Raw genomic sequence first — 123,425 nt, 5'->3', positions numbered from 1 at the left:
CGTCCTGCGCTTTCGCAAGGAGCGTCTGCTGAATGGCTATCGGCGCTTCGACCCCACACGGGGCATGGAGTACACCCTGGACTTGGCCCTGGAGGCCTTCACGCAGAAGGGACACAGCCAGGTGATAGCCAAACGGGTGGGCCTCTTGCGGCCGCTTAGCTCCATCGAGATCATCCCCATGCCCTATGTGACAGAGGCCACCAGGGTGCAGGTCATCCTTCCTGTCACGGCCCACGAGCAAGACTACGTGGGTAACTTCCTGGACATGTACGTGATGAATGCTCTGGACACCCATGACAACGTGCTCCTGACCTTCCTCTTCATCTATGAACCCTTCGATGCACAGAGGGTCAGCCAAAATGACGTCTTTTCTGGGATCAAGTCCATGATTGGCGAGGTGGAGAAGCGATATGCCGACGTCAAGATCCTCTGGATCAGCGTCAAGACTGAGGTACCCTCTCAGGTCAAACTGATGGACATCATCTCCAAGAAGCACCCTGTTGACACTCTGTTCTTTCTGGCCAGCGTCTGGACAGAAGTCAACACAGACTTCCTCAACAGGTGCCGGATGAACGCAATCAGCAACTGGCAGGTCTTTTTCCCTATCCACTTCCAGGAGTACAGCCCAGCCATCGTGTACCGTGACCAACAGCCCTCTGTTGCTTCCTCCTCGGCCGCCGAGTCGCTGAAGGATGGCCATTTTGACCGCCACGTCTTTGAAGAGGCCTGCTTCTACAATGCAGACTACATGGCTGCACGCACCAAGATGGCGGCTGACATCCTGGACAATGATGAGATGTTGGAGAGCATGGATGTCTATGAGATCTTCGTTCGCTACTCTAGTCTACATGTCTTCCGCGCTGTCGAGCCTGCTCTGGTGCAGAAGAACGTTCGCAGAACGTGCAATCCTCGCTTCAGTGAGGACATCTACCACCGCTGCGTGCTGAGCAACCTGGAGGGGCTGGCCTCCCGATCACACTTGGCTATGGCCCTGTTTGAACAGGAGCAGGCCAACAGCACTTAAAGTGACTGCGTATGGGCACTACACCACACATTTGCAACTCCAGCATACTAAATTCAATAACTGAACACTTGAAACTGGGTGAACGTTTTACTAATAAGATCAGGAAACCCTGGTCTTATTGCTCAACCTTGGTCTAAACTGGAAAGCAAAAGAAGAATACACACTCCACTTTCCTTATGCTTCTTGTATCTGGATGAGTTGTTGATTTAAGTGGGCTTCCATCAAAAGGCTACTATAAACCAATATTAAATACAATGTTATTGTCTTCATAACACTGTTTATGCATGGGTGCCCAATGTTTATTAAGAATGCAAGCTGAACTATGTCTACAGGAACCTTTAACAGTTGTTAATAAGCTGTATTAGATCAATTAAGTCCTCTTCATTGTCATTTCAATGCTAGCAAAGTCTCCTAATTTTACATCTTTGCCCGATTGCCCATTGCTATTGGCAAACAAGGAATTTCCTGCAGCTTTTTTCCCTGATTTCATCTTCCTTTGTTTAGTCTGTTGTCTTTGGTTTAGAACTGGAATGAAAAAAACATTTTGCTTGTTACGCAGCTATTTTCAGGTGCCAGATGTCCAGTCCGGTGCCTCTTACTTGTGACTCTCTATTTTGAAATATTTGCCTTTTGTTATTTTTAATAAATTATATAAATGATTGCTCAAGCCTGGAATGCTCAGTGTACATTTTAATTTGTATTTTATTTTTTTGTACAATAAGGTATACATCCATGTACATGAGTTGTGTAAGTTAATAAAAACAGCCTGTCAGTACTCTTGTATTAAATTCTGAAAATAAACCAACCAATGTGAATATCTGATCACTTTTTCATGTTTCTGTCTCTGCAGAACAATGGATATAGGCCTATACCACCCCCCATATTATCTTGGCAAAACTTCTGTGTTGGAATATCCCTGCACAGATACTAGCTGAAATGACCCCGAATGGTATAAATACGCTTCTTAACCCCTAGTCCTCATGAGTACCACTTTATAGAAAAAATAATGTAATCCATAGTTGTTTTAAGAAGCAGCACTCACAATGTCTAATGAGACTTTAAATAATCTGCAGGGACAGCCATTCCTCTGTGTGTAAAGTACCAGCTTACAGTTAACATGGAGTAGAGGGAGGAGAGGGTGCAGCAGCAGCTGTGGTAGTTGGTTTGGACAGAAACCTGGACTGTTGGGATCAGTGCAAAGACAACATTTTCAACAAACACGGCTAGAAATGTATTTGTTGGCCTAAGTGACCACGTTCTAATTTGTTCAGAGAACACAATTTCTAAATGATTATAACAAAAATATATCACGCCAGGGAAAGCAATGCATAAGTGAGGACAGTAGTACTGTGCAGCAGAGTGTTTCTTTAATAGGCCATTTGATTACCGGGTTTATTTTACTCCTCAAAGACTTATTTTTCACTGTAATATGTCAGCCTTTACTCTAAAAAGTACACAGAAAGAGTACTTGGAACTGCAAACACAAGTCAAAAAGGAAGTTAGAAAGGCCAAGAGAGAGATAGAAATCAATATTGCTAAGGGGGCTAAAACCAATTCCAAAATGTTTTTCTAATAATATAACAGGAAGAGAACATTCAAAGAGGAGGTTAAATGTCTAAGAGACACAAATGGCAAAATCATAGATGAAGGAAAAAAAATAGCAAATATATTAAATGATTACTTTTCACAGGTTTTTACAAAGGAAGACACGGACAACATGCCCCACATGTCGACCTGTTCCTATCCAATTTTAAATAACTTTAGCATAACAGAGGCAGAAGTGTTAAAGGGACTAGGAGCTCTTAAAATAAACAAATCCCCTGATCCGGATGAGATCCTCCCAATAGTACTCAAAGAAATGAAAGAAGTTATTTACAAACCGCTAAACAAGATCATGCAACAGTCTCTTGACACGGGTTGTTCCGACAGACTGGAAAATAGCAAACGTAATACCGATCCACAAAAAGGGAGACAAAACCGAACCAGGTAACTACAGACCAATAAGCCTGACTTCTATTATATGTAAACTTATGGAAACTATAATAAGATCTAAAATGGAAATTTACCTATATGGTAACAATATCCTGGGAGACAGTCAGCATGGTTTTAGGAAAGGGAGATCGTGTCTAACTAACCTGCTTGACTTTTTTGAGGATGCAACATTGACAATGGATAATTGCAAAGCATACAACATGGTTTATTTAGATTTCCAGAAAGCTTTTGACAAAGTCCTGCATAAAAGATTAATTCTCAAACTGAATGCAGTAGGGATTCAAGGAAATGCATGCACATGGATTAGGGAGTGGTTAACATGTAGAAAACAGAAAGTAGTGATTAGAGGAGAAACCTCAAAATGGAGTGAGGTAACCAGTGGTGTACCACAGGGATCAGTATTAGGTCCTCTGCTATTCCTAATCTACATTAATGATTTAGATTCTGGTATAGTAAGCAAACTTGTTAAATTTGCAGACAATACAAATATAGGAGGAGTGGTAAACACTGTTGCAGCAGCAAAAGTCATTCAAAATGATCTAGACAGCATTCAGAACTGGGCAGACACATGGCAAATGAAATTTAATAGAGAAAAGTGTAAAGTATTGCATGCAGGCAATAAAAATGTGCATTATAAATATCATATGGGAGATAGTGAAATTGAAGAAGGGAACTATGAAAAAGACCAAGGAGTTTATGTTGACTCAGAAATGTCTTCATCTAGACAATGTGGGGAAGCTATAAAAAAGGCCAACAAGATGCTCAGACATAGTGTGAAGAGGAGTTTAATTTAAATCAAGGGAAGTAATGTTAAAACTTTACAATGCATTAGTAAGACCTCACCTAGAATATTGTGTTCAGTTCTGGTCAGCTCGTTACAAAAAGGATATTGCTGCTCTAGAAAGAGTGCAAAGAAGAGCAACCAAAATTATCCCGGGTTTAAAAGGCATGTCGTGTGCAGACAGGCTAAAAGAATTGAATCTATTCAGTCTTGAACAAAGAAGACTACGCGGTGAACTAATTCAAACATTCAAAAAAAGGTATAGACAACGTTGACCCGGGGGACTTTTTTGACCTGAAAAAAGAAACAAGGACCAGGGGTCACAAATGGAAATTAGATAAAGGGGCATTCAGAACAGAAAATAGGAGGCACTTTTTTACACAGAGAATTGTGAGGGTCTGGAACCAACTCCCCAGTAATGTTGTTGAAGCTGACACCATGGGATCCTTCAAGAAGCTGCTTGATGAGATTCTGGGATCAATAAGCTACTAACAACCAAACGAGCAAGATGGGCTGAATGGCCTCTTCTCATTTGTAAACTTTCTTATGTTCTTATGTTCTAACATGGCTTGACTCCCAACTAATATATGTTTGATCTCACACTCATAAATAACAGACTTGGTAAAAATATATGCTTTTTTTATGGACCTTGAGAAATAAATGTTTATTTTCCTCCACCTGGCCTGAACAGTCAACATCCTATGTAACAGATTCCATTGAGGATCATTGTGAGGTATGTAGGAGGTTATATTGCAGCTAGCCATTGCTACGTTTATCCTGGATGAAAGAACTCATTCTGAGGGAGACATATTTATACCGTGAGTGTGTTTTTTTTTTTTGCCTGTTTCTTTCTCCATAGCCTCAGTGGAAAGTCTTGCCACCCATTTCCCAGAAGAGTCTAAAATAAAATGCTAGTTTCCAATGCGATGAGTCTGCAGTTGAATTGCCTTCAGCATTGTATCTTACTGGGACTGAAAAGGCACACAGAGTTTTGTGTGACAAGCTCTGTTGAAAAAGTTGTTTTTTTTTTTGGGGGGGGGGGGGGGGGAATGTTTTTCAGGCAACATTCTAAGTTTTGTTCAGTTCTGTTACATTTTTGACTGTAGGTTGTGCAATAAGTTGGCTTCTGTCTCCTCTGGTTATGTGTGGTGGAGTGTGACAGGATGGCTTGCAGTGGTGAGGTGTGGTGACGTCACGGACCAGGAAGCAACTGAAACCAAACAATGGATGGGCGGGTGAAGCTGAATGCTATGGCACTCAGCGTTTTTAATAAATAAATAAACCAAAACAAAAGATTTAAACACAACAACAAAACAGAAAACAAAAAGGCGCGATGGCCAAACAAATAGAAACAAGTATACTTTTTTAAATATAGCAATTGTTTTGTTGTATTCTACGCGCTCTCTCTCCGCTCTCCCGTACTCTCTACACTCAACCTCCGCAGAACGGACAGCTGCAGTTTCTTATACTCTGGCCGAGGGGTTAACTAGTTGTTAATTATCTTATTACCCCTCGGCCAGAGTCTGCACGCGTTTGGTAAGGATGCATGACTGTCAGCTACTTAAATAATCAGTAGCTGATCAGTCATGCATCCTCACAGGGTTTTTAAATATAAGTAATAAAAGACGCTGCGCTTTTATCCGCACCGCAAACAAAAATACAAATAATAATACATAGGGGCGGGACACTCCGCCACATGGAGTCAGAAACAAATGTTTGTGGAATATCACAAAACTTTCTGTCTCACTCACTGTCTGATTCACATGCCTACTTGCTTTTAAGACATGCTCTGTCTGCATGCTGGGGGTGGCATGAAAAATCATACCACATAGCAGAAGAATAACAAGAATAAGGCTGTAGTTTTATGCCTAGTCAGAGTACTCTCTTGACTCACTGTTTACTCCAGTCTTTAATTAACTCCTACTTTTTGAAAGAGGTCAAATGTCTGTTAATTTTACAAAACTAGAACCAAACAACTAAGTAATATAATCTGAGTTCTCGTCAGTGCACTCCAGGTGTTTGGTTCTTATTTCGTAACATTTACATGATTTTTTCACCTTTAAAAAAATAGGAGTTCATTAAAGACTGGAGGTAATGCTTTGAAAATATGGCCCACTACGGCATGAAATCTCTCAAGAGCATTGTTTGTCTAATATTAAAAATCAGAAAAAAATTACAGAGCAGGATTTTTTGTGTTTGCTACAGCTGTCCTGAATACGCCCGTCAGTACTTTATTATCCTCATGTGTTCCTTGTTGTTTGTCCAGGTAGCAGCTTGGTCAGTGTTGGCATTGTATTATACCCCATGGAGATTTTCAAACAAAGAAACCAGATGGGTATATTATGCTGTGTCATCCTATATTAAACACAAATGTTTCTGCAGTATTTACTCAATTATAAATATAACTAAAATTAAAGAAGCTCCTTAGTTGCCGATAAACATTTCAGCATGTTTTTCTAATGTCTGAGATTACAAACACACGAGTGAGGTTTATCTACCAGGCCAATAAGTCCTGTTGTTCAGTAGCCTCAGAAACACAATGGCATTTAATCACTTGTATACTGAAACAAAATATACTGCAATTAATTGAAAAATGTAGTTTAACATAAGAACGCATATATCACAGAATGTAACGGACCATCTAATGTATATATGAAATGTAAAGTTGTTAAGTGTTGGTAAAACTAAATCCAAAAACAAAATTAAATTGAATAATATATATTATTAGAACGTATAACTGCAGTAGTAGTCGACTGGGCAGGAAGTGAATCTATATTGTTGTGGCAGGATACATTTATTTTAAAAAGAGTGAATGAAAATCTGTAAAACTAAATGATTTACAGAAAAACGAGAGGGACTTAAGTTTTTATGGGAAAGAGAGTATTAACAATTAAAATATTTATATATGTGTATATTTCCATAAGCAATCGATCACAGTACACAGGGAGAAATGTATGTCTAGAAATGTTTTATTTTTACAGCCAGCAGGACACGATTAGTTATGGACCACCAATACATTTCGTATAGAAGAGGAAACTCTTCTGAACCTCAAAGGAAATCTGTTTAGTAGTAGCAGTTTTTTTCTTTTATTTTGTTATTAGTAATAGTGAACCTCAAAATAACAGGACATTTGTAGGGCTGAATAGCCTAGAGGTTAGAGAAGAGGACCAGGAGCTTAGAGGTTCCAGTTTGAGATCCCAATTCAGCCACTGGCCTGCTGACTAAACCACCTTGTGCCTCAGATACAAGTGCCACAAGGTGATAAACTCAGAAGGTGGTTCACTTAGCTGCATTGTTCAAATGGGAAATAGAAAATAAATGTTGGAGACATTGGCACATGGCAGAGCTGGCACTCAACATCAGGACCACCAAGCTCCAAATTATATGGCCTAGGACCTCTGCATCCCTCGGAGAGGAGAAAGGTTGCATGCAAAGGACTCAAGATCACAACTTCCAGGACCATTACATGCTTTGGTAGAATCTAGCACTACAGATACCACTTTTCACCCAAGCTTTCTTTTTTTATTAGCTACAATTACAGTCTCTTAATTATGTCTTTCTATAAGTGTTCATGGGGTCCTGGTTGGGAGGAACATGGTGGCTTGAGGCTGATCAATACAAAACTAGACTGATTTCATGATTAGTGACCCAAGGCACTGAACAGAAGTAGCCTCAGTACATCAAGTGATTAGAAATAGGCCAGTGCCCGTCTAGACTGAAACCCCCCATTTCTTTGTAGTGAGTCCCATCTTGCAGTCCAGGCAGCCTTGAACACATCTGTAATCTAGGCCCTAATACACAGCAGAACAGTTTGCTAAGTACTGTTTACCATCTTGTGGTTTGCAAAGCAATAAGATGGATAAGAAAAGTAAAGTCTAAACCTTTTAACTTGTGTTTAAACATTTTTAACATATACACGATGGGCTAGATTCTCAAAGTCGTTTACTCCACATCGTAAGAAACATACCCAAAATGAGTCACCAACCCAGAAATAAACAACCTAAACATCAGGCATTTTCTTTAAGTTGTCATTTTTTAATCTTTTTAAATTGCCCAAATGACATTTTGGAGTAAATAACTGAGAATCTACTCCTTTAAGTACAGGGCAGTTAAAGCATAATTTCCCAAAATAAAATCTGGTCCATTCCTCTGAGCTGCTTGTGTTGCCTGATGCTGCCATATTTCCCTTTTAAAAAAAAAACAAATTGTATTAAATTAAAAAAGAAAAATTGAAAAAACATGTACATGTGTCAGGCTTAGGTTGTGCAATCTCACCTTACCAGTTTTGGGTGTGTCTTTAAAAGTTTAGTTTCATAGACATTCTGTTTCGAACACAATTTCACATTCTACTGTAAACCTTTTCTATGAAAGCAATGTAAACACACGTGTACAAGAAACAGACTACAGTTAGATCAGGCACCAGCAGCAATCTAGGCACCTCCCTCTTACACATTAGTGCGGTAAGGCTAGACTCAATAAAAAAAGGCAAAAATTTAGTTCCAGCATTGTGCTGCTTTAGTGGTAGGTGATGTGCCCAGTGGCATGATTTCCCCAATAATATTTCTAAAACCTTTTTTTTATTGTTGTTGTTTAATACTTCAGGATGAGTTTTATAAGTGCTTATTGTTTTTAACTTTCCCTTGCAAATAAAATGAGGCATTGCTCAAGATATGCTCAGGCTGAACTTCAGATAAACACTGAATTCTTAATACTGCCTTCCCATTTCACCATCTAGGTAAAACGTTAGTAATTAGGAGTGGAAGTCAAGGCTGTGCTTGCTTTATTGGGACAATAGCGAAAAAGAAGCAAGGCACTGATGAGATCAATCAAAATGGGACAGGCTAGTTCAGCTGAATCATGCTTTATTGTGCTTTACAGAATGAGGATCAATATCTTTTCCAGCTTGAAGAATTTCAATTTTGTCAACTGACAGTTCACAAAATGCCCTTCTTAGAAAATAATTACTAGGCGCTTGTCAAACGTTATGTTCTTTAGCACTGTGCCCAAGGTAAACTGGTAAAAAAGTAATATCTAAGATTTGTGTAGTGTATTTATTTCTGAAGATTAACAAATACTTAAAACATGTTGATAACAAGACATGGAAGCGTAAGTTCAATGCACTTCTATTTTTCTATAGCAATAGTAACATACCAAGTCAAGGGCAGCAGTTTCAGAGATAACAGAATTATATGTAGTTTTGCTACACTGACTCGTCAATTCATTACGTAACAACATGAAGTCTTCTTCCATAGATAAGGCAAAAAAGCCATACTGACACTCATCCGTTCTTATGTTAGAATTACTCCCAACTTTCTTTCTTTAACAAGAACTTTAATACAATAAACAAAAGTTTTTATTTTTATTTTTTAATTTTGACACTGAATAATGCCCCTGCTCAAATACTGATAAACGGTAAGCTTTCCAGTAGCCTGCCATGTCCCATGAGTGATGGCTCCAGGTGGGTGGAGAATTCTCATGTAAGTGATAAAATCCCATCAGGAGAACATCATGGAGAAGTGGATTTTTTCACGTGGCAGAGTGCTGCTATACATGACTGACCCACCCGACCACTGACTGAGACTCCTGGAGCACCGCAGTGTGGTTAGTCTTGTAGTTTGAACAACAGCTTGAAAACCAGGAGACTCTGTATTCCAGTCTGAACTCAGCCACCAAACCTCCTTCCAGACCCGCCCCCAGTAGGTGTTTCATCTTGGTTAAATGTGTATGAACCACTGGGCTTTAAAGCATCTTGTTGATCAAAAAGATCAACAAGATAACAAGGAAGGTAAAGGGAAGTCAAAGGAACTAGCAATGCCTCGGTAAATGAGGGATTGATTTCCTTTGTCATCCATAACTATAAAACACTCAATAGTGGTACATTTAGAAATAGTAAAAGAAACATTTCAACTGAAAGTCTCTCTCAATGTCTTCAATGTTTTAGGGGGTGGAGACCACATCACCAAGTGATATGAGAATGTGAACCACAACCACATCACCAAGGGTACACCCAGGCTAATTCTGCAACAATACAGGGCCATCATTGCCTATCACTTCAGCATCTGCAGCTGTGCCCCTCTCCATATTCATAAGACAACATTCGACCAAATTACAGTGGAATTACTATTTTTTGGTTTGTTTAGATGTACATGTGAACCAAGCCTACTTTTCTGGAACGAACGGCTTCAGGAAAAAACTTTCATTAATCCTCAACACAAAATCTCTGTCCCTTTCCAAGAAGCATAACTGATATCAAGCTTTCTTTTACAGAATATCAGCATCTACATCACCCGGCAGTGGGAATAACATAAAAAATACACAAACGAGTGACTCACAACAATAATGCAACAATAATCCACCCAAAAGAAAATAAAAAATAAAAAAACCTAAACAAAAAGCAAATCCTAAAACATTTACAACATATAACATATTAGTAACAACCTAATACTTTCTTTAAATGTCGAATTACTTTGGAAATCTAGTGACATTAGCCAGGTATTGCCATCACTGCTCTGTGTCCTTCATATACAGAGATTCATGTTGTATATATTTACAGTGCAAAACAATAGTGGCCCACTAATCCCTTCAGTGCTACATGATGCTTTCTTTCACACTATATGAGTTTAAAAGTTAAAGGCAAAGTAAAGGCAACTGATTCATTTTGACTCAACTTGTCTGTTTTTATCATCAATACATAACGTGACTGTTAACTGTGCCAGTGATCGGCGCTAATGTAATAACTGTTACTTTCTCCTCAGTTCAAGCATCCAAACCCCTTGTACAATCAACAGTCATTTAGTAACGCTAACTAAACATCAAAGGTGTCTCAATTACATTTCAAATGAGAGCTGTAAATCCAGTTTTCGTTATTTACTCCAGGAGGGTGCACCTGGAGTAAAGCGGTTATAAGCATGCCTTATGAAATCATCTACATTTTCCTAATATTTAATTTCTTACCTGTGGTTTCTGCTCAGATCTAGGCGTACTAACTATCTAATAATAATAATAATAATAATAATAATAATAATATATATTGTACAGGATTCAGTGCACCATGCTTCACCTATGGGCTTTACTGCACAGTGCCACGCTAATATACCTCCCTTCCCAACAACCAATAATTAAGCAGAAACTGTGATGCTCAAATGGCCCATTGAGCCCTCACTTTGGCTGCCATCCACCACACAACAGTGTTTTGTCTGTTGTGATTCTTTGTGGCTTTGTGAATTAGCTATGAGACAGCACTGTTATCTTGTTGCACTTGTAATACTGTGACGTGATTTTATTAAGACGTTTTTATGATAGGAAGATACTGCTGTAACATGTTGATACCCTTATACAAGTTTGCAATGGTAAATTGAACAAAATAATTTTGCTATGAAAAATCTGTTTAGCACTCATCTCTTGTTTTTTAGTCCCTGTTGGTCTATAAAACTCACTTAATAATCATACATTTTACTTGTCACTTTCTTAATGCTTAGTTAGCCTGGGCTCTTATTCTGACCTTCACAATATGAATATTAAAGTACTCTGTTCAGGAAAACACCAGCTTGTAAGATGATCTGCCCTTTGAAGATACAGTATCTGGGACAACAGACAAAGCCTCTCATCAAGGACATCCGTTGGCCCTATTCCCTAAAATATACACCTTCACGACTTTTTAAAATACTTTTACAGACAGAAATAAACTAAAAAGAATAACATGCAGCTGGCCAGTGGTGGTATTAAGATGCACTGCCATTAAGATACATTGAATAGGCCATACAGTCTTTAATAAACAATGAGCTCATGCTTTTTGAAAAGGCCCCAGCACACCTTCACAGTCCTCCATGTAAAATGGAGGCTCATAAGCCAGAATGTGGGTAGCTCCATCCTGTGGCCAAGAAGTGCTACCCAAGCAGGATTTCTGCAAAACTACTGGAATTCACATTACCTGTATATGGTTGTGTATATAACTTTGCTTCTATTGTATCTTGGAATTCCTCAGTAAACTTTTATACGGGTGTCTAAAGGCCGCTACACACCAGACGCGATGTGACAAAATGAATAGAACCTACCTATACTTTTGATAAGTATCCTTCACACCCCAGGCGACATGACAGGTGACGTGGGGATATCACTGGAGCGATGTGAAATAAATAGGATTGAACCCTCATTTCTGTGATTTCTTTGTGCGACAACTAGGGAATGGAGCAATCACAGAACTGCTTCAATACACGGTGTCTACCAGGGTGAAGCAGTATTCAAAATGACAGAGTAATAAATGATACTTGCTGTGGAAAAATACCCAGAGCTTTATGACAAAGGTCATTGCAATTATTAAGATACAGAGATGAAAGATATGTTGAAATAGTCTTGTCAATAGCAATTTCTAATAGCTTTATATTTGTTTTGGAGTGAAACTGAGCCCATATAAAAATATGTATTTAAAAAAAAATATATATACATAGGCTATCAATCTGTGGCATCGCATCTGTGTCACTCAGGTTTGCATGGTCATGTTCCTGCAAAAGTATCTTGTCACCCCATGAATGATCACATCGCGTCTGGTGTGTAGCGACCTTCAGTGAGTCTGAAATTGTCAGATGGGGCAATCATTTTAATTAAGTCATGAATCACAAGACAAGGAAACAAATTCTACTGTGGAAAAATCCAACGTGGATCAAACTGATACCTATGTTATGTATATATATAATTCAGTACAAATATATCCACGCACTCACTCCGCTAATGTGAGGTATTAGGAGGACCTAACCACACAGGGTTCACGGGTCCCTCAAGTTGGCTCTAGCTACACTGGACAGGCGAAAAAAAATGGACTAGCAACAATTTGGTGAGATTTACAGCTATCCATGATGCCTGATTTCTGCAATAACTAAATACATGCTCCATCATGTGGTAATGGAGAGGCTTGGTCAGCTATAGGACGTTTTGAGTCAGTATCTGTGGGACATGGGATTATTTACTGAGAAGTTACAACAGGCATTCCAGGAAGAGTTGGGAATGGGGCCAGTATTAAGGGATCCTTTTCTTAGACCTGCACACATGGTTCCATGCGTTAGAATCAGTGAGTGTATCATACAGTATGTATTCTTTTTGTCCATATGACTAGCTGTTTTTAAAAAGGAAAGTACATTCTAACTGTGTGGTCGAGCAATGACACCGAAGAAGATCCCAGTGATATCCAGAGCAGCAGTGCCCGCTCCGAGGACACAGAACAGAGGGTTACCATGACGACAAACAAGGCAAGTCACAACACTGTGAGAAGACGATGGCAAGCGGGGGTGTGCTGCTGCAGCACTGGAGTTCTGCTGTTTCCGCGAGGAAGGGTTTAGGTGTTGCGCACGGCCAGTGCTTGTTCCAGCTCCTGTCTGCGCTGTTGAATCTGGAGGAGAATGGAGGGGGGTGGGGGTATAAAGATGCTATAAAACCCATTTTTAAATGTTTTGAAGACTGTGGCACTGAGACAGCTAATGCCCAAGATCAGAGTCCCTCTGGCAACAATGCTGTGGCGCTAATTGAAATGAATGGATTATTGCAGGAAAACAAGCATTGTTGCAGGAGGGAGTGTGATATGGATATACCGTTATGCTCATAAGAGAAGACTACCAGGAGTTTTGGATCAATCAGAGCTATTTGGCCTCTTGTTCATAACTTACATTACAGATCACATATCAGAAATCAACCAATCACAGTTGAGTATTTACCAAAATTCCAGTATATCTTACCCTGTGTACAGAAGTCATCCCATGCATAGAACACCACACCTAATTACAAAGTTCAAAAATCAAAACAAAACACACATACTTGGTACCTTTCTTACAATGTTTATGAACTTGACACTAGCTTCACCAAGGAATATATTAACGAAACTGCAAATAAAAAAGCACTTTTATTTTTTAATAAATACTGTAGTCTCACTCACGACACTACACATATTATTCAGGGACTGTTGATTCTGGTCTATTTCACATCCAGGGAAAGGGGGGATAAAAGATATTTGTTACAAAAATAAACATACTTTTGGTTTTAAGGCTAGTGCAATCATTATGTGTACAATGTCTCTTATTGTAGGAGATATGTCATTTTTGCAGTTTGAGCAGCCAGACCCGCTCAGTTTCGCTTTGCAGTCCTCTCGTCCAAACTGCACGAGACGACATCTCTTACACAAGAAGAGACCCCCTATGCACGACATGTAGTAGTATGGGTGGTGAAAGGGGAAGGGGAGGTGGTTTACCTTACAGTCACAGACAAAAGTACTGGCACCTTACACTTACTGTATGAGTATTCAAAAAAACATGTTAAATACAAGCATTTAGTGAACATTAGCCACTAATTTATCTGACAAACCGAAATACACAATTTCTGGTAGTTTAACAAACAATCTTTATAAAAAAGCAAAAGCATTTAAGCAAAGTATTGGCTCCTTTACATTAGAAGCCTGTACAAATGTAATAGAACTAATTAAAAATAAATAGTAATTGACTGAAAACTACCATTACACAGTAATTAAAGAGAAAGTAAGCAGGGTTCTGAAAAATATAGCTTTATTTGTCCCCACATGTTGCTACAACTGTTTAAATAACCTACCTGTAATATCTCTTTTCATTGTTATCCTGACAACTTTGTACACTTCTAACTTTAAAGTCTGTTTCAAAGCTATTTTTTAAATGGCCACTCTAGTCCTGAGGACCGTTAGCTATAACATTTTATAAGTAACTTGAACTCTGCAACTGTTTAAGAGCTGAGTACCATTAAAAAGGTCTAATTAAGCAAATTAAAATTTCAATTAAGGGTTTTATCCCAAGTGTATTTACGGAAACTACCGATGTAACCCTTCATCCCGCCAGTTTCTCAGTTCTTTGGAGGCTAGTAGAGTACAATGAATTATGTCGACAATTTGTTTCAGAAGCATGTCATGTCTATAGAAGAAAAGTTGGTGGTTAAAGGGCTGGGTGTATACCAGCCTTGTGACATTACAATTACACAAAATGACAAGAAACAAAACAAAAAAAGGCTTTTGTGTGTCATGGTTTGACAGGAAGGATTGGCTGATGGTGAGTGAAGAAAAAAAAACATTGTTTTGTTTTGCATGCATCTTGTTTGGAGGGGATACAGCTTGGACCAAAACCAGAATCCATGACTTAAAACACCTTTCAGAGAAAGTTAAAAAACACGAGTGCAGTGCTTCTCATATCGGGAACTGTGTTAAACTGAAAATGACTGGAAACGTTAATATTGCTACTCAGATTGATGAAGGTTACCATATTTCCATGCAAAGGCATAATGAGCCTGTACAGAAGAATAGGTGTGTTCTTTCCCGGATAATTTACTGCATCAGGTTCTGTGGAAGTCATGAGTTGCCACTGAGAGAAAGGTCTCAGTATCTTCTTTAAAAATTGGGGAGTGTTTCTAGATTTGGTAGAAACATTTTCTCAACTAGACAATCAGTTAGCTGATCACCTTGAAAATGCAACTGTGTCTAAAAATACATCTACTATACAGAACCAACTTCTAGATTGTATGCTGGAAGTGTACAAGACAATGAAAACTGAAGTTTCAAATGCAAGCTTCGTGTCAGTGCAAGCTGACGGAATGACAGATGTGTCATGTACAACTCAACTAGTGATTGTGCTGAGGTATGTCACTGAGCTCTGTAGTTGAGAGGTTTCGTGTTTTTTTGGAAGTTCGGCACTGAAGGATTATCAACTCTTCTGAAACAAGAACCAGAGCCTTACAATTTAAAAACGAAACTTATCGCGCAGACATATGACAGTGTAGCTGTAATGAGTGGTGCACTAAATGGTGTAAAAGTAAGACTCAAAGAAAGTTATCCATATGCACACTTTGTTATGCTCACCAGCTAAATATTATTATGCAACAAGTCTGCTCAGTTGTCAAACCAGTTAGAGTTTTCTTTGCAAATTTTTCAGCCTTTTCAGTGTTTTTCTCAACATCTCCGAAAACAGCTGTTCTTGACGACTTGTGCAAAAGTCGGATTCCAAGTTCTGGGGCAACACGGTGGAACTTTAACAACAGTGCTTGAGAAAATTCAGAACAAGGACAGTTGGGATGATTGACCAGTTCAGCAAATCTTATGGTCTGGCAATGCTTGTGGGAGATAAAGATAAAGATTAAACACTCTCTGGACAAATTCACTAAATCTGTGACAGCATTGAAAGAAAACCTTCCCGCAGAGGAAGCCGAACACCAAAGCGAAACTGAACCACCAAAGAAAATAATTTGATCAAACAATGCTGATGTAGCGAAGGGAGCATGTAACATTATGATTCTGCCGGCAAAAGAATGCTTCGACAAAGTAAATCACTTGATGTCATTTGATCGTATTGATTCAAAACACTTCCATCAATTTAATGTGGATTTTCCCAATGAACATCTGGACATGGCAGTGAAGTGTTACCCAATGCTATGCAAAGAAAAACTTCAAAGTGAACTAACGGTTTTGTACAGCAGTGCTGAATTCGAAAGTGTAAAAAGAGTGTTGACATTGGTTAAAGTGTTGGAGAAGAACAACCTTCAGGGCCATTTCAGAAACCTTTCAACATGGAGATCGCCCTTACTCCCCCAGTAACAAAAGCGGAATCAGAGAGATGTTTAAGTACACTGAAACGTATAAAGCCTTTCCTGCACCATACAATGACCCAAGACAGACTTAACGCACTTGGTGTATTGTCGATCAAAAAGGAGCTTATCTGCAGTATTCCTGACTTTAACCATCAGGTCATAGAATACTTCTTTGTTCCTCTACAAATAAGGCAGGCTTTCATTTAATATGTTTATGGTGTTATTATGTACAACACACCTTTTAACTGAGCAAAATATTAGTAAATTCTGAAAAGAAATGTTGGTTTTAATAGCCCAGCCCCTCCACTGCTTTGGACTGATCTGAAAAAAGATGTAGTCAAGCATTGTGTATCCAATCTGTTTGAGCTGAAGGAAATATGCGAGACAGAATGGGCCCAGGTTTCACCAACAAGATGTAACATACTGGTCATAAACGTCTGAAAGCCATAATAAAAGCAAAGGGAGGACATATACGAAATACTAAAGCAGGGGTGCCAATACTTTTGTCATGAACGAATACTTTAAATGAAATAAGTTGGTTTGTTTTTTGATAAAGATTATTTGTTACATTACTAGAAATTGTGTATTTTGTTTTTTTGTTCTATTAAAAAGCGTTACATTTTACAAAAGTCTTGCCTTTAATCTGTTACCCTGAATTATGGTATTATAAGCATAGGGTGCCAATATTTTTGTCTGTGACTGTATGTGGTGTGTAAGGGGAGAGATGCAGGGGAGAAGGGTCACCTTGCAGTAGAAGTATCGGTTGACTGCCTCCTGAGACCAGGGCTGCTGGTAGAACTCTGCTCTCCTCTCCTCTTCTGGGTTCCCCACTACGTCTGTCATCACCTGTCGTCAATCAGAGAACAGCAGACAGATCAACACAGAGTTAACCCTGTGACACTAACTGTCTCTCTTTCTATACAGGTGAATGTACAGTATAGCTCAATGTGTATGCTGCAGTTTGTCCCCCCTTGTCCCCTGTAATAATAGCTCCTGGCTTGACTGGATGCACATGCTCACCTTGAGGTCCCGGCTCTGGGATTTGAGCCAGTCCTGGATGTACCCTTTGGGGTCCTTGGAGAAACTCAGCATGAAGTCTCTCTGAATCTTCAGCTGGTTGATGGACTCGATTGTCTCGTGAATCTGACAGACATGCATCAGGGGAGGGTAATATTAAAGAGTAGTTTCAAATGACATTGGGTTTCTTTCCTTTTTTTTTAATTTTTTTTTTTATTGCCCCTTATCTTTTTTGGATGTTTGCAAGCAATCATTCTGGGGTTTCTTATTATGATTTCTCAAATACTATGTTAAAAATATACGCACAAGTATTTTAGTAAGTAGCATCATTTTATATTTGTTTTTACTGTCCTCTTATCTTTTATGATGTTTGCTATGATTCTGAGTGGTTCTATTGCAATCACTTCAATATTGTGTTTTTTATACACTGATAAGTCTGGGGTGTTTTGCCTATGAGTTTCAAAGCTGCTCTTTTTTTTTAAAATTCTGTATCAACCTGATACCATCTAGCCGACAAAATATTATATTGCAGTATTATATGTTCACTTACACCTGTAGAAGAGACATTTGAGAGTTTGAAAGGTAGTGTTTGTACAGTATATCACAAGTAATCTAATAAACAATATCAACTCTTCAGATCTATTATCACTATTATCTTGATTACCCTCTTTCAACATATTTTACACGGAATTCATCTCTTGTCTGGATTAACATTCTAAGGTCTTACTCTATATGAAAAATAGAATCTGATGCTAATAAATGATTATTAGTGGGGCCACATCAGGAGTGAAGGTTCCCCAGTTGGTTACCTTGTTGTCCAGTGATGCAATCTCCTGCTGATTGGCTGTGGAGAGCAGGAAGCTGCTCATCTGGCCTTTCAGAGGGTCCTCCACCTCCACATCGATGTCATAGCAAGCCGTCTTTTTCTGGTCGTTCGGGTCCACGCTGCCCGGTTTGTAAAAAATTGTTATTTTCTTATAATTTGCTGTATTTGAGAAAAATAAACTTCTTCCAGGGCCGGGTATGTTGTTATTGAATATTTACCTTAATAGGATGCAGCAAATGTATGAGGCCATAGACTGGGGATGGATGATAAATTGTCAATTATAGATGATCACGATGTTTTAACTCCCATAAATTGCAACTTTCTCCCTAGTAGTTCTTTCTCTCTATCACTCTTCAGTTTTTTAATCGGCTTCCTTTTTGCTTGTTGGCTTTTTAAAATAGACATACCACTGTACTCTCCCACAAAAGGAAGGGGCCTGGATTGAAGTAATTTTATTATGTCCAGTTTACTAACATGACACTTAACTCCCATCCCACCCAGCACCCTCCACAGCATCTTTTTATGGAGAAATTGGTTGTCTACTGGAAGAGAAAGGAACAGAACAACTCACTAGCAGCAATGCTGATTCTTTTTCAGAAACACCATTAAATCAGTAATCATTTTTTAGAACTAAACAAATCAGCTTGTCTCCCTAGAAAGAAGATCTTTTCCCCCCTCCACTCTCTCACCTGATGACATGGTTGATGACGATGGGGTCAGGGGGCAGCAGCAGGTTAGTGAGCCGCTGGGGGATCTCAGAGAACTTCAGCCTCGGGCAATCAAAGATCTATATGGGGGAGAAACAGGAAACACAAGCATACATGTCAAAGACAACATGATTCAAACCTCTCACTGCAGCTCTGTTTCTATTACAGCAGCAGTAACTTTGTGTTTCATTCTAGCAACTCTGGTAAGGAAGTGACCACCTGATAATTCTGATAGTGTTTCTTCAGCATTTCCCTTGATTTTACTGGTTGACAAACATATGGACAAATAAATAAATAAACAAGCAGGTCAGCATATTCCCTCGACCAACAATCACCGCATGTACAAATGTAAGACAGGTGGACAGGTGCACCTGTCTCAGTAACTTGTGCTAAAGAATGTCCTATCAGAATTTCATCAGAATATGTGGTTCTCCAGGTATATGTAAAAGAAAGTGCGGTGTACAACAGACAGCCAGGCTCTATATAGGAGATAGTAACTGCAGTGGTGGAGTTAAGTGGGTGAGGGGGTATACCTGCTGGAAGTACTTGTCACAGTTGATGTACTCCTTCTCGTGGGAGTCCTGCAGCTTGTTGGTTTTGACATACTGCCACAGTGCCTGGATGATAGTGGAGCGTGTCTGGGTGTGGATCCCCAGTAACCGGGCCAGCCTCGGGTCAAGCTTGAACTGGGGGGGCTGGCAATGATACACAGGGACAAAGGAGTTAGGACCGGACCAATGATGCCAGGGTTCATTTCATTACCACTTTTTTCAAAGAGAGACTTGGATATTGAGACTCGCAGAGCTTAGTTTAAGTAGACTAAGAAGAACCACTCTCCATATTTTTTCATAACTTGGTTACAACCAAGCTAAGAGATGACACATCTAAATTAATACAGTATGCATTGAGGAAGAACTATTGTGATTTAATTTTCAAACCAAAGGGATCATTTTGTAAGAAGTAGCATTTAACAAAATACGATTTGATTTGAAATTGATTATTTTTGCAATTGTTTTTAAAAATTGATTAATTTGTATTATAGTTGCCTTATTTTGCATCCATAAAGCAATGCGACAGCAAATGTACATTCATTAAAGAGCCAGCATCACATCCAAGTTATAACAATACCTGTAAGATGCATGGGACTTTGCTGTACTGTTTCCTATGTTCCCAGATCCCTTGAATTCACGTGCAGTACTTTATTAACAACATTATCATTACTGTTGCTTTGGTTAGCGCATGTGTAAACTAGACGTTGTCTTTTATATTTTATTTTGCCAATATTTATCCTTTTTACTCAAACATGATTCTAAGAACGTATCACTATGGAACTTATAGAACACTATGAAGGTTAAACTACGATTTGTAGAATTTATTTTCTGGTTAGAATGCTTAAAGAATGTACAAAAATCCTGTTTCAGTACAGCAAAATAACCTGCAACAAATGCTTTTCAAATGTTTTCCAAGGTATTGGCATTTCTCTGCCTCAGCAGCACCCCCCACCTGGTAGTCTAGCATCAGCAGCAGAGTGCAGCGTACGCTGACATCACCGGGCCGCTTCACCTGGAAGCCATCAGTCTCCTGGGTGGTTGGGGTTCTGTGCCACTGCAGGAAAAAAACACAAACACTAGAACTTATACCCTGCTATTCCCCTGTCGGCCTGTGGGTAGAGCTGTGGCTCAGCCAGGGGCTCAAGCTGGGTTCACTGTGGGACGGCATGTATTTTACGCATGTAAATATACACAATATCAGAATGTAACAACTGCCATGCAGTGTATAGAGTATAACTGTGTAATTCAATATTGGGTATCTGAAGGGTTCATGAATAAAGGAATTATGTGTTGTTGTTTTTTTTTTTAATTAAAATAAAATCTGAATGAGCAGGTCACTATAAACTATGTTTCCACTGCCCAGTGTTGCCGTTCTCAGAAGCATTCTTGTTGAGCACAGTGCTTGAGACCCTATCATGAAAAGTAATGGTTCTGAACATCTGTGTCTGCTTACGATCGATGGCAGCTCATTCATGGTGTTTGTACGGCTGGTAAGAGCATGTGACCTCTTACTTAAAGACCCTTGTCCTTATGGTTACTTTTGGATATGCATGACATTTATGACAGCACTTTAGAAGGGGGCATGACGTTCATTTTGCACGTTTTGTTTTGACTGACTGTATCACTTTTCTTGGCTAGATCAGTGTCTTTACAGAAGTAAGAGACACCTCCACCAAGTGAACAGGTATTATAAGGATCAAGTTTCTTACAGAATACAAAGGCTGATCTTACATATGTCAATGGCAGGCAACAAAAAAACAGAAGAGTAGCTCCTGAATTCAGGTCACCTTAACAATCAGAAAGTAAAAATAAAACCCCAAACAACATGCAAGTAATTTTAATAAGAACTTCTCAAAAATGACTGCAAAAACCACATAAACGGGGACAGTAAAACATCTTTGAAACTGTATTCAAACAGAACCAACAGTAATTTAAAATATATTTCATGAATTTTAAACTTTCTTATATCCATTGAAACAGACTTTTAAAAAAATCTATTAAATAATAAGTCAAAACTTTGTGAATACAGCCAGCTATCTAATCTAATATTCATAATATCAACAGTAGAAAATCCTTTCTATGAAATTAGTTATTGTAACTAGTTAACAGATATAACTATAGTGCGGTACAAACTAAAAAGACATTAATGAGAAATATATATATATAACATTGAACAAATAATGAAAAACAAAATTCGGTCCTTAATAAGCTTTAATGAAGGGCAAATCTTTTTTAAAAATGTTTGGCAGTGGCAGGGGCTCTCAAAGCAGCAGACAATTCATTGAGAGTGCGTGAGGGGCTTGAGAGGCAAAAGTTCTGTGGCCAGAGTTCTTTGGCAGCCGAAAGAAAGTTATATAAATGAGAGTCCCTGCAATCCAATGGGGCTAACATTCACTTTCTCTCAATCATGTTTGAATCAGGGTGCTTGCTGAAGCAATGGGTGAAAAAGAACCAAACCAGAGGATTTCCAAAATCTGAGTAGAATCGCAACTCTTTCCTCCCCTTTTTTTTCAGCTTGTATTACTAGATAATCAAGGGGCCGATTGTGGTGCCTAAATATTTGATGTACATAGTTTTGTGATGCCTTTTAAAACAATAATTCAAGGTCTCCTTAGCAGTCTCAAGTTGTTTGCTCCTCTGTTTTATTACATCACCAGGGATTTGTATTTCTTTAAAAAATACAGGAATTATTTAAAGACTTGATTTAGCACTTTGAAAACATGCCCCAATGAATCCAGTGCTGGTTGCTGTAGTTTTGTTCCTTAATTTACCCTAGAAATCAAGGGTTAAAATGGTTCTATTGCAGGAGGTGTCTCTTTTCTATCCACATTATGGCCATGCCGAATTCAAGATTCAAGAGTATACTTGTGTACGCCAGGTGGTGTGTTTTAATCAGGTTAAAGGAATTCCGTGATCCATTTACTAATAAGTGGTTAGATGCCGATGATGATGATGATAATGATTACTATTCCACTATATATATATATATATATAGATATGGTTTTTTCTGGTTTCTCTAGTATTCAAATGTTTCCTTATTTTAAATGTCCATTAGCTTTAGTCACATAGTCACTGCTCCTGCTGTCCTTTTCATTTTAAACAAGTGCTAACCAGGGTTTTAAAATCTAATTTCTTGCCCGTATCTCGCACAAGCAGTAGGAACACTGCTGTATCAGCACGAGCAGTAGGATCACTGGCAGTGTCATTTGTCTCTGTTCACTATAATATAGTCTTCCTTAATTTAACCTTCTGCACGTTTTACTTTCCAGAAGGAACACCAGTTAGTTTACATATTTATTTTTTATTTTTTATTCTACTAATGTAGTTGTTGGGATAGAACTTACGCATTTAGGCCAGAAAAATAAGAAAAAACCCCAACTAAAAAATACATGTAAAAATCCTTCAATTCGGTTTCTTGCTGTTGTGAGTGGGTCTCTGGCCCAGAGATTGAACCAATCAAGGCACGTGTGACAATGATGGTTATGGAAATCACAATTTAAAACAAACCTTGCCATACTGTTACAAAGAACATCCAACATGACCAGCAGGAAATCAGCAACAGTCCGGTATAAACCGTCAACGCAATCAAGAGTGGGAGAAAGGGAAAGTGTGATTAGGGTCAATCTAGTCTGGTAGTTAAAACATTGTAAGTTTCTATACAGGTTTTCCTGATATTGCTTTAGCTGAAATAGCACAGACAAAGGGGACAAGTGGTTTGCCACTTTGGATCAAGTGCTTTTGTTTTACTGGTAATCCACTGCTGTGCACTAGAAGATGGTGCTGGCGCTTACTAACATAAAGACAGTTTGTCTGATCAAACCTACAATACATATGTCTATTGCATTCAACTAGATCGGAGGTCATAGTGAAAGTGCAGACAAAGAATAAAAAACACAGTATTGGAGTCTTTGCAATAAGAGCCACGCAAAATGATTGCAAAGATCTTAAAAAGGTAAGGGGCGGTCAAACAATAAAGGAAAAACTAAATAAATAGCCATTTATTATTTTGAGTTTATTATCTAAATAATAACAACAGATGAACTATTCGATCTAGCTATTCGAACAATTCCATCATAGCTTGCAAAAATCTTGTCTTTTGATTGGCTGTCCACTACACGCTCAAAAGCAGTGGAGTACAGCTTGACACGAAGTACACCCTCTCGACAAAAACCAAACAACAGCCAACGGATAAACTTTAACAATTTCCTCTTCTTTCAAGTATTTGTCATTTTTGAATGAATAACTTTACCCTTTTTTAATATTAACTTGCTAACTTTGACTGACAGTTGAATGAGGCAATGATAGCGGGTAATGCTGTCTACTAATTCATAGTCTGAAGCTGCACAGTTCAAAGATCCCCACAGGTACAGTACAGTCCTGTGTCTGACCAGAAGCTGAAGGCAGTTAAGTATAGAATCATTTTAATTTCCACATTGGATATAAAAGTACCAAAAACTTAACTTTTGTTACAAAGTAATTGTGGTAATATATTCACACAACACTACCCCTTAGATATTCCATCTAATCTTTTAGTCATGAGTATTTGGGTTCAGGAATAGGCTCTAATGTGATATTAAACTCTAATATGTTTGTAATTCATTCTTGTAAAAAGTGGATCCTTAAAAATCCTATTACAGCAATCTTTTTAGCTAATTATTAGCTGTTACCTGCTTTTTATATACTGAAAATGCCCAGTCAAATATGCATTTTATTTAAGGTACCTATGACCTACAACGCCAATCCTAACTTGTTTTTGAGAAGACATAAAGCAACTTCCCAAATCAAAATTCACATTTGACAAATACCTGTTTTAAAGATATTAAAGAGTAAGTAGCGGGGTTCCAAAAAATATAGTGTTAAACGTCCCCACGTGTTGCTATAACTGTTTAAATAATGTACCTGTAATTTTTCTTTTCATTGTTAACAGCCTGACAACTTTTTACACTTAGAACTTTAAAGTCCGTTTCAAAGCTCTGTTCAAAATGGTCGCTCTAGTGCACTGCTAGTGTAAAGATTACTGCCTACATTGTCAAATGGGTAACACAACAATAACGATCCATGACGTGGTACGCAACAGAAAAGCCAGAGCACTTGTTATTTATTTATTTATTTTTGTATCGCTCTTCCTGGGGACATATAATACTATATTTTTCATAACCCAGCTACTTACTCTTTAAGAGAAGCATGCAAGACCAAAAAAGTATTTATGAGGACAGGCTGCAGTTATGAATTATGAACTAAAACAACTGACCCCTGCTTTCCTTTTAAGTACAGTAAGTCAAAAAATAATTTTGTCAGCATAATCTTTTTTTGTTGACATACAATGTAATGGATTAAAATGGTTTGATCCATTTTTTTTTTTAACACAGGAGCCACCTGTAAAAATCTTTTCTTTTTTAAACTAACTGTACTTCACCTCCACATGCATATAATGAAATGTCAGTGGGGACTGAAGATGCGGACAGCGTCGTGCAGGTACCATATTTGAGAAAGAACAGCTCAGTGCCACACTACGATGCACACAGAGGCCGTTACCAATGGAAACGATGACCAGTATGTTTCTGCTGGATGAGAATCTCCAGATTGATACTTCCAGCTAATCCCTTATAAAAGTGTACCACAGTAAAAGCATAGCAAAGTGTAATAAAGCAGTGAAAGTAGGGTAAAGCATAGATAAGCATTGTAAAGAATAGCGAGGTATGATAAAGCACATTAATAAACACAGCAAACCTGGGTAAAGTATGGTAAATGCAAAATATAACCATGGGAAAAGCATGGGAAAATAGTGTGGTAAACTTTTATAAGCAATATTTACTGTCTTGTTTCAGCTCAAGATTCAGATAAAATGTGCCCACTGGGAGTCACAGAGATCCCTTTCTTACAACAACAACAGTGCTGACTTGTAGAGTGCCTTTTTGAGCAGGTTTCACAAGGCAGTATATACAGCAGCCATCTGACCTCACCGGCCACCCATTCTTACCAGCCATTATAAACCCCAACTTTTCTTTGTTTCAATATAAGTGAATGACAGTGACCGTGAATAAGCAGACGCCTGTTTTAATCAGTGTCTTAAGCAGAAACTGCTAGATAATTCAGGTTTCACTGGGAAAGCACTTTTTAAAACAACCAAATGATCTGCAGTATGTTTCACAAATAAGTCAGCATGAACGTGTCTAGTTTTTGCATCCTGAATGTTCCTGGGTAGGGAGTTCCAGTTTGAAAGTGTGTAACTAAAAATGAAGCAGGACATACTGCATATGTACAGACACAGACACGCAGCAGACAGATGCACTGTGTATACACATGGCAACAAAGGAGAGAAATTCAGGATGAATAAGTGGCCGATATATATTTTCTTGTACTGATGTTTGTCTGATAGTATGTTTATTTATTTCTATAAAAGATTGCACCTCTATCACTTGTGATTGGCTGGTTGAATTAATTTGATTTTAATTTGTATACGCCTTCCTATTGTTGGGGGAACAAGAAGGACTTTCCATAATAGGCAAAACACCCTTCTAGTTTTAAATAGGATTGTGTGTTGGATTTTATATTCTTCTTTGTCTTTTCTTAGTTGATGCTGAGCTGTGCTGTGCAAGGATAGAATATTAGTTTTTTCCTTCTGCCTTAAGCTTAGGTATTATGAGCACTGGTTTCCAGAAGTGTGTAGAAAAAGGCCACCAAACTCATAAACATTCAACAGTGTTGTTAACTGTGCAAGAGCATATTATAATTAGGGTTAAAGACACAGTATATTATCATCTTAACATGTTTCATTCATTCATTTGTAAACTCGGACCATATAATATAAGACATAAAGTGTGAAAATGTAATCTATTTTGCTTTCAGGATCTTTTTTTAATCAAACACACCCATGTTGTGCCAAGCTATAGCCTATGCTTGTGAGTATCTGCATCCAATACACAAGCAATCATTTTGCCTACTAGCATAACAAAATAAAGCAACAGTCTTTTTGGGAGTTTGATATTTCTAAAGCTGCGGTGCAGTGGGTGATTTCAAAATAAATAAATACTAATATACAGATTTCAGTAATTTAGACGGTATATTTAACACCCAGGTTCTGCTAAATACAGTACTTTAGAAACTATCACGCTGCTTAACTGTGTTTTGCTCCCTGAATATACACAGACAATTTAAAGTACTTAAGCTATGGACTCTTACTGTACCATATGTAAATGGTTACTGAAACTTTTTATAACTGGCCGACTACTCTTTGGTGCTATGTGCTAGTTATCTGTGTACCATTGGGTATTAACTTGTATGACATAAATTGCTCCTGAACTAAATAAAAATGCAAGTGATGAGGATTGCTAAGATCTTAACACAGCAAGGTCTATTTTAATGATCGAGAATGCAATAGTAAGTACAGCCACTCTCATTAACATCACTGAATACAACACAGACACCGTGGAGCAACAGAGAGCTAAGAGTTTCTGGGTGGTGGTATTAAGATGTGCAGCTTTTTAGATTATTAAAATAGACTCAAATCCAGTGTAAAATTCATAATAACTACCCACCTGTTAAGAGGCAGACAGACAGACAGACAGACAGACAGACAGACAGACAGACAGACAGACAGACAGACAGACAGACAGACAGTGTCCCAGTTCTCGTCTCACCTCCACCAGGTGGTTGTCAGGCCCGTACAAGTCCTTGTCCAGCTCAATCACCAGGCTCTTGAAGAATGAGGAGAACTTCCTCTTCAGTTTGCTAGGCTGCAGGGTCACAGTCACAAACAAAGCATGGTTAACAGCATATAACACACTGTATGATGGCAGCTGGGCACTATGATTTCCAGCTGAATTCTGCACTTTGTCAATGTGTTGTGTCACTTAGAATTTTCATTTCATAAGAAATTTTGAGCGATCACTGAAAGAGCATCCAAATGCAAGTGCACAATACAAAACTGCTTCATTTTTGCTGTCCCAAATTGTAATTATGAATAATAATACTAAAAATAAACTTCTTTGACACACATTTGGACTAGACCTTTAACTTAATGTCTTTAATGAATATGTGCATTTCTTATCATTGAGTGTTTTAGTTATGGATGAACTACCTAATTTATAATTGTTGGTAATATCCGCCCAGGGTACACTGAGACCAGCCAAGCTCATATTACATGACAACTCATATCACATGATGTCCCTTGCAGAGGTGAAAGGTGAAGGGTGAGTGTTCTAACCCCATTCGCCACCCTCTCAGTGACAGGCACTGAATGTTACTGAACTAACTGACAGTTGGCTAACTTTGGCCGCCAATAGTACTGTGGTTGCAGCAAATGTGACTGAAGGCATTTCATTTGTCACAGAAACAAAAGTTTGTGGTCTACACTGTACACTGTGAAGCACTCATGCCTAAATTGTGAGTGGTGAGTGGATAAATACTTTATCAAAAGAGTTGTGTATTTCAGTTTAGCCCAGGAACAGATCAATTGAAGCCACCAGTGCTAATATGAGTGTTTTGGGGTTTTCAAAGTCTTGTAAGTAAGTGAGCAACAGTAAACAGCAGGGACAGGACTGAAGTTTTATATGTCACTCTGAGCCATATTCAACACTCAATCACAACTTGTTGGAACTTTCAAACAGGTTTTTCTCACTTTCAAAAAAGTGGGACTTATCAAGTACATGCACTGGTGGATTAGATAGACAGATAGATAGATAGATAAACAAACTCACATCATCCAGTAGTTTCCCCTCCACTCGTAGTTCCCAGGAAGCAATGCTGCCATCAGAATCGTCAGCGTCTGGTTTTGCAGGGTTAAAAGTATTGGAGATGTACAGCCTCAGCTTACGCTTTTGCTGAAACATTAAAACAACATTGTAATTATTTAGTCAATCAGATAAAGAGAGATTTTTTAATATATTTTTTTCTACAGTATTTTTGAACTACAAGAATGACGCTCGAGTGACCAGCAGCTTTATTATTATATCAGGGTCGGACAGTGGCTGGGATTATATTTTATTTAATGTCTATAAATGTGCTGGGTGGTTATTCTTATTTCTGGAACATATCGCGGCCGCTGTGCATTTTGCGCTTGACTGATCGGTTTAATTTCACAGACTCTCTATACAGCAAGGATAGTTTACATGTTTTCAGGGTATTGTCAACACCTATCATACAGTAAGAGAAATAAGTTGCCAAAGTAAGGTAAAAATATCCTTCCCCTCCTTTTTCTCCTAACATATTTTTTGCAGACCCCAGGCACTTTTATCCACGCATATGTAAATTACAGGACATCCGAGTTTAATGACAATTAACTTGTTTTGTCAACATGGAAATACACTAGGGAACACATTGTGACGGCTATATCATCATTTATATTAAATGATTTATTTCTGTTTTAAAACGGAACATTTGTCAGCAAAAAATATATTTTTTATATAAATATAAAAAAAGGTCTGACATGCGTAGGATTTGATGAAACTATAACCTTCAGTTTGCAACCGTGTTGTATTAACTGTCAGTGCCACACAATTAGTTGAGACAAGCAGTATTTGAATGATAAAGTCAGCCAGCTGAGAATTCTCTGGACTTTTCATCATCATCATCATCATCATTATTCTGAGATTCTGGTTTCCTGTCAGTGTAACGCTCATTGTGGTCCCTACTGGCGCAAGGAAGTATGGTTCTTCTCGATACTGGGTGATGAGTAATGCTATTTGTGGTCCCCACTGGACAAATAGGAACGTACATTTTTCTGGGAATTAGCTATCTGAAGGATAGCCTATATATTTGGTAAAAGTAAAACACTGAATACATAAATCAATACATAGACATTTATTTTTTTCTTTATCTATCTTGATATTTATTTATTTTTCACTATCATATAAACACTGCCATTTAATACTGCATGAAACAGTTCTTGTTCAATTGTATATTAGTGAAGATTCTTGTACATAAAGGTCATCATGCTTTCATATATTTTTACTTTCAAATCAAAAAATATATTGTAATGACACGGCCAATTGCTTTGTTGCAGGGCTTCTTGGATGTGACTGGTTGATGAGCCTGACAGCGGCGGAAAATGACAGGAGGTTATATAATAAGGGGGTGCATGAGCCTGGGGTTTGGAGACAGTCCAGTGCTGAACTTGAATGAGAAACTGTGGGTGCGACTGAGCGAGCGTGTGAGCTGTGACTGGAGAGAATATGCAGTGAAAGTGCCAAGACTAAAACACAGGCTTATTATTTTGGTGCCGTGAATTCCAGCCCCTGACAGGAATTCTCTGTAGTTTCAAATAAAACAAACATTTTGAGAATTCAACACCGTCTCCCTGAGTCTACTTCCTAAACATGAAAACGTTACAATATACTAAATGAACGGATCAAGCTTATTATGATAGTTTGCAAAATCAGATGAAAGCTTTCAATACAATCGGGATAATACATCATCATTATTTACAAAATCTTGTTTCTCTCATTACTTGTTAAAAACTGTAACTTTACTGCTATACTACTGACAAATGTTGTAAAATGCAAGGACAAACTTTGTGGTGTGAAAGCTAGGGCGTCTGCATTGCAAGCTGCATTGGAAGCATGTCTTGGGTTCGACTCCCACACAGGGTTTATATTGCAAACTTTAAAAAAAATTAAATGTATTTTATTTATGTGTAACACACAAACAAATATGCACGACTGTCAAAGCGGTGGGGGTCAAGGTTGCTCCAATTGTTTCTACTAACTTGGCTTGTGTTTTTCAGGCAAAAGTGGATCGAACTTGCATTAAAAACACAAGCCAAGTTAGTAGAAACAATTGGGGCAACCTTGACCCCCACCGCTTTTACAGTTGTGTCTATTTGCTTGGTGCTGGGCAATGTTGCCCCAGTGGTTTCTTGAAACTTGGCTTGTGTTTTTGATATTTCCAATTTAAATAACTGGGCACCTTTTCTGTGTTTTTTTATACTGTTTAAAAAGTGAACTGACAGTTTCTTTTAGTTACAGCATTTTCCAGATGTACTCTCCTGGAATTTTGAGACATTGAGGCAGGAAATCTTTAACAGCAAAAAAAAATAAAACCCCCAAAACAGAACCCCTATTTATAACTTACAAACAAGCTCGAAAAAGCTAGGGGAATCTGTTCAGGAAACAAACCACGTCTGTTTTCTGATAATGTATCGTGCACAGAAGGACACAGAATATCATTAAACCTGCACAAATTTAAATGATTGTAACCAGTGGCTGATCATTGTATCAAAGTAATACAAACAAAAGGTCAATTTTGAATTCAGATCATATCTCCCAGAATATTCTACATGTTTGCTCCTTGCATAAAGGAAATAAAACACAGCCTGGTGCATGGAAACAGGTGCAAAATATCCTGCCACTCGCCTTCATTGGCCTCTTCAGGGCCTCCTGGATGTCCACCCGTTTCCTCATAATAGTTTGGTCCAGTTTTCGCTCGAAAGCCAGGAGGTCCATGTAGGCCTGGGACTCTGGAACCAACTCACGGATCTGTTGGATGGTTGGATGGGAGGTGACAGACATTATAATGGACACCCTTCTTTAGTTCTTTTCTTAAGCTATTTATCCCGACTCCTACAATCTGATTTCCAAAACGCTGCCCTGGCAATGAGGTTGAACGATGAGCAGGGAAAGCATTTGCTCTGTAAACATCTTGTTCACTGAAAACCATTTTCACATCACAAAATTCAGTTCCTAAGGAGTCACATGATATCCTAAACTGCAGTGCTTACTGGGGTGCATGTCTGTGAAAGTCACCCACTAGCCTGATCTGCACAGAAACATTATCACAGACAGCCTCAATGCTCTGCCCAAGCAGGTCCAACATTCAGAATAAAGAAATAGAAGCTGATGCATGGCGTTGTATCACAGCACAACTGAGGATAGGCAAAATAAAGAGCACAGCAGCAATGCCAGCATTGCCTCAGGTAAACGATATCATGAATAAGCAGGGAGCAGAGGGCTTTATTCCAGGTTTATATTGTTGATATGGATTAGGAAAGACTACAACAGCTGTTAGTAGACACTATTAGTAAGACTTTTCAAGACTGAAGGTGGTCACTTTTTACGGATATCATTCTAAACAGACCTTGCAGAACATTCAGGGATTCAGCCCATCCGTGTTAATGGACTTCAGATTACATAGTTCACTCGGCAACTGAGTCGCACAAAATCTGAGGTCTGTTATCAGCCAGTATTAAACATGGAGCTGACAATGGTCAGTACACAAAAACTGTCACGTTGCTTCAGCGGTGAAAATGTTTCTAGATACCAATGCTTGTTCTAGTCTTTCTGTAACTAGAATAAACTCGAGCCCTCTGATAGCTGCCTGATTCTTCATTCTGCTTTCAGTGAACAATCTCACGATGCCGTGCTGGGCTCTGCCTTTACTGCATATCAGTGTCAAGCCATCAAGAAAAATGTGTTTGCTCTTCCTGTTGGGTTGTGTTGGTAATAATACGAGTACCGTTAGATCATAGGGGTATGATACACATAAAAGCTCAGTAAGCATATTAAAAACAATGTAAAAGACTTTGGTAGCCTCATATGACACATTATTGCATTAAAAGCCTAAATTGTAACATTTTACTGCATTTGATGTGGAAAGCTGTTGTTTAGCTGAATCAGTCAGCCCCATTTTAAAAGGACCATACTTTGCTGAAGATGGATATTTCCCAAGTCCTTGGCAGCACCAAGGTATAATATAGGTGTTTAGTGAACTGGGCTGAGACCGAACCTAACTCATTTTACAGAGGACTCTGTCAGTAGCGAGACAGAAATGACTTGTTTCGCACACAGACATAAGGACAGTAAGTAATAAGACAGAATCAGGAAGGCTGTCTGCTCATTATGTGCTTGTCCTTGCATTTCCAGGGTGTGTTTAAAAAAAAAAAAATGAGATGTGAATGTTCATGAACCCCATAGTGTTGTAAATAAATCAATCAATAAACAGACAAATAAAAACCTTTAGAAAACTGGAAGGAAAACTCTACAGTGCAACACAACTTTTAAAAGCGGAGTCATTTCCTATTAATAATACTTTGCTACGGCTATGATAAATTAGGCATTTCTATACCTTGCAAAACACCCTGTTCCTTCTGTGATCCCCTGGAATCTGAAACGACAGACTCTTAGACTCAAAGCCAGTAAGCAATCTACCACTAAAACATTTAGCAGCCTCGCCCCTCCCCCAAACACACAAACACACACACACACACACACACACTCCATACCATACTCCTCCCAGTAACATCCTTTAAATAGTCAGCCCTACGGACCCCTACCCTTAACAGTTTAAAATAAAACCCCATAATTATTTTATTTTTCAGGGAGCTCACCCTCTGAGGGAGAATCTTGTCTGCCATTTTCCTCCTCTTGGCGCTACGGAAAAAAAAAAAAAAAGAAATAAAAAAAGAGAATGTTACTATGGTGACAGATAGCAGAGTACACAGGCCATCTGCTAAATTACTGGGGCACATCCAGACATTGTTCCCCAGCTGTTTGTACTGTAACTCTCCACTGAAGGCAGCAGAAGCTTTTGGATTTTTTAAAAACGGAGAACGGGAGGTCGAGGACCCATGCTGTCACACTGCGGAGACTGTGTGTGTCTGTGTGAGACTGCAACACAACCAATTTATATTCAGTTCAGCAAATGCTTTTTAAAATGTATGGTATTGAAGAAATGTAAGAGCTGATTTTCTTCAAGTTGCCCTCTGCTTTGGTGAAAATATTCAGGTACCTCTCCTCACTAGTCAGGCATTCCTTTAACTCGGGAGAAGAGACTAGGCTTTCAGCAATGCCAAGTTCTTCACAGAGTTCAATGTCCACTCGTTTCATGCTGTGGGCGCGAACAGCTTCAGAACATTCTTCCTAGCTGATGGGTTTTGCAAGAGCTAACTTTCACAATTTGTTGTCTTCAGAGAAGTCATACCTGTCGTGAAGATACTTCTTTGCTCTTTCATAAAAAGGTCAGGAAGTCGAGTGGCGCATCCAGTAAAGGCGCTCCGCGTGGAGTTCAGGATGCGCCCTATAGCTAGGAGATCGCAGGTTCGAATCCAGGGGGTTCCTAGGGGGAAGCGCACAATTGGCCAAGTGCCGCCCGGGTAGGGAGGGATTAGGTCCACCGCGCACCAGCGACCCCTGTGGCTGATAGGGCACCTGCGGGTCTGCAGTGGAGCCATTCAGATCTGTGTTGTCCTCCGGCACTATGGGTCTGGTGACTTTTCTGTGCATCCGCAGTGCGAAAAATGACGGATTGGCAGGAACGTGTTTTGGAGGAAGCGTGTTTCAGCCTCCGTTTCCCGAGTGTTGCAGTGGTGAATCGGGATAAAAATAATAATAATTGGGCATTCCAAATTGGGAAGAAAACTGGGGAAAAAACCATTGGTGATGACTAAATTAAATAAATAAATAAAAAATTTAAATAAAAAAATTATGGTTTATGTCACATGTTCAATAATAAGAAGGTCCCTTTATAAATTAGGGGTTGAGATTTTATTTTCTTGCTTTATTTTTTTTACTTGTGTCTAATCTTACCAAGTCTGTAATGCAACATAGCATGCACTGATTCTGCGTTTATTTTTACGTCAAAGGGGGGTCAAAAAAGGAGAGCCGAGAAGGTATTGGTATTTTAATGTCCTTTGCTCTTCTGAGCACGGCACGTTTCAGTGCTTGTCATGATCAATGGATATAAGGTTGTGTTTGTAGGTTGAGTGCCTGATAGTTACTCACTTTCTGGCTCGGTTCTGTGCTGCCTGCTGTTGTTGAACCTGCTGGGAGGAGGCCGGACGCTTTCTTGTGGGCTCCATGACTGTGTTTGGCATCCCGGGGCGAACAGAGGGACTCCCCCCATATGGTGGTCCTGGAGGGCCCATGGGGGCCCCTTGGTGGGGCATTCGGGCTCCAGAGGGCATTCCCGGACGCTGCAGGGAGGAGACAACATGAACAAAGATTAGCAGGGCGAGAGCAACAGAACAATAGATAAGGAAGAAGGATATCTAAAGCAAAAATATATCTGCATTTTAACGATAGAATCATGCTGTTTCCATTCCCCATGCTTTCAATGTAGGTCCCTCTAACCATTCCTTCACCTCCCTTACCCATTATGGATTCTGTTCTGACAGAACTTTTCATGGTGTCAGTTGAAATACTGTCATTTTTTTTTTAAATACACTTTTGATTTTCATGTAACTTCTGAACCTTTTGTGCCTGATCATGAACAACACATTGCCGTTGACTGCTTTGTTGATGTTTCTTTGTAAGCAACCAATTACAAGGCTTATTACAAGAACAGTTACTTTATGTGATAGCTAAAGGGTGTAGGATACGGTTTCAGGTCTGTCAGAAAATACACTCTCTCTCAGATCATAGGCAAACCCAGGATTAAAAGGGTTAACTGTTTTAAAACAACAACAACAACAACAACTCCTCTCCATGCTTGCCAGTACCTACTTAATAATGTTCTCAGTGAATATGCTGGGGCTACATCTGTGCTTTTTACACCAGCAGGAAGGTATAAAGCCCCCCCACCCCCCTCCCCTCCCCCATAGACTGATCAAAGTGAAACAGCTGAGAGTCTCACTGCCACCTGCCAGCCGCCACTCAAACACCAGCAACTGTGAAAGCCAACGTGGGAGGGGTGGGGCTTCCTTTCACTTACATCTGTATTTATACAGGGTTATTCTGAAGCTGCTTAAAGTAAACTACTACGAAATTCACAGCCAAGGCCCACGATTAAACCATTAATACTGTATGACATATTTTAATAGATACATTTTTCCAAGTCAACTGACAGCAGTGGATTCATCAAGGAAAATTTAGAAACTGTAGATAAAACAAATCCAACAGTAATCAATTGCCCTTTTCAAAATTGTTTGTTTAATGGTAATATTAACAAGGCTTAATTCCTCAGGAGGTGGTGGACAATTGCTTCAGGCTTAGTGATATTTTATCAGCTGAAGGCACTGAACTATGGATTATTGGCTGTTTGAAACATGGAAAGAGTAAATGAAAGAAATGAGACGTGATATATTTGCTAACTATAAACGAATACAAGTTAATACGCTGGGTGTCTCTTATTGTTTGAGCAGTCAAAATCGCTCAGCTCTTGTCTAAACTATGCGTGACGACATATTTTATACAACACCTTCCACACAACGTATTACCTAATGTTAATTATGTTTTACCTAATGTTAATTATCATGGCAAAGAATCAATGTATGGTAAAACACAACAAACCATGGTAAACTGCAGTAAATGCATCAAGCATGGGGGAACCGCAACATTACAGTGCAGATTTACCACTGTGAACTTTTATAGGGGGAGTGTCTCTGGGGCAGTCTTATTTTTTTAACTACTTTCAAGCAGGGGAAAGGGCAGAAAGCATTGAAGGGCTTAAACAAATATTATGAAACTACTGGTTTAGTTACAAAACCATGGCACGAAAAAATGACAAAAAAACAAACATTGTTTCATTGACAAGATAAAGACCAAACTTCCCCAAAATATACTCACAAGTATCCCTGTATCTACCATGAATTATGAAACAATTACTAAACATTTACTAACAGTATATGTTTTATATGAGACACCATATACTACATTTAAAAAGCTGTTCTCATTCTTCAAGGTTTTCGGCAATGACATTTTACTTTTATTTATCCTGTAGCTATGACTGACATGAAACAGTAACCTTGCGACTTCACCGACTGCTTGAAAACAATCATCTTCATGGCAGTGAACATGGCAGTATTTGTCACAGCTGTACATGCTTCCTGCATAGGCACCATCACATACTGCAACTTAACACAACCTACTCCACAGTGTGTTTGTTTGATTTCATTTAGAGTGCCCAATTATTTAGCCATGTTCTTCTCCTTAATTTACAATGTTCAATTATATTCCCTCACCACAGCAACTGCCCACAACAGCTCAGGAGAACTGAAGGTCAGTTGGCATCCTCCGATCACACAGCTAAGCCCCTGGAGCACAAAGGCCAAGCTCAGGACCAGTAGGGACCACTGTAGGAAGAGGATTTTGTCTCCCTAACGGTGGTGCTCCAAAGCCAATCCGATGTTCACAGTGGAATCTACACCTATGGCCAAAAGTTTAGCATCACCTAGAATTTTGGAATTGAAACGTCATTTAAAAAACAAAAACAAACAAACAAAAAAAAACTATATAAGCCGAGTTTAGAGCTTTTATTTAACATCATGTAATGAAAGAAACTACAAAATGATATTGCAAAAGTCTACCGGAAGCCATAATAGTAGTACAGTATTTCATGTTACATTTCGAAATGTCATATTTTTCAATTTTTGTCAGTTTTTTGTTAAGTATATGGACTACAAAGCGGTATGTAATTCAATATGTTAACGTAACATTTTTTCAGCAAGTTTCATTCGACTTTATGAAGCAAATTTTGTTATAAGGTGATTCAAAACATATGGCCATAGCTGTATAGCGAAGACAAACCAGGAGACGAACCTGCGCTCCCCTGACTGTATGACTCACCCTGCACACCACGTGGTCACGCCTTTACCAGTGAGCGACTCAGGGATTTCTGAGTCATACAATTTCTGAGTCAGGTGAAGCCTGTAAAATAGATTTTTATATTATATACAGCATGAACTGCAAATCCCTCTACAGCTGTCCTCGTCCTGACAGCTGAGTAAAACACACAGTTGTCACAAATGGATCTTTAACTGTCACCCATCAAAAAGAACTGATGACAGAGAACCAGTGACTGAAATATCAAAAGGCCTATATTCTCTCAACAGACTGTAAAAAAAGTCAATCATAACACCCGTAAACTTCAGGTTTGCTCGTACATGAATATACAATTAGGGGTACAGAAATAAAACACTGAGATTAATCTCATTGGGAGGTGAAGGGCAACACTGTTTGAACAGCAATGCCTAACATTATGTATAAAATGCATACTAGTGGAAGCAATAATTATTCCCTTAACTTCAAACGCTCATACGTAATACATATGGTAGTCTTAAAAAGAAATGGGACTTAATTAAAAAAAAAATAATTCAATGAGAAGTCTTTGCCAATGCTTTTTGCATTAAAGGGCCTTTTTACAAAACTTGAAGCACTGTTAAAGTAATGTTTTGTTAAGGGTTTATAAGAGAATGTTTATAAACAGTCTTCAGAAACATTCTCTAAAAAAAACATTCCTTAAAAAGTTTTGTGAACAGGCCACATTATAATTTTAAGAGGCTTTTATTTCATGAGAATATAAGAGGAGAGCTTTTCAATTGATCTGGATCTAAGGATTGTACTGCTCTTTACTTTTACAGACAGTAATGCACTAAAGAGACACGCATGCTAGATATTCTCATTTCCTTCCAACACAAATATGAATGATCTGGTATTTAAATGTGAAGCTATTTAGATCAGTTGAATTTAGAGTGCCCAACGGGGTATTTTCCTTCAATTCCCGCTGTCTAGCAAACTTTTCACTCAGAGAATCTAACCAGCGAATATTGCCAGGCTACTGAACCCAGGGAGATAGAGTTCAGCTGATCTCCACCAAGACTTGTTTGATGCATGACGAGCAGGGTCACTGTGGAGCGGTAAGAACATGCCTTTATTCTTTTATCTTCAGATTACAAGTAGCCAGTCATGGCAGAAAGTAACACATTCACTAATGAACGTGTGGACTTACTGTCCCAGTCAAAGTGCACACAGTGTAGCAGAGGATGAGAAGTTCAATGAGAAGTATAAAGACAGGCCAAATCCAATACAAGTTCCCCTGTACAAGTTCAGCAGGGTACATTTGCATGGTAATTCTGCAGTTTTCCCATGTCTTTCATATCATTATACTATGCATTTAACATTGTTTACCATGGTTTGCCATGTTTTTAAATCTGCTTTACCATACTTCTCTGGGCTTTACAATGCTTATCTATGCTTTACCATACTTTCATTGTGCTTTTTTTACACTGTGGCAGAGCAAGAGCCCTGACTGTAAATAAAGTGTGGGTGTTTACATGTGTTTTGGTGGTGGTTGGCAGGGATGGGGTTAATTTCTGTACCTACCAAATACATGTGAGAATGTGGCTGTTCCCAAATGGGATAACTGGTGCTAATTGGGAACAGACACATGTTATAAGAAGAGAACCCAGAGGGTCACCAGACCGGATCAGGACCGTCACATCTGACTGATCCATCTGTGTAATCGTTTTCAGACTGCAATGGCTACAGCACGAGAAATTCCAGGAAGAAATAACCCGCGCATCAGCAGAATGACTGTAGCTCGTCGTCTGCATGAAAATGATTTACATGCTCAGAGTCCGTTCAGTGGTAACATGTTGACAACTGACATACGAAATCACTGTCTTCTGTGGGCTAGAGAACATCTGAGGTGGCGGCAGAGAGAGTGGTGGAGTGCTTTATTCACCGATGAATGCTGTTTTGCCCTTGACAGACCTGACAGAAGACAATGTGTTTGGAGACGTTGTGGAGAGCGTTATGCTGACTGTTGCTGTGGGACCAAATCGCCAGTGCCAATCACAGGAGACAACCACGACCAGCCAATCTTCGCCAGCTGGCTGCAGCTGCACAGGAAGAGTGGTGGAACATCCCACAGCAGTCTATCCAGAGGCTGATCAGGTCTATGCGTCAATGCTGCCAGGATTGTGTTAATGCTCAGGGAGGTCATACCCAATACTAACTTTGTAATGTTTTCATTTTGACAGTGTGTCACGTTTCATACTGAAAACTTGTTTATTCTGTTTGTGTTCAAGACTGTTTTGTTTAAATCTTTTAGCAGTGTTATTATTTAAATATTTATTTTGTTTTTGAATAAAAACGGCGCACCAGCGCTTTCAAACCCACAAGTACCTGTGTCTGTCAGTTTTCTGGTCTGGGATGGCGTCACTTTGAGCCGTCCTGTTACATACACTTTAAAAAAGGGAACCCACACAACCATGTGTCCCACAGGTTTGTGCAAATTACTGTGTCACAACAACGGCACAGCCTAATTCAAACATGTTGTGCAATACACAAAAATATGACGTGCTGTTTACGAATAGCCCTGTAAACTAAAATATGTGCTGTATGCTCAGTGTACAGTAGTTCAGTTTCCTGTGTGCTTGGCACTGTTTCTGTACTATGATGTATCAGTAGAACACTGTCTATTCAGACAAAGCGTGGCATGACGAGCAGCATGTTAACAGTTGAGTTGTGACCTTAAAGCTGAAAAGGCTTTGATAAAGCCACAATGGAATCAGGGTGGAGTGTTACCTTGAAGCAATTCTGGCTTTTCACCCAGTTATGTCTGTTGTCAAGAGAGGCTGAGATTCTTACTGCATTGAAACCTGTTCAAGGCTAATCTGTTGTACAACGTACTGAGGATTCCTCTGAGTAACACTTGTGATGCCAGTGTACTCAACAGTGAAATCATGTCACTCAAGATGTGATTGAGAGGGTTTGTGAAACTAGTAGCAGGTTTACAAAACCCCTGTAGTTGCCTGTACAGTTTAGTTTATGTCCTGTCAGTAAAGCCAAATGTAGTAAGCAGACAGCAACATGCTGGCGGAGAACTGCTACAGTTACATGAAAGTAAGTAATTTGTGTAATTCTGTACAGGACCCTATTCTCCAAACTCAAAGGAATGCGTGTTCTTTTCTTGTTCTTGAAACATGTTTTGAGGTGGCGATTATTAGTCTATTCTCATTTTTCAAAGCACTGATTAACTTAAGAAAATGTTTAAAAACAGTCTTTAAAAAACAGTTACAGTTTTAGAAGTAGATTTAGAAATAAACTGTCCCTGTCAATAATTGATGATGGAACTGACTGATGGGGTGTATGACTGCTGTGTCTTTCTCAATACAAATTTCTACCTAATATAACTTAACTGAGGGTAGTTCTAAAACCCCGAGCCAGGTGCAGGGCTAGTGTGAGTTTCAAGCCATGGAATTGTAGGCAAGCGCTTGAAGTTTCAATTCTAAAATGGTTGCTTATTTTACTATTCTAATCCAAACAGACCCTCACTAAAACACACAGGTGCTGCTTTACCATTAGAAGCAAAAGCTATTCAGTTACTTCACACCACCTAAGCATCAATCTTTGACTGCTGAGTGAACTTGAAGAGTGAATGTGGGATGTCGTGTAAGTGTCAAAATACTTTGTTATAAGGCCCTACTTTGTAGCACCTGATTTGTTAATTGGAGTGGGGTGGCGGGGGGGGGGGGGGGCGGTGGGGGGACAGGGGTTGGGTAGATTCTGTTTTTTTTTTTTTTTTTTTTTAGAACTTATACATGTGGACAATCTCAGTTTGCCTTTGGCCTTCTTATGAAGTCTCAGAGTAAAGTGTCCCTTAAGAAACAAAAACCCCACTACACAGATTTGTATTCCTCTTACCGTTTTTGGAAAAATGTAAATGTGAAATGTTAAAGATATGGTGGCAGGTTGGTCCTCATGTTTACCATTTCCCTGCATTTCTGCAATTTATATACTGTGAATAAAGTTTGTGCAACATGACTTATGTGCCAGAAAGGGCCATGAAAAAATGGCATAACCATTACCTTGCCCTCGTACCAATTGCTGTTAAAGGATCTGTCTACAATGTAGCCCTGGGGTTAGAGCTGAGTGCTGGGAGATACTGGGATACCCCCCATCCCCTTTCCAATGGAAACAAGATATAGTATTTCAGTTGTGCCTTAAACAAAACAAACACATCTGGAATTACCACTTACAGTAAGAACCCCCCTCAACAAAAATGCTGATGTGACACACATGTTGAGGGCAGAGCACAAAGCAAGCAGCAAGCACTGACACATGGTTTTCAGAACCTTGATATAAGGAACTTCCTTTCTTCAACACATGCTTTGGGATCATTAACATCTGTAAGTGGTGATACATTAGGGTTTACCACCAATATCCTGTTGCACCCCAAGCACATGACACACAAGCACATGTTAACTTTTACTTGATACTGGTTATACCATGTCACTATTTTAAAGCCTATAAAAAAACAAATCATGAAATACAAAAATCCCACAAAACAACCAAATGAAAAAAAAAACTTTATTCATTATTCTGGATCAAAAACAGTTTCACTATGATAGTTCTTGAAGACTACTCATTAAAAATATATACATTTATGTCTACATTTAGCTGAGCAGCATCTGGATTCTTTATCTGTTGCACGATATCATATCCTGTTTACTCTGGCCAAGACCACTCCACAACATAGAGGCACTGGAACTGAATGCAAAGGGGCCAGCAGTGGCCAGTGAAGTTGCATCTAAGACTATACAAAAAGTGCAATAGAAAACAAAACTTAATACATCATTGTGAAAGAATGGACATGGGTTCAAATATCTGTATATTGCAGAGAATATCTGTAAATTTGGTGCTGTACCAAATCAAAGTAGGAACACTGTTGTTTTGTAGAATGTGTTTAATTCATATCAGGTGCCAATCTGGGACTACAGCTATGGACAAAGGTTTTGCATCACCATGTAGAATTAACTACTTTTCCTTCATGAATGAAACCAGCTAAATAATGCTACGTTAACATATGGAATTATATACGATTTGTAGTTTTCCATTTATTTAACAAAAAACTGACAAATTGAAAAATGTGAACTTTTGAAATCTAACATGAAATACTGCACTACTATTATGGCTTCCAGTAGAATTTTACTATATCATTTTGTAGTTTCTTTGATTACATGATGTTAAATAAAAGATCTAAATTATGTTAATATATTTATTTTTAAATGATCAATCATAAAATTCTAGGTGATGCAAAAATGTTGGCCATAGCTGTACAACCCACATTTGACAATACTTTTTCGAACATTTTGGGCAAATGCAAACGTTTGAATATTCAGTAATTTGTCCTGGAACTCATACATCACACTTTTTCTGTTCAGCTATATATAAAAAAAATAATAAAAACCAGGACACTCATCTGTAGCATGCACTGACACCCAACACTGCATATAGAACCTCCAGGGTACCTGGCCTTGAAGCATGTGGTGCTACAGTGCCTTCAGAGCCACCTCCTTCTCAGATCACATTGGGTGATAATCTATACAGTGGAGAGGTGTTTAGCACTTATACAGTAGGTTCCTGTCTGGGACACTCAGACCAGTAGCAGCTGTGTGTTAGTCCTGGGAACTTCCCATACAATTCAAGAGGAGCTCATTTACCCTGACTAAAAAAGAAACAACCAGAATTTACCCACCAGAAAACTAGGGTGACTAATTTAAAAGGTTAGCCCCTCTCCACCTGGTTTAAACTGAAGTCAACATCAATGCCTAATTCCACAATTATTTAAAATAATAAGCCAAGCAACAAATCACTATGAAAAATACTTTTAAAAGGGTCACAAAAGAAAATATAATTTGTCAACACAATAAGAACAGGCCTTGCAATCCAAACACAATTCCAAAGCAAAGTTTGTGGCTTTTCAAACTAAGCAGCCCACATGGCTCTTCTGAATGAAAGCTGCAGTAGAAAAGCATTTTTTGTGATTACAAAGCCCACCTCCCCAGCTCCCTCCCTCCTCTATAAAAAGAAACGGTACAAGAAATAACCTTCAGACTGCCTTCCCAGTGACCCCTCACGCTTTCAAACTCTCAGAGTTCACTTAAAAAAAACCTCTCCTGCAGCAGCGGCTGTATCAGAGAGCACTACTCACCACACCATGGACTAGGAACTCAAAGAGTTTGCTTTTGGTAGCTTTTCGGGCTCCTCCTGCAGTCTCCTCTGTAGCCATTTATTAATACTTTCCTTTGGCTTTCTTATTCTCTTCCTTTTCTTTCTTCTTCCCCCCCTTCCCCCTACTCTCCTTTCTATTCCTCTGCTTGATTCTTTCAGTGGACTCTCTCTCTCTCTCTCTCTCTCTCTCTCTCTCTCTCTCTCTCTCTCTCTCTTTCTAAAACTGTGTTTCCCAAGCAGTCCCTCTCTGGCTCTCACACTTTCTAGACGAGCTGTCTTTCAGAAGCTGCGGTGGGAGGGTGGGGGGCTACAAGGGGGTTTCCGACAGGCCCACCCTCATGGCCCCCCACGCAGCTGTTGCATTCCATTGGTTGATAAGCCCAAGCTGTCTGACTGGCTGCCAGTGGTCCTGGTGTTTATGCACTGGCTGGAAGAAAAGTTTGTTTTAAAGTTATCAATTCTCCCTGGCTGAAGATAAATGTGAGAGCCATACTGTATATAGTTCATTCTCAAAAAGAAGCAATGTTTTTTTAAAGGGGCACTAGGACTGATTATTCAGAATATATTCTGAAAACTTGAGTTTACAGTTGAACTAGTTTTGAAAATAACGAATTTGCTAATAAACTGCTTTTCTGTCCCTAGTAAGTGGATAACTACAGCAGTATGGATCATTAAAAAAAAAAAAATCTCCAAACTTTAATCATTTTCAGAACTTCAAGTTTAAACATAGTTTAAAATTCAAAGTGTTGTCATACATTTTTCTCAATTACAAACAACTGAAAACTGAACAAGTTTTTCATTTTCCCATTGTCGGGTTACCTGAGCAAATCCTTTGTGCATTTTCGATTTACATCCCAGAAATAAAATTCCAGCCAACTTCAAATAACACCAAAAATTGTTTTCAAAAGACTGCAGTAATCATGAGCTGGGCAACCAAGCACTGGTTCTGACCTCAGCTCACAACCAGAGTGGTCTTGGTATTTAATTTACTGTTTACAATTACTGTTGCAGAATGCATCTTATGGAAATTTAGAAGTAACGTTTAATGCAAAAATGTAACATGCCTAAAACCGATAGGCCATTGGGTTCATTCACCCCTGATGACACCAGGCAGGCCGTACCCTAGCAACCTGAGCAGCTACTGTCTGTAACTTAGGGGGACTCTTGAGTGAGAATAGCAGGTGCATCTACTGACTTTTATCATGGTGCAACTGTTACTACCTGACTAGAAAGAATAAGGGCACTAGGAATCAGTACAGCAAGGTCCAACACATCGTACAGGTATTGCTGTAACTTATATGGACGTGATACTGGCTCTAATACTACAAGGACATTCTCCAGGCCTAAATAAACACACTATCTTAGAGCTGGTAGAACTGAGGCTCACCACAAAACACAATCTGTGTCCCAATATGATTGTGGCTGGTACTTCCATTATTATTTCACCTGTGATCATTAAAATAATTGCAATCATTTAGAACATATGCTTAAATAGAATACTGTATTCTTAATGTCATCTGTATACAGTACAGTACACACCGATATACAGCTGTGGACAAAACATTTGCATCACCTGTAAAACTACAAAGCGGTGTGTAATTCAATATGTTGACATAACTTTCTTAAGCAACATTCTTTCAACTTTATGAAGTTAAATTATTTAATTCTATAGGGGTATGCAAAACATATCCGCCCTAACCGTTTGTCCGCCTTGATCAGCAACGTTAGTTTATTATTGAACAAAGATGATTAGTTCAGATATTGTAGATCCTACCAAAGTTTTCGTACACTATGTTGTATGTGCTCCGTGCGCTGCCACTGCTGGTAGTACTGGTAGTGTCACCTGAGCACGTGAGTTGACTCAGCAGTGAATGCATGCACCTACATGGCAGACGGCTACTCTGTCACAAACATAAATACCCTCTATCTTTCTAAACAAGAGATTTATGGGAGCTCCCTAATAAAAGCTGAATCTCAAAACACTAATTGTGTGAATATAGTAATTGTTACAGCTGTGTATAATGGTATTTAAAACAGGATTCATTCATCCGACTTTTTACATATCCGCCCTTCCTCTGGTCCCACCGCAGTCGTCTATGAGACGGATTGCTGTACTAATCTTTATTAGTGCATTTTTTTCTGAAAGTGAATAAAAGAAACAACGTCAGACTACTTACAAGCGTAAGACATAAGAGTCGTTTATTTCTGGTATGGTAACTTTACGGGGTGTGTTTTTTTCTTTTATGCTCCTGACGATTTGAAGTAAAGAGCTTTGATAATCTGGCCCAAAATAACCAAATGTGAACATTTCTAACAGTGTTCTGCAGTCTAACCGCAAGCACTACAATCAAAACCACCAAGTACAATTTCAGTTTACTACCGCATGTGGAGAATGGTCAGTGTTGTATCTGCGCCAAGGGAAAGTTTTAAGTGTTCTGTCATGGGATAATTATGAAATGGAAAGCTTCCAACTGCAATTCAGAAAAAGCTAGTTTCTGCACCCTTCCCCTTTGGATTAAGACACTAAGTCTGGAAGCCTGTGAACATTACCCAAACTCATATCTTTATTTTATAATTGTTGTTGGTTGTGACACGATGGCTGGGTGGACAGAGACTCGGAGACAGTAAAACTGCAGTTTAAGCGCTGCCGCGCATTTTTAATAAACACAAAATAAAAAGGTTTAACAAAAACAATCACGAACCACAAAAATGAAAAACAAAAAACCCTCACACAAGCAGTGCTATCACGGTGAGTTCTTTAAACAAACATTTCAGGCGCATGTGTCTCTCTCGCAGGCTCTCTCTCATGGAGCTGTGTAGCTCCCTTATATACCATGTGGCCAGGGTTGATTGAGAACTAATAATTCAATCAACACCTGGCTACATTCTGCACATGTATTTGGCAGGGATAGGAATTAACCCTATTCCTGCCAACCACCACCACAAACACACCCAAGACAACCAGGGCTGGAATCTTAATTTCCAGCCCTGCCATACCTAACACACACTTCCATATTTACACATTCAGGGCTTCTGCCCTGCCACATTGGTACAATAGAATATGTAGAGCTCTGCTCCAATATTACACTTAAGAGTACTGCAGCAGGGGGTGCTGTGTGGTTCAGTGCTTCAGCAACAGGCTTCAGTCAGGGAGGCTGACAGTTATTCCAGTCAAGGTGGGTTGAAGATCATGGGCCCTATTCTCATTAATTTAAGGACTGCTTTAAGAAATGGTTTAAGGTATGTTTCTTTTTTTTAAAAAAAGTGTGTTTTGTTAAATAAAATTACGTTTGCAGTTTTAGAAACCTTTTTCAACTGTTTTAGAGAGGGGTTATTAATTTATTCGTATTCATTAAATTGCTGTTTAACCTATTTTTGTTTACGACTGTAAGTCGCCCTGGATAAGGGCTTCTGCTAAGAAATAAATAATAATACAAAAATAATAATAATTTCCATTCAACAGCTCTTGAAAACCTGTTGCAAAGTGAGTTTTGTTGGGTGTCAGACCATTTCCTGGTAAACAACCATCCATGTCAAAAAACATCAACAACACTGATGCAAGACTGAGACACAGAATGTCCCTCTTGTCCTTCTAACTGCAGGATGTAAACCAAGACCCAGCATACACATGTAGCATGCAGGATAATATAACCCTAAAAAGAAGAAGTAACTACCTCAAATGCTTTGGCACAGTGGTGACATTAGCTAAAGAACTGTGAGGAAATGCTTACTTTTTCAGCATCCACAACCAAACCTGGCCTAGAGAATTAAAGAGTTATATCTCAGGTTTCATTCATAACTTTCTCCTGTGTCCACACTGGCCAGCTAGGGGTCATCAGTTCACACTGACAAACTGATTGATTATTTCATGATTACTTCACTAAATTATTTGTTTGTTTTTCAACCAAACCATGTTTTATACAATATGTTCACATAAATGTAGTATGGAATAATTTTTTCATACAAACTCTAGATGTGTAATAAATGTAATAAATAAATAATACATTCATTCCTTTCACTTAGCAGAAAATGAAAGAAAATAGTTGAGAACAATTTGTTTTCAAAAGTATTCAGAATATTAGTTTAGTTTTTTAACATTCATATTTCGCTTTATAATTTCAAATTCAGATATTTTACACCATGATTGTTAGCCTAACTGAAAACTAAAGGTATAATAGCAGTGTGAATTAAAGCATTTTGTCCTGAAAAGATAGGAGAATGTGCAAACTTACATAAGACCAGACTGACATATCCAGACTAAAGAGAACATGTAAAAAACAATACAAAAATAAAATGTTACTTTATGCTTTCATTTCAACGAACACACGAGGCAATCAGAATCATGGATTAAAATGAAATAAACAAATCCTCCCCTCCAGGAGGAACGAAAGGATTGAATCAGCCTATCTTGCTTTGTTAACAAGCATGCGCTTTGGCAGAAACTGCCAAATCACTCATTCATTTGATTGGCTGTGCCTTTCAAAGGGCATAGTCTAGAGGTGCACTAGAGGCACACTCTCACTCTTGTTAGTCACTGTCAATGATTCTTGCTGCCCTTTTGCTGCCAGTCAAACTAACAGGCGGCTTCAGTCTCTGCCCGTCAACTAGCTTTTGAAACTGTCTCTGGCGGGTATTTCCCAGTTAACGGAAAAGCTGCAATCATTCCTCTCACACACACCATGTAAAAACACATTCCATCTCTACGCTGCCTCAGAGCAGAAAGCTTTCAAAAAAGACAAAACAAATGATGAACGAATATTTGGGATGATGTGCAGTGATCTGGGATTCCTATAGCTGTTCTTTCATGGAGTTTTAAGAGGACCTAGGATTCTAACAAAAGGGCCACTTATTAAACAGATGAAGCTCTTAAACTGCACTTTCCTCCTAGAGAAAATGTTATTCAGAGGCTAAAAGGAACGGTTAGTTAGCATGCCTGCTGTCACTGTGTTGCCATGAGAACTCTAAAATAAAAAGGCCTTTATTTGAAAACAAAAAAATAAATGATGTGGTTTCCTTTTAAATTCTGAAACCTTTAACCTCCTTGGGTACTTCAGCTTCACAGAAATGGCCTGAATATAGGAATGGAACTTGATCCGGGGATCAAAATGGATTGTGTTCCATTTCTAGTAATTACGGGCCTACCTAATGCGACCCAGGTAAGGTAGGGTCCAAGATTAACCGGGGCCTGTGAAGCCAGCCGTGAAATCGTCACAGAAAATCGAACTCCCCTCTAGTCAGCTCTAATCTTATGATGCGCCACTTGGTAATATCTTATCAAATGAATCTCTCAGTGAATGTGCAACACTTCCAAAGCGAGCTTTGCAAACTTTGCACTGTTGTACTTGCTCAGTGAATCTGGCCCTTTGGGAGGTACAAGATCAAGGGATAGGGGTAGTTACCAAGAAAAAAAAACTAACATCCCAAGGTTTTCTTGAATGAAAGCTTTTACATATTTCCCTAAACTACACTGCACTTTTAAACCCCAAAGCCAGCTGTATTTGGTAGAATCACTGACTTTAAACAAAGAAAGGCTTTTTTTTATTTTATTTTGCTGCTTGTCTGTTTTGCATGTTTTTCACTTTTGCAAAGCATAACAAATTCCATGTTCCTGTCCCTTACCCCATGTTGCTGTCCCTTATCTCATGTTACTGTCCCTTACCTTGCTATGATGTTTGCAGTCATACTGAGTTGTTCCTATTGCAATCAGGTGTCTGTGTTAAGATGTTTTGACTATGAATTCAGGAACTGTTCTTCGGGTCTAGTTGTCTGTTATAGACATATGTAATGTGTTTATATAAGTAACTATCTAGTGGACTGCACTGTAATGCCAGAAAAAGGAATACAAAGCACAGTAGATTATAATACTGTAAAAGGATGCAAGGCCACTTTAAGTAATTGCATTGTATTGAATGATGGAACCCCCTTAGACCACCCCCTTCTCAAACACCAACTGCACCAAATGGTAATGTCCCACTCAGTAGAAATAAAGAGAATCAAAGAGACTAGCGGTCAAAGGCAGCTGCAATCAGAAAGCTGGCAGGTCCTGGGCCTGTGTGGGGGAGAGGAGCCTGGACCTTGAGTGTGCATTCCTTCTCAGTAGGACACAGCTTGAGCCCAGTGTCAGCCTGCATGGAAGTCCTTGGGGCTACAGATACCGTTCAGCCACTGATCTCTGTGCAGAGCCGAGCATGCATGCATGCAAAAAAAAAGGGAATTCTGCTTCATTGTGAAGGTCAGCACTTGGCCTAACTGCAGGGCTTTATTTAGGTGGGGAGGGGGTTATGGAGAAGGACATGGAAACTTAACTCTTTCACTGCATAGCCTCCTGTTCTAACTGTGTATTCAGTAGTTCGGGACAAACACCAATCACAAAATGTTTTAGTACAAATATTTATTGTAGAGAATGCGGAGTATGCGATTTTACAGAAAAGTATGCTGTATATACACATTCATTTGGCATCAAACCTAACTTGGTTTGAGGGTTCGTTGCCTGGCCGACTGGACGAGGCTGAGACCCCCAAAAAGAACAAGCCGGTCTCAATGCCACAATTAGAATTGAATATAGCCCACTTGAAGGATTAGCCAACCTTTAACAAATGATCATCAGCACGCAGGAGAGGAAAACAAAACCCATTTTTGGGAAATAAACCTCTGGGAATCCATGGCTGATTCGATTGCCCTTCCTCCAGGCAGGCTACTAACACTTAAGAGCACATTTCTGTAAAAGCATTTTTAGGCTCCGTAATATTTGTTATAATGTAAACTTGGTAAGCACTGGAGGATCAACAACCTAACCGTTAGATAAGAGAGTCTGGAACTCCGTGGGAAGAAGCTGCTACGATTCTGAAGGAATGACCGGAAAACTGCTCAGCTGCGAATCCGGACCTGGAAATAAATCAGGTGCGAAGGTGAAAGAAGAACAAATGTTGGGTGACGATTGTTCAGTTTTCGTTAATAAACAGCGGGCCTGAGGGCGATGCGCCCTGAGAAAGATGGAGATGGATAAGAGAGAAAGGGGTCATATGGGCCAACATGGGAGTTTAATTTATAAACAAATTGAAAAGCTTTCCCTAATCGTCCTGGTCAGTTTTACTTCTTTTGAGCAGGAAGGAAAGGGTATCAGATGAGGTGATTGCTAGGACAGAGATTAAGGGGTGAATCTGGGGGTTGAATTTGAGAGCGATGTAGACTCTGAGCACCTATGGGAACCCAAGAAGGCTAAGAGAATGAGCTTTAAGGTTTTATCTAAAACAGGCAGGAGTATCTGGAGCAGATGAGAGGCACCAAGAGAGTACGTTGATGGCGATAGGTAGGCAAGCAGGGGGAGAAAGAGATTCTGATAGTTGAAGCCCTTTCAGGATTAGTGAAATTTGTGAGTTGCAGAGTGTAGAGCTGGGACACCGAAATTGAGTTGAGTTTGTAGAAAAACTGGATGCCGGAAATTCAAATCTTATAGCTGTATTCTTAAGGGACATAATATAGAATGACGCTACGGGCACTGAAAATGATGGAAAGGAATGTTGAATGCAAAGTGAAATTTTAAAGCAATTCCAGGATGACCAGTACATTTGCAGTGAGAGGGAAGTGATGCTGAGAAGAGTTGTTTCTTGAGCCTGCAGAATCAGGGAATGCAGCAGGTGGCTCACATGAATGTCAGGTCTGAAAAGGGAGGAATCTGAGTTGGCAGGAGGTCGTCTTCAGGAGCTAATGCTCTGAATCTCTGCGTTTGGAAACGAGAAAGAGAATCGATTATATTCAGGTGGCCGAGAATGTGTTGAGCTCTGAAAATGAACTGATGAGTAACAGATAAACAGGTAATCCTTCTGAATATTCTCATTATATGGTGGGAGAATGAATGACCTTGTTAAAGATTTAGACTGTAGGTGAATTATGTGAGCGGAGAAGAATGGATTTTGAGCCCAGGAAGACCCCCAAAAGGAATGCAGCTACAGCAAATGGACACATTTTGCGCAATGACGAGGAGTGATTGGTTATAGGAATGATGCTGAATTAGTCGGGCCATGGAGCAGAAAACCATTTTGTAGTATCCTCCAAAGCCAAGAGAGGGAGCTGCATCTTTGAACGGTTGAATGTCTTTGTGCAGCAGGAGATAGTTGTCGTAAAACAAAGTACTGCCATTCCTTTCTTTTAGTAGGAGCTCCCACAGGCGGAGCTCCCACAGGCGGAGCTCCCACAGGCGGAGTTCCTTGCGAAAAAAAAAAAAAAAAATCCATGAGTATGACATCGTTGAGGGAATCGACAGAAAGGATCAAATCAAGAGAAGGTAGGAGATAAAAGCTCTGCCTTGAGGATTTATCCTCATTGCGTACAAATTGCAAAGCATATGACATGGTTTATTTAAATTTCCAGAAAGCTTTTGACAAAGTCCCACATAAAAGATTAATTCCTCAAACTGAACGCAGTAGGGATTCGAGGAAATGCATGCACGTGGATTAGGGAGTAGTTAACATGTAGAAAACAGAAGGCCTCCAGAGTATGCAGTATTGCGGCCCTGACTGATATTCAAAGAAATGGGAACGGTTTTGAAAGTGTTTGAATAAACTGCCGATAAGCTGAAAGAAGAAAAGCATCTCACAGAGAAGAGACCACTATGGGGTCCTGCTGGACACCCATAGCGGACAGGGAGGTCACTGCAGGGGCCTGCTGAATGCCTGCAGTGAGGGGAGGGTAACCTAAAAGGTTACATTTGGAAGACCGCTGAGGTAAGGAATAGAAGGGGGCTGTGGGGCCCTGTTGAAGCTCGCAGCTGGTAGAAAACCGTTTGACAGAGAAGGGACCACTATGGGGGCCTGCTGGACGCCCATAGTGGCCAGCGAGGTCACTGCAGGGGCCTGCTGGACGCCTGCAGTGATGGGGGGTGGGGAACGCGGGAGCAGCTGCTCCCAACTGCAATTACTGATTAGAGGAGACATCAAAATGGAGCAAGGTAACCAGCGGTGTATCACAGGGATCAGTATTAGGTCCTCTGCTATTCCTAATCTACATAATGATTTAGATTCTGGCATAGTAAGCAAACTTGTTAAATTTGCACACGACACAAAAATAGGTGGAGTGGCAAACACTGTTGCAGCAGCGAAGGTCATTCAAAAAGATCTAGACAGCATTCAGAACTGCTTGATGAGATTATGGGATCAATAAGCTACTAACAACCAAACGAACAAGATGGGCTGAATGGCCTCCTCTTGTTTGCAAATCCTCCCATGCTCCCATGTAGTTTAAATGGCCTAGGTGGGACAGAAGATTGCGTTTAGTAGGAGGGGGACCGGACAGAAAAGTGGAAATATAAAAAATACAATCCCCTGAGGACAGGCTCAATGGGCATGATTTTAAATGTGTCTGATATATTGGCTTTAGCCAGTCATGCGTTTTTCCCAGCAATTTTGATTAAGAATATGGTGTGGTCGATTTGCATATTGCAGGGAGCAATCTTCGTGAGGGACTGTTGATGCTGGGTGTGATGGAGTTACGGTGAGCGGAAATGAAGGAAGTTACAGGCGGAATAGCACAGGTTCCTTCAATGAAGTTATTACAAATCTGGCAAAACAATCTCTGGATACAAATGCTCAAAACTGCCGATGAGCAGAAAGAAAAGCATTTCACAGAGAAAGAATGACTATGAGGGCCTGCTGGACGCCCATAGTGGCCAAAGAGGTCACTGCAGGGGCCTGCTGGACGCCTGCAGTGAGGGAAGGGAACCAGAAAGGTTATAGTTGGAGGTGAAGGGAGCACTATGGGGGCCTGCTGGACGCCCATAGTGGCCAAAGAGGTCACTGCAGGGGCCTGCTGGACACCTGCAGTGATGAGGGGGTGTAACCAGAAAGGTTACAGATGCATATTATACAACAGTGGCGGGTGTCGAAACCCCAGGATAGATCGCGGGAGCAGCCGCTCCTAACTGTAAAAACAATCTCTGGATACAAATGCTCAAAACTGCTGAAGCGCAGAAAGAAAAGCATTTCACAGAGACAGGATCACTATGAGGGCCTGCTGGACACCCATAGTGGCCAAAGAGGTCACTGCAGGGGCCTGCTGGACGCCTGCCGTGAGGGGAGGTAACCTGAAAGGTTATAGTTGGAGCCAGAATGCTCAGGAACTGCTGAATGAGCCTTTGATTGACATGTGCGATGGTCCTGCTTTCAGATTTTTCCGGTAGTAGACGCGCTTCGTGTAGATGCAGTCGGTGCGGGCGAGGTGTTTCAAGTCCGCTTATAATACGCGGAAATTGGGCTTGCTTCTTGAGTCGCGGGTTGGAATTTGTAAAAACACCCATACTGACATGGGTTGGGCTTGTTTTGTCGTGAGACTTGGCAACACTGGGTAAAGCAACGATCAGTGCTGACGTCATAGCGTCTGCGACGGGAAGGATGAAATAAAGTAAACAAATTCTCCTTACGTGCTGTAGATTTGAATGGGATGTTGTTGCTACGAAGATAAAGCTGGAGCCGGGAGATCGTCCAGTCTCTGACGTCAGGAGTTGCAGAGGAACGAGTGGCCAGGCAGGAGCCATGGCAGACAGGAGAAGCAGACATCTGGGAAGGGAAGTTTTGCAGTGGTAATACTGCCGACCGAAGTTGTCGTGGGGAGGGCTGTTTGAACTGGTTGCATGGATCTCAGCTCCGCTGAAACGGAATAATTCAGAATACTGACCATAATGCGTGCATGTACGATGAAATCAAAACGCAACTGAGAGATAAGTGAGATAGGTGTCAAACCTAAATGTGCTACAAAGTTCGTTTCGATGTATGTTAAGATCTTGGTTTAGACAAACAAACAGTGGCAGCAATTTGTTTATTCAAAGACATGGCAGTTTATAGAGTCAAAGAAAGAGGACAGGTTTTCTGCCGAATATGTCTACAAACAAAGAGTCTGGGTCCATGTTTAGTGTTTATGTAATTATTATTATTATTTATTTCTTAGCAGACGCCCTTATCCAGGGTGACTTACAATTGTTACAAGATATCACATTATTTTTACATACAATTACATTATTTTTACATACAATTACCCATTTATACAGTTGGGTTTTTACTGGAGCAATCTAGGTAAAGTACTTGCTCAAGGGTACAGCAGCAGTGTCCCCCACCTGGGATTGAACCAACGACCCTCCGGTCAAGAGTCCAGAGCCCTAACCACTACTCTACACTGCTGCCCTAAATTGTGTTGCATGCCTGTGCTCTCTTTTTCTTTTAGAGCTTGCAGTTTGCTTTAAAACACATATGCATATACAGTGCCAGCTTGTGAGGTCCAGGCCTTGTTATTGTTATACAATGGCTGGTCTGCTTTATACATAAGTAAGCTATGACCTTTGACAGGGTGTATTGCTATTGTGTAATATGCCCAAGAAAATGTGTATCACACAAATGGCTGTAATGCCTGCAGACAGGTATTGTGCTTATATGATAGCTAAACAATATAGATGAGGAACAGCCGTGGTGGGACTTTTATGTGAGTGCTTGGTTTGTCTATGCCAAAACAAATACATATAAAAATGACAACAGACACGTGAAATGTCCCGTTCTTGTACTGGACATATTTCAGATCTTTGATGCAGCTGGTGTCACTGAATCGGTCTTTAAGAAACCATGCTGCTCTAAGCAGTGTGTTCAATCATTTATCAGAGGCAAACTAAACCGGCTGCCGGGTTCCTAAATGCAGTGTAACAGGAAGTGCGTCAATAAGGCAAACGTTTGCTGTATTTATTTTAAGTGATAAAAAATATGTTTATTTATGCTATTCTTTAAAAAATGGGAATTTTCACGGGGAACTACCTATTACACGGCAATGGGTACATTCACGGAAATCGTGAAATCTGTAAAAGAAATACAGCCTTACTCATAGTTTGTATAAGATGGATGGCTTGTATCAAATAATTTAATACAAACTATCCGATACAAAGAAATTTCAGATGGCTGAATCAGGTCAATACCAACGACTACCACATATAGTCAACTCTCGTTAACATGAATTTTAAGAGACTTATCTTATCAGTAATTATTATTATCAGGAGTCTAAGCCAAATGCATAGTAACACTGAAATCAAGTTTAAATTAAAGTATAAAAAAGTGTTATAAATGTAAAAGTACTGTGCATTTTTTGAAACTAAAGTTGTAAGTAAACGTTTAAAAAGCATACATTGCAACTTGAAATATGCATGTCCCATTCTGATCACGGGCATTTTTAAACCACAAAATGTATTTATTTATTTATTTATTTATTTATTTATTTATTGCATTTATATAGCGCTTTTCATGCAAAAGTATCGCAAAGCACTGTACAGTACATTGCAAAAAGCATTTACATGTATACAACACAATACCATTTGTATTAAGGTCCCCCAGGCATGTCACACACACAAATGCTACATATTAAATAGCATATTTAAATAACAATATATATATACAATAAAAAATAAAAGTTACATTAAAACCCACTAAGATAAGAAAGCTGTTTTATATAAGTATTTTTTCAGTCTTGATTTAAAAACTGTAACAGTCCCAGCTTCCCTGACGAAAGAAGGGAGGGCATTCCATAACATAGGGGCTCTGCATGAAAATGCCCTTCCTCCCGATGACCCTGGGAATAACCAGCAGCCCCGCATTCTGTGATCCCAGAGTGCGCTTTGGATGATACAGGGTCAGTAACTCCTGCAAATTACTAGGTGCTAATCCATTTAGGACTTTATAGGTTACAGCAAAATCTTAAAATCTATTCTATACTGCACAGGGAGCCAGTGTAAGGAGGCTAAAACAGGGGTAATATGTTCACTTTTCCTGGTTTTAGTCAGAATTCTAGCGCGGTATTCTGAACAAGCTGTAAGCGAGATACCACACCTTTTGGGATACCAGAGAGAAGTGCATCACAGTAATCAATTTTAGATGAAACTATGGCATGCATTAGTCTCTCAGCGTCAGATACAGAAGTAATTGGTCTAAGTTTGGCTATATTTCTCAAATAGTAAAAATATACTTTTGTAACTTCCCTACTATAAGTCTCAAATAATAGATCCAGGGTTCTCCCCAGGGATTCTGTACAGCCGGGTGGCAGAACATTATAGCCAGGAGCACTTTTAACGGAAAAATAAACTTACCTTGCCTTAAATACATAATAAGACAAAGAATTTGAATAATGTGTTGTCTTTCATTGACTATATCTGTTTGCACTTTTTGATGTTCTACATTTTCTTTTTCATTACTGTTTTTTATTATGGCAAATTACCTGCTTATTTAGGCATTCCACGATTTGACTGGGGAAAGATAACGTAAGTTTATTGGAGTTCACAAAAAAAGGTAACCTTTTCACTTCCTTTTTAGCTTCATTATTGAGCTTATTGCTTCATCTAAATTGTTTTCTTTATGTTAAGTTTTCAGGGCATTTTGTTAATGCAAAATCTATTTTTGTTTTTCGCTGTTCTACATTTTTTGACTGCAACTGTTCATTTTAACAATTTTTTTACACAACAGTACTCACACATGTTTGGTCACCATCATAACTGTTGCATGAAACCAGAGTGTAATAATACAGCACCTCTGCACTTAAGCATTTGTATGTCAGCTGACAAGTGCTAAGCTGATAGCCCATCATGCCTTTCTTCTTAAAGGCGTACAGCCTCTATATATGAACCCCCAATATCTTTCACAAACACCTGGGTACATATTGTTACGATATCACAACAAAAGGAAAATGCTTTTTCTTTTTTTTGGTGCATATGTATAGCTATAATGTACTATATATCACCTTACAGTACAATAATACAACAAAAAATTTACTGAATGATAATACCTGAAAATAATAATTTTTTTTTTAATAAAGTAGCAGGCGCAAATATAGTATTCGGCTGTGGATTGCGCCAATCGCCGGCTTATTTTGAAAACCCTGCATTCTTTGTCACTATTTTTGCTTTGAAAATAATTGGTTATTGTAACAGGGGAAGATCTGTGCTGACAGTCTGGCGCATGCATGGTTCTGCAGGAAGTGGGCAGCAGCCTCGTAAGATCTGCCTGTCAATCATGGCAATGACACAGAGAGGTTGGGAGGAAGGTGTGTTGGCTTTCCCTCTCTCTGAGTGGTTGAGAGGCCGGCCTTGGGGGGTTGCTCGGCCCATAAGAACTGCGCTTGGTTATGCATTCGGGTGGCCGGAGAGGGGATATCCCGTGACGCTGGAGGAAGACCAGTGTAAACAAAGACCAGGCAGGAACGCCAGTGGTTGAAGAGAGAACAAAACAGGCAAGCACGGCTGAGGAAGACAGCCCGTCTTAAACAAATAAACCAAGAATTAAAAGAAATAATTACATACCCAAGGGGACGTGTGTAGTTATACGGGGAACTCTGGCCACCCCAGTGTATAGAGAATAGCTGAGCGTAGGTCAGAGACCTGTACTGACCGACTTAGCGGCAGTGGGGGCACTGCTTAAGCAGCACCTTTATTTTGTTGTTTTATTACTGTGTTTTATTTTCTCTTTTTATTTCACCTTTGGTTTTCATTATTATTTCAGAGCACCTGTGTGTGCTGATGGATACAAGTGCAACCACTGTTTACCATTGTTGGTATAAGAGGAATTCCAGCACCAGCTCCATCTGGTGACAAATTAAAAAAAGAAAATTACCAAAATAAAACTGGGCACGAGTGCAGTGTTTCAAATAAAATCTTCTATCTCCCGTGTGTGTCAGTGAATTGCCCACCACCCTTCCACAGTTATTTTTTTAGCAATCATTTTTAAAGTTTTAGCCTCTCGAAGTGCTTAACACAGAAAACCACACAGTAGCATCTGCAAGATGGGCAGATCAGGTTTTTTCAGCTGGGCGGCAACAGCCACTTTGCGGGCGGTAGGGTTGCCAACTGGTTCCAGAATTTACAGACACTTTAAGCCAGGTCAGGTCTTTTAACTCGCCTCTCTAACAGCAAATTAATTGATTTTATTGAGCATGTAACGTGAGTGTAAATTTCGTGAGCTGTCGCTAAAGGAATGGAATTGTTTTGCTAACTAGCACTAAAAGCACACAGCTGTCTGGGGGTGGGAATTACTTCCTGTTAGGATCATTTCTATCAATCAGACCTATACAGCTTGCTGATTTGCTGTATTTGTCTGATTGGGGCGGGGCTGTGCGAAGCAGAAATAAGTATTATATTAATAGAAACTTAACCCCAAAGTTAAACGACAAAGATGTGGATGAATGAATAATTCTCTGTAACGACGGAACTGCACTATTTTGATACATATTGTTTACCATATAGCATTTCAAGCAATATGATTTTAATACATGGTATGATGCTCTCCGGATAGAATTGCCACCACAAATGAAACAATTAAACACATTTATTGAAGCCGCTCACACAATTCACACCCACTTGTTGATTTAACATCAATTCATTTGTGGTTTAGTGGCGAGATGAAAAAGCTGACCTGGCTTAAAGTGTCCGTAAATTCTAGAGCCAGTTGGCAACTCGGCCGGGTATATAATGAAAATAACAAGGGACCTAGAATAGAGCCCTGTGGAACACCGCAGACAACTTCAGACCTTTCATTTGGCCTCCCCAGTAGAAACAAAAGCCCTAGTCAGAGCTTATCAGCAGATCATTTCCAACTCTGACAAGGGCTGTCTCGGTGCTATGTGCAGCACGGAATCCAGACTGAAACAAAAGCAAGGCCTTCTCAACATCAGGTATTGAGAGAATCGGAAACACTGATGACTTGCATCCACAGTTTTGCTGTTCATAGGCCTGTATTATTGTACCCCAGTTTTTCAGAATAGTTGAGAAAGTGTTTGTGGGGAAATTGAAATTTTCAGTAACACCTTTTTTTTTCTACGGAGGTGCATTACCCACTGCTTTCAATGGCTCCACTTTTGCATGTTTTATTTTATGCTTCATGAAAATGGAATTGATGCTTAAGCACTACAGCAACTCGAAATACATCATGGGATCAGTATTCCCAAAACGGCACTAAAATACAGAGCAGAGGCACGAAGTTTATGCATTTCCCAATATCCTTTACAATCAGCTGTTTGAACTAAGGCAATTTGTGTTATATTTTTTCTTTTTTGGGCGGGCTCCAAAATAATTCACACAAACAGGAAATTTGTGTTAAGTGATTTTATATTGATTAAGAGCTTATTAAAAGCTTAATTGGTCCAATTAATTAATTTAGGATACAGTTGGAACAAAAACCAGGAGAGACACCAGCCCTCCAGGACCAGGATTGGAGACCCCTGCTCTAGAGGTTTTGAAATATCACCAGATTCAGTCATCCAGATGGACCACAAGAGGGTGCTAAGGATAGTAAATACAAACTGTCAGACTAATGACTATGGGCACAGAATGTCCCACATTTTATCACAAAAATGAATTTGCAGTGATTGTAGAATTCTTACAGGGCTACAGAAGGCAAACCGATCTTTTGTAATTTGTTGCCGCATTCTACCTGCATATTGATTGAATTAAAGCTCTACTCAGACGTGATTTGCCACTTACAACTGACCACGGCAACAACGGGATTACCAGCAAAATAATAAATAAAAAAGTTGAATGTCACTTAATACATTCTTTCTTTCTTTTTACATTCTGTCTAATTGTACAACACATTGGTACATTGATACACTAGCACTGTATTGAGCTTATTTGTAACAGTTAAAAAAAAAACAGTGTATGTATGGTATATCCCTTGGCTGCGTATGCATTTTTTTGTTGTTGTTTTGTTTAAAACTTTCATTTCAGATTTACCAAAAAAACGACTAGCCGTCAAAAACAACTGAAAGAGTTGATTAAAAAACAAACCGATCATAAGCGACATGCTCGCTAGTTTGAACTCAAACAGTGTCCCTCGTATGCAGGGTTGTAACTGGGTAGGGGGAAGGTTGTAAAAGCATGCACTATAAAACGCTGGAAAACAAAATCATACAGTTCCCTATTCCTCTCTATTTCCATCAAAGATCACACAGGTTTACCAACATGGCTACTACAAACAGTGCCGTACTGGTCAGGGACAGAAGGTCCTACAAACAGCTTTCTATACAAAATAGGTATTTAGTACTGTACCTTATACTGAATTATAGCACAGTGTTTTTGCTGCTTCTATAAATAAATCATATTTTTTTATGCAGCTGATCCACTTGGCCACACTTATATTAACATTTCTTATTGCATTTTCACCCCTTCTGCTTGCAGTGTATTTATTAGCATTACTAATTAATTTACAAAACATTTATTATGCATTAGGTATGGGTGAACACACCAAGAGTTTTGCAGCCCTTTTTCCTCTAGAGGGCAGCAATGAAGTCCAAATGAGATGATTCCCTGCAAGACTGAAAACACCTCAGTTCTAATGTTTCTTTGTCGTCAGTGTGGTTTATTGCGAAGCTCTTAGGGTGTAAATGGCGTGAAAGTGTTAAATGAGAAAATGAAATCATCTCATTAACAAGGAAACCTGTGCACCACTTTGTGGCGGTGCTGGCTCGCAGTGGTGATGTGGATGACGTCACGGACCAGGAAGTAACTCAAACCAAAACAGTGGATGGGCGGTTGAAGCTGAGTGCTGGTGCACTCAGCGTATTTAATAAACAAAACAAAAACAAAAGATTTAACAAAACACCAAACAAAAGGGCACGAGGGCCGAACGAATAAACAAACAAGTAAGTTTCGTGCTGGATACTCCAGCACGTTTTAGCAATTGTTTTCTTCCTCTCTCTCTCCCGTTCTCCACTCTCGAACACTCCACACCCCGAGTGCATAGTGCTGCTGGTTTATATACTCTGGCCGAGGGATTTAACTAGTTGGTAATTATCTTATTATCCCCCGGCCAGAGTCTGCACGCGTTTGGTAAGGATGCATGACTGTCAGCTAGTTAAATAATCAGTAGCTGATCAGCCATGCATCCTCACGAGGTTTTTAAATATAACAATAAAAGACGCGGCGCTTTTACCCGCGCCGCAAACAAAAATACAAATAATAATAAATAGGGGCGGGACACTCCGCCACACACTTCCACTTTGCGCTGAACCACCTAGTAATAAATAACCTGAAAACCGAACAAGCAAAAACAACTGTGGTAAAATAAATCACAAACATGTCAATGCAACAAGAGGGTCTTCCTGGTGCAGGCAGTGGCTGACAATAATGAAACAGTAGAGTGGTCAAGCAGTAACTGCAAAGAGCCAGGTGTGAGACATTAAGGGCGTTTCATCTGACTTCCTTCAAGCTATTTTACATCTACTACTGGGAGAACAGAAATCATCTCTACCTGATTTCACCAGCAGCAGACCTACCCAGGTCAAGCCAGTCAGAGCCTCTGTCAGCCACAATTCAGACTGTGGAAGGGTCAGTAACTGTACTGCAATCTAAAGGTCACACTAACTCTCCATGGTAAATCATTTGAAACATTCATATATTTAAAAAAACAAAACAAAAACAAATGCATGTGTCAATGCAACAAGCACAATGCACATAAATGTATCAGGTATATAATTCATTCTATATAATAAAAGTGGAATTAATTTAAAAATAAAATGTAATCTTCTCAAGGAAAACATAATGTATTACAACACTTTAAAATATATAAAAATGAAAAGAACCCCAAAGTCTCTCAAATAAAAATACAACCAAACATACAGCTGCAGTAGTTTCTAGCTTCTTGAAAAATGTGCAGTCCCCCAGCGATCCTTCTGAATTCTCACTCCTGCTGCAGGGCCCCTCAAGTCTATTTACCTACACTGTTGCTTATAAAAAAAAATCAGGAATGTGAAACATTGGCTGGTTTGTAGCTGGGAAGCAGAAACTACAGTCACACAAACACACCCTGTAGTCTCACATCCTGCTACAAGGACATGTACACACACTGGGCAGGATGAGAACAATCCCTAAACCTCTAGACGTTCACTGTGGTATACCAAGAGAAAGAAAGAATAGCAAAGTGCAACCAAGCATGGAAATTCACCACATTAACTTTCATATGAGGTAGTTGCAAAACTGTTCACAGCACAATTTAGGTCACCAAATCCCAGCTTTTAAAAAAAGGTAAATCTGTGACCTAGTTCTTGTTTAGCATCTTAAAAATGATGGTGTACAATTTCTCAGTTGCTTTTTAAATGTTAAGCATGAGAAAATATTTGTAGATTAAAAGGCCTGCACGCGGCTCGTCTTGTTTGTTTGGAGAGGGTGGTTCTGTTCTGCTGAGAAGCAAAAACAGGAAGAATTTACTTTATTTTATTAAAAAACTAGAATGTGTCGCTCTGTCTTGACACAACAAAGTGCAATCACTCACAGCACAAGCTTGTAGGATATTCAACACACCAGCTTGTAACATAATTAGTTCAGATGATAAAAAATGCACTTGACAACGGCGTGATCTAGTAATAATGTGCGTGCTATTGTTTACAGGAAGTTTCATTTATCATACATTTTAGGGCAGCAGTGTGGAGTAGTGGTTAGGGCTCTGGACTCTTGACCAGAGAGTCCTGGGTTCAATCCCCAGTGGGGGTCACTGCTGTTGTACCCTTGAGCAAGGTACTTTACCTAGATTGCTCCAGTAAAAACCCTGTGATATCTTCTAACAATTGTAAGTCGCCCTGGATAAGGGCGTCTGCTAAGAAATAAATAATAATAATACATTTTCCATAGGTATGTTTTTCCGGTTTATAAAAATGTTATTTGTATTCTTCAGAAATCTTGTGTTTTGCATGTATTACCAGAATACTGTTTCCAAATAAAAAAAATGTATTTTATTGTTCATTGCATGTGTTGCTATTTACAACAAGAACAATTTTTTTATTTTTGTTGTGCATAATGTTTGTTTTATTCTTTTCAAAAATAAATATTTGTTTATTGATAAAAAAAATTAAAAGTACATATCAAATGTCTGTGTCTTATTCTAATAGCGATTTTTGCATTTTTACTATCTGTATCTCAAAAACCACTCAAGAGACTGGAACGCTACTGTCCACATCAAGAGATCTACCCCAAGGGATAGTGCATATCATTCTTTGGATGATCTTCTTCAGATCGGGATCGGGTTAAGTGAATTTCCTGCATCGCGATGGGGTCATTCACAAGACAACCCCACCCTGAACCAGTGGCATAGCCACGGATGGGCCTGGGTGGGCCATGGCCCACCCAGTTTGCACACAGGCCCACCCAAATCTCCACCTATGTGAATGCCAAGTTTAAGTACATTTATAAGAATAATAAAAAACGACAACTGTGCGCCCCGAAGACAGGTGTTTAAGTTTAGATCAAATAGGCTATTTTTAAAATGCCGCAGGCTTTAGCCAATCAAATCAAAGTAGTAATTGTGATGCAATATTTGGGTCAGATCTTCCTCTCACACAACGAATCATGTGCAAGCCATGTTTGATTGACAGCTTGCGAGGAGCGGATCTGTTGAAAGTCTGTTGAAAAGTCCCAAAAGTTTATTTTAAAGTGCATTTTAAAAGTAAGTTATTAGTAGTGCGGCGGTCAACATCGCAAAACAAATATGCACATAGTTTTAACAGTTTAGCTTAGTAGAAGGGCTCGAGTGAACAGGATTAAGACTGGCCAAATGCTGACAAATAGCTTAAAATTGCTGTCCTTTGAAGAGATATGTGCAATTTTCTGGAGTGTCATGACTATATAACTGCAAGCCCTGACGCTTTATCCTGTGTAAGAGCGGAGACGAGAGGATACTAACTAGGCAATGGTAAGTAACTGACTGACTTTTGTTGTATTTAATAATTGCTTAAAATGTAATACTGTGTTCTCGCTGATTTGGTGACGCTGCCTGTTTGACTTTAAAGTGCATTCACTGCGAATATATGTAAGTACATTTATTTGTTGTCTGCTTCAAACATTTTAAATGGTTTACATGGGAGATATAGTGGTTGGGAGTGTTCTGTCTATAGACAGTTTTCCGACTAATATTTTGGAACCGTGAAAAAGGATTGTGTGTTTGGAATGTGTACTGTAGCAATGGCGGGCATTGGCGAATCGAGAGCTGATTTCGTAAGCAAAAAATAAAAGTTACTTTCAACTTCTTGCAATTTACTGTAAAAAAATATGCATTTATTTTCCTTACAGTATTTCACACTGTGAATTAATGCTTTTATCAGCGCTGTGCATTTGGTTACTATGGCAACGGGGTCAAACAAATACTGACTTCATGATTGGTGTCGAGTCATACTACAATGACCTAGCGAGTCAGTGGCATGTATGATGTTACAATTTATGCATATCTATGATGGAACAGGTCTTCACATTACCTTAACAGCTAAAGAGATAATTTGCTTTTATGAAAATAATTCTAACAAGGTTATTGAATTCATTGTAAATCTCTTTTTAATGCTTGACAAGTTTCATATACACAAATCTAAGTTTTCAAATTCTATTCCCTGTTTTCTATTCTATTTTTTTGTTGATTTCTTTTTTCTTTTGTAGTATTACTATTTCTTATATATATATATATATATATATATATATATATATATATATAATTTAGCTTGTAACTTTGTCTCTATCTAGCTGTAATTGTATATATGTTTATTATGTTTTCTTGAATAATACAAAAAATGATACAATTTATTAATAATTTGAAGGTATCTGTGATTTTAAAACTTCGTAATTATTTCTACGTAGTATTAGAAATGTAAAGAAATACAAAAATGTGGGTTTTGTCATTTAAGGTTTGCTGTTTACAGAACTTGAACATATTGCTCAATGTGTCACTCAAGGTTGTTTTAAAAAATCTGTTTTTGTCTGCTTGTTACATTTTTTCAGCCAATGCAATATCTTTGTTTAGCTGTACCTGAGAAAATGCAGTGAAAACGAAAGCAGCCATTTTTAGCTGGAAACGAGGTATTCTCAGCACAGCTAAGATTTTCGTTTTGGTTTGAAGGCAGCAGGAGCTTAGCTTGATTTGACATTTTTGCTTGACAGACGCCCTTATGCAGGCCGACTTACAGAGGCAACAAGTTATTACAATATAGCTAAGAGATTACAATACAGCTAAGAAAAAAAAACAACAATACAGCTTTTTTGTTTGGGGATTTTTTTAGTTTCTGTTTTTAGTTTCTGTTTTTTTTTGTCAAATGAAACGGTTTTTGCAATTATTGTGCACAGTGTGTTTGTTTCTGTAGGTTGTATGCATATGTGCTTTTTATTTGTAGTGTAATATGTGCAACTACTGTTATAAACTGCAAAAAATGTTCGCCTTGCTTCACTCGGCACCACACATTTTCAGTCTTGGCTACTTTGCTCTGCTCAAACCCCGGGGAGATATCTGATGTATTCAGAGTTTTAATTGATTTAAATCATGTTTGTAATGTAAACTATTTCCTGTGACGTCAGACCTTTGGTACTTGCCCGTCCACCCGAAGTTGGGGCCCACCCAAATTTCCATTCCTAGCTTCGCCCCTGGGGCCGAACACGAAAAGATTTCCGGGTTCTAAAAATTTTAATTAACCCCAACCCGATGGGGTCGACCGTAACACATTATATATATATATATATATATATATATATATATATATATATATATATACAATAAACACATTTTATGGTCGCACCAACAACTTTTTTGGATGCATCTGGGTGCAACGTAGAGCCCTGATTTCAAAGTCCCCTTACGTGGATGGTACTCACAATGCATTTACTACTGAGCGTAGACTGCACCATTTACTTGTAAAGTAAAAAAAACTGGATATCATGTTTCAAGATTGACTGACGCAGCTCTAAATTGTCGGAGTGTAAAGAAGCGCAAAACTGTCCCACAATTAATGAGGTACGGTGTAAGATGCCACATTTAAATATGTAAATGCGCTGCACCGGTGCTCAGACTGGGCTACCGGTAGCACAGATTAACAGACTAATCTGAAAAATAGCTCCTCCCCTCCAAATGGGCTACCTCAATTGAACAATAGGTAGGTCATTTGCAGAGGCAGAAATGAGCTAACCTATGTTTTAAATAAAATGTACAGGTTTTAACCAACTAAAGCCTGCGTTGACTACATGTCTTGACTTTATATTATATTATTATTATACAACAAATACAAACAATTGTACATAATGAAACAGTCGGTATCAAGCTATAATTTCATCCCCAGGAGATCAAAAAGGGTAATGCGGACCCTAACTAATCTCCCTTCTTCTCAGTACTCTCCCTCTGTTCCTGGCTTGTTCAGGAAGGTTAGGAACCTGCACTCTCCATCGTAAGAAATACGTTACGACTGCTGCCATAATGCTTTTTCCTATCAGCTGCTTTCTAAAGTTTTCTTTGCGCCCAAATAAGACTAATTTGAAATCTGACTTATTTGTGAACCCTTTTAGAGCCGGCAAAGCTGCTCTGCCGCTTCATAAATGTAATTTAAAAATCACAGACTTCATTTACAAATTAGCCTCACCTACAATTAAGGTTTGACACGCCTTAAAGTGCATGGCTAACGAGAAGCGGAGCACACTGCACGGCGGAGATCATTTTGGTGGTGAACACAGCCTTAACTTGCCAAGAGTGTCAAGATACATATAGGGCAATTCTAAGGCTGGCGTAAACTCGGTGCTATGGCCTTAGTCGTCGCAAACGCTTGATACATGACCCTCTTTGTGTTACTAATGTTACAGAACTGGGATAAAACATAGGAGCTCTTCAATCAACCTAGGTTATTTATTTGACACTTTTAACATCAGATTTCTTTTTAGAAAAAAAAAAAAAATTGATCACAAAAACCAAAATGTGTTCTTAAATTTATTGAGCAAAGTAAGACAAAACAACAATATTGACTTCTGTTACTGGGGTATTGAAATGTTTTATATACAGTATTACTTTATTTATTTTATAAATAAATACATGAACAGGATTATTATTTATATACTTAAAACATATAAAAGCTGGGACCAACAGAAATGTTAAAAGGGCTATCCCTGTTTTGTTACTTTGCCAGCTTCTAATGTACTCACTTCAAGTGAAAGAAACCATTGTCAATTAGGCCTCCGTACAAGTTGCCCACAATGGGTTAAGTGTTGAGAGAGAGAGAGAGAGAGAGAGAGAGAGAGAGAGAGAGAGAGAGAGAGAGAAATGTTTTTACAGACAACCTAGAAGGCATTTCCTGTTTGCTGTATCTATGGCAACCAGTTATTTTCATTTCCTGTTCCTGGGGATCTGAATATCAAAGGCTGAACTGCCAGAAGCCAAGAATGGGTGGAGTGGTCGGTCTTTCCTACAAAATTGTACCCAGCACCCTGCCTTCAGGAAGCCAAACACAAAGAGTAAGTAACTTCAAAATGCATTTTCACAGTTCAGTTACCTCATTATTACATTCTAGTCATTCAGATAGGTTAATATTTTAATTATATAGGATCAGCACTAGTTTCCAAGTTAATCTTTCCTCATAGATAGAAAACCGTACTCTAGATAAGCTGTGTATTGACAGAAATACAAAAGGAAACTGTATTCTCTAGGTGGCGCTGGCTCTTAAACATAAACAGACATTTAACGATACGCCTTCGGAGAATCTGGCTACTACACCTCAAGAGTTGCCCGTGAATATATATACACCATGGGGAATTACGCAATTAAGTGCCCGCGTAATTTTCCGCATTAAAACGTATCACCATGCACAGGCGCGTAATATTAAATAATATCGCCGTTGTTGGTTCACACTGAAGATAAAGAGAACATTGATCGATTTTGCCAGAAAATGCCACAACAAAGGTCCCACGTTGCAAACATATCAGCAAAAGAGAGAGTCAAAGATTTTCATTGCTTTTCTTTGTACACTGTGAAGGTGGCACCCGATGCGATCCACTCTCTACCGCCAGGGGAAATTGACATTGACTTGTTTTGGTCATCGGCAGCTGACCGTCTTCCTAATTTGAAAACATTAGCTTTCAGATACATAAATGCAGTAACAAATACAGCTGATGCTCAGCGCAGCAACTCGCTGTATAATATTGCCCTGTCCGATCGTAGGCATTCTCTTTTGGAAGACAAACTGAAAGAGCTGGTGTTCCTTTATTTCAATCTTGGAATTTAGAAAGACTTTATGTATTTTTTTTTAATGTATTTTTGTTTACGACTGTAAGTCGTCCTGGACAAGGGCGTCTGCTAAGAAATAAATAATAATAATGTTAAAAAAAAAAAATCCATTGTTTTCTACTTAGTTTTTTTTTTTTTTTTTACTTATGCTAGTATTTTGATATCCAGTATGAGAGAAGACCCCAATACAACTGCACAATACTTTTGTTACTTTGTACATTTCTACTTTTAGATATTAAATCGATAAAGCTCATTAAACGTTGAATTCCCCAAAAAGTTCAACAGAAATATGTAGGATAAACGTCGGTAAAACCACTTGCTATTTTTTTATTTTCTTACCAAAAATAATCATTTAGAAATTATCTCTAGTTTGTGTAGTTTTTATACTTACTGTCTGTCCCGTCTCTGTTCCACTCTGAATGGCGAGGGGTTGCTGTCATCTCAGTGGTCTGTTAGTACTGTAGTTTCACTGTCACTGTCACTCTCACCCTGTTCTGACATCGTTGACTGAAGCAGCGCTAGAATGCTCTCATTTGTTTAAATGACTGTCAATCATCAAGACCTGCACCGACTGCGCACTTTAACTTTCCAGTACCTGTCATTACCGGGTTAAGGTGCAGGTAGGCTTTTGCTATAGGTATACAGTGACAGTTACTAGTTTGATTTGAAAAATGGTGGGCAAGAGGAAAACACTTAATGAATACTGTGCACAATACCCTGATCGACGGCTGAAGTCTCCATGGCAGGATGAAGCGGGCCCGTCTGCCTTGCCTTCCAGTAACTCTGATTCCAGCTGTGCTGAAGCAGGAGAGGGGGGAACTCAGTCTCCAAATAATAAGTGCAAGTTAGTTCTGTTTAACTATCTAATGTTTTGTTCTGTGAATATTTGTACTTGTAAATGTATGCTATAAAAGTCTGTGTATGCTGAGTTTTCTATGGTTTATTTGAGAACATTTTTAAATTTGTGTAGGATCTTTATCTTTACAAGGTATAGCTCTGCTGTACCAGACAATTAATTCTCAAGGTTAGGTGGAAGTCAGCCATGTAGATCCGGATTGGAGGAGCGGTTACAATCATTAACCAAGGGGGCGTGATTGACGGTACATATGGGGACGTAGCGAGGTGATCTGTTCCTTTGTATGGTTAACACTGAACCGGAAGGAGAAACGTACTGTCTGTCGTGAGTGTTTTGTTTGTTTTGTCTTGTCTAAAATCTACTTGTTTATTGTTATTAGACGGCTAACACGATCCGGAGCTGTCGCTACAGGCCAGCAATAAACCCGGACAACACTGCACTTGTTCACGATAAATTGTATTTTCACCACGGATAGGACCCTTTAACCCTCCACCCAGCTTACTTTCCTTCCAGCCTCTAAATAGTCAAAGGCCCCTTTCACTTTCCATATGAACAGATGCTGTAACTGCACAGATCTGACTGTGAAAAAGCAGTTCGTATAGTAACAAATAACAAATACAATCTAAAGATATAGGGTTCTGAGTTCTTTTTTTTTTTTTACTTTTCAGATTCTAATTTGAAAACTAGAACTGCAGAGTGGTCCTGAACTCAAGTGAAAGAACCTCAGCATTAGGAATGATCCTAATCAGTTTCTTTGTTTGTTTTTTTAATTGTCATAAGACGTAATTCATTAATATTTAATTCTAGCCTATGGCTTGGTTAGGATTTTAAACAAATCCTGAGTAATATACCAATTCTGAAAGCCTGATATATTAACCATGAATAAAAGGTTCCATATTGTACTTTGATGTAACGTATGTGTGTGAAAACATTCTATTTGTGGGGCTCCCGAGTGGCGCATCCAGTAAAAGCACTCGCTAGAGTGCAGGATGCGCTCTATAGCCTGGACGTCGCGAGTACAAGTCCAGGCTATTCCACAGCCGACCGTGGACGGGAGCTTCCAGGGGGCGGCGCTCAATTGGCCGAGCGTTGCCCGGGGGGAGGGAGGGTAAGGTCGGCCAGGGTGTCCTCGGCTCACCGCGCACCAGCGACCCCTGTAGTCTGGGCGGGCGCCTGCGGGCTTGCCTGTAAGCTGCCCAGAGCTGCGTTGTCCTCCGACGCTGTAGCTCTGAGGCAGCTGCACGGCGAGTTCGCAGTGTGTAAAGAAGCGGGCGGCTGACGGCACACGCTTCGAAGGACAGCGTGTGTTCATCTTCGCCCCTCCCGAGTCAGCGCAGGGGTGGTAGCGGTGAGCTGAGCCTAAAAAATAATTGGGCATTTCAAACTGGGGAGAAAATAATAAAAACTAATTGGCAACGACTAAATTTTAGAAAAAAAAATTAAAAAAAAAAAAAAAACATTCTATTTCAATTAAACCCCTAAAATGTTGATTAAAAAATAGCACAATTTCAAAAACTGACACCAGTAATCACAGAGTGTCACAAGAAGATTAGAGAGTTAGGGCAGGTGGGACACCGCAAAGTGAGGGGTAACAAATCAAAAGAGGACAAAAAACAGGAAACAGACACTTCCTTACAAGACAACATTCCTCATATTAGCTCATTCTTTTAACAATGTCATTCTGCACTGCACTTTCCCATTTTTCTGTCACAAAATGTACTTAACTCTAATCACAACTGGATTGAGGGTTATTTTGTTATTTGTAAAAATACAAATCTGACCCGTACTGCACATACACTGCTGCTGCACGGTTCTCACAAATAAATGAGTCATTCTATCACACTAGTTGACGTCAAATCTATTGCAGAACATTTTGGTGGATTTTGCAATAATCAAACCAACTACTCAGAAATGTAATCAACTGACACTGCGCTGTGGCGATGTGCCTGTTGCCTGTGCTTCACGGGAAGATATCCTGTTCATTCTAGAACACAAGATATGAGCAATCAAAGCCCTATTCACAAAATGTACAGACTGTTTTAAATAATTCCATCCATTAACATGCCATGCATATACATTAACCTGCTTTCAAACAGTCTTGCACTTTCATGGTTATTTCACGTGGCAAATGAAATTGTCCCCTCCCTTCTCAGTAACCAACCAGCTACTTCACCTACTAACTGACATGCTTTTGCAGTCAGAAAGATGTTTGACCACAGAGGCACTGCTGATGTGAAATGATGGAGGAGGTGCAGGTTTAACAGACTTCCTGGAAGGTAAGGGAAACAAACTGGAAACTTTACTTTACCTGGTGTGGTAACAGATGTTATATTTTATGAAAATACATGTTTGCAGTATCATGTGTTTCTTTTGAAAATGCACATTTAAGGCCTGCCTATATAGTGCATGGAAGTGCACGACAGGTATGATTTTTTAAAATTATTTTGTTAGCTACAACCACTTCAAGGAGTTTTTTTTTTAAGCCCATTTTGACAAATTAAATCAAGTTTATAGTACATTCAACCCCTTTCATCTGTTTTTGAGATTTTAAAGTTTATTCTCATTTTCAAAAAACAGTTCTTAATATTATATGAATCAGGCCCAGTAAACCCTATATCAGCAGTGCTGCCTGTCCCTGAGCCTAGCTCTCCCTTCTGAGGCCTCCCTGTGAAAGCAGCTGACCCCTGTGAAGCTCTGTGCAGCGACTGTGACATTCAGTCTGGAAGCATTAAAGAAGAAGTGTTCCATTTCCATCCAGCTGGAATGGAGATGCACTTCCCCTTGATCTGAGGGCGCCAGGGGGGCAATAGGACACTTCGTATACGGCTTTCACATAAAGTAGCAACAAGAAAATCTTGTGAAATCTTAAATTCTGAATTGTAACACAGAAAAGTGCAAGTGAAAGGTAAATAATTGTTACCCAATCTTATTTTCACTGAAATCAGTCTGCCTGCGAAATAACGTTAACTGCTCTAAGGTAACATTTGGTTTTAAGACCATAACATTATAGATTTTTTAAAGAGCAGTGTGGCAATGTGCCTCGCCCCTGTGTGCATTTGTGTGTTATATGTTGTATGTTGCGTGCGTGTGTTAATGTTGGTGTATAGAGATTGGTACACGGGATATAAACGGGTCTGTGTTTCACGTGTATTTAAAAATGTAGATTTATATTTAGGCACGAGGAGGGCACAAATCACTTCACGTGCTGGTAAAATGTAATGTGTGGTCACGGGAGTACACTTAACTAATTCACGTGCTGGGATTCAAGTGAGTAATTAATTAGTAATTGAATCCCAGCACAACAGTATATATAGATGCACGTTTCTTTCACTCAGGGTTGGGTGTTCAGGGCGAAAGAACGGGAGAGAGAGAGGAGGTAAAAATAATAATAATAAGAATAATAAGTAGTGTTTCTCACCGTGTTTGTTCGTCCCTGTTTGTTAGTGTCCGTTTTGTTTGTCTCTTTATTTTGGCTACCAGTGCCGTGCCCTGTGTTTTTGTGTTCCAACCTTTTATTTTCTGTTCTGTTCTGTTTAATTATTAAATGCTGAGCGCAATCACGCGCCCAGCTTCACCAAACCACATCTCTCTGTTTATTTATTTCCTGGCTCTGGTCTGACACCACCCACTCCGGCCGTCTTTGTGACAAGCAGTCAAGGGAAAAATGAAAATGGTCTCATACTTGAAACTATTTCTTGTCCTGGATGATGGTGTAGTACACTATAATAAGCATGTTTTTTGGGGCCATGTCATCCACTAAACCTATCTGTGTGAGAGTTTTGTGCAACAATAATGGGAAAGCAGAAGAATCTCAGTGCCTTCACAGGCTTGTCCCTGAACACAATAACTGCAATCACCTTCCATGTAAAGGGCAGCATATGCAGAAAACTATGGAAAGAAAACTCCAGCTGCAAGACAGTCATGTCTGATCAAGCAACAGACATTCTACAGTGGCCCAAATCACAGACACCCTCAGCATCAGACAAGACACATTTGCTTCCACTCAAACAATGCGCTGGGAGCAATGCATTCTGGGCTTCGGGAGAATTTTTTTGTCCAGTCAGTTTAGCATTCACAGAAAATGTTTAGCATTCACCACCAGCTTAGCTGCAGATCTCTTTATCACAGACTCGCAATATATGTTACATCCAGACACGTCTGATCACAGAGCTGCTTGGCTGTCCCATGATACCCAGGATAAGTCGTTGATATCTGACAACTAGCAAACTTCAGTCTTAGGAGTAGAAGAGGCTCATTACCACAAAAATATTCAACTTGCAAGAAGTCTCAAACAGTCCCTAGTGTACTGAAAGAGTATGACTTGAAAGCTTCATTCTCAACCATCTCCTGACTTCACAGAGAGACCAGACAGTAAAACAGGCTACGACCAGTACAGTACTTTTTTTTCTTCTTCTTTTTCAAATGATCTTGTAGACCTGTAGCCATTGAGACCGTCTACAAACGGATCCTGACAAAACAAACACAAACCAGGCAGCAGCCACCACAGACAAGACACTGAATAAATGAATGCAGCTAATTATACAAAAGTAGTATTCCTGAAAACAATAGATATCAGTGAGTATTATATAAGTTTACTGCAGTATATTATGTGGTTTTGCAGTGTAGCTTTGTCTTTTTGCACATTTATACTGTATGTAGACCCAGACATTTTTTTTTAACTAACTGCATGAAGGGTTTTTTGTACTGCCTGTTGCTTCCTGAACAGCCTTCCAGTAAATTCCTAGTCTACCAAATTAGGAAATCCTCCATTATCAATCGCTCCCTATTAGGAATCCCAAATGGAAAAGTTACAGCTTCATAGTGAAATTGGATTGTATATTTCAAAAGCAGGAAATAAGCGCAGCGCATGACTGGACTGGACTGCAGGGAACACCCTGGGTTTGAGCACTCTCACAGTGCATGTCTGAAACCCAATCAATTCACTAAATGTGAAATTTTAGTTTTTGTGAACAACAACAAAGCATGCAAAAGAAAAGCCACATCGATTAATAATAATAATAATAATAATAATAATAATAATAATAATAATAATAATAATAATAATACATGCTATTTATAACCCTTCCGCGTCTCACTCTGTATCTTCACTTCCTCCAATCTCCATTTTTTTAAAATCCACAAACCTTATTTTGTTTTAGAATCCAACTGCACAAGTTCTTTTTCTGAAGACTGAAGTGAATTTAGAGCTCATGCAGAATAACTTAATTGGTTCTAGTCAGGAGTGGTGCACGACAGGCACCCTGAAAGCCTGCCCAAACAGATTCTGTCGGTGCATTCTGTCATCTTCAATAAAGGACACCCCGGCTGCTCAGTCCTGGGCTGAAGACTGCACTGGATTGTGAGGACCGAAAGTCCCTATTGCTTACAGTTATGCTTTAAGAGTAAGTTGCTACAAATGTAATTATAATGACTTCAATATTGAGTTATTATCATTGTATTTACAAAATCTGGCTTCACCACTAAAATCATGTGAAAATGTGAGCTTTCAAATCACCAGCCCAGTTGGATGGTACGTATAAATAAATAAATAAATGTAAGTATTTGATAGCTGAGAAGGCTTAAACTAATACACTCAATAACCCAGGAGACATAACTAAGGTTTCAGAATCTATTGTCTTACCTATCTAAAATGTATTATCTTCTGGGATCAATAAGCTACTAACAACCAAACGAGCAAGATGGGCCGAATGGCCTCCTCTCGTTTGTAAACTTTCTTATGTTCTTATGTAATAACAATAATATTAGTACTGTACTGCCCCTTTTTTCAATTTTTTTTAAATTTGAATTTGAGATATGCAGATAGGACTGGAATATTCTGGGAGCTGGTTGGGTGTTGTTGAGATAAACTGTCACTGGTATTGTGGCAGGTGAATATGTGCAGAATGATTGGTGCTGCTGGGTCCATTTTACCACACTTACTAAATACATTGGTATTCCGAATAGAGGGTGTTCCCTCATCTTTAAATACAGGCAAAATTGCAGTGGTGATCAAATACTATCTATTTATCTACAATCAAAATGGCTAGATGAAATATTTGTTCCTCATTTTACTGGCCAGTGGACTGCCAGGACATCATTGAGCTAGGACTCAAAACTCACAATCTACCAAAGCCGAAGGGTCAGCAGTGTAATGCGCCTCGTGTCTTCACAGCATGTTCTAGACAGCTTTCCTCCGTACTTATCTGAAACGTGTAGAAATCAGGATCTTGGCAGTTAGCAGATTAAACAATGCTATGTGTACCAGCTTTGATTCCTGATCTCATCGGAGTCCCAGCAACTTCTGACTGCTCTCTAAGTTAGGATAATGGGACTGGGCAGCCAGACAGGTAAGGGTGTCTTCTTCTGCTGTAAGTGGTCAAGTGCACACAGAGATGGACGATTAATTTATTGCGCTGCAAAACCAGAAATGTTCACACGACACTTGCTTAGCAACCTATTTTAATGATTCTTTCTTTCTTTCTTTCTTTCTTTCTTTCTTTCTTTCTTTCTTTTGGTAGACAATATAACAAGTGCCCCCCCAGGGTAGAAGAGGACTCTTTCTGCAGAATGTCAATTTTGTCCACAGTGTTCTTTCTGATACCTGCAAACATGAGTTAAGAGGTTCTTGCTCTGTCTAGTTACCTGCACAAAGATATTTGATACCTCTGCATATGGTGTAAGGCATTACTTGCAAGACTTTGATAACTCGAAATGCACATGTATTTGCATATTCAATTGTCAATCACAGATCAGCTAGGGAAATTAAACTAATAACATCCAGTGCTGACACGGTCCAAGAACATAACAAAATACTTTATCTGCAAAAATGAATCACTAGTAAAATACACGCATTTTCAGTTACAGTGCAGCATCACAAAAGGTTGCTGCAGTTTTAAAGATCATAGTTTCTGTATGAATCTACATTGCTAGATAGTTTGTAGTATGAAGATGTGAGTTTTCGATCCCAAGCTGATAGCTGAAAATTCCAAGGTGGTCCTCATCATGGAAAAGTTAAAGAACCACTGAGTTACAGCATGCTCATGTTGCTTTGTTGCTTTTTTGAGAGATAATATACAGTACATACAGCATTGGATTGTTAAATCTGCAAGTTCCTGCCATCTGTATGTACCACAAATCTTGTCTTCAGAATCAGTAGCAGCCATATAAGCACAAAAGATCAGCAGGTCAGTCATTTCATGCTCCCAAACAGAAAACACACTGGAGTACAAGGCATGCTTCCAAGGTTTACAGGCAGCCAGTAGACAGATCTGACCTATTGTAATAAAACAAATCGCTCCTCCGGCTCAGTGTTTAGTAAGACACTATCTCCTGAAAGAATTAAACTTAACTTTGTACATAACCTGATCTATTTACCATAATAGGATTCAACCTGGCATCGTCTTTTGACACAAATATCCATATGTTCCAAGGGACTTGCATTCACTCATGTAATTCATATAAAAGTCAGATTAAGATTATATGCCAGTTCACAGATAGCTCTGCGTGGGGGACAATTATTTAGTTTTGTATTTTGTTTAATTGTTTATTTGATTTTATTTAATTATAAAAGCACTAAACTGCACTCTGTCTGCAACCTTTGCTATTCTCGTCCCTCGAGGCTTGGCTGAACAGGGTCTTTCCTAAAAGTAGGACTAGGACTAAGGTGAGTGCACCCGAGATTTATATGGGATGTTTCGAGTTTTGATGGATGCTTTCATTTGTTTGTTTCTTTATTTCTTTTCAGTTTTATTCTTTAGTAAACAGAAGTGTGCAGTCCTGTAACGTATCTCTATTCTTTGTGAAAATGACGGCTACCTTTTACAGTGCCACAATAAGTCAGCTGCCAGACTGATAAACGCTCACGCAAGCGCTCACATTCATTTTTAAATGGCGCCCATTTAAAAATGGTCTAGTTTTGTTCGGTGTGACGTTTCCTGAACTCCCCTTTCTATAACCTTGAGTTTACTGAGGCAGGGGATGCCTTTTTACCACACAAATTAGAACATAGCCCCATTCCTTCACAGAAATCTGAAGCAGCGAATTCCTCAGCAGTACTAGTCAGCCACTTTATTTTGTTCATGTACAGTAAATATCCCAAAGAGACCTAAACTGGCATAATCAGTTATTTTTTCAATATACTAACCATAATATCACCACAACTTCTGTAATTAACTTAGGTCCTGCACTACAAGCGTCTACTGTGTTTGAGTTCTGTAAATATTAAACAAAAATAATTCCCTGCTAAATCCAGAACACCACCATTAAACCACAGTCAAGATCACACTTAGGGACTGGGAAATTCATGAGGCCGACATTGCATGTAATAGCATGTTTTATAAATACAGCCTTACTTACAATCAAATCATCCTTATTTTCATTATGCCTGTGAAATCACTTTCAGAGTCACTTTCTACAGCTACAGCCAAAAGTTTTGCATCACCTAGAATTTTAGGATTGAGACAAAATAGAAAGCTAAAAAACTATATGAACATGATTTAGATCACTTAAACACATATTATGCATAGCCTAACATTAAATCCCAGTCCATCAACATCAAGTGAATTTAGGCAATCAGGTGTGTGTAATCCAGTTTTCTTACCATGACTACACAGGATCCTTAGGAAGGATGTTAAACAGACCAGAACTATAAAACAGCACTCTGCATTCCAGGCCCACAGCAAGACACTGTGTATGGCCTGTGCACCCTGTGCAATCAGGAAATGAAATATTTCTGAATGGAAACACAGAACAATGCAACTGCATTAATCTCTATTTTTTTTTTCCTTCAAGCTGTGGCCAACCTAAAGTGAAAAAGTGACCCTGACCAGAAATATCACCTTGGGCTCAACTTAGACGCTACCATGATGTGTAGCACTGAACTGGCGTTATTCTTCAATATTGCATTTTCTGGGGTTAGAACGAGAGTAAAAGGTGACAGGGTGTGCTTCCAGTGGCATTAGCTTGGTGCTGAGGGGTTATGAACACTTGAGTGTGGAACTTCGATTTCTTTGTTACAGTGATACATTTGAAAATACCAAAACCTCAATTAGTTGCATTTCAAAAACGACAAACTGACAGAAAACAGAAAAAATAGATTACCACGGTAAACTTAAGGAACTTGAGGGGTTAACAGCTTCAGGTGTCACTAGAATTTCATGTCTACTCCTACTAAGTACTTATGACAAGTATATAACTACGCAAAAAGGAAAGGAAACATTGTAAATATTTTAAAAGTTGCATGCAGAATGTGGTTATACAGAAGTCTTGCTGATGAAAGCTAAGGTTGGCCAAGTTTTTGCGATTCTTGTACTGCCTAGCAGCTCCGTCACTGAAGTGATATATATGGTTCCAGTCAGGGACCTCCCTCTTGATCAAAGGAATTACCTCCTTCTGAAATACAAACACTGTCAACGTGGAGTGTTGCGTTTCATTACTCATCACTGCAACACTCATGTGCTTAAGTTCACTGTCCCAACGGAAGTAGAACACAAACGGATGGAGTGTTGCCTGAGAATTGTCCCAATGAAATCCTTGGGCAGCATCTTGGATCACAAAACTATAATTTTCTGCAAAATCGAGTAGTCAGATGGCATGGTCCTCTTTCAGATCTTCTTTCAGGCACCTCAGGAAGTTGCTTTGACTCATGGCGACGAAGTGTTGCTTCCGCAGGCTCAGAAGTTTCTGATCCAGGATTCTTTTGAAATCCTCAACCTTCTCCATCAAAGTCAGCAGGTTGGAGCGATCAACATACACCCACTGATAGAATACAACATTGTCAACTGTATCCAGACTTTCCAGACCATCAAAGTATTCCTTTAGGGGTTGACAACCAGGACATGCTTCACAAGTGTCTGTCATACAAGCTTCTTCCTGAAGGGAGCACACAGTCTTACCAAGCAAGCTGTTGTAGTCCTCCTGAGCACCACACACCTTTAACATCAATTTTACATTCTGATGGTACGTACAGACGCACAGGGAGTGAGTCCCAGAAGCTCCAGGCAGTTTGCACCACTTAGGCGACAGAGCTGCAAATGACGAGAACTCAATCTTCTTGTCGGGGTATCGCTCTTGAAAGGTACGATGGGCCTCGTGAAGGTTGAGAAGCATTAAGTACTTCGGCTTCTTCACTTTCTCTCCATTCATACGCACGGTTACCACCTGTTTTGACCCTAGACATACATGACTCACATCTTGCTCTTCGTAGAAGACTTGTACACAGTCTTTCAAGTCTTTCGTCAAAGTCCAACCACATTTAAGGTCAGGCTTTGCCATCAAACCCTTACGTGCCAGCTTGACTTGATGAACTGACCTGGAAAAAAAAGACACCGTTTTTTTCTGGGACCATGACTCGGGTGCAAGAGTCAAAATCTAGACCTGTAATAGTCAAAGAAAAGGCGTCTTTTTGAGGTTCTGAAGTTCATAACCATTGTCTGGCACACTTGGAAAATACGCTGGATTGGATGTACTAGTCGAGGGGATTTCTTCAACACCCAAAACTTTTGAAACTTTAGCTGCTATTGTAGAAGACATCTTCTTTAACCTACGTTTACCATAAGACTTCACTGGAGAATGTCTGACAAGTGACTCATTCAGAGCATCCTCATCAATGAAGGAAACGGATGATGAAGCCGAGCTTTCTTCGCCAGATGTGCTTTGTACTTGCTCAGGCTGCTCCTGCTGGCTTTCCTTAAACTGATTTTGCACTTTGGGGTCATTTATCCGGATGACACATCGAGGACAGAGCTTGTGTCCCGGAATTAGTTTAAACCTAGTTTAAGCATTCTTCCGTCTGTTTCGAAGTAATAACTCTGATGCCTTTAACCGATCCCTGTGTCTTGTGGCTTTTAATGGGATCTGCACATCACTTCGGAACCATGAAATGCTTATACTTATCAAGAAAAACTTGACGATGGTACAAGCATATATTCACTGGATCACCTTCTCCAGAGAACCTCAGCCATAGCAGGTTTTGGTCATCTTCAGAGATATCGACCAAAGGTGTCAGTTGATCAGGGACTTTTGAGTTAGGTCAAAGTCAGTTTGTGGCACTCATCTCAATACCGGAAAGAACAGTCCTCCATCTCTGTCAGATAAGGAGGGATCCCTTTAACCCTTTGCGGTCCGACATTGCAATTATTCCTATCCGGTCCAATGTCGGACCCTGTCCGACATCATCAAAAAGACGCAAAAAACGGGTTTCAAGTCGTTTTTTCTCCAAAAAAAGCCAAGAAAACCATTCAGTGGCTGAGTGGGAGCGACAGGAGCCGAGACAAGCCGAAAAAAGGGCGTATGAATAGTCATACTTGCCCCTGGCATCAGATAACGGCGGCCATAAGGAAACAAGCTGGCTGCTACTGAATCAGTGCTCAGAGAATATCACGGACATTTGCAGAGCTTTTTTGAGATGTTATAGTAATAATGACTTGGATCGCATTATTGAGGAGTTTGGTGATAAAATGAGTGATCAGGAGATGATTGATCGGTATGTACGACTATTATTATTATTTATTTATTAGCATATGTGAAAGCTATAGCCAACGAAAGGGTGGGGTGGGGCTGGAGATGCCTAGTGAGTGCTTTTTTGATATGCAGGGCCTTTTAAACCCGTTGACTGTGGAAAAAAAATACTTTTAAACAGCCCGTCTAAAATAAACAGTTTTTAAAATGAAACTAATTGAGGTTTTGGTAGTTTCCAATGTGTCACTGTGTGGCAATGCGCCCCGCCCCTGTGTGCATTTGTGTGTTATGTGTTATGTGTTGTATGTTGCGTGTGTAAATGTTGGTGTATAGTCATTGGTACACGGGATATAAACGGGTCTGTGTTTCACGTGTATTTAAAAAGTGTAGATTTATATTTAGGCACGAGGAGGGCACAAATCACTTCACGTGCTGGTTAAATGTAATATGTGAGCACGGGGTTGCACAGAATTAATTCACGTGCTGGGATTCAAGGGAATAATTAATTAGTAATTGAATCCCAGCACAACAGTATAAATAGGCACATTTTTAGTCACTCGTGGTTAGGTGTTCAGAGAGTGGAGAACGGGTGAGAGAGAAGGAGAAATACATTTAAATATCAATTGCTATTACGTGCTGGTAGGACCAGCACGATACTTGTTTATTTAAAACTCACCGTGTTTGTTTGTGTGTCTGTCCGTGCACTGTCTGTTTACTGTATAGTCCGTTTTGTTTGTCTCTTTATTTTGGCGTGAAGTGCCGTGTCCTGTTTTGTGTTTTGTTGTTGCAAACCTTTTATTTTCTATTCTGTTGATTAAATCCTGAGCGCGATCACGCGCCCAGCTTCACCAAACCACATCTCTCTGTTTATTTATTTCCTGCATCTGGTCTGACGCCACCCACTCCGGCCGTCTTTGCGACACAAAGAAATTGTAACAAAGAAATTGAAGTTCCACACACAAGTTCATAACCCCTCAGCTCCAAGCTAGTGCCACTGGAAGCACACCCTGTCACTTTTTACTCTAGATCTAACCCCAGACAATGCAATATTGATGATAAATTGGCCATAAGCAATGCTCAAATGCATGACAAATGCAACTTCAAAACTCTGCCAAAAATACCAAAATGTTTTGCTAGATTCTTGTAGATCTCATCAACATCTATCCAAAAATATCTTTGGGTGATTTTTTCTTGCAATAAGGCTACAGATACTCATTTGCGATGCAAAAAGTAAAGGCATTTTGTACGTTTGATGTGAGAATTCAATCCCTGCACATTCTGAGACACAATATTAATAACCATGATTATAGTGGTTGAAATGAGCTAGCAAGAGACCTGTCCTTTGCAGAAATATTGTAGCAAGGCATCTGGGTCTGACTTATAAAACAGTTTCCATTCTGAATACCACAAAAGTTGTGAGATCTGCAACACAAAACATTAAAACAACAGCAAATACAAATACAAAACACAAACCACAAAAGGATGTCAACATTGAAAGAACCCCTGGTTTGGAAAAACTGAAAAGTCTTTGATGACTCTCTAAACAGCAATGCACACCCATGCTCAGACTCTGCTTATGCATCACACACAGTCACCCCTGAGCCAACAGATAAAAACTGTTTCTTTGTTTCTTCAAACAAAGTACCATAAAAGCACAAATAAACTGAACAGTACGAGTTTCAGAACCAGGTTTAACAAATGCAGCCTCAAAATAAAATGCATTATGAATTATCTCATTGTTGATAGCATTTTAAAGTAGAACATAATATAATGACCTATATACTTATTAAGCTTTGTGGTAGGTTATATACTTATTAACCTTTGTGGTAATGACATTTTAATTACAGTGGCAACAATAAGGATAAGCAAGCAAAGGGGAGAGAAGAAGGTGTTCAAAGGTAAAGGGTGGAAGGGGGGGGGGGTTACCAATATGTACTCCATTCTTCAAGGGTTTTTAGGAATCCAATATACCCAGTCCAGTTGGCTACTCCATGGTAAGGACTGTCTCCATGTCCTCCATAGAAGGGTCAGCAGGAGCCACAGGATGGTTAGACTGAGGTTTGGCCGTCACAGTAGCAGATGGGTCGGTAGAGATGCATTGTTTTGGTTCTAACATCAAAGCGCCTTCGGCTGCACGGATGGGGTTCTGGGTCCCGGTACCTCCCTGGGATGCTAAAGAATCCTCAGCCTCTTTGTTGATTTAAAGAGATAATGCTGACCGCTTTGAACAACTTTGAGAGAAGCGGGATAGATGAGAAACCATTTCAGTCCCATTGCCACCATCTGCGTCCTAATCGCTGTAAAGTCTCACCTCATTTGAGCAGTTGCATTCCGGGAAAAACAGCAATCTATCTGTCGCATGGTGTATTGTGGAGACTGCTTTTCCCCCTTGCAGTATCAGCTGCCTGTCACTGTATCTAAGTATCCTATGAGGGCCGTTCCCGTTATACAATCTGTGCGTTTTTTCTATTTCAATCTGACTACCTCTCAAATAAGGGATCCGATTGGGTTCGAACCATCTCCAGATTCAGCAAAACCCACCAGCTGTAGGTTGTTTCTCAGTTTCTGTCTTCCATCTCTGCGACCTTGTTTTGCAATTGTTCAATCTGTTGGTTGCAGAGCATCAACCCGCGCCTGTTCAACCACAGTGCGGAATGAAGGCAATATAATATGTACTGCAGCATATTCAGGGAACCTGCATATAAATCGAGGTTCCCCCCACAAAGCTCTGATCATTTGTGTTTTTTAGTGCCTCCTTCAAATCTTCTTTTATCATAGCGTCTAAGCCATGTCTTGTTTCTGCAGTGCATCCAAGATGAGTTGTACCATTGCTCTTCAGTAATGATCGATGTTTCTTTAAAATATTGCGAAGTTCCGCTTGGTTGCTGACATATTAATAGCAGTGTTTGTCTGAATGTTCGAAAATGTTCCCAGTACTAATAAAAATCCTAAATGATGCCCTGGAATTTAATGATCTACTTAAAGCAATGATCTGTGTCAGCTGGTAAACCGGGAATTTGAAATCGACAGAGGTCTCCAGGTTCATAAACCGTCCTGTAACATGAGGCAGCTCCTTCAATGGCTTTAATAAACTCATCCAACTCCGCACACCAATCTTATTTGTATTTAATAAATTCAATTTTAACAAATGATAGTTTACAGCTGTGCTTATTCGTACAGTATTTCAGTAAATGCAATAAAACCTGGTTGCCACTAATGATGCACCTGTTCTAGGCATCATTCTTCTGATAATGACATTGTACAAATGTACGTACTTTTTAAAAGTTATTTATCTCCAACATAATATGCTTTTTTTTTTTTTTTTTACTTTTCCAGTAAACAAACAAACAGTACCGGATATAGTGTGTACTGAATAGAAATGTACATTCAGAGTGTGTTCAATAACTCTATAAGGGCTACACCCAACCCATCACTCCATAATGCAATAAGGGACCAAAAACGCAGCGTGAATGCACTGCAAACATTACAAACTTGGGCCGGTTGCACAAAACGTCTTAAATGCTTTTAAGACCACTTATCAGACTTATACTTAAAATTTAAGTCCAAAATAAATAAGACCCGTTGCACAAAAAGTTTTAATTTGAGCCTGGTCTTAAATTTAAGTCATTTTTTAAGCATCCCCCTCACCAGGCTTAAATGGGAAACAAGTATCTGTTGGTATAGAAGCCAACATGTCAGCACCATTTCGTAGGGAAAGACTATTTAAGGACAGACACAATCCCCTAGAGAATTTAAATAACACTGCATGTTAAAAGATGACTTGGAGCCTGCAGCTAACAGAAGCCACAGCATCGCCACAGTTATTCAAGTTTGTGTGGCAATTCGCTTCTCTGTCATTGGAAGTTTTTTAAATGTTGTTGGAGACTTCACGGCGATTCACAAATCATCAGCCAACAGGATTAAACAGCCGCAATGGTAGTATCAGATTCATTTAACCCTATTCATGAATGTTTTCTGGACAAACATACACTACTGTAAACAAGTCAAACTTTGATACATGTGTAACGACTTAGTTTTAATCATTAAACTAATCTGTATGTTTTTTGCCAGTTTCGTTGCCCAGGTGAGGTCAACAACACATACATAAAAAAAAAAAAATGTGCATGCAGCTTTTCGCAAAATATAAACATTTCAGTAAAAAACTGGTCTGTAAGAATTACCTAGTTACTTTTTAATGAACTTCATTCCCGACTTGTCTGTACTCCTCTAACAGCCACACACACACACACGTTGCATGATAAAAACATATCTGATTTAAGAATACAGCACTGTATAACTCACGTTGACGGACAGATCATTGCACTAGAGGTGTTTGACTGGCTACACAAACTTGGTAATTCCACAGCTTCACCTAGCGGTTAAGGATGCCAAGACGATGTATATACGATTTCACTGCACGGTTCTATAAAATTATAAAATATTTATTGTTTACCTAAATAACATTAACACTGTCTTGAAACTGAGTGATTACCAGATTTCTTTTTCACAATACCTTCACTAGGGATTTTGAATATAAGAATACTACCGACTGAATACATTTTTAATTAAACGGTATTTGAAAATATACACACTAACTGACTTATTTTTAATTGCTTTGCTACTACTATCACCGTGGCATCCTCCGTTTCTGCACCTGTTCAATTCCACTGAAAATGGGACATATCAATTATTTAAGAGGTTAACTGGGAAAGTTTTTCAAAAGGGCCGCTTCCAGTATTTTTTTTTTTTTTTTAATATTCTTTTTTGTCCTCGGTCAACAGATTTTTCCATTTTTTTTAAATGTCATTTACAGTACGACTTACGGTTGGGTCGATGGCATTTACCCGTTCAGTCATTTCTTGCCAGGATTTATTTTTGTCTGAATTTTTTTTAATGACACTGCTAACCTCTCCAATAGTACTTTTTTAAATAATTACTTCTAGTACAATTGCCAATTTTTCTTCTTCGCTAAAATGTATTTTCTTCACCTTGCGCGCAGACATTTTTTTTTTTTTTTTTCAAACAGACTCGAAAAAATAAGACCGGCCTTCGTTGCTTAGCAACAGAAGCTTAAGACCAGTCTTAAGTAAGACCTACTAAGTCTTGCTTTGTGCAACAGACTTTTCTCAAGGTCTTACGTTAGTGCAATTTCGCTGGACTTAAACTAAGGCTTAGACTTAAGTAAAGACTTTTTTGTGCAACCGGCCCTAGTCCCTATTAAATAGTTAGGCTAATGGTGCTTTTAAGATGGAGAAGTGTGTAACTGATTATTAAAATAAATACTATGCTACTTACTTAAAGCAGGAGTGTTAATACAATTTTTGATTGACAGGCTATGTCCTTTTACTCTTCCTTATGCTTTTACTTATCTTGCAGGTGGTTTAATGGAACATAATTTACTGCTAGCCATTTCAAAAATACATTGTATCTGCTATATCAAACTGCCTTGCTCTTTCTGATAGGGTGTCTGGTTTTAATTTATGTGATACGGACGCTGCATACAAACAGAAAAAAAAGCCAGCTTGAACCTCCTGTATCTGAAAAATTAAAAAAAAGAATCTTTATAGAGGGCCTGATAAAAACTGTCCTGGGGAGGTGCTATTTTTGGGGGGGTTTGGTACAATTCTAAACATTTAACAATGGGCAAACCCCCTGGCCCCCAGTATAAACATGCTATACATAAAACATGACTGCACTGCCCTGCTGTTGTTCTGCATGGTACACATTGATTTATATACCCGACACGCAGGATCCCAATAATGGATGCATAATTAATCAATACATTTCCAGAGCAAATCAAAGGTTTTTGTCTAGGATGAACTTTTATCATGCCTCTCATTTTCCAGTGGTCTGTCTGCAGTTTAATATATATGATAGAGATGAATATGTTAAGTACATGCTGTATTTAACAATCAACAATACTGGTAACATGTACATTTACACAGAGACAAGTGTGTCAGTAACATACTTCCTCTGCTAACTAAGGTTGCAAATAAAAAAACGAAGTACCCAGTATACATTATATCATCAAAAACCTACATCCCCTTAACTTGGTAAGGAATAATCAAGTTTAGTCATAATTGGATCAACAGTTTTGTGTGGGATACACACGTATATAGGTACATATACATAGACAGATAAATTCAAACATCCCCTGTCTAGTTCTTATAAGAAGAAAGGCCCTCTTTGCCATGTGACATGGTTAACATGTTTACTGTTTCCAGTGGAGTGCATCCAACCACATTAGTAAAATGGGTCCATTCTTTTTTTCAAACACACCAAAGTCCTTTTCTCTAATGGGAAATATCCATTGCCACACTCTATAACTTGTCTTAATGAATGTACCAAGTTTCATCACATTTGGATGCATGGGTCCCTCCACTTAAAAACCTCTCGCTGCCGCGTACATCGCTCCATTTAGACAATCAATAACAACATGTCTTTCTTATACTTCAGATTTTTACCAAGTTTGAACTATCATTCACAGCATAGAGGAAAAACTGTACTGTAGCAAACACGATGGCAAGATAGGATCTGTGTCCTTGCACAGGTAGCAATGCAAGTGTCTGTATTTTTCAAATACTCAAGGTTAACAAGTCCCTCGTATCTTCAATGGGGGGGGGGGGGGGGGGGGGGGCACAGTACTCTTTAGGGAGATTTTTGTTTTTAAAAGAGCCCTTTTTTGTATCAAATATTAATAACACCGTTAATGAAAATAAATAAAATATTTTAAATGAAATGTCTATACTGGAATCATTAGCTTGAATATTTTCTCTTGCTGTTTCTGCTGTATTGAATTTTTTTTTTTTTTTTTTTTGCTGCGCTGGACTGAATAGACTGATTCAGCTGAAAAACTAAACTCTAGGATTCTTGCTGGCACATTGCCAAGCCTTAGCAAGGTGGGTTGGGCTGCTCGGCGTGACCTAATGCAATGGTGGACAAAAACGTATTTGCATTTCACTAGAGAGAGGCAAATACGAAGAGAAAGAAGAATATTAATAATGCAAAATACGCCGCTACAATTGCCTACCTTTCTTTCCATAGCTCCTTCAGTGCAGGTTGCGGTCTCGGGGCGGCTGCTGCAACAGAGTCTCTGTCCGGCTGTCTAGTTCTGAACTTCCCCTCGGAAAGCAGTCTGCGATTCCCCCTCACTCCCCCCCGGTTGTTTGTAGAGATGGGTGGCTGGTGCCTCGGAAGGGGCTGAGTCTGGAGGATGGAGCCGGGTCGGGAAAAGCTCAGTGCGACTGAAGCAGTGGCGCACGCGCGGGCGCTGCAGTAAACAGAATCGATACAAAAGAGGGGAAGAAGGGAGCGTCTGTAAATTACACGAGAATAGTGACACTCGAAAACAAAATATGGTAGCTGGGGGACCTAAAGTGGAATAGAAGACACAAATAAAGTGAAATCAAACGAAATGTACCAGATTTCTACCAAGTTTTGCAATGAAGTACTAAAATAATGCAATACTCACCAAACACAGGAAGGGATCATACAAACGCAAGGTCTGGTGCATATTTAATCAGAAATGAAAAGGCACCATACTTAGAGGATGTGGCCACTTAATTAGGAACTGTCAAGAAATACAGCAGTCAATGCAATGAAAGGGAGCTAAACCACGTGACCTACCACATCGTCGGTAGGCTGTGCACCATATAAGGCCCAAAGCAGTTAGCTGCTTTACTGTAACCAGGTAACCTTTCCTATGCTGCTCTAGATTTTAAAAAGAGTTCTGAATATTAATGCAGATACTATAGATCACTTATTCATTGGGTAATTTAGCTATGATTTTGAAACAGCTGTTATATATGAGGTGGGTGGTTCAAGTGTATTTCTATCCCATACAAAACCGGCAAATCCAGTCAAATTGCATTAAAGTGTTCCTTAATATTTGTGAATTGTTATTTATTTTATTTTTAAAAAGACTAAGGGCTCTTATTGTGCTTATATATATATATATATATATATATATATATATATATATATATATATATATATATATATATTCATTTGGGAAAATATTACTTTTTCAATTATTTTTTAAAATACAGATTTTTTGTAATTATTGAAAGCAATTTTCAACTTTGTGTTGTTTTTACAGCCATTGCCATAGTCTGCTCTCTTTATCCTTTGTTTCAGGGCTAGTGGCTGACCAAAAATAGGTAAAATTAATGATTAGTGCAGACACTTGCATACAAACCCTGCCTACACAGACGATACTAGAATGCTGTGTTTCCCAATACCCTGAATTAGAATGATAGGTCTTTGATTTATTTTCTTGTATCTGGTAAGAGATCCATCATGTAATTGCAAAAGGTGGGAGAAATTTAACTGAGCATCATCATCATCACTCATCTGAATATCCACCATGTGGCATATCTCTTTCCTTGATTATATTAGGCAAGTACCTGGCTGCATAGGATTGCACAGAAAATGAGTTATGTTTGGAACAGTTTATACCATTTTTCTTTTCTATGTGTTTATTTAACTAAGGGTTATGGCTTGATTCTGCTCTGCATTGTCTGTTGGAATGCAGTGAAACAGGCTGTAGTGTCATCTGCAGATGAAATAGCTGTACTGCAGTTGAAAAAGTGGATCTGGTTCTCGTACGACAGCTACCCAAAAGTTTTTACCTGTTTTACTAACGTGATTGGTACAGCATTCAAACTAATACCAGGGTAAAAAGATTAACACATATCTCACAGTCCTTCTGCAGTGGCAGTAAACAGATATCATTTTGGGCTACTGCTGCAAGCCCATTTAAATCATTCATATGTATTTGAAGACTGGCTCTATTCAGGCATACCCCTTCTTAACACCACAGTAACCACAGTAGAACATGCTTGGTATCAACTTGAAAGGCAGCTCTGGAGTAAGTGAAGGACGCTCTGGGCCAAGGTGTGATACTGACTCTTGTTTACCCATGTGTTCTTTAGACACTTAGTGCTAATGCAGGTTGTTAGTAAGCCCTGATTCTTCAGACACTTAGTGGTAGGTTTACTATAGTGTTGCGCCTGTTGCAATAGACGCAAACCAGTTGCAAACGAGTCGGAAGTCTTGGATGAAATTTACTAGACAAGCGCAATGCTATTTGCGACTTTTTAGGGAATGCTTTATAGCAGCAGTTTTTCTTTGCAGTTCAACCTCAGGTGAATATCTAGTTATGGGCGTTCCTGCATAAATTCGCAAAAATGGGGGTAGAGCTAGTGCAATGAGGGTTCTCAAATATTATAATGAGATGTATGAAAGCTGCCGACAGTTGCTACACTTACAATTGCATCAATTTTTTAAGAACTTTTGAAAGAATGTTTTAAACAGTGTATATTGCTGCTGGCATTTCCCAGTCCACCTTTATCTCGTGCATTGCCAGTTGTGCTCAATGCATTTTTGAGGCGAACAGCCAAATACCTATTTTTCCCTAAAAGCAGGGAGCAATAGACTGCACACATGTGCCGCTAACCCCTCCAGCTCATTCTGAGCATCTGTATAGTTTAGCGATCCGTGCATTTGTGTTCATGTACCGTACTCCCTGCTGTCTGTCTGTGTTTGCATACTGTGTGTGTTATTCACCTCCCCGCTGTATTCCGCCTTTGCTTGTTCACTTTTCGTGTGTGTATTCCCGTACCATGTTACCTGCTGTTTGTTTGTCTGCCCTGGTCTGTTCCCACTGGTTGTTATCTGTGCACCCTCATTGGTTGTTGTTTGACTGTCTGTTCCCATTGGTCCTGGTGTCGGCCAATGGGTTGTGTCCTAAGCCTGGCACTTTTGCATAAGGGGGTGGGCTAAGCCTATAAGGAGGGCTGCAGAGCTGTTCAGGGGTGTGGTTCCTGACATGCAGCGAAGCGGACAGGGCAGGGCAGGGCAGGGCAGAGCAGGGCAGGGCAGGGCAGGGCGGAGCAGAGCAGAGCAGGGCAGGGCAGAGCAGGGCAGAGAAGGGCAGGGCAGGGCAGGGCACAACCATAGTAGCCATTTAACTAACTACATTTGGTGACATTGTAAGGTGGTGTTTGAAATGGCTGAGTTAGTGTGTGATTAGTACCAGGTGAGTGGCTAAATTGATTAGCAGTTGATTTTGCTATTTGATTGGTTTCCACACAGTTTAGTTGGTTCTTTTGCCAAGCAGGTGTAACATTTAATCAAGCAGCTTATTTCGGCGCCAGCAAGAAGCGCCAGCAAACCGAAGAGCCTCAACAAAAGAGCCGGGAGTCTAGCTGTGGGAGTCCAGCAAGGGGAGGCCTGCGCTGAGACGCTGTTCGACTAGATCCGAACCTAATGGGGCTCTAGAAGAAGCTATCTACTAGTCAGGTCTGTACCCTCCACCCCACTGCTCCTACTGTGCCTTTTGTCCTGCCTGTCCTGCTATGACTGCCTCTCACATCCCTGTTCTGTCCTCCCGTCCTCGTCCTCTGCCCTCTCTCCGCTGCTGCTCCTCCAACCCCTCTAACCTCATTTCTCTGCCTCTCCCCCCCTCCCGCACACTCTCTGGTGCACTCTGGAACTGTCACTCTTCTGCTAACAAAGCTGATTTCATATCTGCCTTTGCCTCCCACCTCTCGCTCGATTTCCTTGCTCTCACTGAAACCTGGCTGTCCCCTGTCCTCTCTCTACGTCCTGTCCCATACCCCGCGTCTCACTGGACGGGGAGGTGGGACGGGTCTTCTCCTCTCTCCCTCCTTACTCTTTTCTGTCCGCTCCGATCTCACCTCACTCTCTGTCAATACCTTTGAATTTCATGCAGTCCAACTAACCTCTCCCTGTCAACTCCTGCTCATTGTTCTGTACCGCCTCCCTGGGCCTCTCACTCACTTTCTGGATGAACTCGACTATCTACTCTCCTCCCTCCCCTCTCTGTCTACCCCGACTGTCCTGTTGGGTGACTTCAACATCCATCTCTCCAACCCCAGCCACTCTGCTAGATTCCTCCCTCTCCTTCACTCCTTCGACTTCTGTCTCTCTCCGTCCCCTCCTACCCACAAAACTGGCCGTCAACTGGACCTCACCTTCTCCAGGGCCTGCTGCCCCTCCACCCTCTCTGTCACCCCCCTGGACCTCTCTGATCACTATTTCATCTATTTTTCTCTGTCTCTCCCCCCTCTCCCTGCTCCTCCTACCCCCACTGTCACCTCTCGCCTTAATCTCTGATCTCTCTCCCCCTCTGTCCTTGCCTCCACTGCTCTCTCTCTCACCTCCCTCCTATCGACTCCTTTTCACAACTCTCCGTAGACTCTGCTACCTCCACCCTCTTCTCCTCACTCACCTCCTCCCTCGACTCCCACTGTCCCCTCACCTCCCGACCTGCTCGCCCCTCCCCTCCCCATCCCTGGCTCTCCTCTGCGCTCCGCTCGGCAAGAATCACACTGCGATCTGCTGAAAAGAAATGGAAGAGAACCAAACTCCCTGCTGCCCTAGACCTTTACCGCACTTTCCTCTCCTTCTTCTCCTCTACTCTCTCCTCTGCTAAATGTGCTTATTTCCAATCTGTAATCCAAGCCTCCACTAACAACCCACGTAAACTATTCTCTACCTTCTCCTCCCTCCTAAACCCCCCCTCCTCCTCCCTCCTCTATCTCCCCTGATGACTTTGCCTCCTTCTTCTCTTCTAAAATCTCAGATATCCGCAAACTCTTTAACACCTCTCCCTCCCCCGCACCCCCTCCTGCTCCAACCCCTACACCCACTACATCCCCTACTAACTCGCCCTCCTTCTCCACCTTCTTGCCCCTCTCAGACTCTGACCTCTCCTCCCTGCTCCAGGGTCACAAACCCACCACGTGTGCCTTGGACCCCCTCCCCACTCACCTCTTTCAAGCTGCTGCTCCTGCTCTAGTCCCCTTCATCTCCTCCCTCCTCAACACCTCTCTACTTTCTGGTATCTTTCCGCCTTCAAAAAAGCCTCTATCACTCCCCTCCTCAAAAAACCTACCCTCGACCCCACCTCCCTCCAGAGCTACCGTCCTGTCTCCCTCCTACCCTTCCTCTCCAAAACCCTTGAGTGGACTGTACACCGCCAGCTCTCTGCTTTCCTGTCCAACCACTCTCTGCTTGACCCTCTCCAATCTGGCTTCCGCTCTGCTCACTCCACTGAAACTGCCCTCCTGTCTGTCACCAACTCACTTAAGTGTGCCCGAGCTGCCTCTCTCTCCTCTGTCCTAATTCTCCTCGACCTCTCTGCTGCCTTTGACACTGTTGATCACTCTATTCTACTATCATCTCTCGCTGACCTGGGGATCTCTGGCATTGCCCTGGCCTGGTTCTCCTCCTACCTCTCCAACCGCACTTACCAGGTAACCTGGTGTGGAGCAACCTCCACACCTCACCCTCTCTTAACTGGAGTCCCCCAAGGGTCAGACTTGGGTCCCCTCATGTTCTCTCTCTACACCCGCTCCCTGGGCCCCCTCATCGCATCCTATGGTTTCTCATACCATTTCTATGTTGATGATGCTCAGATTTTCCTCTCCTTCCCCACCTCTGACTCCACCATCTCCTCCCGTATCTCTACCTGTCTGTCTGCTATTTCCTCCTGGATGCACTCGCATCATCTCAAACTCAACCTCTCTAAATCTGACCTCCTTTTCTTTCCCTCCTCCTCCCCCTCCTCTGATCTCTCTATCTGTTCCTCTGGAATCTACCACACTCTCTCCCTCTTCCTCCACTAAGAACCTCGGAGTCACCCTGGACCCCTGCCTCTCTTATTCCCAGCACATCTCCACTCTGGCACGCACTTGCCGATTCTTCCTGAGCAACATCCGAAGAATCCGACCCTTCCTCACCAACTACGCTACCCAGCTCCTGGTCCAGGCCCTGGTACTCTCCCGCCTAGACTACTGCAACTCCCTCCTGGCTGGCCTCCCTGCGTCCGCCACCCGTCCGCTCCAGCTCATCCAGAACTCTGCTGCCCGCCTGGTGTTCTCTCTGCCTCGCTTCGCCCACACTACTCCACTACTCCGCTCACTCCACTGGCTCCCGATCACCGCTTGCATCCAGTTCAAGACTCTTGTACTAGCCTACAGATGCCTTGACCAGACTGCACCCAGCTACCTCCAGACCCTCATCTCTCCCTACACCCCCACTCGACCTCTCCGCTCCACCTGCACTAGAAGACTGGCTCTACCTCCGCTACGCTCCCCTGCCTCCAGAGCCCGCTCCTTCTCCACCCTTGCTCCGCAGTGGTGGAATGACCTTCCTAAAGATGTCAGGACTGCCCAGTCCCTGACCACATTCCGGCGCCTCCTTAAGACTCACCTCTTCAAACAGCACCTGTAGAACTCCTCTGTTTGTATCCTGGGATACTATCACCCTTCATTTAAATGTGCTTTATTTTGCTCTTATCTGCCCCCTATTTTACTGCATTTAATCCTGTACTTCAGAATACTGTAATCTGCCAAGTGTTTAACCTGTAGTATTTTGTATTTAATCTTATCCTGATGTAACTATCACTGTTTAATCATATCCTGATGTAACTATCACTATTATCTGCTGTATTATTGAATTGTGGTTTGTCACACTTGTACTTTGCTTGAACAAAAGTTATTGTATTTCTTGGTCTTATTGTATTACTTGTATTGTAACACTTCAAATGTATTTGCTTACGACTGTAAGTCGTCCTGGATAAGGGCGTCTGCTAAGAAATAAATAATAATAATAATAATGTTGCATTCTTGCATATGGTGCTGATCAAGTCGCTGTACGTTTTCTCAATTCCTTGTTTTTTCATATAGCTTAATAAGATCTTGTGTAAACAGAGTCAAAGGTTTTTTCATAGATGATGAATCCCAAGCAAAGTGGTACTTCGTACTCGTTGCTGGTTTGAATCAGTTGCCGTACGACTTGAAGATGATCCATTGTGCTAAATCCACTCCTGAATCCTGCTTGCTCATTTGATTGTGTCAAATTTATCTTGAAGTCTGTTGGTGAGTATACTATTGGTAAAAATGTTGTGGATTATAGGAAGCTAATAGGTCTGTAGTTCCTGAGGTCTTCTTTATCTCCTTTCTTGTGTAAAAGTATCACCGATGCGTTGTTCCAGTCGTTTGGCAGTTTCTTAATACAATCTGTAAAAATACTCAACAGTATTTTTGTCAGTTCTTCACCTATTCTTTCACGATGTCAATCGTTATGCCGTCTTCTGCGGGTGCTGTCTTCTTATGTTTAATAGCATGTTTCACTTCTTCCTCGGGTTGCATTTTTTCCGTCTCGTCTTCGTCATCTGCTACGTTGATCTTTTCATCTTGATATCATTTTCTGTAAAAGTCTTCGACTCTCTTCAAAATCAAGTTGCGGTTCTTGATGACAGTCCCTTCCTCTTGTTCGATTGCTAAAATATATTTATTATTTGTTTATCAGACACCTTTATTCAAGGCGACTTACAGAGACTAGGGTGTGTGAACTATACATCAGCTGCAGAGTCACTTACAACTACGTCTCACCCGAAAGACGGAGCACAAGGAGGTTAAGTGACTTGCTCAGGGTCACACAATGAGTCAGTGGCTGAGGTGGGATTTGAAAAGAGATCCCCCACCAGCAAATCGTCCTCTGCAAGCCCTTTTCTTCAACCACTGGACCACACAGCCTCCAGCAGAGTCGACCCTGAAAAGTTTTTCAAAGCTTTAAAAGTAAATTGAATCATAATTGTAGCGGGGTATCTGTATTGTGATGTCATGTTTATACTGACCAGAAATGTAAACAACACTGCATTTGCGCTAAGTATGTGCATGGATAGTTTTTCCTCATAACTATGGTATGAACGTTGTCTTAAAGCAACTAACAACAAAAAATCGGATGTTTACCGGGACCCTGAGCTCACTTTCGGTAGCTCGTGAATATTAATATAAAACCGTCTGTGGAAGATTTTTGACCCATACTTTTGACAATCAATATCAGGTAATATACATGACAATATATATATATATATATATATATATATATATATATATATATATATATATATATATATATATATATATATATAAAATTATTATTTCTTAATTTGTATCTGTATCTACACACATTCATTCATTCTTTTAAACCGAGCTGTTACAATATACATTTAATAAATCTAGATCTCTGTGTTAAAGAATTTGAAATATAGCTTTTGTCCAATTTTTCAGACTAACTACATTTAAAAGTGCACATTTGTGTCTGTCTACCCACGCATTTTCATATTAAAGTATTTTTTTTGTTCTTCCTGTAGATCTTATAATGTGTGTGTGTATAAGTATACTCGTGAATATCTGACAGAGCTTCAGCAAGTGTCTTTAAAATGGTATACAGTTTGAATCTTTTTGCAATACTAGTGTAATATATTTTAGTTTTTCAAGGATAGCAGATTTTTTTTGGTGCAATATTTAAATTCACACAGTGTGTTTCTGTTGGCCTCCTGTGACAGAGATCTCCCTCCCGACCTGCGAGGGCGCTGCGTAAAGGGAACAGAGTACCGTGGACTAAATGGGGTCATGAGGAGGGTATAGAAAGGGGACGTAGTAAAGTGATCTGTTTGTTTGTAAATAGTTAGAGAAAACCTAAAAGGAGAACCTGTGAAAATGTGAGTGATGTGTTTGTTTGTATTGTCTTGCGTAAAAACTGTTTGTTTGTTGTTTAGACTACTAACACGATCCGGAGCTGTAGACGAAGGCCAGCACCAAACCGGACACCAGCACTTCCCTTGTTTCACGGAGAACTGTATTTGCACCACGAGCACTAATTCACTCACAAAGTACCTGTGTATGTGTTTTGTGTTACGTGTGGGTGTATAATGAACAGGACTATTTGTTTACGGGTCAAACCCGGGGATTATAAATGAAGTGATACATGCCGCTGTATCACTTTACATCATTATTGTTTACTGTTGTTTGACAAAATACAATTAATAAACTCCCTTGCACCTGGATATCGTTGTCTGTCTGTTTCTTCTGCACTGCTGTATTACATTCACCTGCACACACTTACCCACTTTGCCACACCTCCCTATAACAGAACGTGTATTTCTATTTACCAATACAAAAAAACTAAATGTATTACTCATGAAGCCAAATGTTTATAACGTGTGGCTACAATAAATTAAATCAAGGCTCTGCCTCTTTGACTCAGTGGGAGACAAAATGACTAAGGCTAATGTCAAAAGCACTTTACAAACTCCACCAATGAGTGTTTTACTGCAGTTAACTAGGCTCTGTGAAAAAAAATGAGCATCCCTCAGCTTGACCTCCGGCTATCAATCAACAGAGTGGGAGTGATCAAGATAACCTTTTTTGTTGTTTATGCATTGCAAGCATTGAATAGTTGAAGCAGAAAATAGGCCAGAACTAAAAACAGATATAATCCTTTACAAAGGAGTGTGGAGTAGTGGTTAGGGCTCTGGACTCTTGACCGGAGGGTTGTGGGTTCAATCCCCAGTGGGGGACACTGCTGTTGTACCCTTGAGCAAGGTACTTTACCTAGATTGCTCCAGTAAAAACCCAACTGTATAAATGGGTAATTGTATGTAAAAATAATGTGATATCTGTATAATGTGAAATAATGTATAATGTGATATCTTGTAACAATTGTAAGTCGCCCTGGATAAGGGCGTCTGCTAAGAAATAAATAATAATAATAATGTATCTTTGAACAATAATAAGCCATGGAAATTCAGTCATTAGTAACTGTATGGCACATGCAAGTTGGACGTACTGGACAGGTAGCAGGGTTGTGTCCATTTGGTAAACGTAAAGTTACAGCTAGAGTTAGAAAATATGGCTAGTTATGCTTGCTCTGCAGTGCTTCATTACAACAACCACACTGCTTTTTTCTGGGCTTGTTCGTCTCTGGAATATTGGGAGATTTTGCGAGTAAATCATGTAACTAGAGAAGCAGATTTTAAGATGCAGTAGTTCACAGTGATGGAGAGTATAGAGAGAGAGTCAGCCCTGTTTCCCACTGTTCTGTAATAACAAGGTACGATGTATTTAATTTAGTAAGGTTAAAACATGATGTTATAATCACACTTTCTGTAATTACACTTGTTTCATATTTTCCTTTTAATCTTATTTTTTTTTCCATAACAGCTTAAGGCAATGTGAAAAATACCCTTGGACCATTGTACCTGCTTTTTGTGTAGCACACTAGCTCTGAGGTATATTTGCAAAACCTGAAGGGACATGGAAAACTTCAACCATGCATCAACACAACAACAGAAACAACAACAACAAAAAGGAAGTCGATTGTGCAAAGTGATATTGCATAGCTAATAGCTGAAGGGAGCATTTATATTGCTGAACGGTCAATATTAAGTATTCGGTTCTTGCTGTCACGAATGAATATAAAACCTGTCTTCCCTTGTACAAGGTGCGATCACCTTGTTTGAGTGAAAGGTGTATACAGCAGAGATGGATGTCTCTTTGATAGAAACAGTTTAATTTATTTGAAGTCTTCCTAATGATGGGAATGGGAATGTAGAGATGGAAGCTCTGCTAACAAGATTTAAGTTTTTGCAGGTATCAGGCTTTTAAAGACACACCTGTGGTGGCTTTCACAGACTCACTGAGAGCAGAAACTGACCCAAGACTGCGACAGCTACTGGAAGCAGACTGATCTTCGGGATGCAAATTGAACATTTGTGAAACTGCATGTGTGTTAAAATGTTGTAATAACTGTCCTGTGTTTTAAAGAATATAAAGCCAGAAGAAATACTAAACAAATTATTAAAACACACTGTTCATACAAAAAGTTATAATATGCTCTGTATTAACATATAGTTATGTGAAAGCATTCTATATTCCTGTTTATTCTGTTATAACAGTAAAAATATTATTGTATCTTTGTAAGTCTGAGTAAAAAGGGAGCTAGGTTGGGGTCACACTGACCAAAAAACACCTGTGAAATGAGCTAAGCTTGTCTTTGTCTGAGCTACTGGTGCCAAGCTTTATAACCTTGAGGAGAAAAGCAGAAACGAGAATCTCATTTAATTAACTCAAATGTTCACAGTCAAGTTTTTTATTTAGCTTAATCTGAAAGTAGTCTTTAAACAAACACAGGTATTCTAGAATAATTCAAACAGAATATAAGTGTAAATGTTTTAACAGAATAAGTGTTAAGTTTGAAAATAAGAAAATATAGTGCAGAAATTAACAAAGTAAAAACTTCAGTCAAAGCATAACAGTACCAGTCTGTGTCAAGCATATAGTAGGCTTGCCAAAGAGAAGGTAATTAATCTTGATAACCTTTGCTTGCTTGTAGTATTATTATTATTTGTTTATTTAGCAGACGCCTTTATCCAAGGCGATTTACAGAGACTAGGGTGTGTGAACTATGCATCAGCTGCAGAGTCACTTACAATTACGTCTCACCCGAAAGACGGAGCACAAGGAGGTTAAGTGACTTGCTCAGGGTCACACAATAAGTCAGTGGCTGAGGTGGGATTTGAACCGGGTACCTCCTGGTTACAAGCCCAACTAATGCAAGTTTCAATATTTGGGGGTTTGAAATCCAAGGTTTCTATAATGAGTGATCTTTTACATATAAGAAATACCTCCTGGTACAGGAAAGGGGAGTCTGGTGAACTACATATGGCGTCATTAAATCATAGAAATTAATGAAGACCTGGTAAAAACAAGTGAGGGGGAGCCATAGCATAGGACCATGTTATGCCATACGTCTGAGAAAATGCTTACAGAAGACTCTTCTATTAATGATGGCTAATTAATCTTATAGAAGGAGTTACCGGATGTTTTGAAAATGTTATTAACTTGAAGGACAGGAGCTGATTAATGTTTAAGATTTAATTATGACTTCTGACGTAAAAAGCGAAACAAAAAACTGAGGTAAAATCTTAGTCAAGTGTCACTCAACTTGCTAACTACAAGCTGATGTGATCCATGTTCTGAAGATCTCTGATCGAGCTGATTGCTGTTGTTGTCGTATTTAGAAGTATTTGCCCTTGAAGACAGTTTCTGTCCTTACATTATATTCTACACATCCATATATATTTTGGAAGGTAAGAGCTATTTTGAATCTGATATTACACTTTGAAATTAAGAATCTGTGATCTGAATTTTGTCCAGTAACTTGGTTACGTAAAGGCAAAGTTCATATATTCCTTTCATGTTTTTTTTTTTTTTTTTAACATTTTGCACCTTGTCCGCATCCTGAGAAAGCTTGTGCGTTTCTAGTGCATACATTTCTTGTGATAATATATTGTTCTGGTGGAAAATTTCATTTACTGGCTGTGCCCTTTGCTGAACCTGTTGCTCGTCAGCGAACATGATAGCGTATAAGTAGCATGCTACTTCATTTATCATACATCATTTTAGACACCCAAATATCTCATATACAATTCAGCAAACTGCAGCAGACGAAACTACTAGCAAAAAACATCTATCTAGTAAATAGTTTTTTTTTTGTGTTGTTTCTTTATAATATATCATCACAATAATAGAAAAGATATAATAGAAATTATATCTGTGTTGTTTTCAATACAAGCTTTTAATTTTTTTTAATTAATAACAAAAACACACAGATAAAACACCCTTTTACTCCCATTTAGAATGGTGTATAGAAACATGTTTGTGGTGTGTTTACTGTACTGATCTTAAAAAAACATAATTGACATTACTATCCTTTGTATTATTGTTGTGACTGCTTTGCTAGTGTGCTGATTTGAAAGAACATGCAAATTAAAATACAGATAAATAAGGCTGTAATCATTAAAGAGCATAATCAGCATATGGTTGTACTGTGCCATTAAAAAGATAATAGTCAACATCTGAATTAGTAACCATTCTAAAGGTAGGAGCAGCTTGTGTAACACACCACAATATTGTCTACTTCATTTGATACATCAACAAAACTGAGACAGCATGACAATGAGCATCTCAATATCCCAGTTAATCCACACATTTTTTTTCTTTAACTTACAATAATTACTGTTAAAAATTCCAAATTCCATTCAGAGGGTTCATATGGGGTGTTTGTATGCAAATGAGCTCTGCCCGCTTTGTGCTTTCACGCAATTTGATTGGCTTTTATTAGGGCTACACCTAGACAATTGAAACAAAGCACCAGTGAACATAAAAGTACTATTTTGGTAATTGCTCAGTGTTTACCAATTGATAGATGTCTGAAATATATCAAAGTTGAATAATGTTCTTTATTGAAGTTACCAAAATTTAATGCAGGCAGATCAGCTGTCAAATGTTCATACCTTGGTAGTTCTATGCACAAAGATACCTACATTTGACGGCTGCTTGTGGACTGTCAAAATGCCATACGTTCGTAAATCTCTGTACTATTATTCGATGGGTGTTTCTGTGATGTCAAAATGTCATACCTTTTCAGCATTAGGGACTCAAGTTTTAAATAAGTGTTGTGGAATCTATGACTGACTCTCTTTAGCCCTCTCTATAGCTCTCTCTATGCATATAAAAATAATTTAAATTGAAAATACAACTGAAAATAATGTGCACAATGATTGTTATGATCCGAAATGGAACTTTCCAGGATAGTCAGGATACTGCAACAACCACTCCGCACATCTCCATGCTGCAAGCCTCTCGACAGTGCCAGCACACACTCACAAGGCATTCAGCACAGGGCTCTCTCAGTGCTGCAGCTACTCAGCATTACCGGTGTCCCGTCAAATTTCATCACCCCTATAAAGATATATTAACAAATGTTAATATTAATACGCGTTAAAACAACAAAACAACGGCACTGCCTGTTGTGTGTATGTAAGAATCTGTTCAAATTAGGTATGTATTGATAACGACTCTATGAATGTTCATGTATTATCAGTATCCTGTTCATATAAAAAGTACAATGCATGTAAAATAAAGTATATTGAAATCTAAACACCTGAATTCAAATAATTACTTTGGTTCAGGTTTTGCATCTGGGAAGCAGCACAGCATCTTTTGGAACAGCATGATTTGGCATGTTTTTCTGTGGCTGGATTTGAATGAATAGATTCAAAAATAATATTCCCCCTGTACTCTATACGAAAAAAGTTATTTGACAGTAAAACTCTCAACCCTCGTTGTATAACTGACAATAATGTGCTTCTTGGAAAATATTCATTTGATGTTCGTCTACAGATATTTTTTTTTGTAGCATTGTACTGTACTGAAAACCTACAGCAGGGTTGTTTTGCTTAAACATCTTCCAAAGCTTACTGCATGTGTCCACATATGGTTCTCATGCTCTGAGCCTTGTTAGCCCTACGTTCAAACTTCAGCAGTTGCATATCAGACCTGTTGGATGTTGAAGTGTTGCATACTGGCAATGACTATCCTCTGTTCTGATTACAGAGATCAATGCAGCAAGATATGGAGTTGCAGACCAGTCATCTCAAGGTAACTATCTTGGAGGAGCCAACAATGCCATTGATTGGAACAGAAACAGTAACTATGAGAAGGAAAGCTGCTCTCTCTCACGAACCCTGGCTCCCCCTCCTGGTGGAGAGTGCAACTGAAGATCTCCACTGTGACCGTCACCAAGAGACAAGATTGCTGCCATGAGCCTCTTCAAGGGGCTGAAATTCTTGTTGGTAACTCGACTGTTTCTGCAAATGTCAGGTAAGTGTCTATTGTTCAGTATTAAAAAAGGTGTTTTTCCACTTTTATTCAGGGGCAATATTTTTAAAAGTTTTTAAATCATCTTTCTTTATTGTTGCATTTGCATGTCAATGCTGGCTGGGCTTGCTGCACTGCTTTGATTTGTATTTTGTTGGATAAGTTTTCTACCCTGGAGAAGGAAATTAGTGAAATGCAGTTGTTTAAAATGATAAAACAATAACTGGGAACAATTTACACTCAAAAGCTGATATACAGACGTGCTCAAATTTGTTGGAACCCTCCACAAAAAACGAAGAACGCACAATTTTCTCTGAAATAACTTGAAACTGACAAAAGTAATTGGCATCCACCATTGTTTATTCCATATTTAGTAGAAATCAGACTGCTTTTGATTTTTTATTCAACATAATATTGTAAATAATAAAACAAATGAAAATGGCATGGACAAAAATGATGGGACCGCTAACCTAATATTTTGTTGTACAACCTTTAGAGGCAATCACTGCAATCAAACGTTTTCTGTAGCTCTCAATGAGACTTCTGCACCTGTTAACACGTAGTTTGGCCCACTCTTCCTGAGCAAACTGCTCCAGCTGTCTCAGGTTTGATGGATGCCTTCTCCAGACTGCAAGTTTCAGCTCTTTCCATAGATGTTCGATAGGATTCAGATCAGGACTCATAGAAGGCCACTTCAGAATAGTCCAATGTTTTGTTCTTATCCATTCTTGGGTGCTTTTAGCTGTGTGTTTTGGGTCATTATCCTGTTGGAGGACCCATGACCTGTGACTGAGACAGAGCTTTCTGACACTGGGCAGTACGTTTTGCTCCAGAATGCCTTGATAGTCTTGAGATTTCATTGTGCCCTGCACAGATTCAAGGCACCCTGTGCCAGGCGCAGCAAAGCAGCCCCAAAACATAACCGAGCCTCCTCCATGTTTCACTGTAGGTATGGTGTTCTTTTCTTTGAAAGCTTCATTTTTTCGTCTGTGAACATAGAGCTGATGTGACTTGCCAAAAAGCTCCAGTTTTGACTCATCTGTCCAAAGGACATTCTCCCAGAAGGATTTTGGCTTGTCAATATGCATTTTAGCAAATACCAGTCTAGCTTTTTTATGTTTTTCTGTCAAAAGTGGAGTCCTCCTGGGTCTTCTTCCATGGAGCCCACTTTCGCTCAAAAAGCGACGGATGGTGCGATCAGAAACTGACGTACCTTCACCTTGGAGTTCAGCTTGTATCTCTTTGGCAGTTATCCTTGGTTCTTTTTCTACCATTCGCACTATCTTTCTGTTCAATCTGGGGTCGATTTTCCTCTTGCGGCCGCGCCCAGGGAGGTTGGCTACAGTTCCATGGACCTTAAACTTCTTAATAATATTTGCAACTGTTGTCACAGGAACATCAAGCTGCTTGGAGATGGTCTTGTAGGCTTTACCTTTACCATGCTTGTCTATTATTTTCTTTCTGATCTCCTCAGACAACTCTCTCCTTTGCTTTCTCTGGTCCATGTTCAGTGTGGTGCACACAATGATACCAAACAGCACAGTGACTACTTTTCTCCATTTAAATAGGCTGAATGACTAATTACAAGATTGGAGACATGTGTGATACTTATTAAAGAAACTAATTGGCTTGAAATATCACTATAATCCAATTATTTATTATCTTTTCTAAGGGGTACCAACAAATGTGTCCAGGCCATTTTAGAATATGTTTGTAGAATAAGCAATAATTCATCTCTTTTCACAGCTTCTTTGCTTTATTCTATGACATACCAAAGGCATGCAAGTATACATGATAAAATAGCTTTTAATTTCACTTTAATTTTAATTTTAATATCACTTTTCAGGAGGAATGAAGCATTATTTCAATGAGCTGTAAGGGTACCAACAAATTTGAGCATGTCTGTATCTTGCGCATGTAAAAAAAAAATTTGTACAGTATATTGCAGCTGTAATATCAAACTATAGTACCTGGTATGCATTAAACTGTTCTACAAGGGCAATATTTTTACTTTCTTTGATTTAAAATAAAATACAAATAAATAAAAAATGTAAAACTTTTTTGTTTCTTTCATTTTCTAATAAACTGGTTTGATTTATTATTTAAAAGAGTTATTTAAAATCAAAGTACCTGAAATCGATATTAATGTTTGCCTCATGCAGATATTTGAAACTTTACATTTTGATCAGTAAAGCAACAGATTTTGTTTCAGGTGTGGGACAAATTCCTACATCGGATGCAACTTCCTTGGAATTACAGTAAAAAATAATACAAATAAAATAAACGGTTTCTAGGGCCTGTTTTTCTATTAGGTACCATTGTCCATTCTGTTGTAGTACAATGTTATATAACTGGAGTAGGTTTGTTATACTCTGGCCATAATATAATCTTGTAATAGGCATTACTGTACCAGTACTATCTAACCCTGTAATACTTCAAGTAGTAAAATATTGATCTAACACCAAGGTCCATCCTGGAACAGAGGCTGATGTGTACCTTGCTTTGCGCACTGTGCTTGCTGGAACAGGCTATCTGTTTATGTAAAGAAAGGTGTGGGATTGAGCGGTGAGCAATTACACCACAGCTTCTGCAATTTCACAGTGTTAAATGTCACACAATAAATGTTACTTTCTCTACCTTAGGCTTAATTCGTGGTTATCTGATTCACTTTCCTTGTTATGTCATAATGCTGCTGTCGGGATGCCCCTATGAATGAGGTGCTTGCATTTCCGTGAACTAATCCGAAGAAATATTTTCTAATGAATAAATTAGGGGAATACAGGTAATATATTAGCATAGTTATCCATCTTCCGAGCTGGGAATAACAAATGTGAAGAGAGAGAAGTTGCAAGCAGGCTGTAATAAACCATGTTAACTAGTTTGTGCCTCATTAAACAAAGGGGTGTACTCTCAAATGATAACATCACTGGGTTACTGTTCCTGTATGAATAAAAATAAGAAAACAAGAGGATATTATACCTGAAAGCTAAAGGAGCAATGACCTTTTAAAATAAACTTCCTTACCTCTTATTTGCATCAGCATTCGTATTGCCACCCCTAGTGTGCTGTGCTGTGCTGAAGGTGTATTGGTTACAAATACGGTATTTATATATATATTTTTAAATGCTGCTTTGTGTTCCCTACAACTTCTTGCTTTATTGATCACAAGGTGCTGCTGCAAGATCAATGGCATGAACCTGATAGGCAGAAAGTGATCAGCCCCCAGAAAGTAACAGCAACAGGGACATTGTGTTGTATTTAAAAAAAATAATAATAAAAAAATGTGCAAAACAAAAGTAAAATAAAACAAGCAATACAAATGTGAAACATTGCTGAAGTTTGAAATCTGTTTATATAAATACTTATCTACACAAGTGATTGTGTGTTTAATGGTTTGGTCTACACATCATGTGATATTTAAACAATACAAACAAGTCACAAACAAATAAAGGAAGAATTCTTTAATATATTTTCTTTTGCTTTACAAGCCCTACATTATGTCAGTTATGCTTCCAGTCCAGGTAGATCTTAGGAGGTATCATCTCCTCATTTGGGGAGAAAATAAAAAGAAACGTTTGCTACTTGTGAGCACGTAGTCTCGGCAGAGCCCAACACTACAACGCATCAACGTCAACTTCACGACAGCTGAGCTCATAAAACATCTTATGGGCTTGTTACAGGTAAGAAATGGATTGATTTCATTTAATCAAGAGGATGTAAGTATATCAAAAAATGTACAGTGTCTCCTAATTTATTTCTGGTATGCAATCTACTGTATATGAATAAGGACGCCTCTCCCCCCCCCCCCTCGCCCGCCCTGGGAAAGGCTGGAACGCACACAGGTGATCAGCAGCAGTAGAAGCTGGGTTGGGGATGCGAGAGTGTGGCAGTGGATTTATCGGCGGTAGACTCCAAATGCCATGAAGCTGAAGAAGACAGTGATGCCCACGAGCGACGCAGTGGCGGGGGCCGTGAAGAACTGGCGGTACTGGATCTGGAAGTACCAGAGCACAGACAGCATGAGCATGAAGAGGGGCACCATGAGGCTGCCCACATTGAGGGCGGCATGGACCTGGTCGGCCGCACGCACCCCCGCTGGAGCCTGCGGCGTGGCATGCTGGGAGATGTGGCAGTGCAGGACGCTGTTGTCTGCCAGGTTCAAAGAGGACAGTGTCTGGGCATCATCTCGTAAAAGTTGTCCCTGGTATATCAACCGCACCTGGTGCTCCTGACCTTGGAAATAAGTCCTGGAGAAATAAAAAATAATAAAAATAAATGTCTGTCAGTAGTACCTGGTTTGTACCCAGTTGCAAACCTATAGTATCGTCGGAAGGTTATTAAAGTGAAAATAAAAAAGAAACTGGCAAGAAACTGATTCTTGGTTATTACCCCACCAAGTATCACTGTACATAACCAAGAACCAACAATAAAGCCTACAGTAGCATCTACCAGACCTAACTTTCTGGGGTTCAGAGTGCCATTTCCCCAATTTATTATTTATTTCTTAGCAGACGCCCTTATCCAGAGTGACTTACAATTGTTACAATTTGAGCTTTCTGGGAGAATACTTGGCGTTTGTCCAAATTACATGACAATGTGATTTTTAGAACTATGTTGGCCCCATGTGTTCACTGCAGTTTTTTTTTTTTTTTTTTTTTTTATTAGATCCATCAGAATAGACACAGGGAAGACTTGTAACCTCAAAAGTTAGCTGAAGAGAACAATTTATATAACTAGGGAGCAAGAGATATCAGAACCCAAACTTAGAAAGATTGCAAACTAAAAAAAGGAGAATTATTTATTTACAAAGAAATTATATATAAAGAAGGAGCATTATTACTTTACAAATAAATTTTTCTAGTTGCAGTACCAGTGGCAGGGCCCCAGATGGTGGTCAAAACATTATCTTATTCTTATTAACTGAAAAAACAAACAAACAAAAAAACACCAACAAGTGCCATGTGATAAGAAATGTATACACTCCCTGATAAACTCACCTAGTCCACTAGAGGGAGCCAGAGTGCTTGGTACTGTAAGGAGAGTGCAGTACATAACTTTGAGAACAATATGAAGTGGTTGGATGGAAAGCATATCATATATATTGTAATTAAGACTTCTAATCAAACACCTCCAAAACAGAAAAATGACACCTGTGATTATCCTGCAACACCAAGAGAATCTTGCTTAATTTTAGTTCACTTCCCCCTTGTGATCTGTGGGGCAACTTAAGTGTATTTTGTTTCAATAAATGTACTGTAGAACTGTCACTGTGATTCCCATCTGTGCTGTTATTTAACTTGAAAAGTTCTCAGGATGCATCAACGCATCAAAACAGTATACTACAATAAAACAGATTAATTCTCCTTTCGGATGGGATAAAAAAAAACAAAAAACTGTTAAATACTGATTTTTGGCCTAATATGAAGACATAACAAAGGGAAACACTGAAAACCAAATTATACTATACATAAAGCAAATTGAACTGAAATACTTAATTATTTTGTATTTTTAAGTGGCAGAGCAGAGGATCTGGACATGCATGTGTGGGTGTGTTTAATGAGTTCATTGGAAAGTGTGCAGTGTGGCCAGGTGGCCATGATTGATTGTCAATTACCGCTGGCCACACCCTATAAAAGACAAAAGGAAATGTTTGTTTGGGGGCATCACATGGAGATATAAGAATATTAGGAGGTTCAGGGTGTGGTGCGACTCAATAGAATAAAGTGGAAACTACAGAGTGCAGAACTGTGTGTGTGCTTGACGCAGAAGGTGGTTGTAACCAGTTATGTGGGTTTTTCATTGATGTGTGTTTTACTAAAGACTATCTAAAACTGGATCTTGGAGTTAACTAACTTTAGTTATATAGAATAAGGAAGACATGTATGCTAATCGATGTGTGCTTATTGGTTAAGGACGGGGTGGTGGCAGCCTGTGATTGGTCAATGAAGTATGAATATGTATAAAGCAGTGTTACGATGTGTGTATTAATACTGCTGTTTTTGAGAAGTCCCTTGTGATGTTCCATGCTGTGTAATAAACTACTTTTGGTGAGAAACATTACCTACAAGATCTTATTGACTTCTTTGATCACGGTCACATCACTTACAGGAGAGGATGGGTCAGTGAAGGTGTTCACAGTGTTTTTCAGTGTGTGTTGGACACAGCAAGCGAGAGAGAAATAATACACTGCGATAGCTGAAGCGCAAACTGTTTATTTGTTCCAGTGTTTTAATTGTGTTTGTTAAATAATTCTGCTGCTGGCCAGCCTTGACCGCCTGACACTTCACCACAATAAATGTACATTTTTATCTTTTTTTTTTCTTCGATGAAAATATTTTTCTAATTGTATAATGTAAAGAAACTTACAGCCATTGTATAGAGATAAATCCTTGACTGCAAGGTTAGACAGTGATAAAGACACCAGTGTGACTGACTGCAAATCACTTTCTATTTTTACTGGGGGTTAGTTATTTCCTGTGATTTGATAAGCACAAAGGTTTTGTTTGGCAATACCTTTTAAATCAGGATCACTGGAATATGTATATATATATATATATATAAAAAAAAAAACACTAGCTTCTGAGACCACAAAGATATTTTCAGGCAAAAAAAAAGTTCCTTTACAGGTCAATTCAGCCACAGAAAAAAAACAGGTATCTGGAAAAAACATGATGTTGTTATAAATGTTATTGTAATGGTGACCATTGAATTCTGATTGTGGTGTAAATATTGTACAATGCATTTATAAATGACTATGTAAGCGTGATCTATAAATGAAAGTAAGCCTCTCCAGGGTAACATGTTAGAAGATATGTGTCGATATAGAGTCCATGGGGGGTGATACAACTTGGAGATTGTATAAGATTAAGAAAGAGTTAAAAGAAAACGATTGAATAGAATAAAACAAAAACCAAAAATACCTTTTGACATAACCAATAGTGTCCTCTGGTTTTACTTGGGCCACTCTTTCAGTGTCGTTTAGGAATTTAAGCCGGAGCACCATGTTCCTATCAGGAGTGGGGTCAGCCTCAGAAGGGTGTCTGCTGGCACTTGAAGTGAGAGGCTGTGGGGTGCCAGAGGGGGGAGCACTGGTCTGGCTGCTGGCTGCAGCAGCGGCCGCTGTCTCTCTGTGTCGAATCCCGTCATTTCCTGAGCCGACCTCCCCTGGGCTGCTCCTCTCCTCCTCCCCTGGGCTGCTCCTCTCCCCCTCCCCTGGGCTGCTCCTCTCCCCCTCCCCTGGGCTGCTCCTCTCCTCCTCCCCTGGGCTGCTCCTCTCCTCCTCCTGGTCACTGCTCTTCTTCTCCTCCTCCCCAGCAGCCAGTGGCGTCTCGTTGAAGTCCATGTCGGGTGCTGCTGTCTCTCCGAGCGTGCTCTGGGGTCCAGCCCTGTTCTGGAAGGCAGCAGACTGGAAGAGCTGCTCGCTGCGGTCGGTGGTTTGAGTGGACGCCCATGCCAGCACCAGCACCAGCAGCACCAGCAGCAGTGCAAACAGGACGGTCACCTCGTCCCCCACTCCTTCAATGAGAGCCATCCTGGCTGTGTCCTGGAACAAGGCACTGTTCAGCTAGGCACCTGGGAAAGGAAGAGCAAACATATGTGACACACACTCTCAAAAACCGCTCTTAACCTGATAAAGCAACATATAGTATTATTAATCTGCCATCAGTATAAGAGCATGTTTTTGAACATCCTACAGTATGTTTAGTGGAGAGTTCTGGAAAGCACCCAGAAGTACAGACAATTAATTTTCATTTTTATTCATTTACTACCAACACTACGATACTGCACATTGTGCTTTTTGTGAGGTGATATGGTACATACCAATACAAACAATGCTTAGAAGTCACATATGAACTACAACTGCAATGGCATTCACACAGCCTGGACATAACCCCCGTGGGGCTTACAGGAATGGGCTATGAAGAAATGTTGGTGGTAACGGAATCTACAGGGTGTTTAGAAAGTAAGTTTAGCACATGAGATATGGCGCGTTTATGTGGTACAATGGAATGGACTGTAAGTGACAAGGTGACTATCCCTGCCCTAGAGTAGACAAGCACAGAACAGAAAACGAGACCAGAGGAAAACGTAGGAAAGTGGAGTCTGACCTACAGCGATAGGCATGGACAGACTGACACATTAATTACGTTTTTTTGCAAAGAATTCTCTTCCTTTTTGAGAATATAGTTAGAAAGAAGAGACCTTGTATATTGTAATATAAACTGCTATAAAACTTTTGTAACAAGTGTTTCGTAGTATTTATATTGCAAGCAATGTTTTTATATTGCAACCTGCCTTCATATAACCAAGGCAGAACACCTTTATATAGGTTTCCCAGACACTAAGTTTTTTTCTGAATAGTGTAGCAAAGGATGTGTCAAAGACCTATACAATTCTTTGAGTATACTGTCAAAACATACATCTCCATGTACTAATACCAGCAAGTCATAATATAGGAAAGACACCAAACACCAGACAGAAGTTTTTGTTTTTCATTTATTGTAAAAAAAAACTAAAGCCAATTTAATTGAGGCCGAATTTAAGTATGCATGTTCCTGGAGTGGGCGAAAAAAAAACATATACCCATATACATATTTACATACATATATATACATACATATATATACACACAGTGCCTTGCAAAAGTATTCAGACCCCTGACCAATTCCCTCATATTACTGAATTACAAGTGGTACACTAAAATTTCATTCTGAGATTTTTTGTTTGATTCCAGTAGGAGTAGACGTGAAATTCTAGCGACGCCGGAAGCTGTTAACCCCTCAAGCTTCTTAAGTTTATCATGGTAATCTATTTTTTTTGTTTTCTATCAGTTTGTAGTTTTTGAAACGCAAGTAATTGAGGTTTTGGTAGTTTCAAATGTATCACTGTAACAAAGAAATCGAAGTTCCACACGCAAGTTCACCAGGGTGTCCTCGGCTCACCAGCGGACACCCTGGTGAACTTGCACACCAGCGACCCCTGTAGACTGGCCGGGCACCTGCAGGCCTGCCTGTAAATTGCCCAGAGTTACGTGGGCCTCCGACGCTGTGGCTCTGAGTGACTGCATGGTGGGCCTGCAGAGTGAAAAGACGCGAACGGCTGATGGCACACGTTTTGAAGGACGCGTGTGTACATCTTTCTCTCTCCCGAGTCAGCGCAGCGGTGACACGAAAAATATCCAAACTTTAAATTTTTAAAACAAAATGTTAAAAAAAAAAAGGTTTTTCTAGATTCTTGTGATCTCATCAACATCTATCCAAAAATATCTTTGGGTGATTTTTTGGAGTGCCCCCCATGCGAGTTATTTTGGCCTAAACTTGGTAGAAATACCAAAAATTCTAATTTCAGAGGGGGTTAATGACCAGTGGGGGGCCTTGAAACCAAAACTGTTTCACAAAAAGTGTAAGAGTGGTCCCTATGGTTCTTACAGCAATATTAACATTTTAGGACACGCACCCCCTACAGGGTAAAGGGTTGGGCTGAAGTTCGAATAAAACTCGACACTTGCCCCTCGTCTGGCAACTTGCCAAAAGTGAGTTAGGTGCTCCTGGTATTTTTTTCTCAAAAGCCCTATTCATTACGAGTCGAACGAGGTGCTACACATGATGGTAGCCTCTAAGTTGAGCCCAGGGTGATTTTTCTGGTCAGGGTCACTTTTTCACTTCAGGTTGACCTTTGCCAGGTCACAGCTCGAAGGAGAAAAAAAAAAAAAATGATTAGCATTTCTGAACTCAGCGGGCCCGAAAACCCACAGGTGAATTTTTCTAGCAAAATTTGAGATGATCAGCAACAAAATGCCCCTTTTCTGGTTGAGTTGGCATGGAATGACCCAGTAGTCAGAATAGTTAGAATTACTGACCCCTGGAAAAGAGTGTTACAGTATCTGAAAAGCCAAGACAAGCTCCCATAAATAAACACAGCACCCTCAGTACCGGTATCTACTAGCCAACGTTATCTTACACATCACGAAAAACACAAATGCAAGTATATCTGAACAAGGGGTATAATGTACTGCCAGTGATATCCCAGTACATTCTTTCCCCATGTATGCACTGAAAACAATGATGTAACCAGATGCTGTACCAGTATTCTTGTCACATGACAGTGGATTGTGATGCAGCTCCGTGCAACAGTTCTGATTAAACCCTCACATGGAGTACAAATAATTATTTATCCTGGTTAGCATGTGTGTCTCAATACTGTGCATACTGTAACAAATTGTTTCATGAACTCAAAGCAGTATTTTTTCTTCTTTCAGTCATTTCTTAAAAGAGCAACTTGGTACAGTTATACTAACTATTGTATTCTTTTTATTTAGAATGGCTTTACTGTAGATAATTTCATGTTTCATTCATCACATTATGATGTTATGCAATAATTCAGTGGTTCTCATTGCAATTACTTTTTTTTTTTTTTTTTAATAAGTTTCTATTTACATTCTTTGGTCTGTGATCAAAAGCTGCTCCTCGGTTTTGTTTTTTAGCCAGACACATGTAACACAGTCTAGAGCAGCAAAATTGTCTAGTGAAAATCTTAGACAGAGCCACAATCGGTGCTGGCTCTGTCTAACATAAAGTCACATATATCCAAAAGCTATTTACTCTTACAATTTTGATTACAACCTGGTTTATTAAGTGCTGGTACCAACATTTGAATATTCGAATGAGCATTACTTACATTACCAAAAAGTCATTATGTTTGCCAGTAATTTAGACAGTAAAAAGACTAAATAAACTTCCATGCCACCAGGTGACTGCTGAAATACATTAAACACATTTGATAATGAAGACTGTGCTTGTCTTTGTCAAGTCACTGGGAGAGTTTTCTCTCAATATGATGTGTAGTCTGCTTTATACTGAGCACTAGAACATTTCAATAAATTTAAAAATAAATAAACAAACTGCAAAATAATAAATGTTGCTGTCTTGAGTACGACTCATAAAATCTTTATTTGCTGTTCAGTATATTTTCTGTTCAATGATCTTAACCAGGGGTAGACTCCTGTTTTCTGGAGATAGATTTTTAAAATAGCTTTTTGCTCATTTTCGTCGCTCTGATATCTTGAGTTAGGTTCTGCTCCCTGCAGCCTTACATTGACACAGCAGGGTGTTCCTCACAGTCAACCACAGCTGCTGTTTACAAACAAGGTTTATTAATAGAAAAGAAGATGCCATTAAAACACTTTACTGTATGTTATTTAACATATGGGTTTCCTTGCATCAGATAACAACCACATGACAATATACAAGCATAAATTCAGTAAAAGTGCTGGGATTATCAGAATCCAGATATATTTAACCTGCTTATGTAATCTATAGTTTAGTTCTGCTACTGGTGCACTGCTGGAACTAGAAAAACTAAAACAGCATTTAGCAAATAAATTATGTGTTAAAAAAAAAAGGCTTTTAATGCATTACTCTGGGTCCTATTGCAAAAGCCCCCCCCCCCCCCCCCCACCACACTTTTCTGTTTTGATTACAGTATAAGTAGTAAGTGTGGCATACAGATTAAGATACAGTCAGTAAATTGTGCTAAAAATGCAATTAGCAAGTTGTATCACATCCACCTTCTCTATATTCCCTGGCAGACAATGATTCCAAAAAGAAGAAAAAAAATACTGATAACTGGACTTGAAAATCAGGGTTGAAAACATGTACTGGAATAAAAAAAAAAAAACAGTCAGGTTCATATTTTATACTCTTTCCATCTTGAATGAGGGATGTTGAGTTCAAGTCTCCCCAAGATCCCCTGTGCAAGGTGGTTATAATAGTGGACCCAATTTTAGACAGAATGTCAGGGGATGAAGTTAAGGTCATGAAGGGCAACACAATGTTGCCTTTGTTGGGTGTGAAAATTCAGGGGCACCAAGGCAGTTCTAGGGGGGAAAAAAGGCAAAACCTAAATCCAACCCAAGGGCACTTGTAAAACAACAAAAAAAAAAATACAGAGAGCCTATTATGTTGATTAAATTGTAAATCAAACCAGGAAATCAATGTTTTCTGAGTGATTCACACACTAATTGTTACAAAAATAAAATACAGGTCACTTTACCATTGTAAAAATCAAATGGTATAAAAAAAATAAAAATTAAAAAAACAACATTTGGGCTCCCGAGTGGCGCATCCAGTAAAGGCGCTCCGCTTGGAGTGCAGGATGCGCCCTATAGTCTGGACATCGCCGGTTCGAGTCTAGGCTATTCCTTTGCCGACCAAGGACGGGAGCTCCTGAGCGCCGCCCAGGGGGAGGGAGGGTTAGGTCGGCCAGGCTGTCCTCGGCTCACCGTGCACCAGCGACCCCCGAGGTCTGGCTGGGCGCCTGCGGGTTTGCCTGTAAAGAAGCGGGCGGCTGACAGCAACATGCTTCGTAGGACAGCGTGTGTTCGTCTTCACCCCTCCCAAGTCAGCGCAGGTGTGGTAGCAGTGGGCTGAGCCTAAAAATAGTTGGACATTACTAAATTGGGGAGAAAACAATAAAAATAATTGGTAACCACTAAATTTATATATTAAAAAAAAACAAAAAAAAAAAACTTTCATAATGAAAAAATACAACGGGTACTTTGTTTTTTTTTTTTTTTTTTTTTTTTTTACCACTCACAGAGAGTGTTATTATGAAAGTAAAAAATAGTAGCATAGTAGCAGAAATATAGTAGCATATAGTAGCGCAAATATTTTAAGGCCAGTGGGGGCTGCCCCTAGAAATTTAAAGGTTCTTAGGCTCTGGCAAGCCAATTACCTCATGTTTTGCTGTTCAATCTAGAATTGTAGTAAACTGTTAACACACAGAATTTAGAAATTAAAAAAAAAACAATAAAAATAATTTAAATTTGGAATTTGGAATTCTATTTATTCTGGTTTATTTAAATACTAGTAATGAAGAGTGTTTTAGGATCTCGTAAGTGCTATCAAACGTGGACTGAAATATTCAACCTCCAAACTTTATAAAAATAATTATCAAAATAACAAACACCTCAAGAAAGATTTAACAATGTTTTGTATTTACATTTGTCCTACTCTGTAACTATCAAAACACAAAATGTTGTGTAGTGTTATTGTATACTGTAGTCCGTGTACTGTTTCTCCCATTAAAAAGGCATGTTGGAGAACAGGGAACAGTAAGATGTTGGTTTTTGTTTTTGTTTTTTTTTTTAATTATTATTTCTGTAATTTAGTAGCCAACCTGAAAATTGTGGTAACAACTTCCTATACAAATACAGTACCTGGGCATTTGGCTTGACAGAACTTAAATAAATAAATAAATAAACAAACAATCCCACATTGACTCATTTCAACAACTAAAATAAATGTTGAATTTTGTATTTCGTAACAAATCCTCTGCATTAAATACCATTCATCTCTGGTAAGCCACTGGAAACAACCACGGGCCCTGCATGTGCCAGTGTTTTCCAGTATTGCAGAGCTGTTTAGATATGGAGTAAAAGAGCCCATTTAATTCATTATTTAAAGCGAGTTAAACCTCAGAACCCATTTGCACAAACATACAGTAATGGGGAGTGTCAGATTGTGCTTATTGCTGGTGTTTCTTCATACCTATGTGAGTGATACAGTCATGACGCCCACCATGTTTCACAGAGAAGTCTGTCCGGCAGTATTCACAGTAGACATTAGATTTAGACACTCGACTTTTAATGAAAGACCATTCTGTGCTAAATTCCTCTCGATCTTTTAGATGGAGGAAAGTGACATTTTTTGTTTGATTTGTGATTCCTATTTTAATACCTGATAAGTAAGGCTGGGATTTTGTCAAAGAAATTTGTACTAAAAATCATGGAGCAGTCATGGTAAATTTGTTCAAAATCACAGAGGAAGGGGTAAATGGCGTGTTAAATCACAGGGATGAAAACTGAACTTTTTTTTTCTTTTTTAAATACAATATACAGTACCTACATAAACATAAAATTAGTCTGTCTATAGAAGTAGGTAAAAGGGAAAATGAATCTAAATATTTTGTTAATTTATTATGGTTTTCACATCAGGTTCAAGTTTTAATCCTGTAAATCGGTAAGCTTCACAGCATATACAACTATAAACAAAAATGTTTGTTTTACATGACATTTGGTGGGGTTTCTGCAGGACAGCAAACACAAACTGTAGGTTTTACATACCTTTAAAAACTAACGTTTGGAGTTTCTGTCTCTGTGTGCATCTGTTGCTTCTGCTGTGGTAGTTTGCAGTTTTTACGTTTTGGTTTGTTTGTTTACATATTATTCTGATACAACATGTTGTACATTTGATGCCTTTCTCGAGCGCTGGTCATCACGAAGTATATTTTTGTACGCAGAAAATGATTACAGCAAGAGTTGGAAATCTCGTTTCCATGTTTTTCCAGAACTGGTAAACGTCGCATTTAATTACATTGACAATTTCGTAATAATCACAGTAATCATGCTGAGCTACACAGTTGTCTTCAAACAGTAGGAATGGCCTAAAACACTTCTTTCTCAGCTATGCTGAGATACTTCGCTTGATTTGGTTCAAAGACCCGACAGGCATTGAAAAATGATAGCAAGGTGACGTTTGCGCAGCTGTTTCTGAAGGACCTCTAAACTGGTTACTAAGCAACTTAGAACGGGCCAGCTGACACTGAGAAAGTTTGTGAATGGGCTGTAGATCAGATGTGCTGGTGCTGAGGACACCGGCGGCAATGACAGATGGGCTTACAGACAACTTTATCCGTAATTTGGGAGGCATTAATTTGGGAGGCATTGCGGCAAGCAGCTTGGGCACTGCGGCAATTGCCGCCAGTGCCGTCGGTTATTTCGCGCCCTGGAACGTGCTACAGTAGCTGCAAAAACACTCAATCGTGCATTCTATGCTGAAATTTAAAAGTAACAGAGCAAATCCAGCAGGCAAACACTTTGGTTAGTGCCTTGACTTGTGTAATAAACGCTAGTCTACTTGTACTTCCACTTGCTGTATGTTTTATAGCATTGGTGTATAAAGTGAGCTGAATTGCAGTAGCGGCAGGCTGCTCAATCTGCATGTTCTTTAATGGCAGAATTGTTTTATCACATGCTCATTATATCAACATGCTGTGGGCACAAAAGGTTCAGTGTGTACAGTATTAAGGAAAGAGTGTGTAACACAGAGTGGAAAGGGTTCATGTTGTTGATGCTGAATCATTTGGTTCCTTTAAGTCCCGGCTTCACAAAGTTTTGAGATCAACCTCCTACTAGGAACCGGGCAAACACTGTTGGGTCGCATGGCCTCCTCTCATTCATAAATTTTCTTACATTCTTATGACAACCAGTGGGGATGCTCAGTCAGGGACAGGACATAAACTACTAGTGAAACCGTATATTGTATTTAACCAAGACTATTGGGTGTGCATTTCAACAAAACTGCATTCAACAATACTACAGACCACACCAAAAGGAAGTAACAGTAAGTAATGAGTGCAAACATAAAGAGACACTGGGCCAACTTCACGAAGCGTGTAGTACTATGCTAAATTTACAAAAAATGTTTAAAAGAAAAAAAAATGCTTTGTGAATATGAACCACAATGTTCTGCAGTGCTTCGAAACCCTTGACGTACATAGAGAAAGGAAAAAATAATGACAACTGTAACTGGGGATTTCAAACAGCAAATGCTACCACAAGCTGGCAGGAAGGAAGCTGAGCAAACTGGGATGATGACACTGCACCACAGATGCTACTGCTGTTGCTCAAGAGAACACATTAAAAAATTGGGAACACCTGCCACTGCTATAGAACACACACGATCTGCTGCTTTCAAGAATACAGAAACAAAACATCATTTTAATCATTAAACACAGTGTGACTGGAGAACATCTACTGGCATCAGCCTTTTAGGGGTTTCTTCTTACCAGTACAAATTATACTGCCATTAAGAAACCCCCTTAGAAACTGCCAGCAGTTTAATATCCGGGCTGAAGAAAGAGAACATATATTTAATTTCCCTTAAGTTTAGAGAAAGGTTCTGTAAATGGGTAGTGACATTAAGGATTTGTTTTGTGTGCATAACTGGCAACAGTGAAATCAACTGTCTTAGTCACTACAAATCCAACTGGTGGTACCCATTAAATATTGAATGCAAAATTACTTTTTTTCAGGTTTAGAGCCTGTTAGAAGAATTACACAGATAAACCAAAAACTGTTGCTTTGTAGGCATTGTGCTGAGAAGCTTCACATTTTACTATTTATTCCAAAGAGAAATCTGCTCTATCATCAATGAAAAAAGAAAAAAAGCTAGGGTAAGTGTACTCATTAACCCCACCATCACCTATTATCAACAGTTTTTGTTCTTAAGATACAAATACTTTTATGTCTGTACTTACTGTTGGCCATGGTGAAAGGCACAATAAAGCTTCAGTGTCCATGCAAGGTACTTTACCTAGATTGCTCCAGTAAAAACCCAACTGTATAAATGGGTAATTGTATGTAAAAAAATAATGTGATATCTTGTAACAATTGTAAGTCGCCCTGGATAAGAGCGTCTGCTAAGAAATAAATAATAATAATAATAATGCAACCAAAGAAAACGATTTTACATAACTTTATAATGGATTTAATGGTAAGTACTAATGCTTTTTGTAAATTTAAGAGATTAATGTTCTGAATCTTAGTTAGAAAATATGTCTAATTAGTACTTTCATAAAAAAAAAAAAAAGCGAGAGCTGGACAGGGTGCCTGAGAGTACTGCCACTTTTTTTCCCCCCCATTTCAAGCACTGTGCACGTGTCAGAAGTGGCAAAATCAGATTTTCCATCCAAGATGAAGGATGTGCTTGATGTGGCTTTAAATTCACAAAATGTGATAAGTGAAATATGTTTATTTTATTAAAAAAATGTAGTAATATGTAGTGTGTAAAAGGAAATACATTATTCATCTAAACATCATGTTTTCATATTTTAAAAAAGATACTTCTGAATTGCAACCTTCAAAAAAAGTTAAACAAAAAACTCGTGGGCTTAAATGGTACATGATGTCCCTGTTAAGACCAGGCCAGATTTAGCTCATATTTTAAGTGTTTTTTTTTTTTTGTTTTTTTTTTATCAAAAATAATAACATTAGTTTATATAAAGTACTGAAACAGAAAATTCAAGATTAATCGTTCATTTCTACCACTCTTAACTGGCAGAAAACCTGAGCTACAAATCTAAAAAAAAAAAAGTTGAAACTAAATTTGATGGGATTAAAAGGTACACTTACTCTACATTTTCTATCTGATACACTAGTGATATTTCATTAAGACAGACTGGACAAATCCAGTCCTATACCATATACAACTGAAATGCTGATATTGTATTTTTATTTTTGATTTACTTGTTTAACATGGATACAATGATATTTTATTCTGTATTTTCCTGACCAAGCTACAGTCGATTTCTCAATTAACTCCCCAGTCTTCTGTTTAGCGCTTGTTTACTTGTGTTTCAACATGTAAATTTTTTTTGTTTATAAAACTTGAATGAGGATGAAGATTTTATACCTGCACAACTCAGTAACTTGACGTGTGAGTGTAGAGAAAGGCCTATATCATGAGATGTTCAAAACACCTGATCTGAACACACAAGAAAAAATAAACCGGAAAAGAACCCAAAGAAACGCATCGCCAAATTAACAAGACACGCACAATCATGTATTCCTTAGGAACTCTTGACACAACAAAATGATTAAAGTGAAATTAAAATATGTTTAATTAAAAAGGCAACTTCCCATATTGGCACATTAATATTTCAAAAACAGGTACATCCCCTGCAATGTTCTGTAAGTAACGTCGTAGAAATTACTATGTCACGCTTTTGGCCTGTCGTTTTCTATTTTCTGTTACAACACCCTACCCTTTAGAATCTCAAAATATCGTAAAAAAATATATAAAATGTATTGTTAATATAAACTTACTGGCAATGTTTTGGACTGCATGGCAAACCATTTTCACTCCGTTCCACTTTCACACTTCCTGGGTGCAGGACAGACAGGACGTGACTCATTCTTAGGCCTTTTGCATTCTGGGAACTGTAGTACTGTACCAAACGGTGACCGGGTGAAATGGCCAAATTGAATCTACTGGTAATGTAAGGAAGTTTTTGTAAAGAACCGTAAGTTCGGTTTCTTTTACAGTAGACAACTACAGTAATAAGAAGTAAGTATATTTCAAAATAGTTTCCCCTTTAATGTATGTAATATTTCTGTTAATTTAGGCATTTGACTACAACTTTTAGACAATATGTACCGGTAGTGCAACCTAATTTTACCCAAACACATTTTTTAGTCATTTAGTAAAACGTCTGGCTTGACAGAATGACTGTAATGTATATGTCTTGAAAGCATCTTTAAATGTACCATTGCAACTGTGGTTATGAAGTGAGATTAGATTTACTGTAACTATAGGTACTAGTCATTGAACAGTCAACTAATCGACTAGAAAATGGACAGTGGACCTCACTTGCCTTGTTCCTAGGGTGACCAGACGTGCGGTTTAGCCAGAACAGCCCCGCTTTTCCATAAGGTTCCGTCAGGGGGCTACAAGGGTCAAAACTGCACCGGGCCCAACCCCGAATCAATTTCTTTTTTTTTTTGAGCCCACTAAAAATATAGGTGCCGCCCAGTGGCGGAGGAAGAGGAAGATGTGCCCCCCATCCGCAAACGTTAAATTTAACCCTTGTTTATAAACATTAAAGTTTACACACCACATCAAGTGTTCAATCAATATTGAACTATGTAATTGTCAGAATGTTAGCACATATGAAACAGTACGAAATATGAACGTTTTCTACTCAACTACTTTAATTTTATTTTGCGTACATCTTCATCCACCACTACACTATTTTTTAATCATACGAACAGGTTTAATGACCATAACCAATCCTACCAGGATTCCCCAATTCTGCGATCACAGAATTCACAATTCTGCACAGACATTTTCAGAAATTGTCTCACATAGAAAACCGTTTTTATTGTTATTATTATTTTTAAATCAGAAATACAGGCATGTTGATTTGCTGTAGTTTATTTTAGTGCCCGCAGCAGCACCCGACAGCTTCCGTCTAAACTGGATGAATCGCGCACACAGAATATAACTGCAAATGTCTGTGCTGAATAGTACCCCAAAACCTTCCATGAAGACGTCCCTCGTACCAGCCTCCGGGGGAAAAAAGTTTGGAAAATTAAGACAATAGCGGGAGGATACAATCTGAATTACAGGCACCGCACACCGGCAGCTACAGTAATACAAGTCGTGTGTAACATCTGCAAATATAAACGCGAAGGATAGTATCATTGTCATATATATATATATATATATATATATATATATATATATATATATATATATATATATATATATATATATATATATATATATATATTATAAACAAAAAACAACAAAAAAAAAAAACTTTCTCTGAGTGCGTGGGCCCGAGCGCAGTTGCACCTGCTGCACATGCTATTGCTCCGTCACTGGTGTCGTCCATTCCACTGGGATTAGAGAAAGAGAACCGTAGCAAGGCAGTATTGGCGGACTGTCAATCAAAACACAAATTTGCAAATCACATCACATCTGACAGACTGCTGACCGCTCTGGTAATAGGTCAGTGTTAAGGTCATGTGATTGCTCAACTGGGAGATGTACTACCAAAGGGTTAATATCTTGAGACCTAACGGACCGAACCGAACCTTCCTGCTGTGGAGCGTGGTTCTTCTTGTTCGGTCAAACAGCCCGGTCTGCACGAGGAGCATGGTGGAGCCCCGCAGGTACAGCTGTGGCCAAAGGTTTTGCATCCTACATTTGTTTTAGTATTGAGATTTTTAAAAAAAAAGATTAACATAATTCACAGGTTTATTTAACATCATGTAATCAAAGAAACAACAGAAGGATATCGCAAAAGTCTACCAGAAGCCATTTGTAAAGTAGTATTTAAGGCAATTTAGATTTTAGAAATTGTTGTCAGTTTTTCATTAAGTATGGAAAACTAAAAAGCGGTATGTCATTCAGTATGTTAACGTAGCATTATTCCACAGGCTTCATTCGATTCTGTGAAACAAAATGATGTAATTATATAGGGAGATGCAAAACATTTGGCCATCGCTGTACTGCTAATTCACTGTATTCTAATAGATACATTACAACTGACAAAATACAAGAAACGTATCCCAGATTTAAGATGGTATAGACACACACACACACACACACACACACACACACACACACACACACATATTTGACCCATACTATAAATGTTATACTTTATTACATATGATGTAACTACTGCTTGGAACTTTCTATCTAAAAAAACCGTCACAATGCACAAACAGCATCCCCAAATCGCTGTCAGCCGTCATGCTAGAACAGAAATGGAACTAAATGATTTCACGAAACGGCTAAAAGCTTTTCCTCTTCCCTATCTGTCAAACTGAACGTGTCGAAGTCTGTCTGCCTCACGAAATTCCGGCTTAACTAACAGATGGTCAAAATTCAGTATTTTAGAAAAATACATGTTTTGGGGTATGCATTTGTTGTGCTCATATAATTATGTTTTCGCTTATGAGTTGTAACGAATGCATTTGTACTGTGAGCTAGGTTTTGAGATGCGTTGTGTGTTGTTTTTTTTATAGAAACGTTTTCATACAAACTTTTGTACTTGATAAGATAACATTAATTTAAAAATCAAATTGATGCCTATGATTGATACGTTTTGTGACAAATTTTTACCTATTAATATGTTTCAATATTAACTAAATCGAGTTATTAATCAAATTGATTAATCTTGTTACATAGGCTAATTGATTTAATAAAAATGTTTGGATATACTGTTACTTGATTGATTACTGTCTTGTTGATTTCTGTCTACAGTCATCTTAACATAATGTTAGAATACATTTTGTTGAAAACAAAACAAAACAAAAAACGTTTTTGACCGATTCTGATTTTGCTGCTGATGTATTTATTTTTAAAAGCAGCCCCCAACTGGCTTAGGATGTCACACAGCTTGGACAACGCCAGTTTGCATTCTGGCTGTGCAAAAAGGCCGTCGAACTTTACCGGGGATTCTGAAGGGGGCGTCACATTGGCTCTGACGCTCCCGGGGTGGGGAATGGTAAACCGGCAGGGCGTGCCTCCTTATCGCGCAACAGCGAACCCTACTGGCCAGACAATGAGCACATTCAGAGTGGCTAAAAAGCAGGCTGAGCTCTGTTCTCCGCCCACCTCTGCTCTGGATTGCTCGGCGTAAAAGCGATTCTGGCTTTAGGTTTGTGAGATCGGAGGACGTGCACATGCCCTCAGAATGTTTGTGCCCTGTGGGCACTTGCTGCGCTGAGGAGAAAAAACATAATTGGACATTCCACATTGGAGGAAAATAAATACAAATAATAATTGTTCACACTAAATAAAATGACGAAAATAACATTGCAAGATGAGTTTTTTTTCCCAG

General features: G+C 39.3%; 3 protein-coding genes across 5 annotated transcripts in view; 1 reads left to right on the top strand and 2 right to left on the bottom strand.

The window, feature by feature from the left end:
• LOC117400268 (chondroitin sulfate glucuronyltransferase-like) overlaps positions 1 to 1,846 on the top strand; it is an 8,683-nt gene extending 6,837 nt beyond the window's left edge. The window contains exon 4 of the mRNA XM_033999936.3: positions 1 to 1,846. This exon is cut by the window's left edge and continues 248 nt beyond it. Coding sequence (XP_033855827.2) covers positions 1 to 1,024 — 1,024 coding nt within the window. The 3' untranslated portion in view covers positions 1,025 to 1,846.
• Positions 1,847 to 6,750: 4,904 nt separating this feature from the next.
• LOC117399940 (SWI/SNF-related matrix-associated actin-dependent regulator of chromatin subfamily D member 3-like) lies at positions 6,751 to 87,714 on the bottom strand. 3 transcript variants are annotated; one of them, XM_059022997.1, is made up of 14 exons: positions 87,503 to 87,714; positions 34,195 to 34,385; positions 32,802 to 32,844; positions 32,540 to 32,578; positions 30,832 to 30,954; positions 28,180 to 28,302; positions 27,121 to 27,216; positions 20,433 to 20,534; positions 19,463 to 19,624; positions 18,912 to 19,009; positions 18,206 to 18,341; positions 17,400 to 17,522; positions 17,124 to 17,225; positions 6,751 to 13,179 (listed from the first exon to the last, which is right to left on the bottom strand). In XM_059022997.1, the coding sequence occupies exons 1-14, from the start codon at positions 87,512 to 87,514 to the stop codon at positions 13,126 to 13,128; spliced, it is 1,404 nt and encodes a 467-aa protein (XP_058878980.1). In that variant the 5' UTR covers positions 87,515 to 87,714; the 3' UTR covers positions 6,751 to 13,125. The 3 variants fall into 3 exon arrangements, with proteins under 3 accessions (XP_058878980.1, XP_033855290.1, XP_033855292.1); XM_033999399.3 differs by lacking the exon at positions 87,503 to 87,714 and adding an exon at positions 43,127 to 43,367; XM_033999401.3 differs by lacking the exons at positions 32,540 to 32,578; positions 87,503 to 87,714 and adding an exon at positions 43,127 to 43,366.
• A 17,743-nt stretch (positions 87,715 to 105,457) lies between these two features.
• On the bottom strand, positions 105,458 to 120,031 carry LOC117399678 (transmembrane and ubiquitin-like domain-containing protein 1). The gene is made up of 3 exons (XM_059022995.1): positions 119,896 to 120,031; positions 108,932 to 109,583; positions 105,458 to 106,258 (listed from the first exon to the last, which is right to left on the bottom strand). The coding sequence occupies exons 2-3, from the start codon at positions 109,540 to 109,542 to the stop codon at positions 105,907 to 105,909; spliced, it is 963 nt and encodes a 320-aa protein (XP_058878978.1). The 5' UTR covers positions 109,543 to 109,583; positions 119,896 to 120,031; the 3' UTR covers positions 105,458 to 105,906.
• Between the last annotated feature and the right edge of the window lie 3,394 nt (positions 120,032 to 123,425).

Source organism: Acipenser ruthenus, chromosome 4 (genome assembly GCF_902713425.1).
Source record: "Acipenser ruthenus chromosome 4, fAciRut3.2 maternal haplotype, whole genome shotgun sequence".
NCBI classification, from domain to species: Eukaryota; Metazoa; Chordata; class Actinopteri; order Acipenseriformes; family Acipenseridae; genus Acipenser; species Acipenser ruthenus.
This window is presented reverse-complemented; position numbering and strand designations above follow the sequence as displayed.

Excerpts from the sequence above, each read along its gene's own strand:
- LOC117399678 (XM_059022995.1), bottom strand. The coding sequence starts at position 109,542 with ATGGCTCTCATTGAAGGAGTGGGGGACGAGGTGACCGTCCTGTTTGCA. Across the intron at positions 106,259-108,931 it reads ACTATTGGTTATGTCAAAAG|GACTTATTTCCAAGGTCAGG; the intron begins GTATTTTTGGTT and ends TTATTTCTCCAG.
- LOC117399940 (XM_033999399.3), bottom strand. The coding sequence starts at position 43,204 with ATGGCTACAGAGGAGACTGCAGGAGGAGCCCGAAAAGCTACCAAAAGC. Across the intron at positions 32,579-32,801 it reads ACAAGATTCTCCCTCAGAGG|ATTCCAGGGGATCACAGAAG; the intron begins GTGAGCTCCCTG and ends CTGTCGTTTCAG. Across the intron at positions 17,523-18,205 it reads TTGCATCACTGGACAACAAG|ATTCACGAGACAATCGAGTC; the intron begins GTAACCAACTGG and ends CATGTCTGTCAG.